General features: G+C 36.5%; 3 protein-coding genes across 3 annotated transcripts; 1 reads left to right on the top strand and 2 right to left on the bottom strand.

The window, feature by feature from the left end:
* Positions 1 to 12469: 12469 nt before the first annotated feature.
* Positions 12470 to 98277, top strand: LOC134660055 (protein Wnt-4-like). The gene is made up of 8 exons (XM_063515757.1): positions 12470 to 13121; positions 88164 to 88302; positions 90238 to 90358; positions 91561 to 91718; positions 96293 to 96400; positions 97073 to 97219; positions 97714 to 97841; positions 98045 to 98277. Exons 1-8 carry the CDS (start codon positions 13057 to 13059, stop codon positions 98244 to 98246), a joined length of 1068 nt encoding a protein of 355 aa, XP_063371827.1. The 5' UTR covers positions 12470 to 13056; the 3' UTR covers positions 98247 to 98277.
* A 7184-nt stretch (positions 98278 to 105461) lies between these two features.
* On the bottom strand, positions 105462 to 108870 carry LOC134659927 (chitin deacetylase 8-like). Its single transcript, XM_063515625.1, has 6 exons — positions 108693 to 108870; positions 107715 to 108027; positions 106958 to 107225; positions 106142 to 106328; positions 105788 to 105928; positions 105462 to 105580 (listed from the first exon to the last, which is right to left on the bottom strand). Exons 1-6 carry the CDS (start codon positions 108852 to 108854, stop codon positions 105506 to 105508), a joined length of 1146 nt encoding a protein of 381 aa, XP_063371695.1. The 5' UTR covers positions 108855 to 108870; the 3' UTR covers positions 105462 to 105505.
* A 1023-nt stretch (positions 108871 to 109893) lies between these two features.
* On the bottom strand, positions 109894 to 113527 carry LOC134659918 (chitin deacetylase 8-like). Its single transcript, XM_063515614.1, has 6 exons — positions 113351 to 113527; positions 112321 to 112633; positions 111722 to 111989; positions 111215 to 111401; positions 110672 to 110812; positions 109894 to 110007 (listed from the first exon to the last, which is right to left on the bottom strand). Exons 1-6 carry the CDS (start codon positions 113510 to 113512, stop codon positions 109933 to 109935), a joined length of 1146 nt encoding a protein of 381 aa, XP_063371684.1. The 5' UTR covers positions 113513 to 113527; the 3' UTR covers positions 109894 to 109932.
* Positions 113528 to 128396: the final 14869 nt, after the last annotated feature.

Raw genomic sequence — 128396 nt, 5'->3', positions numbered from 1 at the left:
ACACGACAGGCGTGGCGTTCAAAGGGTTAACAATTTTGCAAGTTGACATCTCAATATTTTTCAATATAATTGTAAGTGTACACTAAACTAGCTTATTGAAGTGTAAATACTTAGTTAAGCTATTTAATTACTGTGTGTTGTTGTTGTTATTGTTGTTTGGTAATACAAGGAGTGCATTTGAACGTTGATTTTATTATTGCTGTCCTCGCCCCTCCTGCAGTATAAGTCATCATATCCCTACTATGACAAATAAGACACGTTCAAAATAAACTGCATAATTTTTGTGATCGACACTCGGTGCTCAAGGGGTAAGGGCTGAGCGCGCAACATTACATTGATCCCGATATAATGTACATGCTAAATAATCATAGGTAAGTATTTAATTCTTTAAATAAAATACGAAATGTCGAAAATCAAGATTCACAACATTTTCTTCTACCTTCGCCGTTACCGTTGACATAACGTTACGCTACCAACCTGTTAATTTTGACCACTAAATTTTTATTTGGTTAATATTAAGTTATAGAAACCAAGACACGTGCTTTACCTAAGCCGGCTTTTGTCGGCACATAACTCCAACATCAACATCCATGTTTGTAGTACTTAAATGCAATGAACCTGCATTCAATGCCAAGGGAAACTAAACTTTAGTGCTTTCTTTTAAGGTCCTTAGGGATTTAGTTTGTGTATTTGTGACGCGGCGCTTTTACACCTTATCGCTTGACCAATATTTGCTCCTTGCTCGTAGGTATGTCACTATATCAATACGTATTTCATCCTAACTCCCGACTAGTTATTCTTCGATACAGAACTTTATTTCTAAATGTTGAAGGTAGCCTTTTGAAATTCAGCTTATTGGAGGGTAGTACATAAAGTAGTTGATAGGCGGACATGGACTGGCAGACAAATATATCGTATATGCATTATCGCTTTTTGTGATTTCTGTTGAATGGACAGGAAAGTGTATTGCTCAATTCCGAAGGGATAGATTAAATTATTAGAGGATTAGATACGAGTAGGTAATACCAGTTTACTTAGCCGTGACTTACTTCTTATTCCTGTTTGTAATCCGCGGGGGACTGATTCTATCAGTGCACTTTAAATATGCAAGTTATTAAAATGTTCTCACGTAACTATTAATTAATATAATTTTAAAACGTAACAAATATAAGAGCCTCGGTAGAGAGTACCATTTTGTACCATTTGGAGTTGAAACTCTAGGTCCATGGGGTCCCAGCGCGCATAAGTTGTTCGCAGAAATCGCGAAGCGTCTGGTTGACGTAACTGGTGACCGAAGAGCTGGCGGCTACCTCGCGATCAGCATTGCGATACAGCGAGGAAATGTCGCCAGCATCCTTGGTACAATGCCTCAAGGGCCTATTTTAGATTTAAGCTAGTTTTTAATTTCTTTTAGTAATACACTGTATATATCTTGTTTGTAAATAAAACATTTTTTCTATTAATATAACCGCTCTTCATATTTCGATCCGTTTTTAATAATCCTCGACACGAGCACCGTCTCTAGCTAGCGCGCGACGTGTACCTACTTTATCATCATCATCTTCCTCGCGTTGTCCCGGTATTTTACCACGGCTCATGGGAGCCTGGGGTCCGCTTGGCAACTAATCCCAGTAATTGGCGTGGGCACAAGTTTTTACGAAAGCGGCTGCCATCTGACCTTCCAACCCAGAGGGTAAACTAGGCCCGTATTGGGATTAGTCCGGTTTCCTCACGATGTTTTCCTTCACCGAAAAGCGACTGGTAAATATCAAATGATATTTCGTACATTAGTTCCGAAAAACTCATTGGTACGAGCCGGGATTCGAACCCGCGACCTCCGGATTGAAAGTCGCACGCTCTTACCGCTAGGCCACCAGAGCTTACCTACTTTATATTAGGTACTTATCAAAATATTTGTTAGTATCCATCCATTCGAAAATTAAACATTAACTAAGTAAATGACTTAGGGGCCATTCATTATCTTAATTATTTAAGAACAGTTGTTATCCGATGGCCATTAGATTATTTAATGCTCTTCCGAATAGTCTCAGAAACTTGTCCTTAAGGGAACTGAAAAGAAAACTCTCAATATGGTTGCTAGAGGAATGCTTCTACTCTGTTAACGAATTCCTGAAGAGAGATGAAATTGCTCGTAGCTATTAAGGACCTATGTTAAATGTTAATTAATGTATTGAATTATGGTTTTCTAAAGATAGTTTAGTTACTAGAATAAGTGTGAATATTTGCATGTCTCTACTGACAAAGCATGTGGAACTTAATACCTCTGTATACCTTTGTACTGACCGTGTTTTAAGCAAATAAATTTCTGATTTCTGATTTCTGATTAAGATAAATCTCATCTCAAAATCCTGTTAGAAACAGCGCTACCGGCGTACGATTCATAAAAATGAAAAGATAAATCTTGACAGCGCGATTTAGAATTTTTACCAACTGCAATTGCGCCATCTATCTGGAACTTAAATAAAAACTAATGGCGTTATTCATAAACGGCTGCTAATTTAATCAGTTGATGATCGTCGTTTGTCCCTATCCGTCGTTATGCCATTAGAGAGGGACAAACGACGAACATCAGCTGATTAATTAGCACACGTTTATGAATAACGCCGTAAGAGTATGAGTTGTCCATGTCACCGATGTGCCCTTATGTCTCAGTGCCATTAGTAAAATGTAAAATCTTGCCTTAATATAATTTAATTTCGCATGATCGAAAAAAAACCGACCAAGGTCGCGTCGAAATACGCACAACGGAGGGTTCCGCACATTTACACAAAACGGAAAAGCAAAACTACGTATCCTAATAGGTAATTCTTAATTCATGCATCAAAACGCCCTTATATGACGGTGAGGAGTTTTTCGGAAGATTATTAAAAACAAATTGTTAACTTAATGCTAATAAACAAATGATACCAAAATAATAAAAGATGAAAATAATGTATCCCACCAAAAACATTGTAATGTAAAATGTTGCGAAGACGAGACCTATTATGGCTCGCACTCGCTCGCACTGTCAAAAAGTTATCATCTCATGTAGAGCCAAGCTTCTAACTCTACACGCCCTAACTCTACAAGCCGTGATGTGTTGCCTCTCTGTCGCACTTGTAAATTCGTAGGTACGTAAGTGTGACATAGGCAACACGTCAAACGTGGTTCGCGGTAGGCCCTCTGACTACGAAAACTCTACACCCTAGTCAAAATATGTGGCATAGCCATTTCGCTAGCTTATACATTTTATCACATCCTTGTATCTAAAAATCATCACAGAGAGGCATCACACATACACAGACAGGTTAGACCAGACTCCCCTTGTTTAAACTCCCCGGCAATTCAGTACTAAGTTTATTTTCTTACCTCCATTACCCGTCGGGTATTTTCCTCTTTGTCTCACATGTTCGATACAATTAGCATGTACGCTCGGCGCCGCGGGGCCAGTCTAATTGGCCCTGTGTAAACCCGCCCTGCTATCGGGGTGCCGAGGGCGCTGCCGTGAGCTTGGCTGTATGGAGACGGGTTTTGCTTATTTTAACTTTACTCACGTATATTGTCTCTACGCGCGACATGTTTTGGAGAGCCCAGGTCTCTATTTTGTTAGCACTGAGACCGGTATGCATTGACAGTGGGTCGCATAAACCGCTGGATTTTACTTTGATTAGGTACCATTAAGGAAATTACCTATAGGCTCGTCGGTTTATTTTATGACGTTTTAAATCTTTATCGAATATTTAACTACTTAATTTACATGCTACGCGTGTCTGCCGACATGTGTACTTAACTTAGGTGTTGGAAATGGATTGTAGGTAATTGTAAGTTTGCTAGTCAATAACGCAAAAACGGCTAAATTTAAGTACCTATGTGAAATTTGGTGACTTAGTAATGGTTTATTTATAGTATTTATACTCTTAAACGACGACTCGTAGGTAGGGTAGGGATGTAATATTTTAAACAAATAGAGACCGGCACTGGCAGAATTAGTGTTATAATATAATGACATTATCAATACTGTTAGCCTAGGTAAGGTTAACAGTATTGACCGTATCACCTAACTTAAGCATTTCAAGATCTAAGGGCTAATCAAAATCTGCCGAAAATACCGATTTCAAGTGATAATTTACGCATAACCTAAATCTCTATAAAAGTAAATTTGCCCTCAATCACCAAAACAAAGCATTTCCTTCTACTAAATACAGGCTCTAACCATCATGAGAACGGCACACTTTTTTTCGCCGTTCTATTTATTTTGTGGAAACAATAATGGGCGGTCTCCATAGTTGGTTGGCGTGTACAAATCCGCCCAACTAGCGCGCTAATATTGACTTCTTATTACCGCGCGGCCGGCGCGCGCTAACCGCACAGATACCATGCTGTATCCGACCAAGAGGTAAGGATGCTGGACGGAATTTTATGGTAAATAGGAATGTAGTATAATATTTTTGCAGGTGTAAAAACCAAAATCGCAGAGCGGGCGGAGAGGGTTGTACCTCAGGCAGGCCAGAATGACACCTTAAAAATTTCGACACAACCTTTCACCGCAGCGCAGCGGGCATGCGAAATCGAAATTTAATGAATTGACTATTAAAAGTTAAAATTCCATTACTTTCCTACCTATCTCAAAATGATATAGTCATGTCAGCTGAAGGGATAAATCCCGATACATTTTTGATCTTCGTTTGGCGATATACGATGTTATCTTGGCTAGGGCCCCGGCTCTTCGGTCAGTAAGTAAAGCAGACAGCCCTCGATGAGAGATAGGTACCTACTCCGATAATTGTTTTTAACTTGTCTTCTTTCATATACTTCATTCAACAACCTACGTTGAGCCATGTCTGGCCTTTTAGACCAATAATGGTCAGAAATATGAAGACAGCAAAACGTTAGCTGCCATTTCCACACACTGTAAGTCCGGGTGGCCGGTATCGCTGCGCTTGGATAATATTGTGATTCCCGCGTCGCGTCCGCAGATAACAGGTAGGTAATGTCCGTCGCCATATTGTTGCAGGGAAGTTTTAGCTTGGCTTTACCTACAAATGGGACCAATTTTAATTCACCCTTTTTGGAATTAACATGCGCAGAGGATTCTGGGCTGGAAAGAGAAGTTTTATCGACTAAAAATCTTTTAATTTTAATTACGAACAAATGTATCCCTTAAGGATTTTCACAATGGCCGTGCGATGACTGCGATGTCTCGTCCAAATGTGTCACGCGGACTTGACTAATATACGGTTTACCTTGTAGACGATTTCACACGGCGTGGTTTCCTATACTTCCAATTAAAAACCTTTTTGCGGTAATTCGGTTCTACGAGCACACTCAACTGTGGATCAGTCTGATACTTAAATAAGTTTTGCTATCTATTTTAATAATTAAGTATGTACGTAGGTACGTACATACGTGGTACGTGGTACTACCTACCTCGAATTACCACATTATCAGCCATAACTAACATACGTAATTTCCCATCAGTAAAAAAATGCCCATAAACTACTTATATCGGAACAAGCGCGTACGGTTCGTCAAATAACCTGCATATCAAATTTGCAGCTATTGTATTGAGTCCTTTGTTTTAATAATGGCGCAACTGGATCCAAGATGGAGGCTAAACGTCACCGGTGCAACATGGCGGCTGTAACGGTTATTGTTCGAAGCGCGCGCGATGAAAGGTGAAATTTTGATTGACAATTTTAGAGTTAGCTCATTGGCATAGGTATTGGCAAGGCATATATTCATGCTAAATTCTGCCCGTGCGTTGCTAAAACTTCCGCAAAATTAATGAAATAGGCAGGGTCACTAGACCCGGGCGTTAGACCCGTCTATAAATGTCAGTTAATATGAGGGTCACTAGCGTCCGTCTAAGCTAACTTTGCACCGGCTTGAACCAAACAAAGCGAGGCAGTGTCATTATAAACGTCATGTCATCACCACACTTTGCCATTGAAAATGCCATGCAGACTTAGCTTAGTCCGACTCTACCGAGACTATTAGGCAAAACAAAAAAGGGGAGTAAAAGCATTTATCATTTAAATATATCACAAACTGTTTCTTACATTATTATTATTTTTGCCTACCTAGCTCGGACCTAAATCGCTATACCTAAACCGGATCCAGGGCTCCTATAGGATACAATCGAGAAGGCGCTAAAATGAGATGGGAGGAATTATGCTTGATTAGGTTAAGAAGTATGTGATTTATTTAAACAGATGTCAGAATCCACTTTAGAGACAACTCATAGATAACTCTCATTAAATAGTGATTAAGAAATTAAACACGGCTGGCGGAAACAGGTCCATTCGTTTTATACTTTTTAAACTGGTTGATCACAAACTCAGTGCGTCAGCACAGGCTGGTCTAACTAAAACAGCGCCCACCTAAACGCGGCGTTTAACAACCTACCTGGTCTATTTCTAGGGTAGGGGTGCTATCGTATCGATAAAAAGTATGCTGGTAGTAGTACTATAACGCATTTTCGTAAGTTTCTGTAAAAACCTCCTATACCTGTCTATGATTGAGTGTAACGCCTAAAAATGCTTTAAATCATAACAAATATTATCAGTTTACTTTACTTATCTATCTATGTTCTATGTGCATACGTGTTTTTTTGCCCTCCGCCTCGCCTAACTCTGTTAGAAGAGCTATAAGAGTTTATCGTTTATCATTCTGGATTTATCGGTTCATCTTTACCAGTGTCATCACCAACTTAATTTTCAATCACTTTACAAGTAACCTTTTGGATGGTTGGTTTTAATTTAAATATATAACATGAACATACAAAATATAGGCCACAAAAAATACAACGGGCCGTAATAATAATACAGTGCGCATACTTACCAATCTCAAAGGCCCTTAAAACAGTAGACAAGTCAACATGATGCCGAGTAAAGACAACAATGTTATAAACTTCTGTAAGTTTGTTTATCGATAACTTTTTCAAGCCCGTCCCTCACACTTTATTTATTGATCAAAATACTGGTTTGTATCAGCGCTCAATCATCGGAGTGTTTTCAAATCACTCGCCACCGGCGGCCAGACCATCCGTCTTTATAAAACCCAGTGTAAACTGACCGGAATATATTGTACGTTTTAACTGCATATTAATTTGTTTATGTGTGCCTATTAGCGCCGAAAATTTACAGCCGTAATAAAAAGATTCGCGGGATTTGGCTGTTTCGGAGGAATGCTGGAATGTTTTGAATGGGATCGAGCCGTTTCTGGGATTTCAGTGCACAGTACTGCAAGCAAAAAACGCACGAGTCATAGGGCCGACATACTATGAACACCTACCTGTCGACCTGAAAAAGGAGACTAATGAGGAAACGTTTAGACGCAGACTGAAGAGCCTTTTGTTGGAAAAGGAACTTTACTCCGTAAAAGAATATATACAAATAATTAAATAAATATTGAACATAATTAGTTATATATTAGTTAGTTGACACTGATGCGTACTATACAGTACTAGATATATTTAATAATTGTTATTATTATGTTATTTTTTTAGACTTAGTATTTATTTTAATAATTTTTATTGACATAAGTTTGTATGATTTGTACTTTCTAGTACTGAAATTGATTTAATTTTTCTATTGGCATTGTTTTATTTTTTAAATTTTTTACTATAGTGACATTTTGACGTTTTTAATTTAATTCTATTTGCTTTGTTTTGATTTGTATGTACTAATTTTATTTTACTTTATATGTTGATATTCAGTTCTATTCTTATTATTATTCTAAAAAAAAAACGATCATCATACGACAAGTAGTACAAGCTGAAATGAATGTATATTTTACCTGTATGAAAATTGTATATTGAGATAAATAAACTAAACTAAACTAAACTAAACATCACAGGTACTTACCTAGTGGCGGACACAGGATTTTGGTTTGGAAAGGGCTTGAACCCCAATGAGGGTGAGTTAAGGGACCCTAAAATTTTTCATGGAGGGACTCAGGTGCTTGGGCTTGACCCCCTCCTTATATCCGCTACTGGGGCATTCATGCCTTTTTAATGACAGCGTAGCATGGGATCATATCAAAACAGATTACAAGGTTACAGGCCTTAATAATACGGACCCCTGGTATATCATAAAGGGTGGTCAACACCAATTTTACATAGGTACCTAGAGATACAAGCACCCCTAAGCTAGGGTGTAGACTCACGCGGGCCTTATTCTTCACAATAATTGTATTGTATTTAAAACATGGGTTTATGCAATTTGGGTTTATTACGTGTAGTAAACAAAAATAACATAATACCTACATTTTATCCAACATGTGTATGAAGACTGACACGATCTTTAGGAGTAAACAAAGAAATAAAGATGGCGCTCTATGAATAAAATAAAAATAGCATAGATGGTATCGCCGGAACGGGCTGAGTACGGAATATGCCGAGTTATTATTCTCCTAATAACTGGATCGTATTAACTTCGTGCGTAGACCAAGGGAAGGGTAGAGTTGAAAAAAAAACAGGATAGGAGCTTTGTCTTAATTTTTTTTTGTATAGTTTGTATATGGCAAACCCATATGAATTCGGTGACATGACATTGCAATATTGTGGCGCTATCGAGTTAGGAAAAACGAAAACGATAATTTATCGAACTTAGGTTTATTTGAATCGTTTCAATTAATTTTTGCTAAATGTCTAACAATATACAAACATTAAAAACTTCTTCATCATTTCACTTGAATTGAACATATCATTGACGAAAATAATTTATTGGAAATATTATAAAGAAACGAAAGTAAGGCAATTATATATTTAATTATATATATAATAGTAGCGCAAATCTGCTTTACCACGCAGGTAACATTCATTGGAAATCCTGGGCTATAACCGCGAAAATGGAAGTTCACAAATTGCGGGCATCTTTCTCTGTCAATCTAATACGAGTATAATTGGAGTAAAAGAGAACGATCCCCGCAATTTATGAAATTCGGTTTTTGCGGTAGGCCCTCAGAGCGGTTATGATTACGACGAGTTCAGATTTTCTTCTGCCGCGTCTATACATTCTCAAACCTAACAAACTCTTTATGGCATTTATAGATTACTCATTTGTATCCGACATCGATGGGGACAATATCGTCGTTCTGTCCTCTCCATACGTTCAACTGTTGTTGCAAACTTGTATGCGATAAATTCACTTGCAATAACAGTGCCAATCGCGCTGAAGGGTTATCGTGGACTTCAATCAGGTAATAATGTTTCGAAAGATTTGGTATAGAACATTCTATAGATGCATGTATACATTATATACCTATATACACCTTTTTTAATTACCGTACATTTTACCAATATGAAAGGTATTTCAGTAAGTGCTTCAATACAATTTTTCAGCAAGTACCAAACAAAAGCGGAATCAGGTGACGCAAGTCCACAATCATCTAATGAAATAATGGTGCAAAACAATTTAAACGTAGTTTTCTTTAGATTGGAGATGATCGCGCCAATTGGCATTGGCACTATTCCGCTATTTGCCAGTCTGTTGAACTTTAAAATGCTCATAGATGTGGGTTCTGTTTAAAAAAGATATATTTGGTTTTCATTTTATTTTGTACGACCTTCGTCGTGAGCGCAAATCAGAAATAACGGCTCATGCTGATTGGTGTTGTCTAAAAGAAATAAAGGGATTCAGGGCTATAACCGCGAAAATCGAAGTTCGCAAATTGCGGGGATCTTTCTCTTTTACTCTAAAGAAAGCGTAATTAGAGAGACAGAGAGAGATGCCCGCAATATGCTAACTTCGATTTTCGCGGTAGCCCGACAGGAGTCGTCTCGTGCATTTCGTGCGCACTTATTGCGGGCTGATACGAGCACTGTAAGCGGGTACGGGCACAGAATAAATAATAGTACTAAATACAGAAGACTCACTCTCTAACAAAACGCGTCTGTTATGATCAGCACAGATATGGCCGCTAGGTGGCGACAGCGCCACGCGCGGCTTATGGCTTTCCCCAAAATTGGGGCCGAACGGATGTACTTTAGCTACCTGTAGCAAAGCGACGAAATCGCGGAGTGAGACACGCCTGGTACGGGCTGATAGCACGAAACAAGGTCAGTCAAGGTCGTAACATCAAAACGAGATGAAATTAATATCAATTAGTTTAAACAGAATCAGCCTCTTAATTAATTCGATACTTCTGACCTGGTTAATTTATTTGATTGTGGTCTCAAGTGAAAACTTTGTTGGTTGGTTAGAAATTGAACACATATTCCAATGGCTTGCTTGAGACGTCATCATCAGGTATTGTTAACACCTTAAAAATACTAAGAATTAATTTCTAAAGAAAAGAAAAGTACTACATATTGACTCTATTTTTAATACTGATTTAAATTTTAAACGCCTCATTGATTTTGGCGTCTATTGTTAATTTTCAGCAGCAAGCCTGTGCGTCGTGTCTATAAGATACGAGTAGGTAATTATGACATGGTGCTACTTATGTTGCTTTTTTTCTCTTTTAGTGATTGAGTAAATATTTTTTTACCTCAGCAGCTCGAACAAGGGTACTTTGCTACTTAAAAACAGTGAGCAAAATCGCATTTTGCTCACTGAGTGAGACAAAATGAGCAAAATGCGATTTTGCTCACTGTTTTTAAGTAGCAAAGTACCCTTGTTCGAGCTGCTGAGGTGAACATTTAATTGTTGGTATATCTTAAGAAAACATGAGTGAATAGAGGTAAGTGATGAAGAAGGAATACATTTTTCGGGTTCTCTAATATGTTCTCACTGCTGAGGTGAAAATTTTTGTGAACTACACGAGATCAAAGTTATTTACATCTCGTGCGCTTTTGAGTCCCGTGCAAGCGAAAGATTCTATACTAGATTCACGAGCTTAGCGAGCAAAATAAGCACTCGAAGAAATATCAAACTTTGATCTCTTGTTGTACAAATAACTATTGTTATCTGTCGTGATTATTTCATCTAATGGGTGTCATCAGAAGATCAGCGCTGGAAGCTTTCATCATGACCATTTCGGGTCATTTTCATCAAAAGTCCAAAAAAATCTGGCCCAGCGGCTTTTGAACCTTTTGTAAAAAAAAAATATAGCTTAATAAATACCTTCCACGAAAACTGTTTTGAACAAATGATCAGCTGACTCATTAATGAGTTTTTTCAAAAAAATATCTCTCTTTATTTGCAAATCCTGCGCCATTGAGGTATATACAAGAGACGACATCTCGAACAAAATGTTTCCGCACCTTAGAGAAGTGCATGCATGCATGCGAAGCCGAAAATTGTTAATAAAGACGCCACGAGTATTTTTTGACTCAGTTAAAGAACGTTGCATACAATACTTTTTCTACGACCAAACTAAATAATAGTAAATCAACAGTTATTCCATTGCTTACCAGTGAAATGTTATTCCATCCCTTTTATTATATTTTCTTGTGCTATTGTTGCAACTTTTTAACACGCACTAAGGCATTTTTTAATTTTTAATTTTTATTTAAATTTTCTGTACACGTGTGGCATCTCGTCAGTGGTCGGTGACATACTAAAAGCAAAGAAGTGCATGCACTTCTCTGAGGTGCAGAAACATTATGTTCGAGATGTCGTCTCTTGTATATACCTCAATGTCCTGCGCACAGGAAACCATCACATTCACCCCATCCTACACATTTGCAACAGTTGGTTTCAAACTTGCAAATAACTGCACTAAAACGGCACCTTTAAATTAGACGCCCGTTACCATTTCCTTATTACCGGCACTTAAAGTTCAATTTTAAAGGAATCTCGTTTTTTTCTCGAAGCTCGTCGGGGCGTTTGATCCGTTGCAATTACAGTTTTACTGCATCGTAAACACAGAACAAAATGGCGCAGGTATGCCCATTGTTGCCGCGGTTTCAAGCCCTTTGTTTTTTTTTTAATTTGTTTTTTTTTTTTTTACTTTATATAGTGATAGTGATAGACGTGGATTACCGGTTAGCTAACGTTTTTTTTAAACTTGGCTTTTATTATTATTATTTGGAACGAAAATAAATTTCTTGTGTAATTGCAATAGCAATTTTTTCTGCTATTTATTGCTAAGTATAGTAGTATTATTAGTATAAATATGTGAGCATTTAAAGAGGTATTTTAAGACTCAACCTGTATCTGAAGTATAGCTGGTCAACCAAATCTTGTCAGTAAAAAAAGGCGCGAAATTCAAATTTTCTATGGGACGATATCCCTTCGCGCCTACATTTTTCAAATTTGCCGCTTTTTTCTACTGTCAAGATCTGGTTGACCAAGTATAGGTATCAGTAGTTCAAGCTTCTGTACTTAATTCTACATTGTAGACTTATCTCAGCTATCATACTGAGTAGACTGAACATAAACATCATATTTACTGGCAATAAACTAAATCAACGTAACCACCAACGACCACATTTACGGCCATCCGTTCGATCAAGAAAGTCAATTCAGTAAACAAGCGCGTCATATATAAGCGCATTTACCTTACCAGACGCAAGCTCGCAAATCTTACAATTGATGAGTTCATAAATAAAATTTATTTTTTATCTCCTACCATTGTGTAGGAGGGAATATAAATAATTCCTTGACATTATAGTCGTGATTGCAACGACATTTCACGGTGGTTTGTCGTGGTAAGGGCTTGCAGCAATGCATTCGCCCTCCAATACGACCCTTCCCCTTACGCGAATCCTATGGAATACTTACGAGCGCTTGGAGCAAGCCAGTCTGGTTTTGTGTTCCCATGCGCGCGGATCGCGGGCGCGCACGTACTGGCCAACTATCCAAAATATTTCCGAATTCGAAATTTGAAAACCAAACGCTCATTGTATCTGTTTTATTTTCTAATCGCGGCTGTTTTCGAAGAAAGTTTACTTTTGTATTTTAAAGTGTTTTGAACTTTCAGAAAGTTTTTAAAAGTTTTCTTTTATTTTTTACAAGGATTGGAAATGTTTTAGTGATTACATTGTTATGTTATCGTTTTTGTGCTTTATGTTGTGTTGTTGCAGGTATGTTTTGAATTTTCGTTAGTGTTTTGTTCATTTGCGGTGATTTGTGAGTGTTTGACTGTTGAGGAGGATTGTAGTTTGTCACAATGGAGCTATTTTGGAAAGTGCTGAGCTTTCAACTATTATTAGCACAGGCTCAGGCGAACTGGTGGTAAGTAGCCTTAGACTAAAAAAGGTAAAAAACTCTTATTGCCGGTCTCTTGGCTGTAAACTGTATATATATATCGCTTTATTTTACTGCTTACCAGCTAAAGACGCTCACGATTTAAAATAAGTGTTTCCCTTTTTTTTATAAGAATGTAGATATTTTATTATTATTTGCGTATATGTGACAAATAAACTTAGTTTATAGTTATAGAAACGGATCTTATCTTACCCTACGCAAATGGAAAATCGAATGGCGGCAAAACATATCGATTGGACGGATGTATTATTAAACCGTGTAGTATTTATTGATTATGTAATATGACAACTTATATATTTTTTAATCGGGGAGCATTAATCACTGAAGATTGAGATCACTGCTGTCTTAAAAATTAATAAACGAATTGAATTAAGGTAAAATTAATTAGGAAATTATGAAAACCGGAAAAAATATGTTCTGTAGGTATAGTTTATTTGATTAAATTTCCAAACCTAATAAAGTAAGTGAAATAACACTAATTTTAATTAATTAAACTTAGCGCCACTTGCACCATCCCACTAACCCTGTGTTAACTGGTTAAACCTGGAGTTACCATGGTTACCAGTTGACACTGGGTTAACAGTTTAACGGGTAACGGGCAAAAATGGACACAACTCACAACATGGCAATTATACCTACATTAAAAGTAAAACTAAAGAGAAAAAAATATAAAAAATAAATAAAATCTATTACAACTGGGGTTTTTAGAGTCAGACCAAGCTAACGCTGAATTGCATTTGCAGTGACAAAGTGTGACAATGTCATCATTAATGTAATTTTTTTATAAAAATCATGATGATTATATACAGACAGGCTCTATTTGAAACCTTTGTACTTTTAGGTTGTGTTCGAGTGTTGTGTTGAAGCTTTGTTATAAGACATATAGATGTTTTTTTTTCTACGTATAGTCTAGAGACCGACAGACGGTTGTTACAGCACATGGACAAACAAATCACAGACTTTTCAATCTACCTAAATTGCGAAGTTTTCCCTGGAACCGGATACTTTCGGTCAGTTCTAAGTCTTCCGGCTATTTGTCACGAGGGATTACAGTGTTTCAATTAGGAAGGGTTACACATACATAGGAATGTTTTTTTAAATATATAAATATTTACTGAAAATGCTATACACACTTACTTTAAATTTGGTAAACTAACCTAGTTATTTTCAACATTTTTAATGGGTAACTCTACTTCCCGGCATTGTTCTCAAGTAAGGTATGTTGGGATAAGTGCGGATCTGGAATAAATACGAATATCAGTTATCTATAAAACTAAGCGTTCTTTTAATTTGAATGAGTCACCCAGTTCCAGTCCAAGTTCAAATTAGTTACATTAGTTAAATAAAATAAAATAAAATAAATTAGTTTAAACCCATTGTTTTACATTTTTAGGTTACCTTTTGATTAATCATGTATGAATACTGGTTTAAATGATTTATATTTAATGCTTAATAGGATGAAAAAAAGGCCTTAGGCCTGTCCTAGGTGCCTTTTCCTTAGCAGGTACCTACAGTAAGCAAAGCTATTGGCTAATATGGTAATCTGATAGTTTTTCTGACTGTACATGTGTGCAAAAGTAAGTTTTCTATCTGGCCTGCGCAGACCGCTGTTTAAACCAGATTATCTCTAAGGCTAAACCAATTTCGATGCAAATTCGAGATAGATCCGATTGGTACGGGTTTGGTTGGAATTTTGACGCCAACTGGCAGATAAATTAGGTTTAACCAACAAGTTATAAAATCAGAGCGCGTATTCAATAACTGAAAATATTATATATACCGATTTAATTTTGTCATAGGTCGCGCTCGCACTCTTGTGCGATTCTCTTATATTGTATACTTCAAATTAGTGTCATATTTTAAATTTCCAAATGCGGTTGCATCTGTTTAATTCTTAACGACCTACGCAATTTGAAGCAAAATCATAAGAAGAATAATTCAGTACCTGTATAATCAGGGATAGGGTAAAGGCACCAGTAGTCAGCCTTATAACGACTTTTTTAAGTTTGAACGTTCGGCATTTCTACAGGATTAGTCGGATAATTAAACAAATGACATGGTTAGATCAATTGTTTATCATAGTTTTAAAACAAAATATTTAATAAAATAACAATCCTCTTTATAATATCTCTAATTAAGTTTAAACAAAAAGTGGCACTTTTCTCCAGTAGTCAGCCTCCAAAATCCAGTACGCAGCCTCTGTGTACCCAGTACTCAGCCTATATAAACTATTTATAATAATTCGATCAAAATCACTAATATTTATTTTATATCAAAATCAAAGATGTTATAATATCTATATTTTATTTATAATTTTAGTTATTGTTATTGTAGTTAGTTGTAGTTTTCAATTTTAGTTTATTTTTTGCTTATATGTATTACTTACATGTTTATTTATTTAATAAAAAAAATCTTATAGGTACATACAATTCTTATGACACGAAATTTGTTGGCCATAGGTACTTAACTAACACAATTCTTTCAAACTAAGAGTCGCAATATTTATTTTCTAATAATTAATCCGTCAAAAATTAACTAGGTAAATCCTAATATATAATTATGTTCCTAGTAGGCATTCGGTAAAAAATAATTAAACGAGTCTATTCAGATCTAATTATCATTTTATCATTAATAAACAAAGTCATATTATACCGACCAGCAAAAAGCAAAATGATAGTTATGTATAGTTAACGTCAAAAATATGTTTATACTTTTGAACCTTATTTCAATGAGAGGTTTAAAAATGTGGACATATTTTTGACGGCGACGTACCAAGCAAGGTCAATGGCTGAGTACTGGATCAGCGAAACCCAGTGGTCAGCCGCATTAAAACGTTATTTCAAATGCGGCTGACTACTGGGTTTTACTTTAAATTGACTAGGGCATGCCTAAATAATTTGAAAATGTAAATTTAACGGTCCTAACGGTCGCATTGGCTCGAAAATAATAAAATAAACGAATAACCCAAAGGTCAGCCGTGGGGGGCTGGGCACTGGATTCTTTGGAAAAAAGTGTTATCCAGTGGCCAGCCCCCTTAATTTATAAGTGAAATATTGATATTTTCATTCACATATAATGCAATTTAATAGATAAACTAATAAATAAACCAATCATTAACAAAAACAATAACTTCTAACATTAAAACATAGTTTTTCTTGCCTGTTAAGAGAACACCACGTGCAGTAAAAAATATGGCGGACATGACACTATTGCACTCGTCGACTAACAGCACCTGTATGAACGAGTATATTTCTTCCCCCCGTTCCCTCACCGCACCTGTCGTACGACGTATTAACCAATAAGGAATCAAAGGTCCTATTTGAGTACTCGTGATTTGTTTAAACGAATATACCAGATATTTATGACCAATAAACGACTCAAAAGGCTTACTACTGGTACCTGGCTGGCCACTGGTGCTGTTACCCTATTCCCGGCGAACCACCTTAAAAGCAAAAATGGTTCACCAATAGTAAAAGGTGGTTCACCGGGAATGTCCCTGATTGAACCTTGCTCGGTAGCTGGCATCTTCTTTTTAACCGACTTCCAAATCTAAAAGGAGGAGGTTATCAATTCGGTTGTGTTTTTTTTGTTTTTTTTTTTTTTTATTTTTTTTTATGTTTGTTACTCCATATCTCCGTCATTACTGGACCGATTTTGAAAATAATTGTTTTGATTGTATGTATATGCATACAGATTGGTCCCGTTTTTGTCAAAACCCAGTTCTGATGATGGGATCTATGAGGAATCGAGGGAACTCCTCAAATCTTAAAGGCACACATATAGTGATTTTTGTATTTTTATCAACAAATCAAACATATACATTCAAAAAAGTGACATTTGATGAAGTGGAACTGCTGATGATGATCAGAACGGAACTCTTCAACGATGCATAGCACACGTCTGACGATTTGTCCTCTTCGTTATGTTTGTTAAGCAAGTTAAGTTTTTAAGCTACATTTTTGTCAAGCTCCAGTTCTGATGATGGGATCCACGAGGAATCGAGGGAACTCCTCCAATCTTAAAGGCATGCGTATAGAGATTTTTGTATTTTCATCAGAAAATCGAGCATTTTCATTAAAAACTGTCGCATTTGATGAAGTGGAACTGCTGATGATGATCATAACGGAACTCTTCAACAACGCATAGCTCGCATTTGGCGATTTGTCCTTTTCGTTATGTTTGTTAAGCAAGTTAGGTTTTAGGCACATTTATGTCAATCTCAAGTCCTGAACATGGTATCCATGAGGAATCGAGGGAGCTTCTCAAATCTTAAAGGCATCCGTATAGAATTTTATATATTTTCATCAGAAAATCAAGCATTTACATTAAAAACTGTGGCATTTGATGAAGTGGAACTGCTGATGATGATCAGAACAGAACTCCTCAACGACGCATAATACACGTTTTGTGATTTTCAATTTCGATTTTGACTTGGATTGGGCCCCGGACTCCGGACTCGGACCCGTACTCGGACTCGGACCCAGACCCGGACCTTGACCCGGAAAACCACTATGATACCTAAACTAAATCAACCACTATGATTACCATAAAATGTATACATATTACCAAATAAAGTATAAGCACCGTTAAGTGGGTTAGGCTAGTAGTTAGAGAAGTCGGTTTTTTTCTATTAAAGATTATTCTAAAGTAATAAGGCGCGTCCCATCTCTGAAAATAAGAATCTTAATTTCGATGATTACGGAATAAATTCAAAATATTGTCTGTTGCATATAGTTTCTATATATGTAGTTATGTACATCAATACATAGTAACAATGTGCCACCTCCCCTCCTCCTCACCTCTCCTCTAAATGTATACCGTGACCACTCTATTTTCTGTCGCACATAAGGATTGTACATTGTGCAATTCCACTTTTCATTGGAAACTCTAATAGATTATTAAAATTCGTTATTAATCTCTCGTTAGTCGTTAATCGTTATTAATTCAGAACAAATTTAATATTTATATCTAAAATTACAAATTAAAATTATAAATTAAAAAAAAAAGACAACGCTTCAAGTCGTTCCGGCGCAAAGGTGCCCATGATATTAATCGTTATTAATATCTAGGTAGTAGTATATTTTTACCCCAGAACTTACTTTAGTAATATAATAATAATACTATAAGGGGCCTCTACGTGTTGGATCTGTGTCCCCACGCAAGCCTATCAAAACACCGGGATTATAGGCCCGTGATATCCAAGGAGATACTATAATATATGTAGCTTAGACGCTTGTTAAGTTTTATACAGTTAGACAATCAATAAATTATTCTCGAAACTTTTTTTTTTAATTTCAGCGAGGTTTTTTGTCCATTGCGCTCTTAGCGGTCAGTACGCAGCCCGCGGGCAGTCAAACTTATTTATAACCCTTCTAGGCTGGGCTATGGGCACAAAATAACTTTTGCTTTGTTACCCGTTTAGTAAACATGAACGACATATGCTTAACTATAACACATTGAAAACTGACATTACATTGACATAACGTAGCTAAACCCCAAATATTGTAAAGAAGGTAGGTACCAAATAGGCAACCATACCCAAAGGAAAAATGTACCTACTTAATCTTACGCTGTTTAAAAATTCGAGCGTACCCTTTTTTACTTATTTTTTTTTAATTCCTAATTATAACTATGTACTTATAAGTCAGATGTTGTAGGTATACTGTTAAAATTACCGCCAAGAATTGTATAAAAGGTAAACCATAAAAGATACAAAGTCTGCGCCTGTTAGCACCAAAAAGGTCTATAGATAATTAGATAAACAAAAAGGATGCAACTTAAATTGCATTTCTACAAAAACAATACACAATGTGCAATAAAAAATGTTGCATAGTTCTCAAGCCGTGTACTTAGTACTTACGGCACTCCCACGCATCCGAAACCATATTGCAATTATCTCTACATTTTGTCCCTTCACCTTCTTCACAGTATAAACATTATGAACAGTATGGAAATGTTTTCGTTTTCGACGTGATGTTGGGCGTGAGATCTTAGGACCATAGTCTTACATACAGTTTTATTACTCGTACAAAATACAGTCTGTGCGGAAAGAGAAGAGTTGTGGAATTTATGGGGCCCAATACATTCCACGACTTTCAGAACAGACTCTACAAAGAATATTATATGTATAAACAAATAATATACCCACGTTTACCAATCACCAGTGCCAGAGAAAGTCCGTCTAAGGTAATTTTGCACCGACTTGAACGGAATCAATCGCGGGGTGTTATTATAAACGTCATATTTTCATAGAAATTTGACATTATGATTGTGTTGTATTTTTAAGGTAGGTAGATCGCAAGCTGTCGGTATTTTTTTTACTGCTCTTTAACGTATACTGTTTCGAAGTCGTTTACTGTTTTGATACTTCTTCGAATGATCAAGTAAGTATGGGATTTTATGCGACATTAGCTGCATACTTAATTGTACATCTCCTTTCTTGGCCGCATCATTAACTATTTAGAATTAATGCGAAATTGCCAACAGAAACTTTTCTTATTTTACATGTGTGAGATACTATGTGGTGATAAAAAATGTTTGTCATTTTTAACATAAGTAGGTAAAATATCCTGCGTTTATTAGTTTAGATATTAATATGATCAATATTACAAACATTTATTAATAACGTGAATTTAAGTAAACTAAATTCGGAATTCCAATAGGATTATCTAAGAAACTAACATTGATCTGATCTTTACACCTTCAAATTCATTTAATATCATATCAAATCCATGTACTAAATATAAATACAACGTAGGTTTGGTCCAAAATACACAAATAAGTAAATAGAATGATGAATGTTGGCTAGGTAAACCTGAGTCCGATTCTGATTTAATCATTTGTTACATTTTTGCTATTGTTTCGATAAGACCATGACGATAGCTAACGCTGATTAATGCATGGAGAATGCAACAAAAGTCGTATCATTGGTTACGATCGTCAAAGTCTTATCAAAACAAGATATACGCCGTAACAAACTGTTGAATTAGAATCGGTCCCCCTATCTTATAAATGTGGGGTACCTATTTATACAGAGTGTATTAGTTCTAGGAGTTCTGTTTTCAGTGGTTTCAGCTAATTGAATTCATTTATCAAGTGAGTGTCGGCAGGAACATTTATGACTAATGGCAGTTTAAAATGATTTTAGTATTGCTTAGATGTCCTACAGGATGCTTCCGACAGTGGGTTGATTTTAAAACACATATGTGGCTTAGATTACTTGAAATACCCAACCAGAGTATGTATCTACTTTCAAAAATCCTCCAATTAAAAACATCCATGTAGAAGAAGGTTGAAGAAGGCCTTCAACGATTTTTTTTACGTTTTAAATAATTATATAAAACACCTGTAAAAAGCGTTGTACCGTAAAACAAACCGCAACGCAAACGCATTCGGTGTGACACCAACCGGTTCTTAGCTCTCAACACAACCGCCTAATTCACAGAGGAAGTAATCACTCACTCGGATGCTAATTATGTTTAACACCTTTCATTGTCCGTGGCGAATAAATTAAACATCCAAATTGAATAGCCAGTAGATAACCATCGATAGAATTGGTCTTACTAAAGACAACTAAATAATAAGCACTGCTAATATATATAGCGGTTCCCTCTGAAATAAAGTCAAACCAAGTTAAGTCTCTGTACAGTACTTTTCAATGTCAAAGTATGGAAGTTTCACCATGAACTTATGACAAGACGGACTCTAAATAGTTTTTGTAGATGTCACTTTACGAGTATAAAGATAGCTACAATTACAAGACATTCTTTATTTCAAAATTAAACTATGTAATCGTTTTTGTGGAACTAGGTTAGGCAGTTTTTATTATCTAACCATCACTTAACTTATAATACGTTATCCACCGGTAAAATGTAATAATTCAAATTGAATTTAACTTTATTTTGATCTTAGTTTATAAGAACACAGGCTTTTCATTTCAATGGATTATAATTTCAAAATGTTTCGCTTTGTAATTTAGCTTTGATTTTTGGTAATGAGCGTTTATAAAGGGAGTAAGTACAGTTTTGTTTCGATGGTTTGATATCACGATCTGATAAAGTATCTACTTAATATTAATTAAATAAACTAATTTATTTACATTTCAGCTCTCTCCCTAACTCTTTTTCTATCTAATTTTGATCTTAAGCTTTTTTTCTATCAAATTTTGGTAAAACATAGGTATTTTTTTATTTTATTTTTATTTTATTTTAAGGTTCACCAACAGTTATTACATTGAGGCTTAAGTACATCAATACAAACTTAAATAACATGCTGAATGTATAACTAATTACTGGTAAACACCACATGCAAAAATTAAAAAAGCAAATTCAACAACAAAGCCACATTTGAACACCTTATTACTATAGAATAAGGAGCAAAGCGCAACCACGATGTAGACTGGTTAAGTAGGTATATAACTAAATATGGAATTAAAACTAAATATACTAACTACTAATGAATAAATTTCTAATTTTTGTCAGAGAGTCAAAGTGAACATCAAACCTGTTACTATATCTATTGAGTAAATTGCTCAAGCGTGGTACTGGGGAGTTTGACCCTAACACAGTTCGGCGCTGAGGGCGAGACATTGGTTTGATAGCAAAACGCGGTATTCTTCTAGGTACAGAGAAACGAAAGCTACTCAAGAGTTGTGGACAATCTATACTGTTTCTTATAAGCTTAGTGAGAAATTTTAAATCTAGTAAATCTCTACGGTTCTCAAGAGATAACATTTTAAAAAGTTTTAACCTATCCTTATAAGAGAAAGATCTTTTCGCAAGACCTACCGATCGAGCAAGGTGCCACATAAATCTTTTTTGCAATCTTTCAATCCGAAGACAATGAGTTGCATAATGTGGTCGCCAGACGATACTACCATACTCTAGGTGACTACATACTAGACTATAATAGAGAAGTTTTTTGGTTTGTATCCTACGAAATACCTTTCCATTTCTTATGACGAATCCTAACATACATGAAGCTTTTTTTACTATTGCATCGATGTGAGGAACGAATGTAAGTTTTGTATCAAAGATAATTCCTAGGTCACGTATGGTTTGCACTTTAGGAAGACATTCACCAGCGATATGATATGACGAAGAAACTATATTGATCTTACGAGTAAAACTAATAGAGGAGCATTTTTTGGCATTAAGAGACATACCATTTTCTGAACACCATTTACTAAGCCTTTCAATGTCATCCTGGAGAAGGGCGACATCGGAAGGACAAGTTACCACTCTAGCAAATTTGAGATCGTCTGCATACATGAACGGGATGGAGTGATGAAATTGGGCGGGCAAATCATTAATAAATATATTGAATAATATAGGACCAAGGTGGGAGCCTTGTGGAACACCTGAAGGGATATTATAAGTCTGAGAAGAGAAACCATTAATAACTACATAAAATGATCGATTATGGAGATATGACTCAATCCATTTTAGTAAAGGACCCGTGACGCCGTAGGAAGAAAGCTTCTGAATCAAGACCATATGAGAAACTCGGTCAAATGCCTTGCTAAAGTCGGTATAGATGACGTCGATCTGCTTATTAATATCAACAGCCTTAGTGACAAGCTCAGAGAAGGAGGCAAGATTGGTGAAAGTTGACCGCGCAGGGACAAAACCATGTTGGTGTTCAGTTATATACTGTTTGAAGTGACATTGAATAAAAGGACAGATAAGGGATTCGAAGATTTTGGCAAAAGTAGAAAGTATAGATATAGGTCTATAATTCTTTACTACACTAATATCCTCGGCCTTGTGTATTGGGATAACTTTAGCCCTTTTCCATATATCTGGAAAAATACCAGTTACAAGCGATTCACGATAAATAATATATAACGGATAAGATAATGTTTTTGAGCAATTAGATATAAAAAATGGGGGGATGCCGTCAGGGCCAGCCCCTTTAGCAGCATCAAGGTGTTTCAGTTTTTTATTGATCGAGTCAAGATTTAATGTTACGTTATTAAGACATTCAGATGATCTTATGACACCGGCCATATTAAAGTTATTGCTGTCATCCTCCCTGTAAACTGATGAAAAGTATTGAGCAAATAAATTACAAATCTCTGATCCTTCCGAGCTTACAGTAACCCCATCTGTCATCGAAGCAGGAAAGCTACTCACACCTCCTCGTTTTGCTTTTATGAAGGACCAGAAATATTTTGGATTATTATGTATATTATTCTCAACGTGAGAAATATAAGAATTATAGCAAGAGATTGCATAAGTGTCACATCTTTTTCTTAGTAACTTAAATTCAATTAGGTCTCGCGGATTATTAAATTTTTTGTAACGTTTTCTTGCTTTATTTTTTTCTTTTAATAGTTTTATAAGAGTACGATTAAACCAAATTGGATATGTATTCGAATGTTTTTTTTTAGAAAAAGGGACCAGTAACATAATTGCATCGTTAAGTACTTCATAGAACGTTGATACCATTTCATTAACATCGTCACATTGTCCAAATAATTCATCCCAGTTTTGACGATCTAAATATTTATTTATGCTGTCATAATCAGCTTTACGAAAGTTTGGAATCAAATGAAGGTTGTTGCTCTTTAAACTATTGGTCTCGATTAAGGGAATAGTGATAACAATGGGCGGATGATGAGAGCCTGGATTGGAAAGAATATCACAAGCATTGGAAACAGATGTAGATATAATATCTGTCAAAACCAGGTCGAGTGTTTTGCCGAAATTATTAAGAATGCCATTACTCTGAACAAGGTTATTTAGATTTGCAAAATCGATTAGCATCTCTTCTGTTAAGGACAAACTAACGTTAAGCGATTGCTGATTATTCGGTTGTGCCCAGTTTATGCGTCCTAGATTAAAGTCTCCTATAAGAATAGTCGAGCTATCAATTGACTCCATGACCTCATTACAGTTTGAGAGGAAATAGTCTAAGGTTGTTTTTACAACAGGTGGAGGTAAGTATACGGCACATAAGGCAATTTTAGTACTGGCACATGAGTTATGCATGGGGAGATCGAGAGTGACCCATAGATCTTCACAGTTTGTTTCCCAACTATACATTCTAACAGGCGCGAACCTTTTCAATATTGCTACAAGAACACCACCACCCTCCTTACAACTATGAAAGCCGGTTGACTCTCGATCCCTCCTGAATACAGTATAGCGGTCATCAAAAAGTTCATGTGACGAAACATTTTTGTTTAGCCAGGTTTCAGTCCAAACTATAACATCATAATTAGAACAACAGACATTGGTATAAATACTATGGGTTTTGGTCCTAAGACCACCTATGTTTTGATAATATATATTAATGTTCGAGAATTTTAAAATAGTTACAACAAATCAGCTTGCTAGGTATCTTAAACTATCTTATTTAAAGAGTCCATATCTCTAATCAGTATATATTCGGAAACGTCAGATTTTCTCACAAAGACGCGGCCTCCTCTCACCCAGACATGCTTATATCCCTTCTCCTTTGCTTTTATTCGAGTTGTCGCATGAAGTGCCTTGTTTGCGAGGCTCAAATGTTCCATAATGTATATCGGGGATTTCTCACCCACAAATCCCATGTGTGACGTGTTCAATTTTTCGGAAACAGGTTTAGATTTGTTGAAGTTAATCGCTGCAGCTAAGAATGAGTCTCGAAGTCTGGGTGTATTAAATTGCACAATAATGGATTTAGGTCGGTTATTGTTGTTATTTGACTTCATGACGCGCGTGCAGTGAGAGACGTCTACTTCTTTTACCTCGCTTTTTACAACCTTCCCTAAGTCCATAACAATTTTGATTAAATTTTCGTTACTTTTTTGGGGTACACACTGTATCTCGACGTTGCTGGCCCGACTCTGTTGTTCTAAGTAATTAAGACGGCCTGTCATATCTTGTAAGGTAGCTGACATTTTATTATTCTGGTCCTGCAGTTCCCTAATTCTTTTTTTATCTTCTTTGTTCTCTTTTTTTATATCCTCGTACTGAAGGTTCATAAAAGTTACAGAATCATTAATCCCCTTTATCTCATCTCGCATTGTTTTTAATTCTCTGTTTAAAATCGCCCCCATGCTCAACGTAAATTTTGCCATTAATATCTCAAATTGGTTCTCCATTACCTCCTCTACAATTGTACGTATGCCCTGTTCTGTAATCGGTGCCTCTGATACACCCGGTGGGGACTGTAATGCAGGTCTCTTTCCAGTGCGCACACAAGCGCTGGTGTTGAATCTTATCGGAGTTTGGTCGTCTTTTTTTACTTTAGACGTTGCTGCGCATATGGGGCATATCCAGTCAGTCAGTTCAGAAGACAAGTCAAGACCTAGGCATGTATAATGAAAGCCTTTCTTACACAGACCACATTGTACGAACTTTTCATTTGTGTCAGTCGATGGACAGCAGGCCCATTTCACAACTTGATTGGCCATAATTCAGTGTTAGTAGAATAGCGCGAAGAAAAAAGTTTTTTATTTTTATTTTCTTTAATATAAATCATGCACTGTAATAAATGCTCACGCACTGGAGAGCGCCAGTATCAGTCGATGTAGTTGCACGGTAATAAATGCTCCCAATACCGCACTCGACGCAACCTTCGCGGACGATAAGTCTTAACCGCCGTATATAGCGCGTACTTACGCGTTCAGGTCGAGACGGTCAAATTCTGATTATGTCGGGTAACTTACAAAATAATGTTCAATGGTTTGCAATAGATTCAAATGTAATTGCCTTGTAAATTATCACTAATTGTCTTAGATTTTAACACACAACTGTAATTTTATAATTTATCGTCCTATTTTGCACTAACACTGCTGTTGAACTTCACTTTAGATAGTTTTAAATCCATTTTTACTGCCGGAGCATTTGACAACAACTTGTTGCTTACGAGCGCACGGAGGTACATATAAAGTCTGTCTAAGCTAAAGTCTGTGCGGAAAGAGAAGAGTCGTAGAATGTATTGAATCCCATACATTTCACGACTATTCTCTTTCCGCACAGACTCTAACTTTGCACCGACTTAAACAGAAGGAAGTGAGAGAGTGTCATTATAATCGTCATACAGTAAAACCCGCTTTCGATTCTGAAGGGACCTAGCAAAAAAAACGTCTTAAACGGGAAATCGTATTAAACGTGAAATTTTTAAGTTAGTAACATTTAGATGGCGTATTAAGCGGGACGCGAGTCGTATTAACCGTGAAAAAATATATGAAAACAGACCTAAAGTTGCAGGGACCGGCGTAAAATGGCGTATTATGCGGGAAATCGTATTAAACGTGATCGTATTAAGCGGGTTCTACTGTATTTTCATAGAAATTTGATATTAATGAAGAAATTACCACATTTTGTCACTGCAAATGCCATGCAGAGTTAGCTTGGTCGGATAATAAGGTCTTAGAATTTAATTATTATTATAATACATAGGTGGGTAGGTATATTATGAATGTATGAAGTTAAGTTAGTTTACTTCGTATTTGGTATGTTAATCTAGAAACCTTCGCAAAGCCAACGGTGGAAAGCGAAACGGTCGCAGAAGCGTTTCATACAAATTTACAACCAATTTCATAAAGTGAATTCTGTAAGAGGTTGTTAGTTTGGGAGGTTACGAGACAGGCTATTGTCATTGTTCGCTTCAGTTCAGTTTACTTTCATGCTCAAATCTTACCGTCATGAGCAGTTTGAAATTGGATTTTGACCCTTTGAAAATAGAGCTCAGTGTTGCATATACAATTATAATATATATTATGAGGTTCAGAAACGACATCTTAGGTACAACTTTTGGTTCTGCTAGACTTTCTCCGAAGCTTTTTCGAAGTCCGAATGTAAAATTATGATATTGGAATTTAACGTCTTGTCCATCGGGGATCAACGTGTCAAGGCTGTAGGCGTGATGGTCACTTTTGTACCCTGACGACCGCAGACCGAATATTGTTTTAAATATCAGGGCGGTGTTTTGGCTATAGCCAAACAACAATAAAGTAAGATACTTGTTCAAAACTCATTATTAACCTCAACGAAAACTGCCTCACGCTAATTTAACACGCACTACATTCCGACATAAAGGCAAAATCTATAAATAGTAAACAGCCGTATATTACGTTCAAAGACAAATGTTCGCAGATGGCCATAACGCGCCATTGAGTCTAAACGGACCGTCGAGTTATCACTTTACTCAGAACTTGTATACTTACGCATTTTCCAAAGGAAAAATGCGGTAATTATATAAGAAACTCATAGGTGCTTACATCGTTTTAACTTTGGAATTATCGCTAGGTATCGCAAGTCTGTTATTCCCTTAGCAATTTAAGCATATCAGTGGCGGAGCACATAGCCCTCGATTCATATCGGTTTGTCTAACTTTCAGTTGAGTACTACATATTTCTACGGCTCGTAAAGAAGAGTCAAATTAGCTCCAGCCCTCTGACGAATATGTTGATGCACCACCACTGATATGTATCAGGTAGGTACCTACCTAACACTGATTTAAACTTTCACGATTTTCACACATTATTAAATTATACAACGGGACTTAATCGCGTATCTATGATACGCGATTAAGTCCCGTTGTATAATTTAATAAGGTACCTACCTAGTTTTCTAATTTTTTGTTTTTATTTATTCACACTTAATTGGTAATCTGATCATTAGAAATAAGGTATAATCGTCCTATATTTTAGAATTTAGTAATACCTAAGATCTTAGAATTTAGATTTCTCAGTAGCGGAGTTTCGCTGGCAGCAATGCTGTCATCTAGGCTAATCGGTGGTCTTCTGAGCATATTCCTAATAATGCAAATGACTGCGAATATCCAAGCCAAGCCAAGGGACGGGTATCGTAAACTACATTGCTTATTATCTCACGGGCTTGATAAGTATCTCTGCGGATAATTACAACATGAAATTTTACATGAACTTAACAACATCCAAGTAACATATATCTACGTCTGGTACTAGTTTTCGTTGCTAAAAATTGTTATACGGAAAAAATAAAGCAAATAGATTTTTTTGTATGTAAAACTTTTTTGTATGTTTTTGCCGGAGGAATTAAAAAATATATACATGATGTTTCCTGTAACAGGAGCAATAAATTTAACTGTAGGCTGTACTCCTCAAACTAACCAACATTTGTTCAGCAACTTTTGAAAATAACTCATGTTTTAATTTTTATTACACTTTAAAGTTTATTCTAAGACGCAATGTATTTATTGCAAATTTTGTTATGTGTAAAGCGTGACAAGCAACGTCAAACATATTGATGTCAGCGTACATTGAAGGCAATATTTATTTTGTATGAAAAAGAGGAAGTCTAAAGGATTCATAATTTTTAAAAGTTGCTGAACAAATGTTGGTCAGTTTGAGGAGTACAGCCTTTAGTTTAATTTGTTGCTCCTGTTACAGGAAGCACCCTGTATTGCGTAGGTACTGTGCACGTGCGTACTGCGATACTTATATCACAACGCTGCACGAGTGTTAAATGTTATACATATTATCGGTAGGTACCAATTATTCATGTCAAAAAAAAAACATTAATATCAATCGTGCTTTGTTTTCACTAAGCGAAAGACGACGAATAAAATAAACATTGCTACTGTATTTTTGACAAGTGACATAAAACATATCCATCTTAAAGCGGCGCCAATAGACCTATTGTGGAGTCTGGTCACAAAACTAAAAAGTCCCAACAGACTGACAAAGCGTTCATTTTAGTATTCGAGTGCTTGGCCAATGTTTGAGCCAACATCACCCCAAGTAAATAATGCATTCATACGATGTCAAGGGGGCTAAGTATTTACTACTTTACTAATGCTTTAGTAGTTCCGCAAGATTTAAGCATTATTGAGGTATACAGTGGTCCTTCTCGTTTCTTAAGTATGCGTGGCTAGCTTGAAAGAGACAGGTAATATTTGTAATACGTATTAAATAGCTTATCGGGTCAGTCTAGTTGAGACATCATTCATTTAGAGTCCACCCAAAAAGTTGTATTCTTAGCTTTGATAAAAAAACAAATATAATAATAAAAGTATTTTCATCGTGAGCCTTAGTTATTCTATAAGTATTATGCATTTCACTGAACAAGACAAACAAATTTGAAATTGTTGATAGCAGTTTATTTAACAGACGTTTAAATAATTTTACAGGAATTTAATTTAGTTAAACTATCGACTGTTTTGTTACGGGAGCCATCGGTAACTACTTCTACTATTCACTTTCCTTTACTTTTTGATCACATAATTGATGTATTGTTTACCAAGGCAAAATATGATTGTTTATTTATTACTTTGAGGAGAGTATTATGCAATGCACGTACTAAATTACTATGCTTAGAACAAAAAAATGCGATTAAAATATCCTGCCTGAAAAACCTTGTTTGTTTTTTTCCACTTAACAAATCTACAATATTGACTTCATCTGAAACCTTGAATTCAATCTATTATAGATCCAAGTGTTGTCTAAACTGTAACTCGGTTCGTCAGCGTCACTGCCCCACGCTATCACACGGCGCAGCGTAACATGCAAATGCCCCCCGGTCATGAAATATACGGCCAATAAATAAACACGCCGAAAGGGGTGAAATTAAATATTCATATGGGGTTAGTGATGGGCTGTCGATGTCGACAATCTAGATTCTAGAAACTTCCACATCACGATCATTATGATAATAAGGTCTGACTCTTCACATTCAGGTATTTACTTATATGGTGGGGAAACTTTGTAAAAAAAAATATCATATTCAGAAATTGTTTTTAATTTACATTATCGATGATATTTTAAATTGCACAAGCGGTTCTTGCTTAGTATAGGAAGTTCGGATGGTAATATTTTTACAATTATCAAAATTATAACATAATTCCTCAAAATTATATTGAATTATTTTGGATTTGATTTTTATTTTTTACCGTAGATTAACTAACTACCGTACTTGCTTTTCGTGATTCGCTTATGAAAAGTGCTTATTTCTATAAAATTACTAGTTTACTAAATAAAACAAAATGTAAACAAAGCTGTGTTTTTTATCGATCAAAGGTTATTTATAGAGTACCTATGGTGAAAGTATGATGTACGTTTCTCTTGTGTACTTTTTTCGTCCTAGTTTATTTCTTTCCCCAGAACTGTTTACGTTGGGATCGAAATCTCTCCCTATTGATAATCTACGTGAAAGATACTGAGCAGACTCTTTATTGACTTTCTAAATTTATACCGGTTTCGTAGGTTCAAAGTGTTCCTAGCCTCAATATCAGAAAAAAGTTTAATAAATCTAAGAAAGACCATTTGAAAATGCATACTTAATAATAAAATAGTAAATAATAAACTTTAAATGACGGTTTGAACTTTGCTGCATTCTCGAGTTGACATGTTAATCATAAATGTAATATTAATTGAATTGATTTAATTTAAAATAAAATTATATCATATTAATTAAGTACCTATACACCAACTATCGTACGTATGAGATCGGTATCTTAGCATTATTTCAAGTTATAAAACTTCAAAAGGATTTGTTCTGATTCAGCAAAAAATTGCAACAAGTAACCATCGACATCGATAAAAATGACTTTGCCCATCACTGTGACAGTCCAATATCGTAATAGGCAGGCTAAAGAGTGAGGCGACTTGTATAACATCACCAAATTAGCCAAACGATATGCAGTCGCCCTAGGCGGCAGGGCTGCCACAATGGACATTGTTATTTTAGTATTCTGCCACGTGACTGGGTAAACAAGATTAGAGTTGTGAACACGCTCATATTATTTTAATTAGGTTTGCGTAGAGTATACTTAGTTTAATATTATCTTAGCGAGGATAGCTAGATGGTAGGATAGCTTTGGCAATTAAAAACAATGTCCTACGTGGTGTACAATATGTATTATTGAATTTATGTGTAGATTAGACAAGGTTTGTTATTAACTAATATTGTAAAGTATTACAGGCATTTAAATTCAAATTACGCTTTCTGCCTAAATGATCAGAACAGATTGATTGTACCATGACACTGTCACAGATTTTATTTACGCAAGCATGCAAAATTTCAGCATAATTAGACTTTGGTAACTGAATAGAAGTAGACGAACGGCTAACAAATCATTTTTTTTACTTAACATTGCAAGGTAAAAAACTTGTAAAAAAGTCGACTGCCAACCCTGTTGTAAGCAAAATGTAAATGTTTTGTGACGCCTTTATAAATGATTTTATCCGCGTGTTTTGTGTGAAATATTGTGTTAGAAAATTGAATTGGACGCAATCTGTTCGAGAGCATGTGTCCTACGGTGCCTTGGTGCTACAAAAGCGTATGTGCCACTAGGGTTCTATGTAAATAGGATATTGTTTGAGTTTGTTTTGATGCGGCATTAGGGACGCTTCGGAGGGGTTTTAGAAAATTGACACGAGTTGTGTGAGAGTGGACGGGTTTTGAGTGCATGTCAGAATAATCTTGAAAAATATGTTTTATTAAGAGAAGTAATGTCTTAAATTTTATAGAGTACAACAATTTGAAACTAATGTACGCCATCCATTGTGAGAAAAATAATGAATAACTATTTCTCTAAGATCTAACAGTTTACACAGTGTTAAAGCAGCGAGACAGTCGGTTGGACAGACAGGAGGCCGTCTTATCGCTAAAAACATGTAGATGTGATGCAGTGGTGTGACGAATAGAACAAGTAAATAGGATATCAATACACAATCCTACTTTTAGCACTTATATATCGCAATAGCTAAATGATTTTCATCACAGAATAATTTTATAGGCATCATATTGTATTATAACTAACCCAGTAAGTAGCTAATAGCTTAAATGTAAAGTTCCAACAATAAACAATGAGGGAAGTAAACTCAGCAAAGTTTATGACTGAAGTAAATAATTTATATGTAAACCAGAAACTGCAAGAATAAATGAGAGTTTAAAGTGACGCAAACAAAGCCAATTTAGTTAAACATAACTGTTCTGTTAATACAGAAATCAGTGTTTTCCTGAACTTTGAAAAGTAAACCATTTCATTTGTTGAAAGGGGAAGTCGACAAGACGTTTGACTGAAAATATTAGCCAAAGAACTTTGAGTTTGTCTAGCTGTAGGTTTTGGGAGTTTATGTTGTAGTTATAAAGTTAATTGGGAGGTTAGGAGCGGAGCGAGATCTTTGATTACCTACAGAAATGTTGTACTTATACACAGTATGATGAATAACTTACCGTTCGTGTAAAGTTTTGTCCGGTTGGCATCAACTTTTGTGCTAAGCTATAAAAGATTTGGTTTCAGCCAATACAGGATGCAGTATCCTTAACATTCTGGAACAGAAAAGTAATTTTTTCTAGATATGGGTCCATCCATCGATAGGTGCCTAGTTATTTGATATGACACAAAAATTGGTTATATTTTTAGCTGCCGCTCTAAAATATGATAAACATGATCGCTATTGGGCCATGAAATTGTATGCGCTTTCGACCCCCACTGTTTTCACGCTTGCTTCTCTTTTACATAAATTTAAATGAAATACAATGTCGATTTTAGAAATAAATGGTTACGCTGTTTGAGCATGCAACCTAATTTAGGACAGAGTCCAGTGGGGTGGAATGCTTTTGGCTTTTAATCTAGTTGAAGGAAAAATCATAATACTACCTATATCCTATTTCCTTGTAAAACCAGATCGCATACTTCTAAACACTTTCCGACAAACGCTTGTCAGGAATAAAAATACAAGGAATCTGGTAGATTTCATTAGCTTACTTTTAAAAGGCCTTATATTTCCATTATATTGATTAGCGACGTTTTACTCAGCTCCTAAAGGGACCTACATTCTTTACGTTAAAAGACACTTATTTCCTTTTAAGTTTAGCAGGTCAATGTTCCCGGTTGGCAGTAGGTAGGTATGTGGGTCCGATGAGAGTCACAGTTTCCGAGAATGACGTGGGAATGGGAATTGTAGTGGTGTCTGATTGCTTCGCTGTTCCTCGTATGAGCATAGTCTTCTATAAAGCTCGTTTTTTTTAGCATTAGAAAGAACTCCACAGAAGCAAGCGTGCAGTTTTTATCAGGCTCTTTAATTGTTAATAATTATTGAATTATCTAATGTAGCATGGTCAATACATATAATTTACTTCAAATGATTACCGCTAAAAGTGCCGGATTTGGAACCACAAGCTTACTTCTGCGAAGTTCTTTCTAATGCTAAATAAAACGAACTTTTTATAATGACAAGATCATTAAGTAGGTTAAACTACTCAATGATTGGCCCTGTCTACAGATGTGCAAGTTGCGGAAAGTTTCCATAAAATTCTATAAATTCTCGGGAATTTCATGAAACTTTCACTAGGAAATATGGGAAATTTAAGTTTAAACTTGGAAAGTTTCAATTCTCATACAAAAATTTAAGAAATTTTCCGAATTTTTCCTACGTTAAATTTCCAAAACATTTCGCAATTTTGGAAAGTTTCCTTAGGCACTTCAGTAGGCCCCTGACATTCGCTCCTAGTTTTGTAGGAAAGCCATCACTGCAGTATTAAGATATATAAGCTTAAAAAGGTCAATTATTGGGCCTCATTTAGTACAGAATACTTATAAAAGTTCGGGCAATCAAGCGTCTTCTTTATTAGACAGACGTGAACGCATGTCCGGTATTGTACACTTTACACCGCTGGTATGTTACATACAGGCTCACCCTAATCAGTAGGTAGGTAAGTACGATTAGCAGCAGGTTAGGACTCAGATTATAGGGCAGATTATCATTTGGACAATGAGAAGAAATTTCGTGTTTCGTAATCTTCAACCTAACCTTCAAGAACATCCGACGTGAGGGTCCACTTGCATTTATCGCCAACGGCCCGGTAATGTTTAAGCAACATACTTCTCAATTGCAAATTGTGCTTCCAATGGCTATCGGAAACTCGTAAAAGCAACGGTTCGGAGGCGACCAAAACTAATTTTGGAGACGATTTGACTAAAACTTTATTGCAAAAGCCCACTTTGCTCTTAGTTACCTACATGAATGACAATGAATCAGTATTTTACTGCGACACAGTTTAATATAAGGTTTGAGTTTGTATTAAGAGACGAAATAAGAAATGCTTTAATAATAAGTCGTATGGGTAATATATTTCATTTCTGAAATATTAAATACCCCTCTATTTAGAAACCGCAAGTTTATAGGAGCCCTGTATACCTTCTAGTATAATTTCATGGCGCTTTTTAAATTAACCATGATGGTTTGCGGTTAGGAGTAACAACCCCATTTGTTGCGGTCAAACCGCAAAATATGTTTATTTATATTCTCAATAAGATGTTAAAATGATACTTACAAGAAATTAGTTTTACCTAAAATAAGAGCTCATCTTTAGCTTTAGCTAATTTAATTTTTGCTTTAGGTACATACATACTCATATTTGTTGTTTTAAATGACGATTCTACCATTCAAAGGTTGTTTGAAATATGTTTGTGATGTTTTAATAATATGTTTGAAATTACGACTATTATTATAATTATTAAAATGTTAATGTATAATATATGCTCATAAATGTAAAAATATGTAGGTACTGAACTTGTCTTGTGGACCATAGTTGGGTGGTAATGGCGACACTTGATTTTACTAGTATATTCGACAAGTCGGACTTCGAACTAAAACTAAATCGCATCTACCGAAGGCTACGTGAAACAAAACAATGTTTCACCTTAACCGCAAGGAGTGATTGGTTCTATAGGTAAAGGCCATATTAAACAATGAGACCACCGCTGAACTGGCTTCATTCCCTTTGCCTACGAGAACACGAGCGAACCAAAAAAGCAAGCGACTTAGAACCCTCATAATTACGCAAATGAGGAGCTTTTTGAGGATAATTGCTCATGGCGGAAACTGACGTTTGAGGGTTGTTTAGTCCTCAAAGTTAAGACACTCACTGACAAGCGATCTTTGAGATCAGCTTGACACAAGATCGTTGCGGGTCAACTACCCCTACCTACTACTTTTATAGAATTTGACTCAAAGGCCATTGATGAACTCGCCTTAGCCTTCGACTCAGTAAGTGGTCGGAAACACACTCAAACTGAGACGTATCGTGAGTGCGCGTGTAGATAGGGATGTAGCCGAGATGCGTGATCGCGACCCAACCGGCAACCGCAGTCATGATGCTCAGTAGAGCCACCATGTGTGCATTTCAAAACTCATCCAATAGTATACCTTGTACCCATACAATAAGACACATATTTAAATGAGTAATTAAATGCACATAGCACATGCTAAGCTCAGCATAGTGACGCCCGCCTTGGTGCAAAACCGCATGCTATTTTGTTAAACCAATAATTCTTAAAACTCTATTAAGACGATCTGATCAAATTTTAAGTAAATAACTTTAGACCTTATTGAAAGCATATACAAGGATTATTCCGTAAATATAACGGATATTAAAAATAAAATAAACTGACATTGAAAGTACTTTATCCAATGAGTAAAATTACATGAATAACTTTTGAACAAAACTAGAAATATCCAAAATATTAAGTTTAAACGGCCATACATTTAGTACGACATTTGTTAATGGTTAATTGTCTACCACTAGGGTTTGCAATCCGGATCCGGAATGTATGAAATTATCCGGATCTGGATCCGGATCCACGGATCTTCCCAGACATTTCGGATCCGTCGTGCAAACCCTATCTACCACATATTCTTTGTACTATACATACTGTTCTAAAACATATTCTTTTTGGAAAACAGCAGAAAATTGGGGGCAAAAATAATAGGATGTAAGAAGAGGTGAACAAAAATCGAATACCTTTAAACGAGCAATTCTTGCATATTTATTTATTTCTTTATTATGTTATATATTTCGGGGATCTCAGGAATGGCTCTAACGATTTCGATGAAATTTTGTATATGGGGGCGAAAAATCAATCTAGCTAGTTACATTTAACCGGCATAAATAATAGGAAACTTAATTTATTTGCCTAAGAAGAAAAGCAGGACCATGTTCTGGTTGTCAAAATAACATCACCCTTTCAACCGACCCGAACACTCGTGATATAATATATCATTACGAGGGATTAAGGATACAGCCCTTAATTCCACAGTTAGATTGCGCGCATATTTCACACGGTTGAAACTTTTGAAATTTAACAGTCTGCTGGACCAAAGATACATATTATATGTAACTCCGTATAAAATAAATATAGTCTAAGGAAAAATAAAAAAATATGCCTCGGAAAATCAAGAAAAAATTATGCACGAATAAATGTAGATGGCGTCACCGTTTGATATTTAACAATTTTAATACATAATATTATTAGTGAAAGAACATGGGTCAATCAAAGTCATATGGCGTTCTAAAATATATACGGATAAAAAAAACATTTATCCATACAAGGTAAGGTAAGGTAAGGTTTATGGTTAACTGGAAGAAATCCCTTAAAGGGATAAGTTCGCCTTTGTACTGCCTATCCTGTGCCATAAATTTGTGTTTTGTACAATAAAGAGTTTATACATACATGGACGATTGTATGCATCTATGGAAGTCTGCTTTTGAAAACTTTAAGTTTATTAGTTTCCTACTTTATGTTACTTCACTCACAAATATTAAAAATAAAACTGTAAGACAGGTGTGCAGAAACATCGCTAGAAAACGTTTGAAGTTATTGGGTACTTATATGAATTGCTTCGTATGCTTAAGATGAAACAGGAGCTAAGATTTTAATATTTTAGGTAAATATACCCGTCTCGCTAACGGAAGCGGCTCCTAAAAATAGGGCGATAAGGACAAGGCAAAAATGCTGCGTAAAAATCTCAAAAATCGAGGTTTCGTACTCGACTGTTTCCTCTTCCAAAACTTAACCAATCGTAACCAAATTTGGAAATCTAAATGATTATGAAATTATCTGTGTCGGACCGTTATGCTTTATTGGCTAATTGATATCAGTTTTGAATACCACGCTTCTCATTGCGGCGTAGTCAATTAGGTCATTTTGCCCATTTTTGAAGGGCTCTATTAACGCCTTAAAAAACAAAAATATCAAAAAAAAAGCGGCCAAGTGCGAGTCGGACTCGCCCATGAAGGGTTCCGTATTCAGGGGATTTATGACGTATTAAAAAAAAACTACTTACTAGATCTCGTTCAAACCAATTTTCGGTGGAAGTTTGCATGGTAATTTACATCATATATTTTTTTTAGTTTTATCATTCTATTATTTTACAAGTTACAGGGGGGGGGGGGGGGGACGACACATTTTACCACTTTGGAAGTGTCTCTCGCGCAAACTATTCAGTTTAGAAAAAAATGATATTAGAAACCTCAATATCATTTTTGAAGACCTATCCATAGATACCCCACACGTATGGGTTTGATGAAAAAAAAATTTTGAGTTTCAGTTCACAGTATGGGGAACCCCCAAAATTTATTGTTTTTTTTTCTATTTTTGTGTGAAAATCTTAATGCGGTTCACAGAATACATCTACTTACCAAGTTTCAACAGTATAGTTCTTATAGTTTCGGAAAAAAGAGGCTGTGACATACGGACGGACAGACAGACGGACAGACGGACGGACAGACAGACAGACAGACAGACAGCATGACGAATCTATAAGGGTTCCGTTTTTTGCCATTTGGCTACGGAACCCTAAAAACACAGATATTGACAATATTAATCTGTGTTGAAAAAATCATCGCTCTAGCTTCAAAAACCACGGAGGAAACAGTCGAGTACGTTTGTATGGAGAAATGACCACTCCTGTTGGCTCTTAATGTTGATGTATAAATAAATTAGCGGTTTGTGTGTCAAGACAGTACTAAAAGTCTACAATAACTTGCCTTTTAAAGGTTTAACTAGGTACTTATATAGTTACCTATATAGATGTACGTAAATAATATATTTAATTTAGTTATAACCGCAGAAACAATTACTTTATGGAAAAGATAAATACATGCCTAACTTTGTAGAGCCCACGGTTTACGAAGAACCTATACTCAAAAATTCTTTTTTCTCCTGTAACGAAAACGTGTAAAAGGGTAGACCACCTCTGACTCTGGTAGCCGTGTAATGTACGACCGTCATTAATTTTAAATAGTGTCAGTGGTTGTCAACAGTTTTGGGTTGATATCTTTTTTTATGTTCGGCAATAAGTTTAGAGGATGTATGTGTTTTGATTATAAATTTTGGAATTATATTAAAAATGAGAATTGGTTTCCATCGCCAGGTAGTTTAAAGTAGGTTGAGGGCCTTGTTGTAAGCAAATTGGCCTGTAATTGGTGATTGGCATCGTAATTGGCTTGTTGATTACGAGTCACGTCTATGATACAACATGGATTAAAAAATATTCATTGTAGGTGTACTATTTCACACAAATTATGATTTATTTTACAAATCCTAAACACATTAACGAAAACATTCACTATCAAAGATCCAAGCGCACATTAAGTGAGCCCATCAAGTTTTTGTATCGTTTTTCAAGCTACCAAAGAAGTTATTAAACTGATACGATCGGAGAACAATTTATTGTACACATCCTCTATTAAGAGGACCTCTTGTGAATTTTAATACTCAATTTAACTCCAATCGGAGGCTGCGGGTGGTGCAAGGAAGAAAACTATTGCGGAATCATAATTGTATTTAAAATTAGGCAGAATAGTTCAAAACCGGTTTGGAAATGTCGAAAATTTAAATCGATACGTAATCGGCTAGTGAGGTATTCATTAAATATAAGTAAATTGTTAGACATGTACTTTTGTACTTATCAATTAAACGATATGATTTATTTCAATGATAAATTTTGTATGTAAGTAATGAATTTCCTCTTTATTAAACGCATATCATACATTTTATAATACACCCGACGTGTATTTTATAATACACCTCACTTGCACCGCACACCGCACCTCAATTGCAACTTTCCCAGTAAACTCTATCATTAGGAGGCAAATTGAATGTTACCTTAATCGGTTAATCGAAAGACCACTCTAAGATTATGACTTATAGAAAAGGTTGTGCCCGTCTGGATTGCAGCTCTAATAAGATGTTAAATATTTTTGATTTTACGTCGCGGCGAGATTATGCGTAATTATGAAAACATTACAGGTTTTATGTGTGGTTATGAAAACGTTATGGCTGTGTGCGCGCGCACATTAAAATGAAGATGGACGGGGAGTCGGTGTTCTTCACATGATAGTGTTTTGTTTATGTTAAGGAATTTTAGAATTGCATTAAAATGAGCTGGTTACTACATTAAGTAAGAGATAATCGGTAACATTGAAATGCAATTAAGTACAAATTTTAATATTTAACAGATTTTTCTACATGATTCTTAGGACTTATTTATTTATTTATACCCTATTCTTAAGGGCCACTAGGGTCCTAAAGGAGGGTCTTATTCGATATTAAGTTCAGTCCAGTTAAATGATGTGCGAAAATCGTAAAAGCTTTAATCAAAATAGATAAAATGAAAGTTGTCGATGACCGCAGGAAAAAATAAAATAAATGAACTAACAAAAAGCATATTGACACACAAATATCCTTGTTTATAGTTTTATAGTGAAATAATGTAAATAAACCTGTCGGCACTCAGTGTGGTCTGGGCGTAATCGCGCAAGCTCGTCTCGCCTACTGGTCGACATTTGCTTCCAACTGTGCACCGTTATGACATAGCGGAGATTAATACAGTATGGCTGATACTGAATAGAAAGATTACGCAAGTGTGATAGAGAAGCATCAGTCAGATAACAAAATATCTATCTATCAGACCCCCAGCAAACTTCGCTTTAAGCGAATCGTTAATATAATTAAATAGATTTTTTACAATATTATAATATAAAATACCTTGGCAATACTACGCCATTTTCCTTGTCTTAACCTGTTATTTGAATGCGGCAATTTTAGCAGTTTATTTACGTTCTTAAATCTTGTAAAAAGTAATGCTAAGGAGGGGCGGGAAGTAGCTAATGAAAATTCATAGTAAAAAGTATGTAAATAAATATTTTGCATAATTTTCGTCACCTGTTGAGTAAATGATGACCCGACTATCAAGTTGCCCACTGTACGTGTCATCTCCTCTAGTGTAATGTTAAGCAAATATGTGCATTTAGCTGTAAGTGGTCTGTCGTTAAGAGCCGATACTCTTAAAACTTGAGCCTTATGTCTAACTGGTTATCGAGCGGTGTGCACACTGCTTATTCCTCTCAACCTCATTAATAAAGTCCTTTTATACACCACCATCGCAGTAAAATGTCTGTTTGTGTGTTATAGGACCGACCACACCAAATATTGCGTAAAAAACTTTTAAAACGCCCCGTTTACGCAACAAAATACATGTGGATATATTTATGATGATAAGTATATGTAGTTCTTGGAGGATATCAGAGATATCTTGTATATAATTAATGTCTTTAATGCCAATCGTCTCTAAAACCTAAGAAATTAACAAAGGTTGTAATTTATACGTATACCTTTACATGGCGCGATCGTGGGTGGGTTATATATTTCGTATTTTATATGACAGCTATAGATGTTAACAAGTTTAGGCATTGAACACGACAATTATTTACATTGACATTTTATGTAATGCCTTTTTTAGTCTTGACTTACTTTTTTGTTAAAAAGACGTATCTTCAATTTAACACCTGGGGCCCATTTCTCGAACGTTATTAGTCTAATATTATTAGTGACTTGCCATGGTAACCCATACGTTTTGACAGTTCGTGGACTGATAATATTAGTCTAATACCGTTCGAGAAATGGGCCCCTGTTCTCATAGAATATTATTATTAGAATATTATTTATATTTTGTAATTAGGAAGCATTACTAACTAAAGTGTCATTCTATGGAACTTGCTAACTATGCAAACAAACCGCCATATTGAAGTTGTCTCTGAATGATTAATTTACTAGTGAATTTTGTTTACATAGTTAGCAAGTTATATAGAATGACACTTTAGTCCATTTAAGCTTGCATTCAGACTTTAGTGCGCACTGCGCACGCGTCTCTATTGGTCGTATCGTACCTATACGTACGTGAAAAAGTCATCTAATTTCCATACACAAGTAGTTTCAATGCAAGATTTAGCCATTAAACTTTGACTCTAGTTTATACTGTGATGTGATAATCGCTAAGCTACCTATACCTACCAGTTAGGAGTGCCATATTTCAAGTTTAATCTTATAGTTTTAGGTTTAGCTATTATACAATAATATTTAATTTTCCCTGAAACTTTTAAAATTTTCGTAACATTGGTTTCTAAATATGTAACGTATATTATGTTAAAAATTGAAATTAGTTCCTATGTACAAAGTTATATTTTATTAAATAGCGCGCATAGCTCAGCCGCTGATTCAACAAGGGCTGTCTCGATTTAAGAAATAATACAATTTTAGGTTAACATAATTTGCCATATTTGTTTACCTTATTCGTAATTTCTATTGAACTTGACTAATTGTACTAGGTACCTAGTACGGTACGACGCCGGTAATGGCGTCTTCACTGCTTCGACCATTCTGAAAACACCAACCGTATAGGGATGCACTCGTGTAAGCTACATACAGGCCAGTTCTAACGAACACTGATATCAGAATAATATTTGAATCATGTTATTTAGTTATCGTGCGTTTCGCTCTTACTTGTCCATATTGGCGCGGGACAGACGCAGACGGGATAACTAAATAACATGATTCTAATATCATTCTTATATCAGTGTACGTTCGAATTTGCCCGATAATCGGTCGTTTCAAAGGTTTGTGTTGTATAGATGGCGCCAGCATAGGTTTTACCTGTCTTTAGTTTTGTTCTATAAGATTTGGCTTAAAGGCCAAAAAAGTCCAAAAATAACTAGAATTTGACACAATTCTAGGTATTGACAGGCTGGCGCCACCTGTAAAATATTCCAAATCAAACTGATTTTGAAGATCACGTAAGGTTGTAATTGTATTATAAGAAGAACACCAAAAGTGAAAAATGTGACAGGCAACCCTAGTTTTAAGAATAGTGCACGTCTGGTGTTATCGCGCCGCGACAGCCGCCAACATAGGCACTTAGCGCGAATGCCGATCCGTAGACATCAGTTGTTGAACGAGATTGTCGCCTGTTCGGAATAGAGCACATGGATGTATTTTATGATGCGTTAGCAGGGTCAGGTGGAAATGCAACTAGTAATTTTTAGGGTTCCGTACCTCAAAAGGAAAAAAAAACTTATAGGATCACTCGTGCGTCTGTGTGTCTGTCTGTCCGACCATCCCCTCCCCTTTATCTTCAAAACTACTGGGACTAAGATTTTGAAAAAAATACACAAATTTTGGTTATAAATACAACGGTGAAATTTTCATTGGAAACATGTAGGTATCTATGTTTACATATAATTTGACACATTCCCGGGAAAAGTAAAAAACCCATGCCCTCCATAGATTTCTATACGGTCGATAAAGATCGGTACAGTCAATATAATTATGGGTTAATCAACTTTTTCTTGTCACACGTTGCTTTAGTTACGGTCTCCTGAGTCACTCATGGGACATCTACTGAGCATGTTAGTAGAACATGGTACAGCAGTTCTTCTAACAATCTATGCTACTATTGTTTCTTCGCTGATGGGACAGAATAATAACAAGAAATAGTTGACTGACCCATATTTTTAGGGTTCCGTAGCCAAATGGCAAAAAACGGAACCCTTATAGATTCATCATGTCTGTCTGTCTGTCTGTCTGTCCGTCTGTCCGTCTGTCTGTCTGTCCATCGGTCCGTCCGTATGTCACAGCCACTTTTTTCCGAAACTACTTATAAGAACTATACTGTTGAAACTTGGTAAGTAGATGTATTCTGTGAACCGCATTAAGATTATCACACAAAAATAGAAAAAAAAATTTTTTTTGGGGGGTTCCCCATACTTAGAACTGAAACTCAAAAAATTTTTTTTCATCAAACCCACACGTGTGGGGTATCTATGGATAGGTCTTCAAAAATGATATTGAGGTTTCTAATATCATTTTTTTTCTTAACTGAATAGTTTGCGCGAGAGACACTTCCAAAGTGGTAAAATGTGTCCCCCCCCCCTGTGACTTCTAAAATAAGAGAATGATAAAACTAAAAAAATATATGATGTAAAAAACTACTTACTCGATCTTGTTCAAACCAATTTTCGGTGGAAGTTTGCATATTACCATGCAAACTTCCACCGAAAATTGGTTTGAACAAGATCGAGTAAGTAGTTTTTTTTTAATACGTCATAAATCCCCTAAATACGGAACCCTTCATGGGCGAGTCCGACTCGCACTTGGCCGCTTTTTAAATTACGAGTCAACCAATTTACATGACACTCCATATAAAATGAATTATTCATATTCTGTCATTAGGGTCCTTCATTCCACGCGATAGGTCCATCCAGTCTTATCCAGTGCTTAACTCATTTGGCAGATGTCGTTTATCGCCCAGATACTGAAAATAAATCAAAATATCGACTAAGCTCTTAGTAATTGAAATCTCTGAACAAAACGTTTCAATTTGAGCGCGATTAAAAGAGCAACGAGGCTAAGCCGCTAAGAGGTTTAATTATGGTCTAAATAACTCGCCACCAGCGGCCGGGTCCACACCGACCTCGCTGCTCGCGAAAATATTGCCGATTTACGCGGTTATACAGTGAAACTTGGATAATTGAAGTCTCAAGGCATCGGCAATGGTTTGTCAATTAACCAGGTTTTTCATTTTTAAACAGGTCGTGCCAATTAACGAGGTGCCAATTAATCGTTGTGTCAATTAAGAGAGGTTCTCATTAATAGAGGTTCCGTTCTGACAAATTTCTTTTATGGAGGTGTAAATAACCATTGAAACTACATAATACTGATGCGAACTCGCACATCGCTCTGGTGTATGAGCGTGACCGCGCTGCGCGGCATAAATGTGGCGATGTTCCGCTCGCACATCTGAGTAGGTATTACATACACTTCATTTACTAATAAAGAAAATGTTTTTCAGTGCTCTATGAAATTTGCCTTTAATAGTAGCGTTGAGATAAATAATCAATAGGTAACAGTAATTGTACATTAAAAAAAAATAGGTAACTGTTATTATGTTTTCGGACCAAAATAAATATTTTTTAGTAACATAACCTAACCGAAAGTAGCACAAATGAAGTTAGTGTAGCAGTAACTCGTAGCCGTATAAACACCTATAGATAGGTAACATATTTTTTACCTTTCATCTAGTGCGGTCGGTACAGACCCGGCAGTTTAATTTTAACTCGCCGCGATTAACAATGATCAGGCGGGTGTTTAATAATTAAGATCTATTGACAATAATGTTTCGTCCGTTTCGTAACCTTTTAGCACCTTTTAGTGAGGTTTTAGCTAGCTTTGTATAGTTATAGTATTGAAAATAAATTACTATCATATTTTATGTCTAATTTAATTTAAGGTCAATGAGTGGAAGATCGTCTTTAAAATGATACCATCTTCGAGGTAAGACAGTCTTTCGTCTTCTTTCGTCGCTTCTAAAAGGTACCGTTCGGATTCAGACTGCGCCGCATTACTGCCACAGTACGACATTACTACTGCCGATTGCATTAATGCAAGAAAGGAGTGTCATGACTGTATGTGTCTGTATCTTGATACTCTCGATTTAATAACTAACTAACTATTTATCTTATTTAGAGGTCGAAAACTAATTAAATATGTATAATATGGCATTTAAGATAATTGCTTAAGTTTAATTTGTTAAAGCTTGTGCAATTTAGGTTTCAATGAAACTATTCTAAGTGAAATAGCTCTTTAAGCAAAGAGCATATTTGTGATTCTGCATATTTAGCGTAGGTTTACATGAAATTAAGTTAATAGAAAATCAACATTAACGAGACCATATCGTGTAAACTTTTTTGTTTTTGACCTGAAGTTTTGAACACAATGTTCTCGGTAGTAGGTATAAGAATATTAATATAGCTAAAGGCTGAAGAATATTAACCATTTATTATACATATCTAAAATAAGGTTTTGGTGAGTTGGCGGATTAAATATATGTACCTACATTACATATATAGGGCAAATCTTGTAATTATAATCAATTCCAATAATGCCTAATTTCGAATTCTTAGCTTCATCAGAAGTGTAAAAAATAGCGTCACGTACCCGACAATTTTCTGGAATCCCCTCAATTTAGTTATTTACTTTAGTTCATTCGCTCGCTACTTAATATCGACAGCCAGTCACAACAAAGGCTAATTTTGGGCATGTAAGCCCTCGGCGTGTTGCCAAGATTAGAGGGACCTCATGTTTATAATGGAAAGTGAGCGAACCTCGGCAGGGCATTTTCGACATTGGAGGCGCATCTCGCATTCCGGCCGGGAGCGTCAGCAGGCGACGATCAAAGGGCTATGGAAATGGGTACAAAATGAAAGATTGAAAATCCTGCTAAAATCCAGATTTCACCAATTTCGGATAATTCGGATTGAAATATGTTGCTTAATGTGGAGTAAGTATCAGGTGGCAAATTCGCAAATTGCGGGGATTTTTCTCTTTTAATCTCATAAAGACGTAATTAGAGTGGCAGAGAAAAATCCTCGCAATTGATTCGATTTTCGCGGTTATAGCCCAGGGATAGGAAGACTTGGGGATGCTTGGCTATCAGTAAAACTTGGGACACTTACAATTCAGCTGGCAACCATTATCTGTAGAAGAAATTATTGCCGAAGTTGCCGCTACGCACGGAATCAAAATTCAAAATGTGGTAAGTAATGAATTTGGAGAATAGGTACCTATGATAGGTCCGAATTTACGAATCTGGGATATGCGGGATACGAGTATGAATGAGGACCTTGTAAGATGACCGATTTGGAAGGCGACGAAGAATGAGGATTTGGAAAAGAAAATTTGAAAAACATGGAACGCATTCCAGAAACATTATTTACCTGTATGGTTATGAAATTTACGATGGAAAAAGTTTTTTTAATTGGTTATTCTCACCTCACCCCAATCCCGCTGTGATGCAGTCGGTACAGTCAGCAGCAATAGTTGCTACGCGGGCGAGGTGTTCAAAATGATCTTGACGCAACTTTATTGTTAAGAGAATAAGAGCGCGTCAAGGTAATTTTAAACATCTCGGCCGCTTAGCAACTTCTGCTGCTGACCTTACATGCTTAAACACTCATTGTTGCCGCCCCCACTGGTGGTTTAATTAAAGAATTCAATTAACAAGTTATCCTTAACTGATCACTGACTAAAGGAGGTTTATTAATATTTAGATAATATAAATATTTCAATATTATTTTACAACTGATGAATATATTGTACATAGGTGCCTTCATGCCTTGTTATTAATTTGTTTTAATATAATATTTTACGAGCATAAATATGTAGGTAAGTACAGTCGGTGTCCTAAAGTAAGTAATCACTATGTATATGTATAAGTAAAGCTAGAATTGATAGGTGGGTATTTACAGGGTGGCCCAAATATGCGTCGACAAAGAATTTTTAAGAATGTTTTTCTTATAAAAAAAAACTACATAACCTGACTCTAGTCTCATGACATCAGTCTCAGTCCCGCGAAATTAAACCTGGTGACATCATTGTAAGTAAGTACTTAACTATCGACAATTTTATGCACTAAATGCATACTTTGTAGTTGTCATTATTTCATAAAACTTTAGATTTGTTTTCTAGAGGCACTTACGGTACTTAAGGTAGTTATTATTACCTGTTTTGAATTTATTATACATGAAGTAAGTCCTTTAAAATTTAGTTTGCTATTAAATAGCAAGCTATTTTCTTCTCATATTCGTAGGTACTTCCTACTTCTTAAATACCTACTGCATTATAATTACGATCTCAACAACATTTTAAGCCATGCCTTCCTCAATCTCAAACAAGCTTGAACCCTTGATAATCATCAACGGGCCAGGCCATAATTATAATAATAATACACATAATATGATTAAATACTTTACAAAGCCACGCCCACTGCGCGAGCGAGACGGGCTGTTCGCGAGCCGAGGTAAATGTAGGGTGAGATTTGAAGTTTTTGTTTTGCGTCCCTATTCTTACGGAGCATGAGAATACGTACTATTTAAGTATAATTAAAGAACGACAAAATTAAGCTAATAAAATTGTTACTGCTACATTGGAGCGCTTTTCGTTGTTTTAGTGAAATGTATTGAGTTTTACAAAGAAATATTAGTTATATAATATACTCGTATCTCATTTTATTTTACATTTACCTATCATTTGACATTTCGTTGCATTATACCTGTGGATCGGTATTTCAAATAGTTTGATCGCGTAGATATAGATACCATTTGATAGGCTGCGTAAATTGCCCAATAATATTTAGGCACCTATAGATAGAGTGACAAACTAAGTAATAGGCTTCATTCACTTTGGCAACAATGCACTCCTTTTTTGGGGCAGTCGTGTAAAAACACGGGCTTTCCTCGGGCGTATCATACACACAAAGTTGCCATGTCGTCGACTGGTTCGGTGCTTCTTGGGCTGGTCTACCTTGAGTGTCGCCGTGTCGTGTAATTTATGGGACCTCCTGTATAATGTTTAGTGTCGCCAAACCTCACCTACCTACTATGTCTGCATTGCTATGTCTGTGGTCTAAGTTATCTTAGCTGACTAATTTAGATTTAATTGACACTGGCGCAAAAATAATAAGGACAACCTAATCACTTGTAGGCGCAATCTAAATACGACTCTATTATCTATGATCTAGGTCTCCGATTAAAATTGTCCGAGTTATAAATTGAAGTGAACTGTACCTGCTTCCCGTCTATTCTTAGATAACACTAGGGCCGTTTCTCACGTCCCGGTGGTCGTTTAGATATAAGTCTCAGCTGATTTAGCCAGACCGTAGCTAGTGCACAAATGAGGTTAATCTTTCAATAATTTTATGGAGGCCATTTGGTTGTCACAGAGACCTTTAGAGACGTGCGATAGAAATGGATATGGATTCGCTTTTGTGTTGTTCAATAGGGTTAGGTACAAATGGTTTATGAGGAAAGTGGATGACCGGTTCTCCATACACTTGAACACTTGAACCCTAACACTTGAACGGCAAATTAAGCTTGCCTCAGCATAGTGATAGTCAATCGAGAGGACTACTACCTATATATTTTTTTAAGGTGTGCCGCTTCCCATAAAATATTCTATATGTGCGTACCTACAACAAAACGTGTAGATCCTAATAGGTTAAATACTTTATTTTACTCAGAGCTCAGAGTTGAAAGTATAATATATAGAATAGAATATAATGAATGATTATTTATTGTGACTCACATAATCGTACACGTATAAGAAGATAAAACAGAAAAAACAGGGTTTTCTAAAACTAAACAAGAGAATAACAGAATAGATAGTATGACAAAGGGGATTATCTCAGTCAGCACTGTGCTGTGTTGTGGTGCACTAAAATAACACCTACCCACTCAGTTGCTTTTGGATTTCAAAAATGTTAGCGTAAAGTGCTTCGCTATTTTAAGCCAATGTCCGCGCGATGCACTGTTTTATTGAAAAATTAATTACTTGGCGTCTAATGAACCATTTGCTATGATTTTTTTTACACAGAATAGTTAATAAAACAAGGAATCTGATTCCGTTGCTTAATGTATGGGTAATTAAAATAAAAATAATTATAAAAAACGCGTAAACTTGACACACTAAAAAAGTCGAAACCTTCAAGCAGAGATGTATTTTTAAAAAAATAACTAAAGCGATAACACCTATTTTTTAGTATCGTAAAAAAAGTAGATTAGTTCTTCTTTTATTTAGTACCAAATACCATATAAGTGTTTATTAAAAATCCTTAAATAAACATCATTTCATTTTATGACACGTCACGCAAGAAAGACGCAGGACGGATCGAAATGTTTCGTTGATTCATGATGTATTTTTGAATGGTTAAAGAGACTCAAGTACGTTATAGTTATATAGTTCTAATAAGAACAAGTAACTAATAATCTTTAATTAGAATAGTCAGAGTTTGCAATTATCGCTTTCATTACGATTTTACAAGTAAATAACAAGAAAGTATTACCGCAGTTTCGGGTTCTTTTGCCGATCAAAAACAACACAATATCACATTTTCACTATAAATTTTTCACATCATTAATCACAGAATGTTAGAACAAAACCACATTACACAAAAGAAAACTGCTAAATACGGAATTACACTAATTTAAACGTAAATAAACAAAGCCGGTATAAAAACACCCGCAACACGTGATCGGGCGCCGGTAGGACTGGCCGCCATGTTGAAAAAATGGCCGCCGCTGGTGACTAGGGTCGGGGCTAGGGCTTCCAAATACCGGACTTCTCACAATACCGGTATTAATACCGAAACTGTCTTCATCAATACCGGGATCCCGGGATCCCGGTATTGGATATGAATCGCTTAAAAATATATATTTTTATTAAAAAGGGGAATTAGAAAGGCTCACTGGAATACCAGATATGTCCTAAAAGCTATTACAACAATAAACAATCAATGCCGCCATCTGCAATAATTTTATTTCACACTCCAGGTTGGCAATAATTTGATCCAATTTGTTGACTTCACCTCACCAGTCACATTTGTAGTCCAACTTAACCAACCAGACAACATTTTTTCAAATTTCCGTCAAATTGGTTTGCCATTATTACAGTTATCCATGCTCTTTCGTTTTATTATTTGATAAAATTATAAGAACTAATGATGTTAATGTTAATGTCACTATCATCATATTCATCACTCACATAACTTCAGGATTCATCCACTACCAACCACCAAATATTTATCTGACGCATTAGGCAACGATCTTGTTTCAATAATAAAATGCGGGCTAGAGACCAGTTAGAGTTAGACCAAGTAAAGTCTGCAACGATTTTGATAGCATACGCAGTACGCAGTGCAAGTGTTATTTGTACGTCATAATTTCACAGAAGTTTGATGTTTAATATAACACTTGCACTGCGCGTGTTATCAAAATTGTTGCAGACTTTTCTTGGTCTAACTCTAGATGCGTCTGACGTTTAGTAAGCTTTTTGATACAGCCGAATATAATGGTTTTAAAAGGTTTAGGGTGGAATCACATCTGTCAGCATCGAGCCGCATTTTATATATGAGAAATCGCTCGTTAGTATGAAGATGCGTACGCATGCTTTCAGCTTTCCGATGCGTACGCATCTTCATACTAACGAGCGATTTCTCATATATAAAATGCGGCTCGATGCTGACAGATGTGATTTCACCCTTATACTGCGCATTTCCCTCATTTTTTAAAATACCGGGATCCCGGTATTGCCTTTAAAAATACCGGTATTGAAAAATGCGTTTAAAAAGACGGGATCCCGGGATCCCGAAATACCGGGATCCCGGTATTGGAAGCCCTAGTCGGGGCACACAGAGTGCGTTAGGCACAGGTAGGTCCAGCATTCGAAAAAGTATGCGGACATTATTTTCAGTTACCGTCATATCTTATCTACGTTATTTAAGGTACTTTTCCTTCATGTGACATAGTCTGGGGACATCCTGTATATGACCATGCACTAATAAAAGATATACCAATAACCATGTATAAATAATGTCAGGTTTCCCCAAAACACAATCTTCGTAGTTGAAACATTAGTAGGAACACATAACAAGAATGTACCAAACGGGCACGCAAAGCGTCTAGTGTGCCTCATGCCTTACGACGTCCGAGCGAGACGTTCGCTAAATTGCTTTTGGTAACTAGAGTTACCAGCCGCCCGGCACATACTTACAATTGTTTCTTTCGCTAATCCTGTATAACATATCACAGGTTTATATGATTTTATGATTATAAATGAAACTTAATATTTAGACTATTTAAATAACAATATTTTATTTGAAAAATATGACTTATTCTTCAAAATCTTATCTTATTTCAATCGCAAGTAACCGAAAAAAATCACCGTTTAACTACTTTGAAGTGAGATAGTAATTCATAATTCTACATTAGAACTGAAATATACATTCTATCTGTTAGTTAGATAAATACATAATCGTTTGATATACAATTTAGATAGTAAAAGAGTAATTAAAAATACTTACGGCATTTTTAAAACACCGACCACTTTTCCGCAACTTCACTTTCGCACAACTTTGAAACCGACAGCTGTTTAAAATATTTTTATTTTATCATGTTGGCTAATTTTTTTTTCTGTATTGCCATGTTATTTGTCTATGCTCGGAACATAGTTTAAACCGCTTCCAAGCCGCCACTCACAGATAAAAAATCAAAAATCGTACAATGGTCGTCTGGTAGCTCTGGCTACCAGAAGCAATTTGTAGGTGTTCAAAGTTGGTAGCTCTAGTTACCAGAAGCAACTGAGTGGTTATTAACTAAATAGGTACCTATCATTATTTACTCGTAAACATGGAAATATTTGTTTTTAAGATTATCACGAATGCAAAATCGTACTCTACTTCAACCGACATTGTTCGTGTTGTTTGCTACCTACTTGTATGAATGAAAGGTAATCCTGACAATGCACTTATAGAATTCGACAAATAATTTAAGCAAGCCCGTCTCTCTTCTTACTATACTTTCAAAATTAAGCCTTATTCCAACATAGTAGGGTTGCTAATGTTAGTTAACAAATTGATGCAATACGAGTTTTTGGAAGTGACTTGTCGGATTGCGTTATCCCTTTTATATAGAAAGCGCTTTTGCCAACAATTGCTAGCCGGTTTGTATTTTTTCATAGTTTTTCTATTGTTGAGTGGTATGAATGGCGAATTGGTAAAAATTAAGTGCAGTCAACCATGACTGCTGGCGGTAAGTCTTGAAGAAAGGGAATCTGAAATGCTTTTTACATTAGACCGCGCAGTTGCAACTTGCAACATAATAACCGTTACAGCACGACAAAGTAGGTAAGTATAAAGCTAGCCATACACACTAGGGGTATGCCTGTGCAGTTTTGCCAACTGCACAGGTAAAACGTAGCGTATGTGGGCTATGTAGCATTCGACTGTGCAGTTTTCTAACCAAGCTGTACCTGTGCTTTTGCACTGTACAGGTAAAACTGCGCAGGCGTGCCCTAGTGTGTATCGCCTGCTTTAGAAATAGTTGTTCTTTAACCCTTAATCAAATGGAACACTTTTTATGAGATTTTTGAAAACTAAGAATGGTTTTTAGGTAATTTGGATGCGTAGATTACGAAAAAATATATATAAACAGTTTTAGTGAGGGGAAAGGGGGGTTTTGCGGTGGGAAATAATTTCCCGTTTTCCGTTACGGAATAGCAAAATATTGAATGAAGTGGGAAATAGTTTCCCATTGTCCGATACGGTTACTAACTTTTTACTAGTTAGTAGCTCCCCCCGGCTTGGAATAATTTCCCACTTACTAAAACCTTAAAATCTTGGCTAAATCATATCGTTATCACAATTCTTTTCAAACAAAACACAGGGAAAATAAGTGTAGTTTATGATAGTATTCAGTGTGAATTTGAAAAATGGCAACACTTTTCTAATGGCCGCCATTTATGACCATACGTCAAAGTCAATGTCAGTTGTCGTGATTTTTTTTTTGCAATATCAACAGTTTTTTTAGTGTTTTGAGGTTAAGTGCGAAAAAAAATCTTGTAAGTGCATACTTACAAGTTTTTTTTTCGCACTTAACCTCAAAACACTAAAAAAACTGTTGATCTGTTGAAAAAAATCTTGTAAGTATGCACGTACAAGATTTTTTTTCGCACTTAACCTCAAAACACTAAAAAAACTGTTGATATTGCAAAAAAAAAATCACGACAACTGACATTGACTTTGACGTATGGTCATAAATGGCGGCCATTAGAAAAGTGTTGCCATTTTTCAAATTCAAAATAGTACTAAGATTTTAAATTTGTATGGTTGGTATCACTGAGTGCTGCCATTAAAAAGATAAAAAATATTTTGTAAATTAGAATGAAGTGGGAAATAATTTCCCGGTATTTGATTAAGGGTAATATAATGATAACATACCGCAAATTATCTCGTTCCAACAGCCAAACTTAAATTTCTTAATAAGTGTTTAACTGGCTTGTGCTGCTTAATACTATCTTAGAATCGATCGGCAAGCAGTTTCTTGTTTCTCAGATTTCTTCTTCGTACTATAATTATTCTCTAAGTAATAATAAAATACTTGAAAACAAAACAATTCATATTATACATAATTTCACTGTGTTTGTAAACATAAATGTTTACTCACACCCTATTTACATGATTGAAAATAATACTCAACATCTAAGGTGTTAAAATTTCTAAGTATTTCTTCAAAGGGACTTCTCACATACCTACTTGCCAATGACCCGAGTAACTTAGAGTAATTATTATCGCCATGCTACATCAAAGCAACAGACGGACAAACTGTTTCCTACCTTTAACGAGCTTCTGCTGAATCTGCTTTCAAAAGCATCTTATCACCGCGAGTCGCCATAAATAACATAAGCCTTTTTAAAATTTGCGTATGCGACGGACGTGCAATTCCGACTATTAATAGCGTAGCACACATAAACTGTGCGGTTGTGCATACGTATATATTTCGGTAAATATAATAACTACATATACAAGATATCTAAACATTTTTGCACATGGAGGAGATCTTCTCTTAAATCAGTTGGTTAAATAAAAAAATAAAACGTTTATTCAGAAATCTTGCTTACAACTAATTACATAAATTCTTCTGCCAAACCACAGAGTGGTTTGTTGGCAGACGAGGCTCCTTTGGCTCCTTTGTGTTGTCGTCACACATCGTCGTTCGATTCACTGTGTCAATGTATGGACACGGTGAATCGAACAGGATAAGGTATGTTGAAATAGATATTTTTTGAGGTTAGGAAATTACACAAGTCACTTCCCGCATTTTGATAATGATGACATAATGATATGATATAATGTAAGTAGGTACTACCTACATATTTATCCAAAATTAGCCGTATATTATAAACACCGTGTTAAGCATTCGTAACTTCGCTTAAAAGTTCATAAAGGTAAATATGCAACTCATGCAAGTATGTAAGTTAAAAATATATGAATTTCAGTAGCTGAGACTGGAATTTAAGACACTCTGTAAATGGTTTACTCTGAATCATTGTTTACTCATGCATCGGATGCGCTGTCTGTCGAGGTTGTCTGCAAAGTGACGTTAACTTACGACGCGACGGTGGCTATTTTTTTTATTGTAGGTAAATTATGAAATTAATTAATGTAACCAGTTGCGCTATAAAGTGTTTGGCCAATGTTTGTAAAAAAAGTAAATAAAACAGAGAATAATTGCCGAACATTTGATCGCGCTGATGCGCGTGGGCATGCAAATAGCTGTCAACGGCATAAGTACGCTGCGCCACGCGTGTTGGTGTATTTTTAATAATAGTTTTAGTTGGTACAAATATTTAAACCTTACGAGTACATATCACCGAAATAATAGTAGATTATAATGCCTTGATATTTAGATTTTGTCTGTTTGGTTTCATACCACTGAAATACTTCGGGTGCGTTTACTGTGTCCACTAGATAATAGCAAAACTAGCTTACAGCCGAAAATACTAATATATTATTCAAGTGTCAAAATAGTATTTTATGCAACCGTTGTTTAAGAGGGGTCAAAAAAGGCGAGTGGCGTGAGTAACAATTTGAGGCGAAGCCGAAAATTGTTAATAAAGACGCCACGAGTATTTTTTGACTCAGTTAAACAACGTTGCATACAATACTTTTTCTACGACCAAGCACTTACTTTGAAAAAAAAAATTATTAAAACAAATATTTTTCATTCAACAAAAATAATACTTTAAACAAGTGGAATCATATAGGACAGCTAAGATACGCGACCCGGCCACCGCGCCCCGCGCCCCACGGCCGGTTGGTCAGCGACACCTCCTTGTAACTCATGAGGCCCTGGTACTTGCTCTTAGTTAAATTACAATTTTGGAGTTTTTTTCTCGATTTTGGCCACAGTAGCCTATGGAGATTGGAGACTAACAAGCAACGCTAAGCGGTGTTCGTAGTCTATGGACATTGCTATATTACGGGTGTCACATGCGCGTTTCTGACTTCGGAAGCAATTTTATTGTTTCTACTAGTTAGTACTCATCTGTCAGAGATGACAATTAAACTTAGGTTAGCAACAATGTATTTCATACAATATTTTTTAAGTGGTGATTACACGAAGTATCGTAAAAGTCCAAAAAGATACTGCGTGTATGCACAAATACTTTTTTGGGGAATAGACTAAAGACTTGTCTTGACAACTATAACATAGGGGTTTAAAGGTGTGTGTACGACCATTTAAATGACAAATAAAAGTACGGGAGTAGAAAATAGTTATTTGTACAACAAGAGATCAAAGTTTGATATTTCTTCGAGTGCTTATTTTGAGTCCCGTGCAAGCGAAAGATTCTATAATAGATTCACGAGCGTAGCGAGTGAATCTAATTTAGAATCTTGAGCGTAGTAAGGGACTCAAAAGCGCACGAGATGTAAATAACTTTGATCTCGTGTAGTTCACAAAACTTTTCACCTCAGCAGTGAGAACATATTAGAGAACCCGAAAAATGTATTCCTTCTTCATCACTTACCTCTATTCACTCATGTTTTCTTAAGATATGCCAACAATTAAATTTTCACCTCAGCATCTCGAACAAGGGTACTTTGCTACTTAAAAACAGTGAGCAAAATCGAATTTTGCTCACTGAGTGAGCAAAATCGCATTTTGCTCATTTTGTCTCACTCAGTGAGCAAAATGCGATTTTGCTCACTGTTTTTAAGTAGCAAAGTACCCTTGTTCGAGCTGCTGAGGTGAAAAATATTTTATGGAATCGATTAATACCCTTAATTCTTGTAATGGATATGTCGCAGTACGATATATAAAGCCGTTATATAGTTATATCCCTAGGGATATAATTATATGTCGTAACATAGTTATACGAAAGCGATTCATTACTATCTTACTAGGAATATAACTACATATAATACGTCTTTAGTTTAGTGATATAATTATATTACTGGATTATGTTTAGTGAAATAATTGTAGGTAGGAGTGCGGTGGTGCGGCGGAGGTAGAGTTATATGCCTAGGGATATAGTTATATGCCGTATAGTACGTATTATAATCATATTCCTAGTAAGATAGTAATTGTAGGTAGGAGTGCGGCGGTGCGGCGGGGGTCTAAGTAGTTATATCTTATATTCCTAGTAAGATAGTAATATCTTACTAGGAATATAACAATGATACGTTTCTAGTTTAGTAATATAGTTATATTACTGGATTATGTTATTTACGAGTATATTCAGTATTATAATTGTAGCTGTGTAGTGCGGGGGTGCGGCGGAGTCGGCGGCGGGGGCTTCCCCACAACCAACAAACATGATTTTGTAATAAAAATAAAAACGAACATACTTACCTACTGTTTTCTTTGATTCCCTGGCAGATTTATAATCATTTAACCACATTAGTTTAGTCAAATACCGTATTATAATATGATTATAATACGAATTATACGTCATATAACTATATCCCTAGGGATATAACTATACCCCAGCCGCACCGCCGTACTCCTACCTACAATTATTTCACTAAACTTAATCTAGTAATATAACTATATCACTAAACTTAATCCAGTAGGTAATATAACTATATCACTAAACTAAAGACGTATTATAGTTATATTCCTAGTAAGATAGTAATGAATCACTTTCGTATAACTATGTTACGACATATAATTATATCTCTAGGGTTATAACTACATAACGGCTTTATCTATCGTACTGCGACAGATATAATTATGTCATCTATATTCTTGTTATTCTGAATTGAGAGCGAAGTTTGGATGAACAATGGAAAAATGCTATCAAATATCAAATTTGAAGTCTACTACGACATTAATTAGCTAACCGTACATGCAGATGTCGATAGTCCCGCGGCGCACGCGCCGATTCTTATTGCAATGCCGATCGTTTTTTATTTAGGGTTTTGTTTGTTTGTGTCCGTCAAAGTGGTGTCAAGATTGCCGGTTAGCTTGTCGAAAACGCATTAGGCAGTTTTGTTAGCTTTAGTTTAGAGTGAAAGGTCGGTGGTTTGTTTGCAGTTTGTTTGTTACAGTGCGTTGTAGGAACAGAAAAGGGTAAATCGAAAGCTCATTGAAGTTAGAAGTGAATACTGTAAAACGTAAAGCTCCTACTTTAGTCTTTAGAGAGAGGAGAGAATTCTTTTACTGTATTTTTTTTCCTTTTGTAGCGATTATTTCCGAAAACATAAAATGACCAAATAGCTAAGGAACTAATACAATTTGAAACGAAAATATTAATAGGTCCTATTGTATATACTAAACAATGTTATTAAATACATATACAAACACAAAAGCAGTAATCAAAAATGTTTCGTGATCATTAAATTTGCTCTTTTGGTTTCTCGTTCATTAGTTTAGAACTTCTTTAACAACAAACGTATGACTCCCCATACTTGTAGCAAGCTTGAAAGGGCCATATGGTTAATAATTAATACACATTCCAAAAAAGAAAGCGAAATTGATGAATGACGTCTACTTTAAAAGTAAAAGCCTCACTTAGGTACCAACATCTATTCCAGATCCTTATGATTTATTCCCACCTTTAAAATGACTCTTTTATCTGTTTACACATTAGCCGTCCGTATGACAAAGTACACAATAGTAAAGCAACCATAGTATGGTGAACTATGTCGCGGTTCAAATTGTATGTGAGTCGGGGTCTTTTTAAAACGGTAGTTTGTTAAAAACGTCTACACCTTTTACAAACACATCAAATTGTACTCGAAATGTTTGATGTTTACGACAAATGTTCGACAGACATTTCCGACATAAACATCCGTTTAAAAAACAACGTTAAACCGTGTTGCGTAAGGTTTATAATAAGTTTAAATGTCAAAGTTCGGACCAATATTGGAACTGAAGGTGACAAAACATAGGCCTGTCTTTGAGCACATTTTATCAACCTGTAATATATTACTCCTATCTTTGTCTAAGTCATTAATAGTGCTGATAACACTTTTTGTCCTTTATATTACAATTTTAAAATGGGTGTCACTGTTTTAAAAGTAGAGTTTAGTTAAATTGATACGTTCACGGCGTTTAGGGACAGTGAATGATAGCGGCTATGAAGTATGTACCACTGATACTAAAATGTTTTGTATTTTAAGGGTGTCTTGATATTTTATAAGTAATCTACATTTATATTTTACGAAGAATCTATAAATGCTGATCAGCGTATCTAAGCAGGCATCCTACACTCTGTAATTATTATTCATTCGAATTTCCTTCACACACCAACAATATTAGTCACGGAAATGCAACAGCCTGCCAGCAATCTAGCATCGTACATCGAACCTTACAAGTCCACTTGCCGTTCCCCTTATGTCTAAAGGGATAAGGGCTGGAATTGACAGTGAACAACTGAGGTGTTGTACAGTTGAACTAATAGATTTCTGTTGGAATGATTGCTCTCTGTTGATGACTTGGTGATTACAGGTTTTCTAATGAAGTACGAGTAAGGCTGGGGCCAAGTGAATTAGAAGAGATTTGAATAGTTTTATTAAAGGTGACCCGTTCTGTACTTATCAATCTCATATCATCGATGGTATTTAGTTTTCGAAATGTAGGTAAAATTAAAATAAAATCCTTAATACTTTAAAGTATTAAAGAAACAAAATACATACATTAACTTATCAACGTCCAGTGATAAGTAGGTGTAAGTACATCAAAATTAGGACGAGAGATACGCTTAGTTACTTATTTATTAACAAGGATGGATGCTTACCTTGTTAATTATTTAAAATATACCTATCCCATCAAAAACATTATATGTAAAAAGGTGCAAGTCTCGCAACGCTTCTACTACAAAAAAGTTTTAAGATGTAATGTGAAACCAAGTCGGTTATTTTAATCAGTACCAGGGGGTGTTACAATCGTATTAATAAGATATCTTTAATTTGTAATACGTATAATGACTTGGCCATCGCACGGCTGCATAATGACATAAGGATCATCGTCACAATTGAACATAACCCTAGCGCTAATTGCAGTTTGAGCATTACACATATTTACGAGTAGGTACGGTACGTAATGTGCGATTGCCAAGTCATTATATATGTATTACAAATTAAAGATATCTTATTGATACGGTTTTAACACCCCCTGGTACTGATTAAAATAACCGACTTGGTTTCACATTACATCTCAAAACTTTTTTGTAGTAGAAGCGTTGCGAGACTTGCACCTTTTTACATGTAATGTTTTTGATGGGATCTCATCTCTTTTTTTGTAGGCAGTCCTTCTTTTCTATGTATACACATATCATAACTAAACACATCTTCATTCATACTCACATCGTACATCGTAGTGTACCTTTACTTTACCTACTTTTGAGAATATATCGTAAGCATGTTAAGCCCTATATATTACTGAAAATTCAGGGTTCTAGCTTCAGCCAGCACAAAACGGCCTGAATCGCTTCGAGAAAAGGATGGTACGGCCGTGCCTCTTTGTTTTGTTCGACTTGGCGGGGGCACTGCCGTGCCTCCAGATATTTAAAAAAATGCATGACGGCTTGACATTTGTATGTGGAATGAAAAAAAGAAAAGAAGTTGTTCAATTTGAAGCCATTACCAAGTACCGAAGATTACGTAGAGCCCGCAAAATATTCCCATCAAAGTAGTCATACAGTCTTACAGAGTCCGTAACACATCATTTTACAAGAAAGAACGCTAGAGTTGGCTGCAGTTTTGTTAGGGCCATTCGGAACACATACTTATGGGAGAGGTAGCGGGCGGCTCGTGACGCCGCATATGTCAGACCGCGGCACAAGTTACAGGAGTTTCGTCACACACGAATTCGGAATAGTTGGTGTTGAGGATAACTCCGTCTCCGTATAACAAAGTACAACAAGTAAAGAGCTGTATGGTTGGCTGCCGTTTCATTAGTCAGAACGCATACTTATGGGTGAGCTAGCGGGCCGCTTTCATGCTGCATATGTCAGAGCAGTAGAGCACAGTCAAATTACAGGAGTCTTGTTTGGCTTTCATAAGTATTCGTAGGTGCGTGTTATCAAGGGCAAAATAACGGCAAGCGAACACTAAAGTGCGGGTTTAGAGGAGTATCTCTTTAAAAGAGTAAGCACGCGGCCATTGAATTTGAAACCACCATGTTTATTCTTGGTGCTACTTATAGCAAGGTTCCCTGTTGTTTCCTAGAAGATAGTTGCAGAAACTTGAAGATACTTACTGGTCAGACCAAATCCAGGAAATACTCTTAAAAACAAAAAACAGTTAGTAGGGATATTGTCCTACAAGCCTATGAGCTGACAGGTTACGAATTAGAGCATTGGGCTAAAGACGAAAATGGACAGGATATAGTTTTTGTGACTCGCTTTCCCTCTTAACACAGCCCTCATGGCTAGGGTGGCCCGTGAAATTGTGCATTACCATCATCGTCCTCCGACCTCAGTATTAAAGGGACTATGACCCTCGAGCCAGGTACGTCGGGCTAGTTTGATGGGCCATCTACACTGATATCATACGAAACTGTTATGATATTGATATGACGCCTGAATAGCTTATCATCGAAGTCCACGAAAATTAAACTCTAATGCAATGAGTTAAAGTTGAATTCGTAATTGAAAGATCTGAAGCTTTTGAATAGGTCTTGGTTCGTATTGTCATATTTGATGAAAGTAATTATTGTTGCCAACTGCTCAATAAAGGCTGGTAAGGGTTAAAGATTATTGTTAGCATCCTTGAATAGTATGTTTCGCTCTGTAATGGTGTAATAAGATATTTGATAGGGGTATTTAACCCTTTGTTATTCATGCCTCATCATCATCATCTTCCTTGTGTTGTCCCGGCATTTTTTGCCACGGCTCATGCGAGCCTGGGGTCCCCTTGGCAACTACTCCCAGGTATGGGCGTTGTTATTCATACCTATGAGTGATTTTTCTTTGACATCATAATAATGTCGCAAGATTAGAGATTACACGATATTTTTCATCGTCTCCGCCGATTCATCATTTGGCAGAGAAGACAAAAAAATATCTAAATATTATCCTGGCGATTGTGTTGAAATATGTAATGTGATTTTCGAAATTATGCTACATAACCGTTTTATCTGGTCTAAGGCAATTTAATTCGTCTTACACTAATACATTTTAATACCGATACTTCATCTAAAACAATGCGATTTAAATGTAGAATTCATAGCGGGAACTACCATAGACCGTTAACCAAAATAAACCTAAGCAAATTAACAATTCTATTAGCTTGTCCGGAATGACCGGGTATACATATAAAAAACAAATTTACTCATACATAATTATTTAAAATATTGCGTGAGGTGCGAATCCATTGTCCACTTTCAGTTTAAGTACTCATAATGTATGCAAATACTGGAAAATGGCGTCTTTACGTTTAATTTATGCATCGTGTCGGAGTAGAAATCATAATATGGCGGTTGTTTATGTTAGAAACTGTTTTGTGTCATCATTAAATGTATTGAATAGGTAGAGAAATGCTTGTGAGACCATAATCGAAACACAGGAATATAGTAGCGGACGGATGACAGTTCCCTCGATTCTTCATAGATTTCACTGTTTGGGGGCCGATTTTTGGATTTCGATGTCACTCGAAAATCGGTGGAACGCCGAAATGGTAATTTTTGAAATTCGAGCAATAGAAATTGGGAATCTAGTAGTATTGATCACTCGTTTTCAATTCTATTAGTAGAATTTACATGCCTAGTAGTGGAGATAGTACTGAACGAAATACACGAAATCGAGCGGTCGAATTTCAAAAATCGGTCCCCAGAACTGGAAAAATGGGACCAATATGTAAGTAGGTATAGGTATAATTTTTCAATCAAATAAATAATTTCCGAGCTCGGTTGTGGGAAATGACTGACCGAATTGAGAACATCCTCCTTTTGGAATTTTGAAGTTGGTTAAAAAGAAAGAAATGAAGAATCAAGTCGGTTTCTAAATCATGGTACTAGTCTAAAAAATCAAGTAGGATAAACAATACTAGAATGTAGGTAAATTTTTAAATATCGAGATAATAGCGGCAGATATTCCATGACTAATAAAACTAGGGTTAGCAGAACTGAACAGCAAGGGTTCAATTAGCCAAAGGTGAGGTGAGATCTTCGACGGATTACCCAAATACAGTACTAATGACTCCGCGGCGGGCAAATCTCTTGCAATAGGTAGGTACATAAATTGTTCCAGTGAATGCATTATATTTTATGTAGGTACTACCTAGTCTACCTACCTACCTAAAGGATAAAATTAAATGATAGGAATTAATGGGAATTTCAGAATATCTTTTAGTGCCTAGCAAGTTTATGCCGATTTTGTTTCATTACACATTAAATTTCGCAGCTGTCGATTGCCTCATAAATAAGGTACCGAGCAACTAACAATCTAAGTTCAAAGTACATCTACAGTTCGACCATAATGTGGAAGTGCCACCGTAAACTTAAAATGTTAATATGTATAATTGTATATTGCTGTTTATTGTATTGTAGCGCTGCCACGGCCACAGTTTGTGGCTGTAGACTTATCTGACGGATTCTACAATCATATCCATATACAGTATACACAAAGTACTTTTCACCTCAGCAGCTCGAACAAGGGTACTTTGATTCTTAAAAACAGTGAGCAAAATGCGATTTTGCTCACTGAGTGAGACAAAATGACATTCAACTGACCTTTATAGTCAAATGTCATTTCAACATGCGGGGTCTAATAAAAGTTCGAAATACTTGGGTTCTATTATCTCTGTCCCTTTCACACTGTCACAAAAAGAAACAGACAAAAAAAGTTAAAACGACATTCAACAGTATATTCACGGTTTATAATAGACCCCCGAAAAACTTCAGACCGCATCGTTCCAAAGTTCCAAACCACGTACGAGTATGAATTCTTAATAATTAATAAATAAAAATAAAGTTTAATATTTCATAAAAACTGATAAAATACTATATTTTAGGTATTTTATTGTACAATTAAAATAACGAACTCAAAAAATACACAGATCATCACGCAAAATTAATTATTTTACTTTTAAGAATTTCTACCATAGTTGACAAATAGTACGTATCCGCAATTCGGACCGTATCATACAAAGATTTTTTTTGTTGTCAAAGTTGGCGATTGAAGTGTCAGTTAATGTTTGTTATTTCTATATTATTTTACTGGAATTTATTATTACGTTTTGTTTTTGTGTTCCATTGCGGTAATTAAACTTAATTTTGTATATCTTAAGAAAACATGAGTGCAGGTATTAAGTGATGAAGAAGGATTACATTTTTCAAGTTGTCTAATAGGTATGTTCTCACTGCGCTGAGGTGAAAAATGTTGTGTACTACACGAGATCAAAGTTATTTACATCTCGTGCGCTTTTGAGTCCCTTACTACGCTCAAGATTCTATAAGATTATAGAATCTTTCGCTTGCACGGGACTCAAAATAAGCACTCGAAGAAATATCAAACTTTGATCACTTGTTGTACAAATAACTATTGTCTATGTGGACATAATTTTTATCTGTGTACATTCAGCATCACAAGTAGCGGATCAGACTACGCGCCTATGCTTAGTATGCCACATATATGATTACTAAAATCATAAACTTTCGTTTTGCCTTCACGTCAAAACAAAAAAAATGTCTTTCATAACAGTCTAGTCTAGAAATATCGTTTGGTATCATAAACACTATCTGGTGTCGAAATCGATCGCGATCGCAGATCGTATGCCCGGTAACGGGACTAGCCCATTGTCTCAGTGTATCACGGTGTGAGGTATTGTGACACATTTGCTAATAGGTACATAAATACCTTCTTTACTAACGTCCGTCTACTTGCGCACGTAAAGTGGAATGGTTTATCAATTTTAGGCCTATTTATATTCTTGTAGCTCACTTCTTTTCACTCACTTTTCTTGAACACCGCAACCGAAGAAAGAAAACATCTCGAAAAAATCAAAATAGGTAAACCCGGGCTGGGTTTACCCTTGTTTCTCTCCGGGGTTGAATTGATAATGCTTCCGTAACAAGAGTTTTTAAGACGATTCTTGCCATTAAAATAGTGTGTCCGGTCAGCTATAGGCTACTGGCGATGGCGGTGAGATTGGTAGTTACGTGTGTACCTATTACTCGCAGCCATAGGCACAACTAAAATCATGAAATGTTTCTTTAATGTACCTACATGTAGAGTAGAAAATATTATTATATGTATAAGTAGCTACCTATGGTATTAAGCCCACCGCGCTGATCAAATAAGTCAACAAATAAAACGTTTTATCCAATACAATAACCAGTAGCTTTTTCACGTAGGGGAGATAGGGGAGCATTGGGCAGTCGGGAGGTTCGGGCACCACCTTGTAAGTCGGGTCGTATGAAAGGTACTTAATTTTGTATACTGTGGTAGTTTAGCTTACTAACTGGCAACACCGCTCAGGCTAATGTCATCTGCCATTTTGATTAGTTGTCAGTGTCACATGGTGTCGACCGTTTCGTGCGTGCAAAAGTAAATATTTTGATGTGATTTCGAAGGAAATAACAACGTGATCTGCGTAAAGCCGTAAGTTTCTGTATTGTCATCTAGTTATGTGTTTACGAAAGCTAATATTAACGTATAAATTAAGGTAAAACATTAGACTACAAAAAACATATTTGAATTTATTTGTGAAATGAAGGGGTGGGGAGCATTGAGCACTAATTTTAAAGGGAGGTTTGGGCATGCCCAATGCTCCCGCCACTATTGTTTGTTTCGGCAATCGCTGTAAAAAGTAAGTTCTGTTAAAAGAAAATTATTTCGACGGGTTTAAATTGCGTGTAAATATTCAATTTGAATACTAAATACTTTTGATGTTTTATTATTGTTTGTGTTACTAATTATTATATTATTTTTTCTAGAAAAATGCCGTTTGAATTTAAAAAGAAAAATAAGCGACGCGAAATCCCTAAAGAAATAATATTACGTGCCATAGAAGAAATTACAAAGGGAGCAAAAATTAAAGCGACTGCAAATAAATACGACATACCTAGATCAAATCTCCAAAGATATTTAAAACAAGGCACTGTAAAAGATGTTTCTTCTAAATTCATATCTTGCCAAATATTCGCTGAAGATGAAGAAGCAAAACTGTCAGAGTACCTCATAACATCTTCTAAATTGAATTATGGACTTTCAAAAGTGCAAACGCGTCAGTTGGCTTATGACTATGCATGTGCAATAAATAAAAAAATACCAGAAAATTGGACTAAAAATAAAATAGCATCAAAAGATTGGATAAGAGGGTTTCTTAAACGACACCCACGGCTATCAGTACGGACACCGGAAGCTACCAGTCTCTCAAGAGCCACCAGCTTCAACAGAAAAAATGTTGGAGATTTCTTAGAAAATCTCAGATCCGTGTATGAGCGTTATCACTTTGGGCCAGAAGCTATTTACAATATAGACGAAACAGGACTATCCACTGTTCAGCGAACTCAAAAAGTTGTCGCTTCTAAAGGAACCAAACAAGTTGGACAAGCAACTTCTGCTGAAAGAGGGACGCTTGTCACGGTTTGCTGTGGAATAAATGCTATAGGAAACTCTATACCGCCCTTCTTCATATTTCCACGGGTGCACTTCAAACCATTTATGCTTCACGATGCTCCTATTGGATCAGATGGATCAGCACACACTTCAGGATGGATGACAGCAACAAACTTTTTAAAGTTTATGCACCATTTTGCAAAACACGCCAAGCCTACACCTACCTCGCCAGTTCTTCTGCTGCTGGATAATCACGAAAGCCATATTTCTGTGCCAGTTCTCGATTTCTGTAAAGAATCTGGTATAGTTTTACTAACATTTCCTCCACACTGCAGCCATAAGCTGCAACCCCTTGACTTGACTGTCTATGGGCCGTTGAAAAATTATTATAATACGGCTATAACAGACTGGTTGGTATGCAATCCAGGCAAAACGGTTTCAATTTATGAAATCCCCAAGCTCGCTGCTGTGGCTATTCCGCTTGCATTCAAGCCACAAAATATTCAAAAGGGATTCGAAAAACCTGGCATATGGCCTTTTAACTCCAACATTTTCACAGATGAAGATTTCCTTTGTTCTTCTGTCACTGATCGCTGTTTGACCGATACAGACAACGTTCCTGCAGAACAACCAACAGCAAACGAAGTCCCCGTAGACCAACCAACACCAAACCAAGTCCCCGCAGAACAACCAACAGCAAACCAAGGCCCCGCAGAGCAACCAACACCAAACCAAGACCCTGCAAAACAAACGACACCAGACAGAGTCCGCGCAGCACCTTTGATAAATCAAAATCAAGTGGATCTCACGAACGAAATGGCAGTTCCCGGGCCTTCACGATCTAAGACTCCGATTCAGAGCGTGACTAATGAAGCTATGGTAACTCCCGATTCCGTGAGACCATATCCGAAAGCTGGCCCCAGGAAACTGGTTGGCATGAAGAGAAAGACAGGAAAAACAAGAATATTAACAGACACGCCCGAGAAGAGATTAATAGAAATAGCAGAACAAGAACGACAAAAAAAGAACAAAGAAAAAGAAGACAAAAAAAATAAAAATACAGGGAAGAAAGCAATACCTAAACTTGATAAATCTTTAACATCGAAACAGAAGAAACAAAGGAAAATAAGCAGTGACGAGGAAATAGAAAATGAATGTTTGGAGGAAGAAAATTCGTTTGATGAAGATGATGTGGTTGTATTAGATAGAAATTTTAAGGTGAAAGATTATGTGCTAGTGAAATTTGACACTAAGAAAACTGTCTATCACTATGTTGGCCAAATTGAAGAAGTTCGTCACTCGATGGCAACTATTAAATTTATGCGTATGAGTAAGATACGTAATACATTTATGTATCCAGAGATTGAAGATATATCAAGTGTCCCAATGAAAGACATCAAAACCAAATTGCCAAACCCAAAGATATGGGTCAAGCGTGGCAGCTCTAAGTATACTTTTGATAAGCCCATCTGGGTTATACCGAATCTTAGATAAATTTTATTACTGAAGTAAGAATACTGAGTATTGAGTACTAAATCTTTAGTATTTTTTTGTTTTGAGTACTTATAGTTTAAAACAGTTGATTGTTTGTTGATTTTATTGCAAGTTTTTATGATTATATTATTTAATATTCAAGTAATTTACCATTAAGTGGCCTATTTAATACAGTGCCCAAACCTCCCATTGAGGTGTCCAAACCTCCCGACCATTGGGAGGTTTGGGCACTTTTGACAGTATTCAGAAAATCTCTTGCAATTTTGAGACTGATTATAATTGTATAAGTGTTCTTCGTTATAATTGAAGCCAAATATATGTGCTACTAATATAAGGAGTAAAGAGTTGATTTTGTTAAAAAATTGCATTTTTATTAAGGCTTAAGTAAAAAAGTGCCCAATGCTCCCCTATCTCCCCTACCTGCCATAATTCGAAACATTCCAAAGACCCGTCAAGTAAAGGAAATATTAAAAAGAATCCCGTTTTGATAAAGGCATGTGTCAATTGGTGCACATTACTGCACAAGCGTGCTAAGTGACCTTATGGTGGTCTCCATTCGCACCTCTTCTTTCGCTTTCTTGTAAGTTATTTGACCCTAAGAATGGGTCTACATTTGACGTTTATGGCTGTCATAAGTAGGGCTGAGTTTGTACAATCAATATGCTTTCTAGTCAGGTTTGATGTGAGCACGGTATTGAGAAGGTATTTTATGGCCGTATAGAGGAGAAATGCCAGTTTTATACAAGTCATATCAGTTTTATAAACGTCATATTATGAACTGGCAAGAATGGCTAAGAGCAGGAGAGAGATGGCAAAGGTGGTCGCCGACGTCCGTTAGGGCATGGCAAATAAAGAAGAAGATATTATGAACTGCAAAATCGAGGTTCAAATTCAAGTTTTTATTTTATTTATGTACGTAACACCATTTATTTTGATAAGTACAGCTAGCTTCTCCGCAAAGAAAAATATCGCGATGTGCGTAAATCTTTTAAAGAAATACTAAAGATTCAGTCCCCGAACTTAATTTTAATCCTTAGGTTTTTAAAGTAATTTTATTTCAAGCAAACTTTAAGAAGGTACTGTTCCAATTAAAAATACAATGATGAGATGAGTTTACTTGATTTTCCAGTTCCGCCGTATATTACCTGCTGAGGAGCACCACTGGGCATTAAGGCATTATGCTCTCACTTGACACAGTGGGCCGGACAAAAAACCCTTCATTGTGAAGCGAAATGCCGCCACGTCCCACAATCTTGATACTCGGAATCATATTCCAATTATTTTACTCCGTCAGTAAAATAGATGTGAGTACTTAATGTATTTTTACCGTGGAAATATATTAAGAATATGCATAACATTTTTATCCTACTTAGTGAGTAAGAAGATTAAAGTAAATTTCGCATTGTTGACAACTACAGGGCGTACATTTTTAGAATTTGAATGTCAAATTCTTCAATATACATTTACCTAAAAGTACGTAAACTCAAACTCGTATACTTACATCTAGAAAACTTTGCAAAATACTTAAGTACCTACTTAAGTTTCAATCAAACGCAAAAATTTGGTAAGTGAAGAGCTTAGTTACTTTTCGCATCATTGATTGGTAGTGTTTACCGACCGAATTTCAACTATCAAGTCCACAAAATCTCACCCCACTGGTCAACTTCTACCAATGATGTAGACAAAAAACTCGAACAAAACCCGCGGGTGCCGACAAAGTGAGGTATAACATAACTTTTAAGGGCAGCCATTGTTGCCGCTAGGTGGCGATTAGCAGTTAATAATGCGGTTTTGTCAAAGTAGTTTACATAACGACCTGGTAGTTTTTGTCCGAAAATTTGTGGGGTTAGATTCACGGGCTGGGAAATTTGAAATTGATTCGTTTCAAAGGCTGGAATAGGTGGTCGCTTTTTGTAGTTATAGATAAGAGATGTCTTACTGGAGGTACGATATTGCACGCTACATTACATTTATTACCGGGTCTTAGCAAGAAATTAGTGACAAGAGTGGCGTTTCATATTGTCATCATAACGTTATACTCATTTCGTCGTCAACGCGTCGCCGTCTTCGTAATCTAACCTAGTGTTACTAAAGCGAGCACGCGACAATGCGGCGTAATGCGATTATGGTTCATAACATTTTTATTGACATATGTAACGGACCTACTCTTTCATATTATCAGCTGTGCTGTATTTTGATATTAACCCCTCTCGCTGACGCGGTGGTGTATGTACTTACAATGCTTTACCATAACGGGACGGTTAGTGCCATTATTATGTTCATGTTTAGCCATACATAGAAGGAATTACAAAGTGTCTGCTGAAGATAATCAGTATAATGAGGCTAATTATGTATAAAAAGTCATCTGCGGCGTCCGTCCGTCTGTTACCTACTACTTACTGCACTGGTATTCAGATGCAGGATTGCACGTATAAAACAATGGCACTCGTTTTTGTCATTTTTATTTTTAAAGAGTTGATCGATATAGCCATCATTAATCGGTTAATATCTGACTACTTAAAAGTACTCTCTAATACACTATGTATGTTCCTACTCAATCTCCCCAACTGTAATAGTACAAAGCCAGGCGAGATATATGCAATCTTAACTAATAAATGTAATAATTCAGACAAGCTGAAGACGTCCACTGCTTTCTTCAGACTTATCCCGGTTTCAGCGCATTTACATGTTCCTACACTATGTAAGATGGATGAATATTTTTTATTAAGCAATGAAGTTATCATGACAGAGAATACTATTATGTACTACATATTAATAAGTATTTTGTAATTCCTATTCGTGACTAGCATCACGTCGGTCCCGGCGATAAATCGCGCCCCATTGCGAAGCTTGTTTGAAAACCTGGTGACGGAGATTACTTTACGGCATGTACGCTTGGCTTCTGATATATTGCCTGATGCTTATTGTGGTGAAAGAAGGGGAGTAAAGATCACATTTCAAAATATGTACTTTGATCACACTTCGATAGTTTGGTAGTTCGATGTTCTTTGATAGTAGTAGTATATTAGATCAATTAGAACTTTCAAGAATATTTATATAAATACAGTAGAACACGCTTAAGACGATTCTGAGGGGACCTAGCAAAAAGAGCGTCTTAAACGAGAAATCGTATTAAACGAGAACAAAAAAACTATAATAACGGTGATAATGAGCGAATGAAATCTAAGTGTAGGCAGGTATAAGTTCACACGCGGTTAAATAATCTACAAGCACTAACGATATTAGGCTCAAGTAGAAAGTCGTGGAGTAACTAATAACTGCCTGCAAATAAATCTGGGAGCGATAGCTTGCACTCCGTGGTCCATAACGGTCAAGCAGATGGCATCGCATTCTACGCCGATAAGGACCCGACAAAAGATATTAGACAAAACAAATAACCGTAGGTTATTAAACACATAAAAAATGTTGGCTAACGGCGTATTGCATAACAATACGACGGTTATGTCAAAAACACAAACGTGCAGATGGTGCATAACGGGGCGGATAAGTAATATATAATTTTAGATGGCGTATTAAACGGGACGCGAGTCGTATTAACCGTGAAAAAATGTATGAAAACAGGCCTAAAGTTGCAGGGCCCGGCGTAAAATGGCGTATTATGCGGGAAATCGTATTAAGCGGGTAAACGTGATCGTATTAAGCGGGTTTTACTGTATAATGCAAAGATTACCTACACATTACTACTGCTGGTTACAATTTTTGTTATTTAAAAGAATCACTTAAGTAATAACATTTAAAGCTAAAAATTTCTTTTTCCTCGAGCTTTATCCGCAAAGGTCCTGTGTCTACATCTAAAGCGCATCTATTCAAGAAACATTTTAACGTGTATTAGTTTACCCCCTGCACAATGCTGACCCTCAAATTAGTTATGAGTTATAACTATACATAATCGGAGGTCTCATTACACTAGCTTGCCTGCAGAGAAGCTGGTAGATGTCTTGTAAGTAACCGAGCAGATTGCATACAGTTCTCACGTTCGTGGAAGCTCGCCAGATACGGAGTTAAATAAACGCAAAGGTTACGCAAATTACTCCGATGCGCGTTAACTTGAAGCAAATTGATACCTTTGGCTAAGAGAGCTATTTATTTGCTGCATTTAGGGACAGGTTTTGTCCGAGCACGACTTCGAAATCCCTTGGTTGAAAAGTTCGTCTTTGTCAAATAAGGAGACTTAAAATATGTTAAAATTTAAAGTAGGAATGGTATTCGTATGTGTATTATGTATATGTGGAATGTTTTGTGAAAGTGTGCAAAAGTTTCATAATGTTTTTTATTGCCCTGGACCATAAGCAAGTTTTTTTGCTGAGTTTAATTAGCTATTTACCCAGGACATTAGGCTTAATAATTAATAGGCTTTTTCAGACTATGAAAATGAGGAGGCATGTAAACTATCACATGGCAAAGTCATCGCACAATAGCCCGATATTTACGGACCAAGTGCTGAACCTGGAAAGTTGGAAACTATAACCATAACCACGAGTGGGTATAGGCTTTTTCAATCATAGTATGTAAAACATAAAATTACAATTAATATTTTTCAACTTTAATTAGGCACTTTTACGTTGAAATCTCTTATCTCACCCCATATTAAATCCAGGTAATTAACCTTTAATTGACAAATTGTGCAAAAGGCAGACGTTAATTAGTGCATTTTTGGCATCAGCTAATTGGCTAAATCCGGTTTTGTCTTAATCGCATTTGAGCGCCCCGGTTCCAATACATTTTGATTTATTTGAGAGTTTTGCAACATACTCGTAGCTTTAACATTTAGTGAAAATATCAAGTGCAAAAGAGCTGGCTTTCCAAATAAATAATTACCTCATTATATAAGTGTTGACTGATTTAAAATATGTTATTTTGATTTGTTAGCTGTACGTCCAATACGCAGTTCGTCCAAATGATATTTCAATTCGCATTTCGTCCAACACGTATTTGGTCTAACATGCATTTCGTCCAACAGCATTTCGTCCAGCGCGTATTACGTCAACACGTATTTCGTCCAATAGCAAGTCGTCCAACATGGATTTAGTCCAACACACGTTTTGTCCAGTAGGCATTCCGTCCAACTCGTACCTATATGTCTTGTCAAGAAAAATATAATTATGCGTCTCTCATTACTGCAGCCACGGGTGATTTATGAAAATTCGAACCGTTTGTCTGAGTTACGTAAGCCTTTGTACGACACACTTGGCTCCTATTTCACCACGGTGACAGGTGCGACAATTGTAAAACATAACTGTTGCTGACGTCACAGGCATCCATGGGCTACGGTTACCGCTTACCATCGGGCGGGCCGAATTCCTGTTTGCCACCATCATTGTATTATATTCTTTTAAATTTTGTGACAATTGTCAGAAACTTCGCAACTTTTTCTTCTTCTTCGGTTAGATGTGAACACAAGAAGCTCACTTTTTTTACATTATAGCAAAGCCCGTGGGTTTATGCATATTGCATATGACTCGCACATCCCTAACAACTCGTTAACGGCTCCGACCGTGGGTCCCACTAGCAGCATATCATCGGCGTACCTGATATTATTGACCATTTTCTCATTTCCCATATCCTCTTAAATAGACGAATCACGAAATGGACGATCTCCGTAATGATGAATCGCGAAATGGACGAAATGCTGAGTGACAAATCGCGAAATGGACGAACTGCGTATTGACGAATCACGAAATTGACGCATCACTTATGGACGAACTGCGTAGTAGACGAATGGACGAAATGCGATTTGGACGAACTGCGTATTGGACGTACAGCTAACAAATCAGCCCTTGAGGCATTGTACGTTATTTAAATTTAATAATAAATTTCATCATAATATTTCGAATTATCCATCAGATCAGACAAATCTTTTAACAAAGGTTTACATTACCATTGCCTATCTATTACGAATACTATATTCTGACTAAAAGTATAGAATTTTAAAAGTGAAAACTATGTAAGTAAGTAAATAAAGTGCTCAAGAAGAAAAACATGAAACAAAAAAAATTAGGTAGAGCATAATTTTTGTACTGTCAATGCGTTCACGATTATGTTTAATTTTTCGCCGTAGGTATTACAGAGAATTAGTAAGGTCGAAAAGTGTGAAATATATGTATATTCGACGTCGACTGTACACAAAATTAAACACAACAGCGAAGCGAAGACACGAACTTTTATTTAGATCGTTTAAGTATAATGCACTTTCTATTGTTGCTGTTTATACAAGACAAATTACTCGTAATGTTATAGTTATGGAATCACCTCCTTGTCTTTCCTAGTGGCATTTTATTCATAGGCCGGGAGGTAGAAAGGGGGTTTTTGGTATGCCGTTTTTCATAGTATGAAGTGTGTGTATACTAACTTATATGTTTAATATGAAGCGATAAATGCAGTGTTTACACCTCACATATCGCAATCAATAAGCCAGTTAACCCGCCGTCGTCGACTTAACCCGAGACGTAAGCATGAACCTCACCGGCGACTATGGCATAATGTAATGATATACCTCTGTTAATATGCGTGTAGTGCTGCGTTCACACTGCTGACGCTACCATCCGAGTGTGCTTGGGCCCGATTCGAATTTTGAAATAGACATCTGTTAGATATCTTCTAGACATCGCCAAGATACGATAACGATATGTTTAAGATCTAACCTGTCAAATTTGACATTTGCGCGATTCTGGAGATACTCTTGAACGATTTCCACAAGATATGACTTAGCGATCCAATTCACATCTAATAGATATCTAACTCTGTCTAACGTAAAAGTGACATTGGTTGCCCGAATTGCGCTGCAAAAGAGAACTAGTTGAAATCTAAACTATAACGTATCTAGAATGGATCTAGTACGTGTCGTCACTTGTGAATATCTTGAAGTTCGAATACGGCAGTTTGTGTGTTCGTGAAACTACACAAAGTTTGTTTGAGGACCAAAATCTCCTGGAGGTTAGTATTTTCTTTGGTCAAAGGCTGGTTGAGAATAGCGGGCGAGGCTGGTTGTTGTTTATAATATCCTTGAGAGAAGCTTTTGTCCAGCAGTCCGCTGGTGATAAGTTGTTATAGTTATGGAATCACCTCCTTGTCTTTCCTAGTTGCATTTTATTCATAGGCCGGGAGGTAGAAAGGGGGTTTTTTGTATGCCGTTTTTCATAGTACGAAGTGTGTGTATACTAACTTATATATTTAATATGAAACGATAAATGCAGTGTTTACACCTCACACATCGCAATCAATAAGCCAGTTAAACGGCCGTCGTCAACTTAAACCGAGGCGTAAGCATAAGTCTCACCGGCGACTATCGCATAATGTAATGATATACCTCTGTTAATATGCGTGTAGTGCTGCGCTCACACTGCTGATGCTACCATCCGAGTGTGTTTGTGTGTTCGTGAAACTACACAAAGTTTGTTCGTGGAATAAAATCTCCTGGAGGTTAGTATTTTCTTTGGTCAAAGGCTGGTCGAGAGGGCAGCGGGTTAGGCTGGTTGTTATGGGTTTTAGATGTTAATTAAAACCATCACTTAAATGAAACACATATGCATTCATTATTTAAGTTTTATAAAGTACAAACAATACAGCCATGATCTAGCTGGAATCATAGAGAGAGAGAGTTGTCTCGTGTTGCCACAGATACCTTGTGAGAAGCCTTGTCCTAGAGAAGCTTTTGTCCAGCAGTCCGCTGGTGCTATCGGGTGATAAGTTGATGATAATCATATAATAATACCCACAGATAATGCGCCAATCTACATAGTTATAAGTAAATAATGTTACATACCTACCTATACCTACATTCACGCCTTAACCACATTCTTAAATTTTGAAGTCATCTCTCATCACTAAACCTCCGGTTATTTTCTTCTAAATGTTATATATTGTATCCATGTTCTTTAAGCTGCCCCTTGCTTGACTTAAAATGACGTAGCTCTATCTTAACGCTTTCATTTTCACCAGGTGCCATGGAGAGTCGCCCTAGCCCCGCCGAAAAGCACTAAATCACTTTAGTGGCAACACTAAACCTGTAATTTTGCCGTCCTGCTCACTCTCAAATTGATATTTATGACGGGACGTCCGCGAAAATTACAAGTTTCTTTTGCTCTACCAATAAATTCATTGTTCAAGTAGGTAGAGTTCCGTCGATGCGTGTAACAAAACTTGCTAGTAGGGAAATTAATAACTACAGGTTAGTCATAGCCATATACTTAAAGGATAACTCACGCTAGACCGGGCCGGGCCGGAGCTCCCGTCGCTTCGTTTTCTATGGAAAGCATCACGTGATCACCGCCTCGGCCCGGGCACGGCCCGCTCTAGCGTGAGTCATCCTTAATTTATTTAACACTACTTCATTTCGTGTTTTAACACATGCATTCCTTGTATGGTACTTTATAAATCGCTTTAAAAAAAGAAACGATCCACAAATGCTAGTCCATTAAAATTAAAACGCAGATATATTCGGTAATTATAATTATTATTATTATGCCCTTTAATTACGTTGATGTTTGATTGGTTTAACATCTTGGTATTCAATGTACAACAATATCCAATAAATTAAATTGGTTTATTAAAATCATCAGACCTTTAAAACACCGGTTGAACGGTACTTAAACAAACAAAAACTCACACAAAAGGTAGCCAGAACTTCTCGTCTGTCAAAAATATGATGGATCGCTCTATACGTATCGGATTTCATAATTTGTTTAGCATCCATTCAACTCGGTTTGATTGTATGCTCGATTAAATAGTTTGTTTTTTATTACTTTACTTTTTATTGGCTTAAACGTTTTCAGTTACGTCATACCTCGACAGTGTATTTGAGATTTGGTTAACTTGAAATATATATTTTTTTAAGTTTTTTTTTGTTTATTTGTAGGTAATGGCTTAGTGAGCTATTGATGGAATTTAAAATGTCGGAATACTGACGCATCACAATATTCATGTATCATATATATCTTAGGCGACATAAGTGACCTTAAAAATAAGATAATTGTCCTTGTCACTTATAAAAATTTGTTTTCATGAATTATGAAACGTGGTCGCAAGGCGGACGTTTTCGTATGGTCGCTGCAGCTTCACTCGGAATCAGTGAGCTCAATTTGTTTAGGTGGAGTTCTTCTATTCTACGATTAACCTTAGTTAAAATACCTAAGTTACTAAGTGGACATTAAATCCTGTATCCTTAATCGTACAAAGACTTAAAAGCAAAATAATTTGCTCGGGATATTCCAGAAATCAAAAGAAGCTTACGTCTACTCTATCTTATACTGAAGACAAAGCTTCAACTATGTATATAATGACGTTACAGGATGCCATCGATAACGCAATAAAAACTAACTCTTTAATAAGTAGCTATTACTTTTATGGGGGCCTTAAAACGAGCCCGCTTTAATTTGGTTGTAAAACTTGGTAAAACACGTAATGCTGGCTGTCGAATGTAGCATTAAAATTACAATTCGCCTACGCAATTTGCAATGAAGCCATTGGACATTCCTTTACCATTTTAGCTTAATCTTAGGCTGGTCTCAGCTTAGTAGTAGTAATAAGTAATGTTTACAATACATTGTTTCCACATTAGGTACTTATTTATTTTATTTATTTATTATTATTACATACATGGAAAACCAACAGCTATAAACATGTCTAAGACCACCAAAACAAACAGCGACGGTGAGACAAATGTATGACAGATAGTTTATTTTCCAAGAAGCCGCGAAAATGTATGAGTTTGAGGATTGTATAAAAATGTGAGACCGATGAAATTAATAAATTAAGTGAATCAGTAGAGGTTAGAGAAATTAACAATGAAATACCTACACTGCAATGAAGGATTAATTTTAGATTATAAAGACTGATACTAACAAAAGCAATCCAAAAAAAATCGCCTTAGCCTGTACGATTTTTAAGCGGTTACTTCAAAAGTGGTTTACTTGCCTTCAATTTAGCCTATGAATACTATTTTTATTTATAATATTCGTCATTGTATAAATATTATGTTAATTCTAATCCGACTGTATTCGAGCTGGCTTAAAACTCTTTTACTTAGTTACGAACGTACGTTTAAAATATTTAAAAATTCGATCAATCAAGAATTGTAAGTAGTCAGGAGGTCTGCCTATTTACAATAACATGGCGGTTACACAAATGTCAGGCGCTACAATAGGGCGACATGGAGACGTACAGTCGGCGACAGAATCGTTGTGTCCAAGGGTTTAGATTAGATTTCAGTGATCTGATAGACGTTAGAACTTCTTAGCCAACTATTTATACCTAAGAGCTTTGATAACTTGTCCTTCAGTGTATCATGTATAGGTAAGTTTAATAAGCCAGATTATTAAATAATTCCATTAGGTATCTAATACTTTATGTGATCCAGATACTATCAATAAGAAATACATTACTTTTAAGTAATTAAATTACTATTGACAGAGGAGGGATTGAAATTAAATTAAATACTTAATATGGAATAACGGAACGAAAGTATGACAATTTATTATTGCTAGTAATCTAGTCCGCATTTTAGTGCATTTTTTTAAAATTATAATAGGTATGATAATTAATACATACTTATTTTTATTAAATATAACTCACATAAATCCGTAGCCACTTGAGAGCGGGACCATCCACAATTGTCATCAATCTCCCCACGTCATTAGATGGTATTTGGTTTTTTACACTAATATTTGGGCCCGTTGAAAGGCAGGTGGCCCGTGGGATTCAAATGATGGGCCTTTGGTTCCACGTTGGGCATTAGAGTCTGATTTGGTCTGATACAAGTTGACACGACTTAGGTATACCATCTGGAAACTCGATTACTATGATTGCTATCTGGACAATGTGGGACACAAATAATTACATTTTCTTGTGTGCCTTTGAATTTATGGGTGATTCTAACATTTCTAACAATAGGTATCATAAATGCCCGAAGTACAGTCAGCATCAAAAGGAGCGAATCAGATACACGTCAAAAGTATAACATTATATCTACCATCTTGTCATACCTTATGGGAAATGGTCGAAGAGATAGTTTAGGGCCAGTAATGGCTAACAATTTAGGTATGTTGTTAGACATGGCATTTGGGACCGCAAAACTGAGGGCCTACTGCGAACCACGTTCGACGTGTTGCCTCCCTGTCGCACTTGTAAATTCGTACGTAAGTGTGACAGGGAGGCAACACGTCGAACGTGGTTCGCGGTAGGCCCTCTGCCGAGAGACAGCGGCGCAGGCCAACTACTTCAGCGTTATGACTTTATCAACATGACTCCCGCTCCCGCCTCGTTGCGAATAGGTACTGCATATTGCATCCTATGTACGTATTGTACATGATACACGAGTGGAGTATCAAACCTTACGTACTTACGTATAAAGGAGCTCAATTTTTTACACGGGGACTTAGGTAGTCATAAAATGCGTCTTACACTATCAGAGGGCGTCACTTTCCAATTTATTTTTTCCCCACACGGTGCACGGTGCAGTAAAGTTGAAATCGTAAAGTTACGATGTCTGCCCCCGGCCCTTACCACGGGTTTCAAGGGCCTGTTATTGCCGATAAAAAATATACTGTTGCACCCGGTTTATAAATGAAATTAACTTTTCCTTCGTTTTTGAGTTAGATGTCGCGAATTTGCTAATAAAGATCTCTTTCATTTAAAATTTAAGAGATTATACGCGCGTATACAGGGTGCTTCCTGTAACAGGAGCAATAAATTAAACTGTAGGCTGTACTCCTCAAACTGACCAACATTTGTTCAGCAACTTTTGAAAATAACTCATGTTTTGATTTTTATTACACCTTAAAGTTTATTCTAAGACGCAATGTATTGCAAATTTTGTTATGTTTAAAGCGTGACAAGCAGGCCTCGGAGTTTTTTTAGCACGGTAAGACTAAGGAGAGCTATGGAGTCTTTGTTAACATTAAAATTAAATTCATACTCATACTCATCCTCATTAATTAAGTTCGTCCGAATCGTTTTATAAATACTTAGACTACTTATATGTAATGAATTCTGTTTACATATATTTAATTAAAAGTTATATTATAAAAAAGTAATAATATGTATATGTGTATGTTAATATTATTATATTACCCATATTGCAGTGTCATCGCTACAATATTTTATTTAAGTACTTAACGTACCTACATACTATAATTACTGTTAAGATAAGGATATTGGTGTCTTGAAAATGATGCCCATGAATGCGACTTACGACGTTTATACTGCCCATTATGTGTGAACGAACTGTTTTGTAGACGTAAGGAAGAGTAACGCATAACTATTCTAAAATATTGTAGCTCTATATCAACCTTAATGAATAATAAACAGTTTTAATATCTATGGAATATCGTTTTAATATGTCGAATACGTATTACCAATGTTTATAATCATAGGTTGCATGTCTTAAGTACTTTTTTAAGTGATAGGCCACTTATGATTAAACCTCTTTACCTAAATATGTGTATGAGTAAATCAGATGTCACATTATGTCATGAATATATAGTTACGTATTTCGTTATTGTGATGATCGCTGATATTTATTAGGTCTAGAGCTGTACATAATTTACTTGTACTTAATTAATGAGGATGAGTATGAGTATGAACTTAATTTTAATGTTAACAAAGACTCCATAGCTCTCCTTAGTCTTACCGTGCTAAAAAAACTCCGAGGCCTGGTGACAAGCAACGTCAAACACACGGATGTCAGCGTACATTGAAGGCAATATTTATTTTATATGAAAAAGAGGAAGCCTAAAAGATTCATAATTTTTAAAAGTTGCTGAACAAATGTTGGTCAGTTTGAGGAGTACAGCCTTTAGTTTAATTTATTGCTCCTGTTACAGGAAGCACCCTGTATAATACATTGGTTTATGATGACGGCTGTCCAGTACTTGTGTTTAATTTACTGTCTCGTTATATGTTTCATGTGTTTGTATACTGTGTATTTTGCAATGTTTTGATTTCTCGGTGTATTGGCTTGTCTGTAATGCCGTGTAAATATGTATATTGTTAAATAAATAAATAAATGTCGGTTATTTAACTATTTTTGAATTAGTTAATGTAATTGTAGATAGAGGCTTTGCTTCACGTTTTTGGGACATCATATAATTACTATCTAATTACTGAAAATTATAAATATTCTACGTTAATTAATTTAGTAGACAACTGTACTTACTATTCGAGAAACTCACTTATGTTTCCATTCGAGAAATTTAATTCACTTGAATCGTAATTGAATATGAAACAATTTCACTTTCTAGAACACCTATGCGTTGACCATAGTAGGGGTGGTCCTATAATAATTTAGTAAGGATAATAAAGGTCCATTTTTCACTAGCTCAAATTGGACACGCCGGTAGATGTGGGTTTTTTGCTGCATTTCTGCCGTTCAATGAGGGGCCACAAATTACACCTTCGTCTGGTAGGTTACACGAAATATTGGTCTGAGAGATGAAAGTTTTATGTACCTAATAGCTTTACTTTGGTTTACGATATTGCTGTTGCGTGAAAATTTCTTTTTGTTAAATCTATTACATTGTCACCGAAAATTATCAAAAATAACCGTACCTACTACAAATTGAGTACTAGTGAATATTTAATGATAAACAGTAAAATTCGAAATTTGTTCTATGAAACCAACCGCTAATTAGCTAGTCATCGAGGAACAACTTTCTGTCTATAATGGTTCTAAAAATAAGGATAAGATATTTTGAGTTAATCATATTTTCGAATAAAATCACATATTTGATACTAGTTCATCTCAAGTTTACGATAGTTTAAACAAGTTTTAGCTATACCTCAGCGTAAAATTCGATTAAGTTCTAGCTAATTATAAAAATAGGCACAAAATCTGTCTGAAAAAGAAATCTAAAGCTCGGACATATTAAGTCCTCCGGGTAAAGTTACGGCTGGGGTTGTTTTACGATCCATTTCATTTTACAATCCGCGCGATATGATGCGAGGGGTGAGCGAATTATAGCCACCGACCTGAGAGTCGCGTAAAGGGCCCTCTACTCAAAACAAGTCTTCCGTATGTCTCTTTCCTTAGTCAAATATGTTTATTTACTCGTATAACATTCTTACAACAGATTGTATAAAGCATGTGGCCTGTAACACGGGCTAATAATTAAAACGTAGATTCTACTCCTCAAACAATAAAACTTTTGTCCAACAACTTTTTGAAATTATGTAGTCTTAAGATTGTCCCTTTTTCAAACAAACTAAATAATATTTTCAATGTACTTTAAATTCCGTCTAATTGACATTGCCTGTCAGTCTTGTCACCGTACAGGCATAATCAATTTCTTGATACATTGCGTGTTCGAATAAATTTTAAAGTATTATTAAATTGTACAACGGGACTTAATCGCGTATCTAAGTTTTAAAGATTTACCTCTGACGTTTCGAGGACGGCGTTGTCGCCGTGGTCTCGGAGAAGACACGGGATTTAAGTGTTTTAAAATCTAAACCACAAGTTATTTTTAAAAGTCGTTGAACAAACATTGTCTAGGTTGAGGAGTAGAATCTACGTTTTAATTTTTCCCCGTGTTACAGGCCACATGCTGTATAAGTACAATGCAATAAATGTATACCTGTCGTAATGAACTTCCGTGATTAACGCATAGAGCGTTATGTGGCTTTATTATACAAGTTGGTTGGCCAGTACAAAACGAGTATAACGAGTGTCTTTACCACGTTGAAAGCTTATGAAAACTTATTGACTTTATCTTTAAGTGACCTATAACTAAACATTAAGAAATCTTAAAGCTATTTAATAGGTATTCAAATGGAAGGTATTTAGTGTCACTTCAACATAATGCGCTTTGCTATGTGATTGTGTAAACGTATAAAATTAAGCTATGAAACTAGAAATTCGAGCAAAAATGGGCTGGTAACTAGGGTAAATATTGAACTATATGCGTATATTTCATGAAAGTAAAGTAAGTATAAGTACTTAATATTAGCTTTGACTGTGGTATAACTAATTATTCTTTACAGTACCTATATAATGGAGTTATTTTTTCGAAGAGTCGCTAAAACAAAAAGGACCGAGCTATTAAAATAGAAATACATATCAAAGCGCAAACAAAGAGCAAGTTAATCCCCAAGATGCAGATGGTCGGAACAAAATTGGACGGACGAGTCCATTAGTAGTCGCTTTAATACCTAAATCCTATGAGAGAAATGTCTTGTAAGGAAAATGAGGGTTTTGAGGTTGCCGTTTTATTTTAGTGGTTAATTTTCCTACTAAAAGTATTGTCTTTGTGGCTATTTAGTACTCTTGTGCTTATTTATCTATTAGAGACATGTTTGACGTTTGCTTGCATTGGAAGCATAAATGTATAAATTTAAGTGTTAGGTAAAATCAGCTGAACTAAAATTAGTGTCTGTATAAAAGAGACAACACGCGTAACTTAGAAATGTTTCAAATTCACAGTGTGACAAAATACCAGCAAAATCTTAGTTAATCATTTCGAAGATAAGTTGTCTAGAAAATTGACGTTTCCGTATGAAAACTGGTTATTTTGGTTATTGATCATAGTTTTATATCATTAATAATAATCACGGGTTGTTGAATGCATTCACAGTTCATTTCCGTAATGGCAACGGGATAATTACCTTGTATCTATACAGGGTGTTTCCTGTAACAGGAGCAATAAATTAAACTGTAGGCTGTACTCCTCAAACTGACCAACATTTGTTCAGCAACTTTTGAAAATAACTCATGATTTGATTTTTATTACACTTTAAAGTTTATTCTAAGACGCAATGTATTGCAAATTTTGTTATGTTTAAAGCGTGACAAGCAACGTCAAATAAACTGATGTCAGCGTACATTGAAGGCAATATTTATTTTGTATGAAAAAGAGGAAGTCTAAAGGATTCATAATTTTTAAAAGTTTCTGAAAAAATGTTGATCAGTTTGAGGTGTACAGCCTTTAGATTAATTTATTGCTCCTGTTACAGGAAGCACCCTGTATAATCCAACATGTATTGTAAAGTATGCATCAACTACAGCAAATAAAATGCACTGAAATGAAGAAAATGAATCACAATAAAAAAAAACAAAGATAAAAAAAGGGTTTAGTGACAATACTGGCGTAGTAAAGTTTGACATACTACCTACCTGATGTACTTACATACTAAATTAAGCTAGTGTGAATTATTTGCCTTAAAAATATAACAAATTATTAAATATATCATTAATTATTTATTGGAATTTCAGAGTTCTTACATTTTAAGCTCTTAATTGCCGACCCTGCTATTATTACAAAGGTATATAATATTTTTTTAATTAACAGTCTTAACATTATAGTCACGAGTCGACAACGATGGCAGTTAACCTCATAAGTGAGGCCGCAAGCTCAAAACTAGCTGTTTACTGTGGTGCGATAAATAAAGCAACACATGCAGTGAAACTGGGAATTCTGCGTGCGATAAATATGCGCTAATGTTATTACATTTATATACGTTAAATTAGGATTATTAGTTTGAATTATGAGAATGATAGCGAAATACCAAGTCAACAGTAGGCTTCTGTTGACAGAAGGTTTTCTATTTAAATATATTAAAACGGGTCACTGACGTATTTTAAGTCGAAAATTGCTAATACCCATATTTAATATGTCTGTGTCTCGCGGAAGTTTTGTTACTATGAAGTGTTGTTCTAGTTTTTATCACATACGCACAAATTTCCCGTGCTCTAATTTCTTAAAAATTGTTTTTTAATTGAATATTATGTGTTTGAGTTATTTAATTAAAGTTGGATTATTCGCCTGACTGTTCTCGCAAATAATATGTGCTGCTTGTCAACCTATTACCTATACTTGGTAATCTTGGTATTTTTATTGATGATTTTATTCCTTAGGTAGTGAAGATTGGAAAACACGATGAGTTTACAATCATGCTGTATTTTATTTAATGTCTTGATATGATATAGATAGGTAGGTATAGTATAGATAACTCAAAACGACGATTTTACTGTGTCATTATAGTGAGCGACCAGTTAAGCTGTCAATAAAGATTTGCGTCAATAAACAGTTTATTGAAGAATAAAATGGCGAGTGAAATGTTCGCCGAACTTTATTGTTTCATAAAAGACAATATCGAACGGCTAATAAAGATTTACTACGTAACGACAGTTTTCACTTTCACGTTTAATAGCGTCGACGGGTAGTAAAATTTTCTCGCAAAATTGTAATCAGACGATAGCTTTTATTACAACATTTTTCAGCGACAATATAAATACCAATAAGTATGAAAGAATATGACACTCAGTCACAAATTCGTTACCTACAAGTGTAGGCGCTCCTAAACACCATATATGTACCTATTATCACTGCTTCCTTGAGATAACTTTGATTATTGATTAATCTTAATTTTTTTTAGATTTGAAAGTTATAAAAGATTTATTTCACTTTAAGAATGTTAAATTTACGTACATATTCCGGCCATAATATATGTTTAATTTATGTTTTTGTAACGTTATAAATTCGTATAAATTAGAACTAGAAAATGTATATTGCAATTTAATGTAATGAAATAAATAAATCTAAATCTATGGTCAAGGTCGCTAAGGCTAAATAAATCAACTTGCATAATTAATTATAGTTGCACTTGGCTCTATCTGTCGAAAAGTTCTCATTACATATCTTTACTTAATATCGCAAATGAAAGTGTGTCGTGTTTGCAAAAATTCGGGCATCCGACGTTACCTAGCTACTCTTCAATCCAGTCCGTAAATAATGCAAGTTTCATTTGCTATAAACTGCCTCGAGGGGCATCTGTGACCTGTGACTCACATGATGACGTCATACCTACTTGGAGCTAATATTTGACGGTGTTTCGAAAGCAATTATAGGTCTGACTACGCTGACTTGACTAAACGGTGCATCGGTCTAAAAACGTAGCTGTCATTTATGTCGTTTAGGGGTTGAAAGTGGTCGTTGTGGGTTTGAAAATGGGTCTGGGAAAGTTTTGGTGTTCGTGAGTCATATTTTAAAACACTTTCTTAAGGATGACTCACGCTAGACCGGGCCGGGGCGGGGCCGGAGCTTTCGGCGCTTAGTTTTCTATGGAAAGCACCACATGATCACCGATCAGCCATCAAAGATCATAGAAAATTACATGTCGGATGCCTCGGCCTGGGCATGGCCCGGTCTAGCGTAAGACATCCTTTAGACTAGTTTAGACTGATTATATGCTTGAAGAGGTAAAAAATAGGTGAATTTGAGTGCAATAAACACAAAACTCTGGTATGGCTAAAAAAAAATATGTAATTTTCAGTTGAGTTACGAAATTTCCATACGTTTTCGTAACTACGTGAAATTGCGCTTATATTTTCCAGAGTAAGGAACGCTATCTATTCGGCAACTTTATCGAAAAATGACGAAAATAAAAAACGGCATCAAAATAAAAATCGGCCCAAATAATTGACTGACTTTAGAATTAAACTTAATGCTTGGTGGGTAGCTTGGACAATCCGATGCGTTTCGTTTTCCACGGATTCTACGGAGATCGCAGAGGTGCGCGGACCGCGGCAGAGGGCCTACCGCGAACCACGTTCGACGTGTTACCTCGGATGTCACACTTACGTACGAATTTACAAGTGCGACAGAGAGGCAACACGTCGAACGTGGTTCGCGGTAGGCGCTCAGTTTCGACACCGGACGCCAATGTCAACAGTTTGCATTCCTGTTGACACTCTCATGATAACAGTATTTAGGCTAATTACCCAAAACTGTAACATCTTGTTTGTATCCACTGACAATATTATAACACGTCATTAAGACGTAAGAAATACTAATGATTATATTGATTATGTGGGTGACGGTTTTTACTGTTTTTAGTAATTAAACAGACAGTGTGTATTTGGTTAAAGAAAATTCGAACTAAAAAATTGATTGCTTATCTGCTGCTTAATAGATATCTGCCCAGTGCCTTAAGTTACACAGTAGTTATTTATACAAAACAATTTAGGCGCACTTCATCGTAGAAAACTGCGCTTCATAGAAAAAACACAACATTTAAGTTTACATTGTATTTGCCTTCTATTTCTGTGAACGTTCTAAGAAACTCTAAGATCTCAAAGCCATTTGTTCTACCGCTAAAGAGCTTTTCCGCGAAGTTCAAAGCTCAAAGCCGAGTCGATTACGAACCAAGACAGTTAAGTAATCAATTCTACACCTACAACTTCACATAAATTGAATATACAGTTTTTAGTTTACGTTAGATGTAATTGGCACATGTTATATAGGTTATATGTGGGCATTTAATTGATGTACGCACTTATATTTACCGATGCTGCTATATAGCTGTCATTGTAGGTAGCTATTTGTTTTAAATAGCAAAGGTTTTAATTGGTCATAAAAAAACCTGCATTTTTGTTGACGATGCTACGTATATCATGTGGGTATCCTAAAATCAAACTTACCATCGTTGTTATAAAGAACAATTTTGCTTAAAAACTGAGCATATCCAGCTTTTAAACAAACCCTTCACTCAATTCCTAGTGAGACTTTGCAATGCAAGGGTAGGATGATTGCTACAGCGAAGTAAACAACGCTAATCTGCCCTGTATTTTCCTCTCAAAAACAAGGGAACGAGTAATAAATAACAACGTTAAACATAACAGAAAAGCAGGCTTAACCTGAGAGCGCTCAAAACAATGAATCTACTAAGGAGTAAGGTTATTAGCGAGTCGTCCGCGCGGCCTGAGAGCTGCCACTCAAATAGCACTCGAAGGAAACAAAACTCGCTATTACCTACCCCCTTTTGTTCCATTTTTGAAAAAATGTTCTCTATTCAAACCGGCCAATGCGAAGCGGGCTCGGCTGAGACCGTTGATTGGCCGACGACCTCCGAGTGGAAATAAAAAGTGCTTGGGTAAATGAGACGTGTCGTCCCGCTCGCGCTTGTGGTTGTTTTATATTGTGTTTCTGCTCTGTTTTTCGTTTTAATTGCAAGCATGAGAGGATGTGGGGTAGGACCTTGAGTGTTGCACGTGCAGCAAGCGCATTCAACTTGTTTGAATGGGGAAGGGAATCCTGCTTATGTCATCCATGTTGTGATGGGGTGGAGGCTGGAGTGGCTTGATGACGTATGATGATTTATTGAGAATAAATAGGCTAGGGGCCATTGCCTGACAATTAATTAGTCTCTAAAAATGTAATTAAAAAGTTATTTTTGTTTAGGGTCGCAATTATCCTTGTCGTTTTAATGACAATTGATATTGATATTGGACTATTAAGAAAGGTGACTGAAAAATCTTAATATTCTTCTAGTTTTTAAATTCAACATTTTATTATTTTAATGATTCTAGTGTAAAATTGCAAAAATTAAATTCTCTGGTCACATTATACCATTAAGACCCTTGCGTGTTTCGCCTCCATTCAGTTGGCAACACTGACTAATAGTGTTGGCTACATCAATCCATTTCCTTTTGCCGCCGTTTCTTAACTTCCGCCCGATTTTAATATGGGTCATTACTTAACACTCAACACTTTGTTTAGAAAAAGGAGGCTTAATTATTGGTTTTATGATTAGAAATGTATCCATCTATTTATACCTAATATTTGCATATTTGACGAGAGTTTTTGGTTAACTGTTTTCATTCAAAAAAGGTCGTAGCTAATACATAATTTTCATATAGGTACATACCTAATTATTGCATAGGTCCGCTCCGATTCTTTCAAGTGGCGATTGCGGGAAGAATAATAGCAACAACTAGGTAAAATAATATTTTTCTCTACGAAATGTGTAGGTACTGGTATTCAAATATGTAGGTACATCCAGTACGTGCTAGATGTGCAGCAATAAATACTAGAAATGTTTTTATTTTATTTTATTTTTATTTATGGGTACCTACACTTTTCCAATAGTTTGGAATAGTGTCCAGAGCTGAGATATAACGTGCGTTCGAGATTGAAAAGTTCAACGTGATGTCACCTGATTCCTTAACAGCCGAATATATTTCTTTCATTATCCCTATTTAAGTATACGGATCCAGTCTTGTTTACTTCAGCAATGAGCAGAGTCATGTAAAATAGTTCCTACAAAATTAAAACATTCGTTTTGTTGTTACAGGAATTTAGCTGCACCCAGTCCCGTCCAAGGAAACACGTCTCTGGATACGTTCACGTTGCACAAAGAGAACTGTCAGAGGCTAGACTACTTAGGCGAGCGGCAGAAACAACTCTGCTTACTGTCCGATAAGATGGTCCAGGTAAGACACATAACAACACAAGATTTGTTTAACTATGTATCATGCTCGCATACATATCTGAGTTTTCACATACCTGCATTTTATACAAAAAATCAATGAGAATGTGGAATCGTCTGCAATGATCTTTGTATTGTGCTGAAATTTGTATTTTGTTGAATTTTTTCTACTAATTGTGTAATTACCTAATCTATTTACTTGCCTAATATAATTTTCAGTTCTATTAGTTACGCTGAACCCAGTAGTGAGAATAGTTATTTGTACAACAAGAGATCAAAGTTTGATATTTCTTAGAGTGCTTATTTTGAGTCCCGTGCAAGCGAAAGATTCTATACTAATTTAGAATCTTGAGCGTAGTAAGGGACTCAAAAGCTCACGAGATGTAAATAACTTTGATCTCGTGTAGTTCACAAAACTTTTCACCTCAGCAGTGAGAACATATTAGAGAACCCGAAAAATGTATTCCTTCTTCATCACTTACCTCTATTCACTCATGTTTTCTTAAGATATACCAACAATTAAATTTTCACCTAAGCAGCTCGAACAAGGGTACTTTGCTACTTAAAAACAGTGAGCAAAATCGCATTTTGCTCATTTTGTCGCACTCAGTGAGCAAAATGCGATTTTGCTCACTGTTTTTAAGTAGCAAAGTACCCTTGTTCGAGCTGCTGAGGTGAAAATGTCTTTTTACTGCACACATATTTAATAGATGAATCAATGAATCATCCAGCAGGCGCATTCAGTTATCGTTATTAACAGTTGCCAGACAAATTCACTTTAATAGGTAGCTGGTATTAAGCCAATTGATAAAAACAAACCACACTTCATAGCACTTTCAAATTTGACTTACTCTTATCTGTGAGTGTGTGTAAAATTATATCGAGAATGAGCGAGCCATATGTGCCAGTACATAATATAAATAAGGAATCATAGTTGATGACATTGCCATTTATAACAAAATTAGGCAACTATAAAATATACTCATCATGCAGGGAGCTGATTTATAAATTCCGAATACGATCTCTTAAAATTAAGTCTTTTATGAAACATGTACATACATAAGTACACATAATATAATGTCTCGTGTCGATCGTGAACTTCTTCGATTACTCCATAAACCGGAGAATCGTGAAGCGTATTCCACTCCACAATATTATGGAGGCAATTAACGTTAATGATACGATAATTCCGTTTATATCGTATTAACGTTATAGGATGCTCACGGCCATAAAATACATAACATCTTTATTGAACAGGCAAAGCTCGTTTCTAGAATTTCTCGGTGGAATTGTTTTATTGAGCATAAAATAACGTGGAAAAATAATTTGGTTTTATTATAATATCTTGTTCGGTTAAAATACCATTGGAGTGTACCTATTTATTTTAGAGAATTTTGGGCCCTAGCCTAACTTGGCAGTGAGGAATCAGTGCCGTTCATTAGGTACTGCTACGTGATTACCATATTATTATTACATCTTCTAGTATTTAAAGCTAGTTAAATCCTGCCATAAAGGTTGACAGACACCACATTCACCAATCCGAGCAAGTAAAGGTTACATTCGGTCTGTGACCACCGTTACTGTGCAGTTATGAGAAGGGTGATGTCACAGTCAATCCCTTGATAAATTGAATTGCTGTTGTTGCTGAGTTACCGTCGCGATTAGAACTTTCAATTTGTCACGTACATGCATTGTTTTCCAAAATAACACTCGTCATCATCAAAATAGCTGCAGAGTTTTCTTAATTTTTTTTTATTTTATTTTTTATATAATTTTTTTTAACAAGCAGAAACGTTGATCGTTGGATCAATTCTATTCTTAGAATAAATTTAAAAGTGGAAAAATTACTGTCTTGGGTGAGACTTGAACTCACGGCCTCTGGACTTTTCTTGGTCTAACTCTAGTACCTAATGTAAACATGAGAACTGTCGTGTTCCAGGTGCTGCAAACGGGCGCTCTGCAGGCCGTCGAGGAGTGCCAGCACCAGTTCCGACACAGCCGGTGGAACTGCAGCACTGTGCAGAACTCCACCGACATCTTTGGAGGCGTGCTCAAGTACAGTAAGTATTACACGTATCCGCCTAACAGCCGTTTTCGAACTTTAAGATACGTCAAAATATAAGATATTGAAACGATATAGATATAAGATATGAAAAGTGACGTTTCTTCAAACAAATACCTACGTCACTTTTGACTTCACTGACATATCCGATCCATATATTTTCAATATCTTATATTTGACGTATCTTAAAGTTCGAATATGGCTGTAAGTCTGTTTAAGAGATACGTTAGGCCTTGACTCATTTCTACCATTCTCAGATTTGTCTACATTCGTTCAGGCTTCTTTTCACCACTAGATATTATAAATGTCATAAATGACATAAGTAACATTTTATACCGAGAAAAAGAACAAGTTTTGTTTAACGAATAAATATCCTTGTTCTGTGAACTATTACTTAAAAAAAAACTTCAAGGTATCACACGTCAAGACCTGCCGTTTATTTTCACCTGTCGATCGCATCACGCCGATTTTAAAAGACATGTGTTTATATTACTGGGTCAGTTTACTCTGGCTAGTTATTTAAGAGGGCGTTTACATTACAGATCAGATGTTTTATACAAAACGCAAAATCGTTGTTTTCAAATTATTTGTATAGTCGTTGTTTTAAAAATATCACACTAATATGGAAGAGTGATAGAGAGACACGAAGCGATTCGATAGCGAAGCGCAAGCGATCGTCACCTTGGCTAGGCCACCAGCTCACCAAAAAGAATAGTAGTAATATGTAAAAATCGCGTAAAAAAATGTTTGTAGTGTTTCCAAAATTCGCAAATAATATTTTTAATCGAACAATATCTTATTTTATAACCGTCACCGTCATCTACTTAATAATAATGTTCCCGATCTGCCTTGTCACGATTTTCTTGATTTATCTACATAGGTCTACAGGATATCGGGTTCAGTACGGATCAAAAGAAAGCCCATGATAGAGGACCTTCATAGCTGCCCATGTGATTACCTTTTTAGGGGCCCGTAATTAAAACATGTAAATTCGTTTGAGATTGAGTTTTATTTTTCAATGACAATTCTCTAATTACACGTCGCGTAGACTTTTTCTTTACCGCGCAAACAATCTTGCGCGGAGATGTGCGCAGCAGCTACACCTTCTATGTTTAGCAAAAATCAATGGTTTCGTAGAAATAGGTTTTTGTTCTCCATGAACCGTGCTAATTAACTTAATAATTCGTAACTTGATTCCAGAATCGCGTGAAGCGGCGTTCGTGCACGCGTTGTCTTCAGCGGCGCTCGCGCACGCCGTGGCGCGCGCTTGCTCGCGAGGCGAGCTCAACGAGTGCTCTTGCGACTCGAGGGTGCGGAAGCGTACACCAAGGCACTGGCAGTGGGGAGGATGCTCTGAGGTAGGCTTTGAGTACTCATGCTGACTTAATAAGTCTTGTGAAGCATTGTTTGCGCACACGCTGTCTTCAGCGGCGCTAGCGCACGCCGTGGCGCGCGCTTTCTCGTGAGGCGAGCTCAACGAGTGCTCTTGCGACTCGAGGGTGCGAAAACGTACACCAAGGCACTGGCAGTGGGGAGGATGCTCTGAGGTAGGCCTTGAGTACTGTTGCTGACTTACAAAGCCTTGTCAAGCAGCAGTAGGTACTCGCGCATGCCACGCCATGAGCTAATTGGTGCAAACGAGCCAGGATTGGAATCAACAATGTTTATTATTCGATTAGAAACCACCACATCTATGATACTACCCCTCTCGATGCGCCGCTGTACTTAGATGGGATCTCTGGAAAATTACGTAGGTAGCCAAATTTACCGGATGTTAATACATACACTAGTTTAAGGATGTGTTTGATGTTTTTCCTTTTTAACCGACTTTTAAAGAGAGGAGGAGGTTCTCATTTCATCGGAATCTTTTTTTTTAATTTTATTTAAGTACGTTTACCGATTGCTCGGATACTACCTACCTACTTACTAAACGACTACTTGTTAATCTCTCGTATAAATAAAATCAAAAGCTATTCTCGGCTATATTCTTTTTTAGGGTTCCGTACCTCAAAAGGAAAAAACGGAACCCTTATAGGATCACTCGTGCGTCTGTCTGTCTGTCCGTCCGTCCGTCTGTCACAGCCTATTTCCTCCGAAACTACTGGACCAATTAAGTTGAAATTTGGCACACATATGTAAGTTTGTGACCCAAAGATGGACATGTAACGTAAACAAATGAATTTTAAATATGGAGGCCACTTTTGGGGGGTAAAAGAACAAATTAAAAAATAAAGTTTTTCAAACTATATCGTGTTACATATCAAATGAAAGAGCTCATTTTGAGAATCACAAATATATTATATTTATAATTTTAAGATAAATAGTTTAGCAGTTATTCCAGAAAATAGGCAAAAAATGACCATTCCCCCCCCCCTTTATCTCTGAAACTACTGGGTCTAAAATTTTGAAAAAAATACACTAAATAGTTCTTTACCTATGACAGGAAAACCTATTAAAAATGTGCAGTCAAGCGTGAATCGGACTTAAGTACTTAGTTTTTGATCCGACTCCTATGGGTTTTTTAAAGACATTTTACACACTTTTCATAAAAAAAAACATATTGTTAAAAATACATGTAACGTAAAAAAAATAATTTTAAATATCGAGGCCACTTTTGGGGGGTAAAAGAGCAAATTAACATTAGCATTTCAAACTATATCGTGTTACATATCAAATGAAAGAGCTCATTTTGAGAATCTCAAATATATTTTTTTTATAATTTTAAGATAAATAGTTTAGCAGTTATTCAAGAAAATAAGCAAAAAATGACCATCCCCCCTCCCTTTTATCTCTGAAACTGCCGAGTCTAAAATTTTGAAAAAAATACACTAAATAGTTCTTTATCTAAAGATGACAGGAAAACCTATTAGAAATGTGCAGTTTTTGATGGGTTTTTTAAAGACATTTTACTCACTTTTCATTAAGTGAAACATATTGTTAAAATAAATTAATTAAAAATTAAAAACACGACTGCAGTTTAAGAGCGAACTGAAAAGCTAGAAATAATTTTTAGTTATGTTAGGTACTCAACATAATGAATGTAAAATAGAATATAAGTGTTCAGTCAGGGTCATAAACAGCAATCGGAAAAGTTTAGGCTCATTTAGGATCGTGACTGTACTTGCATATTTTATTTCGATTGCAGTCGGGGACCTGTGAATGGGAAAATTTCAATATATCAAGGTCCCCGACTGCAATCGAAATAAAATATGCAGGTACAGTCACGATCCTAAATGAGCCTAAACTTTTCCGATTGCTGTTTATGACCCTGACTGAACACTTATATTCTATTTTACATTCATTATGTTGAGTACCTAACATAACTAAAAATTATTTCTAGCTTTTCAGTTCGCTTTTAAACTGCAGTCGTGTTTTTAATTTTTAATTAATTTATTTTATTTTATACATTTTAGTGACCATACAAACCAACCACATTTTTTATGATTTAAGATAATTTAGTTGCTTCAAGGAGATTTCATCACGTTGATCTTTGATATGTTAGCATAAAACATGCTTAACAACCTAACTAGGTCTGACCCAAAAACCAGACGTATTGAAAAGTGCTATATGGCTTAATATCTCTGCAACTACATAATTATTTCCTATTAGTTGGCTTTCGGCCTTCGCAATTAAGATACTTGGGGAAGCTGCAGAAAGCGTGCATCTTTCTTACGCTCCGGGCCTTCGGCCCTACGCGAAGCTCGGCCTTCGGCCTTCGCAATTAGGATGTTTGGGGAAGCTGCAGAAAGCGTGCACCTTTCTGCGCAAAGTTCGGCCTTCGGCCTTCGCAATTAAGATACTTGGGGAAGCTGCAGAAAGCGTGCATCTTTCTTACGCTCCAGGCCTTCGGCCCTACGCGAAGCTCGGCTTTGGGCCTTGGCAATTAAGATACTTGGGGAAGCTGCAGAAAGCGTGCAGCTTTCTTACGCTCCGGGCCTTCGGCCCTACGCGAAGCTCGGCCTTCGGCCTTCGCAATTAAGATATTTGGGGAACCTGCAGAAAGCGTGCACCTTTCTTACGCCCCGGGCCTTCGGCCCTACGCGAAGCTCGGCCTTCGGCTTTCGTAATTAAGAAACTTGAGGAAGCTGCAGAGAGCGTGCACCTTTCTTACGGTCCGGGCCTTCGGCCCTACGCGAAGCTCGGCCTTCGGCCTTCGCAATTAAGATACTTGGGGAACCTGCAGAAAGTGTGCACCTTTCTTACGCTCCGGGCCTTCGGCCCTACGCGAAGCTCGGCCTTCGACCTTCGCAAATAAAAAACTAGGGGAAGCTGCAGAATGCGTGCACCTTTCTTACGCTTCGGGCCTTCCGCCCTACGCGAAGCTCGGCCTTCGGACTTCGCAATTAAGATACTTGGGGAAACCTAAAGAAAGCATGCACTTTTCTTACGCTCCAGGCCTTCGGCCCTACGCAAAGCTCGGCCTTCGGCCTTCGCAATTAAGATACTTGGGGAAGCTGCAGAAAGCATGCACCTTTCTTACGCTCCGGGCCTTCGGCCCTACGCGAAGCTCGGCCTTCTGGTTTCGTAATTAAGAAACTTGAGGAAGCTTCAGAGAGCGTGCACCTTTCTTACGGTCCGGGCCTCCGGCCCTACGCGAAGCTCGGCCTTCGGCCTTCGCAATTAAGATACTTGGGAAAGCTGCAGAAAGCGTGCACCTTTCTTACGCTCCGGGCCTTCGGCCCTACGCGAAGCTCGGCCTTCGGCCTTCGCAATTAGGATACTTGGGGAAGTTACAGGAAGCATGCACCTGCCTTACGCTTCGGACCGTCGGCCCTAAGCGGAGTTCGGCCTTCGGCCTTCGTAATTAAAATACTCGGGGAAGTTGCAGGAAGAGCCCATCTGTCGTAAGTTTTACTTACGTACGTACTCGTACTACGTACGGACACAGCTATACTACAGAATGAGAGATGAATATCATTATCTCATTCTAACAAATGGCTTTGTCCCTACATACGTAAGTAAAACTTAGAAGTGTATCTCGAGCTTTATATAAAAAATACGTATAAAAATATACGGTTATAATGACACTTTCACACTTTGTTCCGTCAAAGTCGGTGCAGAGTTGTATCTGAAGACGGACTCTACAATCTCAGACTCTCTACAAAGAACTTATTTACACTTTTCTATTCCCTTAGCGCAATTTAGAACATATTGGCTTGGTTTCAAAACAAGTAAAATATGATTAATATAATACCTATGTATAATTTTTTTTTATGATCAGCGGTCAAACCCAACAATAATATCCCAACAATAGGATAATATTTGGTTTTATGAGATTAGCTTTTCTTAATATATTTTGTAAATTCTTACTTTCTTAAAATTGAACTTAAACCCTCATATTGTATATATAATATTGATCGTCTTTCAAAGCGCTTCATTTTGATGCCCTACTCGATGGGTTTGCAAGAATTTTTTTTCTTAAGGTTGCGTAATATGGCGTATTAAGTCCGCCATATTGATTTTGTAATGACGTCACATAGCCTATGTCACCCGGGATGACGTAAGGATTCTAATGATGTATCATACATCTAAATCGGTTAAGGAATTCTGAAGTTATCGTGGAATAAAGAAACTCACATACATATATACATACAAACATGAACGCTGAAAACAATACACTCTTTTTTTTGGGCAGTCGTGTAAAAATTGTGTAATGTACGGAACCCTTGGAACGCGAGTCCGACTCGCACTTGGCCGGTTTTTTTATCTTATCCACGTCCGAATTGCATTTATTCATGGAAATAATCAATTAAATGTTATCAGATTACTATCCAACTAAATCTAATACGCGTGTTGATTTCATTGATTATTATATAATTGCTTTTATGTAAATTTTGGCCGATGTAGCATATTTCGCGATATACCTTATATTCCGTGTTATTTTGCAAAAGATTTGTATTCACCATTAATTTTTGTCCGTTCTCATTTTCAGGACATAAGGTATGGCGAGATTTACAGCCGGGACTTCGTGGACTCCAAAGAAGACAAGAACACTGATGAGGGGCTGATGAACCTGCATAATAATGAAGCAGGAAGACGGGTACTTAATCATTTAAATATCATGAACTAAAGAACTTTATAGCAGATGATAAAGAATCAGTAGTTCGTCTCTTTTGATCTAGAACGCATGATGCTACCACGTCGAGTCACAAACATTCAGAAGATATCATGTTACCGTAAAAAAGCGTTTGCGAAAACTAGTTTTGACAATAAAAACACAGTCAAACATTTTTTTATAGGTAGGTAATACCGGAAACTGACTATTCAAAGCAAAAATGCCGTGAGGGCGATTCGAACTTTATAATCTTGTTGTTGTGATACGGTTATTGATAATAATGATCTCTCAGATATAAACTTCGAATCGCCTTCCGTGATAATAGTGAAATCAAGAAAATTACTGAATGTATTTAGGCTTGACACAAGAGGTGACAATCTATGTCCAACGACAGCTGCACTACTGTTCATTTTACTATGGAAAATGACAGTAACAGCGACGCGTTGAGTACCAGTAGTTCAGCTGCGGTCAGAAATGGAATGTTACCCTTGTTAGTGGCAGTTGCACCATCCGCACTTGACAGACTGATCAACGTCACCCGGCGCGCCGCGGCGGTTTACTATGAAACTTTCCATACAATAAAATTTAGTGAACTCCGTAACGATGACAAACAAAACAACAACATGGTGCAACCGACCCTTAATGTACTGTTTCCAGGCGGTCCGCGGGCGCATGCAGCGCGTGTGCAAATGCCACGGCATGTCCGGGTCGTGCTCGGTGCGTGTTTGCTGGCGCCGGCTGCCGCAGCTCCGCGCCGTCGGCGACGCGCTCACCACTCGATACGAAGGGGCGTCACATGTTAAGGTACTGCATTTGTTTATTGATGTGGTTTCACTTTAAAGGATGACAAACGTTAGGACGGCCCGCGTCTGGGCTAAAGCATCCGACACTTCGTTTTCTGTAGATACTTAGCATCCCGTGATCATCGGTCACCTGTCATAGAAAACGAAGTGTCGGTTGCCTCGGCCCGGGTCCGGGCTCTAGCGTGAGTCATCCTTTAAGCTCTTTTTGTAAAATATTTACCTTTGAGATTTGACTTTTGAAATTAAACAATTTTAATGACTCGCAACACACCATCTTATTTGTTTTTAGTTCCTTCTCATCTTCTGTATCACATACCTTTTTCTAATAAGTCAGCCAAGTTACTTTTATCAACTTTTGTCTTTTAAATATTAGACCTTGCTGCCTTGGTTTTCACACGGTAGGTATGCTTGTTATCTTTCCTTTTCCTTTCTCTGGGGTATTCATAAAATGGAAAGGTCTAACGGTAAATAAATAATGGATTTAACGAATTCCAGGTGGTTGAAAGAAAAAGAGGAAAGAACATAAGGAAATTGCGACCCCTTCACGCTGACATGAAGAAACCTAACAAAACAGACCTGGTTTACTTAGAAGAATCTCCTGACTACTGCGAACCTAATGATGAGTGAGTTTTGTTCAACAACTTAATTTCAAGTATTTCTTGTTGGTACAGTAGTTAATCGATACTCTTCTTCAGAGCTATCCTTCTTTTGCGGTCTGAGCTATTCTTCTCTTTCCAATATTATTGCGGTGCTATGCGAAGCAAGCGCCAGCCGCCATAAGGTACCTTTTTCCGTGGAACGTCACATTTGTTTTTTTTTATTTCAGGCTCGGCATCCTCGGCACGCGCGGGCGCTCGTGCAACCGCACGTCGGCCGGGCTGGACGGTTGCCGCCTGCTGTGCTGCGGGCGCGGCTACCAGACGCGCGTCCGCGACCACGAGGAGAAGTGCCGCTGCCGCTTCGTCTGGTGCTGCCGAGTGCACTGCGAGCTCTGCCGCTACAAGCGGGATCATCATGTCTGCAATTAACTGAGGTGGTTTTCGCTTTTGTTTACAAATACAGTCCTACAAGAATGTAGAAAATTGAGCCACTAGGTTTCAATAGGCAACATGTGATGCAAACATTACATCTATCTCATTCTGTCGCAGTGCGTTTGTTTGCTTTGTTTGCTGATAGTTTGCTGTTAAACATTTGACGTTTGACGCATTGGCAAAAAAATCGTTGTTACAGGACAACTGTGTTACCAAGGTGGTTCGCTTAGTTAGTTATTTTTAGGGTTCCGTTCCCAAAGGGTAAAAACGGGACACTATACTAAGACTCCTCTGTCCATCTGTCTGTCTGTCCGTCTGTCTGTCTGTCACCAGGCTGTATCTCATGAACCGTGATAGCTATAGACAGGTGAAATTTTCACAGATGATGTATTTCTGGTGCCGCTATAGCAACAAATACTGAAAAGTACGGAACCCTCGGTGGGCGAGTCTGACTCCCACTTGTCCGTTTTTTAAATTTCTATGTTTCTTGTAGGGCTGCAGGTGATACAACGATATCCAGTGTGTTTTTGTTGGAACTCTGACTTCATTGGGCGAAAATGTTGCATTTGATTTCAATGTAATTTTTGAAAAGTTGCAATTGAAGAAGTATTGCAGGAAAATATACTCAGAATGCTCTATTATTCGACCAGGTTATTGAGGCTTTCAATTGCACGGTCACAAACTTACATACATAGGTTCTCGTGATATGAAGTGTTTACACATGGTGGTTCAAGAAAGTAATGAAAGCTGACTTTGGTTTCAATGTAAGTAGGTATTTTATTTATTACATTTATAAAAAAGCATATACCAGTCAATATCTCTGACAAGTTGATAAACTGAGAGTCTAAAATATATTAGGGTATTAAATCCTTAACTTTTTTTATAAACAAATGTTGAAAATTGATAACGGTATCATAGTAAATGAAAGAGTTTTACAGGAAAACAGTGAACTGAAATTTTCAATTTAATTGTCTGATCCAAATCCAAATAGCTGTATGACTGATTATTTTATCTTCCGCCTTTTGCAATTTATGAGTATCGTACAATCAATAATATACAGCCATAAAATATGATAACTGGTGAATGTTTCATTGTTTGTATAGGTACTTAAATAAAATTTGATTCTCTATATATACCTATTGTGAATGGACTGATTTATTTTAAGCGAATAAAGTTTGTTTATTTTTTAACTTAAGCTTTAAAATTATTTACAGTATTACTTTTAATTTATTTTACTTTAGAGTTATTGGTGTACAAAGTTGTAAATAATGTTTTGTTATAAAATTTAGTAGTAAATTAGGACCAGCCAGTAGTACTTCAATAATATTGATAACCATTTTAATTTTATCAAATTGTAAATAATATGTTTAAGTGTCATCGTAATTTTAGGAAAATGTAATGATTAATTTTATTTTCTACCTCAAATGATCGAAATATTTTTTCGAGCCACCGAATCCTATTCTAGTAGCGTTACTTTGTTTCGCTTTCTAGGGAATTCGTAACTATTGTGTACATATAACGTAATCGAGTGTAAGTTAGTGGTAATAATTTATTACATCTTTATTAAGCTTTATCGTACCAGTCTTTACAGTAAATATAAGCGATAAATTATCATGTTTCTCTTCAAATTCATTTTAATATCCATTGATGTTGTCCACTTCATAATGTGTAAATAGGTACTTTGTAGTCTTAAGTATGTTCGTCTCTCATACTATATATATGATACGTGATATAATATTACTAGTAACTCCGACCTGAAAGATTTAATTTAGATTTGGACTAAGGCATATTTTCAAATTTATATAAAAAACTAGGCTTCGTTTCACATTACTGACTTCATAAGTAGCAAACTTATGCTAAACAATATACAGGCTAATGTCATGAATTTGTTTGCAGTTGAGCCTGAAAAAATAAAAGTTAATTAATTTAAAATGAGGAAAATATTTAGCAGTTATATGCCTGATTCATATATATGGAAATTAAAAGGCGATTATCTGTCGTTAGCAGTAAGTTTGTAATGAAGAGGCATAGATGTGTAATTTTACTTTAATGTTTAGAGGTAAAGAACAATGAATGCAAAGACTCGATGTAACCATTTGTATACATTATACCCACAATTGGTAGGCGAATAGTTACTATTTGATGTAAATGGCGTACAATAAATGTATTAGAAAAGTTTTCTGATGTCTTATTTTAAATACGAGTATTCCAATAGTTCTTTACTCATTTAAGGAAAACTTAATTCTCACAGTATGTATTATTAATGCAATGACACTGGATTCAAGTTTGAGCATCAATCAACAATATCTTTTTGTCATAAATAGGAATCACTTATTTTTGGAATAAGATAAGATTGTAAGTCCCAAGGACAAAGTCATGGCCGTTATGTTACCTATCTAACAAAATAATCATTATGATATTATATAATATGAATTACTAGATATAAAATTGTTTTTTCCTATTCCCGTTTCGTGGCACCTTATTTTATCTATGTTTTTACAAGCCTTTACTTAACTTGCCCTGTTAGTATGTATTTTGGTTTGTAAGTGTGGGTCAAATCTTGGAAGCTAAATTTCCAAATGAGCTGAAAATTTGTGTACATATGTAAGTCGAGTGACAATGCAATATTCTGAAATATCATTGCAGATAAACTGTTCATTCGTCCCGGATTTTGTCTCTCGTGAAACTTGAAATCGGTAACTATGATAGTAATAGGTACAAGAAAATGTATCTATAAGAAAGTACTGAGTTTTAAAACGTTCTCTTTTTATTTAGTTTTCTCATATTCGAACGGAAAATGGAGCGTTTAATTATTATGTAGCAGTAGGCATTAATGCCAGATAAAGTAAAACACAGGTTTCTTCCGTTGCCAGCCACTTCATGTTAAGTAAGGTATCTAGTATTAATTGGTCGCAACACGTGTGCCCGGATTCGCCATCAAATCTCTTCCGGTAAATTCGATAAACTGATTATTTATTAATTGTCGACGATAACTACGGGTGGGCCGGCGATAACACAAAGCATACCACTTCACAAATACTTATTTTCAAGTAAATTGCTCTTTTTTTTCAAGTCGGTTGTTAATATGCTTATGTAATAATTTAGAACGGGAACACCTAAAAACTACACGATGGTGCTTTGAATTACGTCATCCTTGAGATTGTTCCCAATTTTTACCACGGCTTGCTTGCTGGAATGCTGACGTAAAAAATGTCAACTATCGACGTTAGAATCCATAAATAAATATTATAGTTACTTTTTTTGCATCTCAATTGCGATCATGACATTTTGCATCTCACTTTAACAAAAATAACATAGAATAGTAAATCTTGTTTTTCTTTAACTCTTTTGATAACTTATTAGGAAAGTGATTTAGATTGTTATCTTTAGTCGTTATCAAATCATACGACGTACACCTAAATTATGTTTACTGCACAGAAATCACGGTTTTTATCGGGCCTTGGGTTTTGCTTCTACTTATCGATAATATATTGGAACTTCTTTAAAATATGTAAGTTACGGGTAATGTTAGAAGGTTAATTAAACTCAAGTTTACCCTGCTATACCTAACTAGAATAGAATTATCCGAGCCTTTAGGGTAAAGTCCGAAAATTTAAACAACATTAACCTGTATTCGGCTTTCACCCAACACCCAAGCTAATCAATCTAATCTAGGTCTACCCAACACTGGCTGGGAAATGTTAGGTTAATGCAACCATCATCACTTCTGACATTACCCTTCCCAGTGATGGGTAGAGCAAGATGTATGACGGGTAAACGCCGAATACCTACAAATTACTTGATTTGATTTTCGGGCTTTACCCAAAAGTCTACGTATACCCAGGTATACTTAAGTGTACAGCCACACGCTAAGGCCGAGTACCTGGATTACTAAATGGACTGAATCGTTATGGAATCAAATGGTACTCAGGCGTTGCATGTGCCTGCACAGACTGCATAAAATAAGGTGGGAGGCGATAGCAAGGGATCCTATTGGCCTAAGTCCCTACTTCCCTAGCCCTAACTTATTCTATGACAAGGATGTCTGTACCGGGAGACCTATCGGTAACAGACGGATTCCCTACGGGGGGGGGGATCAAGGTGGTTTGGATGGATACTTGCTGCCGATCGCCCAGGCTCAAGCGACCGATTAAGGCTGAAGGAGTCTTATGCCACAGCAAGGGTTCCTGTAAAAAGGTGGTGGATGGGAGCCTCTACTCTCAGAGTGTCGCCCTGAGCACGCAGAGGTTTTTGGGTATAGAGGTAGTGAAACACCAACGGACAATTGGTATCTGATTTATTTACAATTTGCATTTCTTTATATACACAACTTTACCTGTGCCTATAGCACACATATGTAAATCTTATTTGTATTACATCCGTGTAAAGTGCAACTAAGACAATATGTTTCTGCTGTGTCAATCTGTTGCTTAAACATCCTGGCGACTCCCGAAGGCTGTATCGGACGTAACTCTATTTCTTCGAACTGGCTGCTGTTGACCGTTGGGTTTGTTCTGTGGCGCTTGGGTTTCGGTGGAGCCGACCTGGCGGGGGCGGCGGACAGCGAAGCAGACCGCTGGCTGGTTACGCAGGAACGAATGTGTAACAGGACTTTGTATCTGTTTCCAAATTGTATTGTCTAATTGCTTTTGGAGTAAATTCTCGTTGCTAGTGAGATGTTTAAATATGTCTCTGGAGCTGTCAAGAACTTCCTCATCTCTGGTTATATCTTCTATTTGATTGGTTGTTTCGTTTGTATTTAATGAAAAGTTGGCTTGTCTTCAGAACGTTGCTAACACCGATATTGTGTTAGCTCTTCTTGCTGCTAGAATGTTTCTTCTTGTTTTGATAATACAGTTTTCTGCAATGTGGATGACAGCTGTATTCTGGATCATAATTTTTTTCCCTTTCTCCATCGCAAATTATGTTGTGATATACTTCTAAACTGTATACTTTTCCTTTTTTATTTTGCTTTGGTACTGGTGTCACGTGAATCAAAGTGTATATATCTTGTAATGCGAAATAACCATATCCTTTTATGTATGTTGAGTTTTCTGTGACCTTCGTATCTATTAGTTGATTTTGCACTATTCTTAGCTTCGTTGGTTGGTTGGTTGGTTGCTTGGTTGGTTGGTTGGTTACTTGGTTGGTTGGTGGTGGTTGGGTTGGTTGGTAGGTTTGTTGGTTGGTTGGTAGGTAGGTTGGTTGGTTGTTTGGTTGGTTGGTGGTGGTTGGGTTGGTTGGTTGATTGGTTGGTGGATTGATTGGTTGGTTGGTTGGTTGTTGGATTGGTTGGTCGGTTGGTGGATTGGTTGGTTGGTGGATTGGTTGGTTGGTGGATTGGTTGGTTGGTGGATTGGTTGGTTGGTGGATTGGTTGGTTGGTGGATTGGTTGGTTGGTGGATTGGTTGGTTGGTGGGTTGGTTGGTAGCTTAGCTTGGTTGGGAGGTTGGGTTGGTTGGTTGGTTGAGATGAATCATTGGGTGATGGGGTGTGTTGCAAAAATGACACAACACTGTACTGTTACATTTCTCTGCCGAGTCATGACTTATGCAATTGTAACATTTTTTCCGGTCTCGAACCACCTTAAGGCGCTCGGGAATACTTAGCAATTTAAACTTTGCGCAAGAATAAGTTGTTGAGTTTAACAGCGTCCATGTTGTAAGTTTGTCAGTCAAACCCTACCAAATTTTTTTATACCTAACCGTGGGAGGACAATGTTAACAAGGTCGCGGTGTATAACGTACCTAGTGGTGGAGGGTGAATTTAATAGTCGATACTACTGACTGGTTGGTTGTCAATATCACCGACTCAACAGATACCCCTTAAGTTACCATGTACTCATAGCAATGTTATCCTTAAGGGATATCCGGCTCGAAGGACCATATGTATAGCCACACGCTAAGGCCGAGTACCTGGATTACTAAATGGACTGAATCGTTATGGAATCAAATGGTACTCAGGCGTTGCATGTGCCTGCACAGACTGCATAAAATAAGGTGGGAGGCGATAGCAAGGGATCCTATTGGCCTAAGTCCCTACTTCCCTAGCCCTAACTTATTCTATGACAAGGATGTCTGTACCGGGAGACCTATCGGTAACAGACGGATTCCCTACGGGGGGGGGATCAAGGTGGTTTGGATGGATACTTGCTGCCGATCGCCCAGGTTCAAGCGACCGATTAAGGCTGAAGGAGTCTTATGCCACAGCAAGGGTTCCTGTAAAAAGGTGGTGGATGGGAGCCTCTACTCTCAGAGTGTCGCCCTGAGCACGCAGAGGTTTTTGGGTATAGAGGTAGTGAAACACCAACGGACAATTGGTATCTGATTTATTTACAATTTGCATTTCTTTATATACACAACTTTACCTATAGCACACATATGTAAATCTTATTTGTATTACATCCGTGTAAAGTGCAACTAAGACAATATGTTTCTGCTGGTTTATGCCCTAGATTGATCTGCGTGGATCAGCGCGATGCGCTGACGCAATCTGTTGCTTAAACATCAAGTTTACTTTAAAATAAACTATTATACTTTACCAACAGGGTTCAATCAGCAGCATTGCTTATTTATTTACATACTTTTATAATCTTTTTCTACTCCCGTACTTTTATTTGTCATTTAAAGAGTCGTGCACACACCTTTAAAACCCTACCTTACAGTTGTCAAGACAAGTCTTTAGTCTATTCCCCAAAACAGAATTTGTGCATATGTACGCAGTATCTTTTTGGCGATTTTACGATACTTCGTGTAATGACCACTTAAAAAATATAGAATGAAATACAGTGTTGCCAGCCTTATTCTAAACGTCATCTCTGACAAATAAGTGAACCATAGACATGTTTTTTTTATTCCATTCATTCATTCATTCTTTTCCCGCCCGTACCCTCCATTTTTGCTACTTCTTGAATTAAAAATATTTGTTAAAAATTTACAATTTTATTTCAAAGTGCTTGGTCGTAGAAAAAGTATTGTATGCAACGTTGTTCAACTGAGTCAAAAAATACTCGTGGCGTCTTTATTAACAATTTTCGGCTTCGCCTCAAATTGTTACTCACGCTACTCGCCTTTTTTGACCTCTCTTAAACAACGGTTGCATAAAATACTATAAAAAAAATCTTGATAACTTTGATACGCTTGATCATAAGTTTTACTTGTACAGGTGGTTTCTTAAACTTTTTATTTTTTATTTAACACTGTTGCTCTTCTTGCTCTTTTGCTCATCTTCTTGTTCCGAGAGAACTTCCAAGTTCTCTATTCACCGAGAGGGTTTCCCAACCATGGGTATGTGTTTGGACACGCGCTACAGACCTGCATCCAGTATGCACCCTGAAAACAAGAAAACAATTTATAACAAATTATATTATAATTATAACATTTATATTTAAGAACATTTATAATCAAAGACAATTTATAATCAATAATCAAAGACAAAATTTATAAAATTAGGTATTAATATCTCAAAAAATGTGCTCGGTATTATCCCAAATGGGGCTCCAACATGGTGCAAATTTACATGGAAAGCAAGCTACTCACCCATTCGTTGTGGTCTGAGGTGAGCGGGCCACAGCTCTGATGCGGGCACTCGGTGGACTGCCAGGTCCTGCACGGCCGGCTCCTGTATTCATTAACTGGTACAGGATCCTTCACCCAGTCGATCACTTCAGCCGAGTTCACCTAGAATTACCGGGAAGATATAATAGTTGTATCTAAATCTAAACAAATTTATGAGTAAATAGGTTCCAATACAATCGGAATAGTTAAGGTGATATGAATCAAGTTAGCTAATAAATGGAATTTGATTTATTAATAGTTACGTCATAAATCCATATAAATCTGAACAAGTAGTTCAAGTGCATAATGTTATAATGAGATCATGACAATCTTTACCATAAAAACATCATGTAGGTTGTTGATCATGTCTAAGAATCTTGCCAAAGCCCTGTAGACAGCGGGGTTGCTTGCGATGTACCACTCGTGGACGTAGAAGCCAAAAGGCGAGCGGTTGCCCATGTAGTGCCTCTCGAAGTTGTCTACTATGAACTTGAACCAGGCTTCTTCGTCAGTCAGGGTAGGCCTGTCAGAGAAAAATGTTAAATCACAATAATTTCCAAGTTTTTTTACCGAATAGCAATTTGCTATAAAGATTCACTCATCGGAAACCCATTACTACTTATTAGGATGTGGTACAATTTAATGTTTTTTTGACCTTAATATTTTCAGTATCTCAAAATACCATTATAATATCAGGTACCTAGTAGATTTATGAATATCCTTGATAAAAAGCTTTACTTATAGTTATTGGCGCAAATCAACAAGGAAGCGCTGGTGGCCTAGCGGTAAGAGCGTGCGACTTGCAATCCGCAGGTCGCGGGTTCGAACCCCGGCTCGTACCAATGAGTTTTTCGGAACTTATGTACGAAATATCATTTGATATATTTACCAGTCGCTTTTCGGTGAAGGAAAACATCGTGATAAAACCGGACTAATCCCAATACGGCCTAGTTTACCCTCTGGGTTGGAAGGTCAGATGGCAGTCGTTTTCGTAAAAACTAGTGCCCACGCCAATTACTGGGATTAGTTGCCAAGCGGACTCCAGGCTCCTATGAGCCGTAGCAAAAATGCCGGGACAACGCGAGGAAGATGATGATTGGCGCAAATCAACAATATGCAATAAATAGTCAAAGATCACCAAATAATACTTACACACTGAAGCAAGAATCAACCATCGAGCAAGTGAACCCGCCTAAATCGACCCAACTGACCATAGGTAGAACCCACACCCCAGGAATAGATGCAGTGGGGCATTCGGGAATAACGCAATCCTGGGTAGAGGCGTAGTCGAGGGTGTACGGCCAGAGGCCAGGGTTTATCTGGTTGATGGTAGGCATAGAGCAGTCGTACTCGAGTCCGTAGTCGGCCATGACTTGGAAGGAAGCATTGCCAGTCATTTGCAGGAATGGGATTCGGAGACCTGGAAATGGACAAGAAGTGTCAATCATAATGTCAAGTTTCCGTATAAGAATTAGTCGATAAAGCTTCCATTTACTTTTACGAGTATCAAAGAGTGTTAATTGAGTGCCTGTCCGCTTTTCTAAGATCAACTACGCCATGCCATAGTAATACTATGGCGAACTTGATATTAGAAATCGGACAGGCTATACAACGTAGTAAGTATAAGGTATAGGTATGATATGATATGACCTACATAAATTATACGACATCTGCAGTAGAAAAGAATGTTATTGCAAGAACGAAGACGAGTATGTACAATGAAAAGAAACTAAAAAAGTAAATTATGAATTGGAAATGGTTATTTACAAAACATAAAGAGAAAGGTTGTGCTCGAGGCTGCATTGATAACTGAATTGTTAATAGTCTTATCACTACTTTAAGATAACCAAAATTTAAATATCTTTTTTTTTATTTAAAAATATTTATTAATTAAAATTAAGCTGCTTACCTTTAAGCGTCTCAATCGGAATATTAGCGAAATGAGACATTTGAACTTTCTGGTCTGCAAATTCCATCTTCATGTCATCGTAGGTAGCTTCCTTCCAATAGGTGTCAGGAGTTTGGTGGCTTACGGAGTGGAGTGCAATCTCAAGACCATGGTTATACAGCTCGTTCACGATGGTGTAGTCGGTATATTCATGGTTGATGTAGTAGGTAGTGCCGACGGGACAGCCATTGCTGTTGAGACGGCCGTAAACGAGGGCGCGATAGGTGTTGATGTTGACGACGTTCACGCCGTCATCAAAGGTTAACGTGAAAAACTAAAAGATGAATTTGTTAAAGCGGCTATGTAAAAAAAATGTCAATGTTGATAATGGTATCCAAGTACAGAGATACCTGGTACCTAAATTCTCGGTTTTGTTGAAAATCAGGATTGAGTACCGAATCAATTGTATTTTTTACATTAGTTGTTTTTTAAACGTTGAGCTATATTTATAATGAGGCTTCTAGAATATACACTGTATAATATTTTTTACTGATTCTTATAACTTCGACAACTGATTGGACAGGTGAATGGTCAAAATGAATGGAGGAGGACCATTGCAGATTTATAGATCTGAGAGAAATGTGATTGAGCATAACGCACATTTAGCCCAAAAATATCCTATCCCAACTATCTATTTGTTAGCTAATGGAATGTAAATCAATTAGGAGGCGATGTAGTGGAGCAATTAATAAATTTTGACTGTAACTATGTACTTACCGAGCTGCCAAGAGGGCGTACCTGGGAAGACCGACTGGTGGCCGCCCGGTAGGTCGGCCCAGATACCGCTGGGGAGACAGTGTGGAGGCGGATCTGCGTCAGCTTCAAGCCGATAATTGGCAGGAAATGGCGCAGGATCGGGCAAAATGGTGTGCTCTCGTTTCGGAGGCCAAGATCCTCTTTGGGTCGCTGAACCGTAATAGTTAGTAATTATGTACTCACTTGTGGCGTATCCCGCGCGTGTAGTCCGCCGGGAATATCAGTGCCTGAACACCTGCAGGCGGGCAACTGGCAAGCCTCGGGGTCACAAGACTCGGCCAGAGGCAGCACGTCCTCTTCAGCCCACGCAGCCGCCAACAACGCTAGAAAGAGCAACCGCTTCATTTTGCCTGACTAACTATATGACCTAGTGTTCAAACTTATATAATGCGGCTAAATTATCAGCGGGTGCACCTTATGAGAGTACGTTTATCAAAATTAAGATATGAAAAGCGATTAATTCTGTGATTTCGCACGATTGTGCTGATAGTTCACTACAATTTAGTCATATTGTTTAGTGTGGTAGCTGTTTCAGCGGTAATGACGAGGCTTGTAAAAAAGAAACTGGCTTTGTGTCAGTCGGACTAGTACGACTTTACTAGACGACTTTACAGCCAACCATATTTTTTTTTTTTCATAAAATGTGAGGAATCGAATGGTATCCTTACTTACTTCGTTTTTGGAAGTAAAAAAAAAATCTTATATTTTGATAGTTTCAGGTGCTGTATTTTTGTAATATTTATTTCCTTATTTTTTTAAAATATCGTCGGGATGTAGTATTAATTCAATATACGCGATATAATCCGTTTTAATAGTTTTTTTTCACGAGTAACTATCGCGGTAACCGAAGACAATATTAAATTGTATTAATTAATCTTAAATTACATCTATACACAATTTATTTATTTGGACCGGACTCATGAGTTAAGGGGCCTTCTTAAATCTTCGATCATCTTAAATATAGTACTTAATATTTACTACCAGTTTCACTAATATTATGTTATAGTGATATATTAGATTAGTGACCGGTCTGTACGATTTACGATTAAATTAATAGATCTAAATGGACTTTTATCTTCATGTTTTTCTGAAGTAGGTACGCGATTACAAACATGTGCTTCTCCTTCATCTAGATAAAAATAATGTACACAAGTAGCAAATTATTATCTTTAACAGATCTACATATTTTATAAACCAAATACTGTAGCTACCCTTTGTCATTGCTAGCTCTCTAGCTTGCTAGGTCTTACTCTAGGTACATATTTGATATTATAGGAAAAAGTAAAAAAAAAAATTGTTGATTTATTTTTAAATTGTTTATTTATTTAAAATAATTTTGCTGATTACTTTAATAAGCTTAAAGTTCGACTTTTAGGTCTCTTGCTTCTTATTTGGAGATATCTTCCAGGTCCATAAAGCAGGTTTATTGACCGAGAGGGTTTCCCAACCATGGGTATGTGTTTGGACACGCGTTACAGATCTGCATCCAGTATGCACCCTGAAAGCAAGAAAAAATATTTATGAATAAACAAACACCGCCATATTCTAAGTTTTTAAAGTATGTCTTTTGGTAATTAATATTCGGCAATTCGGTCGTCTCCATGATGGTGCATTCACATGCTAAACAAGCCATGACAAACCTTTAGTAATGGATAGCCGAGGCTTGGCGGGTGTGTAAGTGTGGCTTCAGCATTATCGAAGTCTTGCAACGGTCTACCAAGATCAGCAGTAATGCCTCTTTGACATTGTGAAAACCACTAACGCCGCTATACTTTAGTCTTATGGCCTGCTTGCAAAAGAAAATTCTTCCCCACATTATCGTGTCCCTTTACAGGTAGCTATTTTTCACAGTACATTCACTTTCACATGAATCTTGGCCATCTTGGGAAGAGGTAAGACTTAAGAGTAAGAGGCGTGAATCTCTGTTAAGCTCGTGCATGGCACTGAAGTTTTGATCAATTTTTAACAAGATACTTTTATAATGTTTTTTGATTCAATTATTCATTATCATTTATATTATTCACTTATTCATTGGGAGAGCCACAGTTTCAACCATCAACCACTTCGAATCCGGTTAATTTGGTTCTTTGCCTCTCTATCGCTCGAATTTGTTCCCGGTAGGCCCTCAGTTTTAAATGTGGTTGTGATGTTGTCCTACTCACCCATATGTTGTGGTATGAGGAGAGAGGGCCACAGCTCTGTCGCTGGCAAGTGGTAGTTTGCCAGGTCCTGCAGGGCCGGCTCCTGTATTCATTAACTGGTACGGGATCCTTCACCCAGTCGATCACTTCAGCCGAGTTTACCTAGAATTATCCGGAAAATAACGTTGTCGTTGTCTAAATATAAACTAATAAAATATGGGGTAGATACGATTATAACAATCCATGGTTTACTTACATGGTTTAAGCCATGAGCTTACATGGCTGAGATACTAAATAGCAGATTTAATTATTAAAAGTATATGGGTTAATACGATCAGAATTGTTAGTTGGGTACGAGTATTAATCAATAAAGTCTAAGCTAGCTTACAAATAAAACTAAACGTGCTAAGTACCTAGATTAAGTTACCCAGAGCATAGGGTGATCAAAAGTACAAGGAAGCACTTCTAAAAAAGGTAGGTAGCTAGTGGCTTCCAGATGAAATTAAACAGTGAGAAATTGAAGTAGGTAAGTATAATGAAAGCATAACTAATAATAATCTTTACCACAAAAGCATCTTGTAGATTGTTGACCATGTCTAAGAATCTTGCCAAAGCCCTGTAGATGGCGGGATAACTTGAGATGTACCACTCGTGGACGTAGAAGCCAAAAGGCGAGCGGTTGCCCGAGTAGTGCCTCTCGAAATTGGTTACTATGAACTCGAACCAGGCGTCTTCATCAGTCAGGGGAGGCCTGTTAGAGATAATTGTTAAATGACTACAATATCCAACTTTTTTCCTAAATAACAGTTTGCTATAAAGATTCAGTTATCAGCAACTAATTATCACGTGGTACAACAATTTAAGGTGACCTAAGACAATACCATGAAATAAGCTTTATAGTTATTAGCTTATAACAAAAATATGCAATAAATATATTTAATGACAGTAACCGCGATCACTTACCAGACCCGCAATGAGCCGTTAATGTCATTAAATATGTATGTGAACAAAACGCGAGAGTTTAAAGTGTTACATGTAATTAATAGTGAAGGCGCAGCAAATAATACATACACACTGAAGCAAGAGTCCACCATCGAGCAAGTGAACCCGCCCAAATCGATCCAACTGACCATAGGCAGAACCCACACCCCAGGAATAGATGCAGTGGGGCATTCGGGAATAACGCAATCCTGGGTAGATGCGTAGTCGAGGGTGTACGGCCAGAGGCCAGGGTTTATCTGGTTGACGGTAGGCATAGAGCAGTCGTACACGAGTCCGTAGTCGGCCATGACTTGGAAGGAAGCATTGCCAGTCACCTGCAGGAATGGGATTCGAAGACCTGGAAAAGCAGAAGAAATATTTGTATCATCTTGTTCACATGTACATGTATGTAAGAATTACAATAAGCTCGCTTTGCTTCGCTTTTTCGCTTTATTGATGACGCTTCAATTGACTGCTATGAAAGGGTGATGATTGAGTTCCAAAAGAATCAGATTTAGAATAAATGAATGTGTAAGACTGGTGCACGTAAGGGTATATAAGTAAGTAAGTAGCCTATGGGCATATCTCATACGACGTGTGACGTAGAATTAATGATGTTATTGCAAAATTGTTATTTACCAATTTGTTTCGTCTATAATTAAGAAAATGATTCAAATTCCACTTCTTACCTTTAATTGCATCAATCGGAATATTAGCGAAGTGAGACATTTGGTGTCTCTGTTCTCCAAATTCCATCTTCATGTCATCGTAGGTAGCTTCCTTCCAATACGTGTCAGGGGTTTGATGGCTTATGGAGTGGAGTGCAATCTCAAGTCCATTGTTGTACAGCTCGTTCACGATGGTGTAGTCGGTATATTCGTGGTTGATGTAGAAGGTAGTGCCGGCGGGACAGCCATTGCTGTTGAGACGGCCGAAAAGGAGGTCGCGATAGGTGTTGATGTTGATGACATTCACGCCGTCATCAAAGGTTAACAGGACAAACTAAAAAAATTACATGATGAAATTGCTTATACCTTATATTATTTAATTTCAATATTGAAAAATATATCCACGCACAAAGATTTACATCAGGATTTAGTATCGAATCATACTGGTTATCTACTTAATTGTTACTATAATTTGTTCGCAACCACAGACCACCTCCACTAGACGGCGAATGAGACAATCGACATCACCAGTGTCAGTCGGACTGCACTAACAAGGAATATCTTTTAGGATCTTAGGAGGATCTTAATTGTTTATAAATTAGCTGTCACTAGTTGAAGTTAAAAACGTTTTGCGACTTTTAGTCCATACTAGGCGCATGCCTTCTAGAATATCAATTTTATGATATTTTACTGATTCTGATAACTTCGACAGCTAAATAGCTAAACTGAATGGAGGAGGAACATTGTAGTTTGTTAGATCTAAGAAGTGGTTCAGGATGACGCATATGTAGACCAAAAATATCGCAACTATCTATTTATCAGCAAGGAATTTAAATTTTGGAGGCGAAATGAAATGAAAATTTTATTGATAACAATTGTTACATGTGTTTTCTTTTGCTATTTGTGCACAATCCAAGTTGCATAAGTATATATGAAATTAATTATTAAAATTATCAATACGTATTAAATTAAATTATCTATAATATATACATCAAATTATTAACAACAATTGCGATTTAGTCTAGCAATTAGTTACTTGGACTGTACTCACTTGTGGCGTATCCCGAGCGTTAAGTCCACCGGGAATATCAGTGCCAGAACACCTGCAGGAGGGCAGCTGGCAAGCCTCGCGGTCACAAGACTCGGCCAGAGGCAGCACATCCTCTTGAGCCCACGCAGCGGCCAACAACACTAGAACCAGCAAACACTTCATTCTGCTTGACTAACTCAATACTCTAATGGTCAAACTTATATACATATAGCGGCTAAATTATCAGCGATTGTACCTACGGTATATACTTACACATTTTTATCAAACATGTCTATTATATTAAGATATGACTAGTGATTAAAGCTGAGATTTCGCTATTTAGATTGTGCTGATACCCTGTCAATATTGTTTAGTGTAATGGTTGGTGTAGCGGAAATGACGCGGGTTTTGTTATAGTTTGGGAATTCTACCTTACCTTACTTAGAAGAAAAGGAAAAGAATGTGCCTGTTGGTTAGGAGGGTACAATAATTTTAATTACATGATTACAGACTAAGTAACTATAAGTATCTGCATACATACCTAAACACTCGAAAGACATTAGGTACCTCCTTCGGGAGTTTGGTAAAAAATATAAAGAAATTATTAATAAATGCGAATAAATTCGTTTTAATTTTTTATGCAATATTTAGTAAGTTGGCGCTTTTTAAGCATGAGATTTATTAATTTAAGTTGCATTGGGATATCTTCGAGAGCTAAAAAAAAATTTTTTGAAAAATTTAAATATTTCCTACATTAGAACACTTTTTATTGTAGCAGCAATAAACACGATGACATATTTAATAAGCGTTATACCTAGACGTTTTAGTAGCGTAAATGTTGCGTTGTGGTTTACTGGATACCTACTAGCCATTTTCAAAATAATCCCGTTTTCGAATTAACCGTTATGCACCTTACAGTAAAATAATGTTTATGGGCGAAAAAAATAATAATTACATGCTTAAGAACTGTATTTCAAATGTGTACCTACTTGAAATCTAAACTCAACTAATGCCTTAACTTAAGTACCTATGTCTGTATTTTTTTTACAACTCAATTTTATTTATGAATATAGGAAAAAAAACTTATTACCATTCTTTTGTTGTTGAAATGAAAATAGCATTTATACGAGTATATAGATTGTTAGTTAACAATCTGTGTTTGATAATATATAATACTAACTCGTAAAATCAATTTCAAAGATAAAAATCTTTATAATGATTATCTAGTTCATATCATTCTACTACAATACTTTTATCTCTACAGCTTGGAATTTGATGATAAACACATAAAAAACAATTATTCATGTTTATTAATAAATTCATTTAGGTTTTAGCACTGCCATCTATCAAATAACCAATGAACTAATAGCGTTTGCTGGCTGGATAAGGGTTTATGGCGTCTTCCTCCAGGAACTCCAGACTCCGGGATACAGTTATATTAGTACCTGCAAGTATGGAATAGATGGCGTTAAATACACTTTTTAATTAGTATAGTATTAGCTACTTACATCGTTTTGACCAGTATCTAGTATAAGACGCCCATCATGCGTCGAGTCTTTAGAATATAATAATTAATATCCCACCAAAAACATTTTCATGTAAAATGTTGCCAAGACGAAACCATAAGGCTCGCACTGACAAAAAGTTATCACATCTCTTGTAGAGCCAAGCTTCTAACTCTACAAGCCCTAACTTCACAAACTCTACACCTTAGTCAAAATATGTGGCTTGACCGTTTCGCTACTGTCACATGGATGTAAGGTGAAAAATGTATTCACTATTCATTATTTTTTATAATACAATAGTTCTTGGAGTGCGAGCCTTATGGTTTCGTCTTGGCAACATTTTACATGAAAATGTTTTTGGTGGGATTTCACTTCTTTTTGTAAGTTGCTTTCATCCCCTAATTTAAAGCGTTGCGCGTGTGATTTAAGGTACTATTAAAAATCCTGAAATACGTACCTCGGGGCATCTTTTATACAATCTGCTTTTTACTGATTCCCCATACAAACTTCAACCCACCTTTTCCCCTAACGCCCTTTTCCACCCCCTTTTCACCCTTACGGGGTGATTTTGGGGTTGAAAATTATTCAATGCCATTCCCCATTACAAAAACTATCTACATACCAAATTTCAACTAAATCGGTTCAGCGGTTATTGATTTCCCATACAAAATTCCACCCCCCTTTTCCCCCCCTTAGGGGCAAAAAATTTCATGTTTTTGAATTATTTTGTTGTTTGTGTACTAATACCTATCTTACATACCAAATTTCAGCTTCCTAGGACTTCAGGAAGTACCCTAGAGGTTTTGATGATCAACAGTGAGTGAGTCAGTGACGAAATTGGGGTTTTTTAGATATGAATAAAATCTTAAGTATAAGAGCTATGCAAATGATTTTTTTTATGTTTAATAAGTCCACTATTGACATCATATCCCGAGAATTTTGTTTATCTGGTATAATCCAAACCCAAGTTATGACGGTTCAAAAAAACGACGAAGCGCTTCGAGAAAAGGTAGGTAGTGCCCTTGCGCTTCGTTTTGCTCGTCTTGGCGTGGGCACTACCGTGCCCCCAGATCTGGGTGACCGAGCTTCGCTCGGAAAACATATAAAAACTCGAAAATGCGCATTTTCCCAGAGATAAGACCTAGCTAGATCGATTTTTCGCCCCCGAAAACCCCCATATAGCAAATTTCATCAAAATCGTTAGAGCCGTTTCCGAGATCCCCGAAATATATATATATATATATAAATAAATAAATAAATACATAAATAAACAAGAATTGCTCGTTTAAAGGTATTAGATTTATTGTAAACTTTGGTTAATTATCTATATTAAACCGCCGCCAAAGCTTCTAATTATAATCTTAACTTGTTTCCTACATTCTTTGAAAATTATGGAAACCTCATATCATATCTTCTGATATTTTGGAATTAGGCAGCAGAACAGCTTGGGATTTCAAGAAGATAAGATAAGATTATTGCCTGTCTCTACTTTATTTTGCTTAGTTCCATTTTGGGCGTAACACTGGGGATAGTCACCAGGACTCAGAAAGTGCGGACCTAATAATTTCTACATTTTGTTCGCACCGCAATGTCCTACATATTAGATTACTGCCATCTACACCTTAGTTTATTGGCGAACCGGCCTAAATCTAACTCTGATATGGGTTTTCTCCGGGGTGTCGAGGAAAATAGTCCGTATTGCAAAAAAAAACAACGGGTTGCACTCCGGGAGTGCCGACAGAAGTGAAAACTCAATGACTAGTCCAAAATGTCTGCAGCACTATGTATAATTGACCCATCCTCCTTTCTATTGAAAAACTTTAGTTCCGAAATTGCTGGTCAGTGAGCTTGTGTAAAATTCGAAATTCAAATTTGTAGCGTTAATTGTTTAAAATTCGAATAGAAATTGTAAAGTTACCTTGCAGACCTCGCATCTAAATATAGGTCATGATATTTTGAGTTTTATTCACCAGTACTAGAGTTCACTTTTATTAGCGATTTCATCAAGATGTAGCTTTATTTAATTATATTTGAGTGATATAAAGTTAGAATGTAACTGTGAGATCCTCGTATTTCAGCCCGTACAAGATTAGAACCATTTTCATGTAATGTCATTGAGTTTTTCTTTATTGATTTAAATGCCATCTAAATGAGTGGCCATCTAAATCTTACGGTCACGTGATCGCCTTAGGCTGTCTCGAGTTTATCATTTTTTTCCCCACCTCAAAAAGTGCCCAGCGCCGCTAAAGAGGTTTTCACTTCAAAAAATCACAAGTAACGTTCGTAGCCGCTTTACTGTCGCGATTTTAATGTTCAATCTGTCACATATTTTATGAAGGAAATGGCGCAACAGTAATGCAGTTGCCGAATGTCACCTTTATAAATACACTCATGTCGTGCGCTCATTACATTAACCTCTAGTTGCCTAGAGTCCTATAAAAAGTTCCGTCGTTGCATTCTAATTTGAATCTTTATTTTGACAAATCAAAATAGGCTACATGACTAATTTTCATTTATGGTATCAATCGATCGGGTTTGTTTTTAGGATCAAATGTGTATATGGGACCCATTGCATTAAAGTAACACAAAAGTCAGAAATTGTAGTCAAAGGCCGACAATCGCACTTCACTCGCGAAACGCCCTAAACAAAACGATAAGGGAACGTGACGTCAAGGTCTCTGGGAGCCCATCTTGTAGTATGGACAAAACAAGAAAATGCGTTTTTGTCGGTGAAATATTGCGTTTATGTATATAGTTGCTATACAATATTTTTTTGGATGAAATTTAAGGAATAGAATGGTACCCTTACTTTTATCGTTTTTGGAAGTTAAAAAAAAACTTAAATTTTGAAACTTTCAGCTCCTGTATTTTTGTAATTTTTCAATATTTTATTTTAATATCCACATTATTGTGATAAATTGCTCGTTTGCTATCTATTTTAATAGATTTTGTTATAAAATTCAACATGTGTCATCATCCCTATTGCAATTGTCTTGGCAAGTTTTGAAGAGGATGACATTGGATGAAAAAAATATGTGAAGTAGTGTCCGTTAGGACACTGATTTAGAAACCGTGATGGAAGTGATGGTTACTGGGTTAACGATTTAACCGGTTAACCCCGGATTTGTGGGATCGTGCAAGTGGCACTTAATAAGTCCGGACGCATTACTATAAAGCCAATAACGGAGCCAAATGTTTCAAGTAAGCACTCGTAAGCTGCGAAACAAGCATATGAGAGTATAAATCTGAAACAACGAAACAATTTTGAAACAAAGCGTTAAAAGTAAGTAAAAAAAGGCGTGTACTAAATAGCGAACAACGAAAATGCTTGACCGAACAAACGGGATCTACAAAGGCAGGGTGGGTTACTACTGTAGGCGAGTATGCTCTGTCCGATGATAAAATATGGGCGTCACAACAAAGAACCGATTCACAGCTCGAGTGTTTAATCTCCAAAATTGAGCCTATCAAAGTAATTGCTCGGTTTTATTAGTCTGACATGCTTCATATCTTTTGTGCTCCCTACGGAAATGATCTAAATATTTAGTCAAGTAAAAAATATCACGTTACAAGTTGAAAGGTATCCTCAGCTGGACATAGGGCTAAAAACAACAAGGGTGCAGAAATTATAACTATTCTAAGTTACAGAATTTGCGCTTATACTCAGTGCCCATACACAGGCGAAGGGTGGGCATACAAAAAGGCCGAGTACACACGAGCACTGTTTTTGTCTCGGCCGTCAGCCGCGTGACAAGGGTAGGATAAGCTGTGTGCGCACGCCTTAAATTATTCCTTGTTTTTGTGAAGCGTGCAATTTCAAACGTGAATGAAGATTGTTGGGGTACTTTGAGTTTAGGGCTATGCTCTTTAGATATATTTGAATTTTTGTCACAAGCATTAAGATTCGTAATAAAAATATTGCAATACATATGTTTATTTTTTAATAATTCATTCTTTGTGAGAGCGGTGATGATGGTTTCATTTAAAAGCTACTACAGATTTGTTAAATCGCAAAAATTTGATAGCACACGCAGTGCAAGTGTTACATATATGTAAGAATAAGAATAAGAATTCGTTTATTCATGCCAAACTAAACCACATTTAATACAAACGTATTACAAAAAAGTATATTTTAAACAGAAATTACTTATAGTTTACCACGAAATGGTCCCGCCTCAGCATAATGCTAACCCGAAAGTCAGCGCTGGTTTTCCGGCGAGACCATTGTATTCTGTGTTTGGGGGCCATATGTCATAATTTTACAATCGTTGCAGACTTATTCTGGTTGAACTCTAATTAAAAACATTGGATTCTGGTATTTTGACTGTTCTCCTATCCTATACACTAACAGGCAACGCAACATATTTAGGCAATTTTATTGTGTACCTACTGTGTAGCCTACGGGATGTATTTAAGGTTTTACGAATATCAATGATAACATAGTACGAGTATGTTACGGTTTGACGGCTCTCGGTACGGCTTAACAAACGAACGTTCTTTCTTGTGCTTATAATATAACATTGATATAATATAATTAAGTAGGTATGTACCTAATATTTAAATTATCTTTCTTGATTTTTCTGATCACATCGTGAAACCCGGACTGTAGGTAGGTATGCCTAAGGAGCGGCCCTTGCTAGAATCTCACGGTCAATCTCGGTGTGGCCGGTCTCTCCGACGTGCCGCATTTACTGCTGGAGAATCGCTGGGACGCCAATTATGTGAAGTACGAGGGGTATTCAAAATATTCTCGGTATGAGAATGAAAACAAACAAGTACGAAAAGTTTGATATTTTTATTTTTCAATATACTCCCCCCCTATGTTCATACACTTAAAAGATCGATCAATTATTTTTTTTAATCCCTCGTAAAAATATTTTTTATCTTTCGTGTAAAAATGCTCCTCCACTGCCGCCTTCAATGCTTCATCGTCTGAAAATTTATTTCCACGCAGATCCTTTTTAAGATTGGGGAGCAAAAAGAAGTCGCTGGGGGCTAAGTCCGGACTATACGGTGGGTGCGTAACAGTTTTAAACCCACGTTCAACAATAGCTGCCTTGGCAATATGAGCAGTATGGACGGGGGCGTTGTCATGCAGAAGCAGAATACCTTTGGTTAACTTTCCTCGCCTCTTTTCTTTAATTACATCCTTTAATTGACGTAGAATGTTAGCGTAGTACTGTCCTGTGATATTTACACCTTTTTCTTTATAATCGATTAGTAATACTCCTTTTCAATCCCAAAATATCGTGGCCATGACCTTGCCAGCTGAAGGGATGACCTTCAACTTCTTGGGATGAGCTGAACCCTTAATGTGCCACTGCATGGACTCTTGTTTACTCTCTGGGTCATAATGATGAACCCAGGTTTCATCTCCAGTAACTATTCTTTGCAGCACCTCATCAGGATTTTCACCGCACAGGTCAATAAAATCGGAACAACAAGCTACACGCATGTCTTTTTGAAGCCGAGTCAGCATTCGCGGAACCCATCTTGCACTTACTTTTGACATATTAAGATGGTCATGTATAATATCATGTACGGTACCAATAGAGAGATTGGTTACTTGTGCTATAGATTTTACCTTCACTCGACCATCTTCCAATATAAGTTTTTCCACTTTATCAATATTTTCTTGTGAAGTAGCTACTACAGGCCGGCCAGGTCTAGGGTCATCTTCAATACTCTCCCTTCCGCGTTTAAACTCGCTTGACCACTTTTGAATGGTAGATAAAGAAGGAGCAGACTCACGGTAAACACAATCCATTTCCTCTTTTATGGTTTTTTGATTTTTACCCTGTTTTGTCAAGAATTTTATCACGCATCGATGTTCTAATTTAGTTAACATTGTCAATTCGCACAGGATGTTCATGTTTGTTCAGCAATTGCAGAAAAACAAAAGACTATCTCGGTTCGAATTATACTTTTTTTTAATGTCAATGAATAAACCTTAGCGGCCAGTAACGAAAGAAATTTTAGAAGAGGTCGTAAGATATCAATACCGAGAATATTTTGAACGCCCCTCGTATTTAATTACCTTCGCGCCAAGTGGCAAACGTTGTTACAGCAGGTGAGGCTTAGCTAGATAGTAAGTCGCGAAATGTAATGGTAAGCAACTAAACCACCCTATGTCTATGGAGAATGATACGGAGCCCAAGGAGCGGCCCTTGCTACAATCTCACGGTCAATCTCGGCATCACCGGTCTCCCACGTGCCGCATTTACTACTGGAGAATCGCTGGGGACGACAATTATCTGAAGTATTTAATTACCTACGCGCTGAGTGGCAAACGTTGTTACAGCAGGTGAGGCGTAGCTAAATGGGAAGTCGCGAAATGTAATGGTAAACAACTAAACCACCCTGTATGTCTCTGGAGAATGATACGGAGCCCAAGGAGCGGCCCTTGCTACAATCTCACGGTCAATCTCGGCGTCGCCGGTCTCCCACGTGCCGCATTTACTACTGGAGAATCGCTGGGGACGACAATTATCTGAAGTATTTAATTACCTACGCGCTGAGTGGCAAACGTTGTTACAGCAGGTGAGGTGTAGCTAGATGGGAAGTTGCGAAATGTAATGGTAAGCAACTAAACCACCCTGTATGTCTCTGGAGAACGATACGGAGCCCAAGGAGCGGCCCTTGCTACAATCTCACAGTCAATCTCGATCTCTCCCACGTGCCGCATTTATTTTGCAATTGCTGGGGACGCCAATTATGTGAAGTATTTAATTAGACCTACCTACACTCTGCGTGAGGAACGTTTTTAGGGTTCCGTACCCAAAGGGTAAGAACGGGACCCTATTACTAAGACTCCGCTGTCCGTCCGTCCGTCCGTCCGTCGGTCATCAGGCTGTATCTCGCGAACCGTGATAGCTAGACAGTTGAAATTTTCACAGATGATGTATTTCTGTTGCCGCTATAACAACAAATACTAAAAACAGAATGAGATAAAGATTTAAGTGGGGCTCCCATACAACAAACGTGATTTTTGACCGAAGTTAAGCAACGTCGGGCGGGGTCAGTACTTGGATGGGTGACCGTTTTTTTGCTTGCTTTTTTTGCTTGTTTTGCTCTATTTTTTGTTGATGGTGCGGAACCCTCCGTGCGCGAGTCCGACTCGCACTTGGCCGGTTTTTTTTACAGCAAGTAAGGCGTAGTTGGTAATCCAATGTGCTTTACGTCTCACTCTCTCACTGCAAATACACATTGGATAAATAAATTGTACCGAGCCCGTACCATGAGTCACTGACACTGTCAAAACTGACATATACGTTATCGAGAACGTAATTTACTTTCTATACATCTCGTTCGCACTAATATGCGAGTACGAGCGAGATGTATAGAAAGTAAATTACGTTCTCGATGGCGTTTATGTCAGTGCCCAACTGATGGTAGCCGTACAGGTGGAATACCATCTTAAGGCGCGTTCCCGACTTGACAGCAAAGGTGACATTTGGATGATGACTGCTGCAACGTTGACGTGGGTGATGTCACTATCTTTTTGATAAAATGACAACAGGAACGCAATTCACTTATCAAGGAAATTGACATTGAAATCTCCTTTATCAGCTTCGAATGTAATATTTGAATATGACTGACGTTTATTAATAATGACATTAATATGTACATAATAGTAAAAACTTTTTGATGTGCTACAGACCTCTCTAAACACTTTTTAGGGTTCCGTACCCAAAGGGTAAAAACGGGACCCTATTACTAAGACTCCGCTGTCCGTCCGTCCGTCCGTCCGTCGGTCACCAGGCTGTATCTCACGAACCGTGATAGCTAGACAGTTGAAATTTGTTGCCGCTATAATAACAAATACTAAAAACAATAAGATAAAGATTTAAGTGGGGCTCCCATACAACAAACGTGATTTTTGACCGAAGTTAAGCAACGTCGCTCGGGCGGGGTCAGTACTTGGATGGGTGACCGTTTTTTTGCTTGTTTTGCTCTATTTTTTGTTGATGGTGCGGAACCCTCCATGCGCGAGTCCGACTCGCACTTGGCCGGTTTTTTTGCAAGCTTTTGTCAAAAATGAGACTTTTTTAACTAACCGATAACCGATCATGTCTCTAATCTATTATAATCAATTTGCAGGTTTTTTTTTAGTTTTTTATAATTAACTTTTCCCCTTTAATATCTCGTGAAATATTGATTCTAGCGAAAAAGTATGAATAATATTTTTTGTAGAGAATTTTATCAGGATTATTTAAATATAACGTTTTTTTTGCAATGGGCAACCGTTTACGAGTTATTTATGAAAAACCAAAAAAAAGGGATCTGAGAAGTGATTGTAATTAATATTCCCCCTTTAATATCTCTTTAAATATTAATCCCCAAGAAAAATATTCTATGTGTTTTTTATAGAAAATTTTATGTAGATTATTTATGTTTTAGAATATTTTTTGATATGAGCTACAGTTTAAGAGTTAATTATAAAAAACAAAAAAGAGACTTTAAAATTGATTATAATTAACTTTATCGCTTTAGTATCTTTTTTAATATTGAGCCTAGTGAAAAGTATTCAGTATATTTTTTGTAGAAAATTGTATGTAGATTAATTATGTTGTGGAACATTTTCTGCTATGAGCTACCGTTTACGAGTTATTTACGAAAAACTAAAAATAAATGAACCTTACAATTGATTATAAATAACATTCTTTCTTTAATAACTTTTTAAATATTGATCCTTGCAAAAAGTGTACTATATCTTTTTTGTAGGAAATTTTATGTAGATTATTTCCGTTTCAGAACATTTTATGCTATTGGCCACTCTTTACGAGTTATATACGAATATATATGAAAACAGATCACTGAATTGATTTTAACTAACGTTCGCGTGTTGATATCTTTTTGAATATTGACCTTAGCAAAAAAGTGTACGGAATCTTTCTTGTAGGCAATTTTATGTAGATTACTTATGTATAAGAACATTTTTTTCTATGAGCCACCGTTTACGAGTTATTTACGAAAAACTAAAAAAAGGGACCTTTAAACCCCCCCCCACCCGTTAGCACAACCCCCATCCACCAGTACTTTCAGTATGTTATGTGCCAAAATTCGCTTATACACCTATTATTTCCCCTGATTTTCCTTCGTTTGGTGGGCTATAAAGGCACAGATAAATATTTTGTATGGAAGGATTGAAAGGTATTGTAAAACTCATTATTAATAAGTTTTACGCTCGCTTATTTTTTAAAGCTTAAATAAGTTTTCATAAAGCTTGCTTAAAACTTATTGTAAATGGGTTTTATCTGTGTATAGAGTTAGCACTTTACGTTGATTTATTTCTCTACTTGCTCTACTAGTTAAATAGCACCATTCTGCCCGCGACTCTGTTTGCGTGGAATGACGATGATGATATTGATGATTGATTAAAGCTGTCGTTCTCCGAGTTTCTAACTATCTCCATACCAAATTATATCTAAATAGTTTCAGCCGTTTAAGCGTGAAGCGGTAACAGACATATAGAATTACTTTTCATAATATAGTAGGGATGCTGATGTTAGCAAATACGTTAACAAACGAACAATGACAGCAGGTTACCAAAATGTAGTGTAGACAACTTTTACACTCATAACTTTAAAACTAACACGGGATTTAATCGCGTAAAACTTACGTTTATGTATGGCCTGTACGGCTACCATCAGTTTGGCACTGACATAAACGCCATCGAGAACGTAATTTACTTTCTATACATCTCGCTCGTACTCGCATATAAGTGCAAACGAGATGTATAGAAAGTAAATTATGTTCTCGATAGCGTATATGTCAGTTTTGATCGACACTATCAGTGACTCATGGTACGGGCTCTGACGTTTAGAATGTGACGTTACGTTCGTGTCTGCCTGTGACTATGACCACCTGCCTGTGTGCAACTTTTACGCGATTAAATCCCGTGTTAGTTTAATTAAAGCTTTTCAGTAGCAAAACTCCATCGTGGCCCTGAAAATACCTACTTACATAGTACTTACACGTGCAACAAATATGTTACAAACAGGAAAAAAAACAGTTTTTTGTCTCCTGAAAAGTAGCTTAAAAATATATGGCGATTTTTTTATTCGCACCGACGAATATACGCAAAGGGATTTCAAATTGTCGGTAGAGAAGCGCAGAAAATATTCCAGGAAACAGGTTGTTGTCCATGGCTACACGCTCGGCTCGTGCAAACTTTCGTACATAGGTACGTGCAAAATTTGAGGGCCCGATTCGGATTTTGAAATAGACATCTGTTAGATATCTTTTAGACATCACCAAGATACGATAATGATATGTTTAAGATCTAATCTAACCTGTCAAATTTGACATTTGCGCGATTCTGGAGATAGTCTTGAACGATTTCCACAAGATATGGCTTAGAGATCCAATTCATATCTAATAGATATCTAACTCTATCTAACGTAAAAGTGACATTTGTTGCCCGAATTGTGCTGCAAAAGAGAACTGGTTGAAATCTAAACTATAACGTGTCTAGAATGGATCTAGTACGTGTCGTCTCTTGTGAATATCTTGAAGTTCGAATACGGCAGTAAGTAGGCGTAATAATTATTTTACTCTTTGAAGGCCGCAAAAATACACGCTCAGTATGTGACAGACTGACAGTGCGATCTTATGCATGGCTCTACAAATTAGATCGTGTCAGATATTTTTGCGGCCTTCGCTGTGTAACATAAAATTGCAGGTGACTGTACACAATCACAAATTACACATGTAGTTATAAATCTTTGGTTTGAATTATTTTACCGTATTTATGCATGTGTTTTTTGCCGACATAAGCCAAAATCAGAAATTAAGCTCACTCATGATTAATTTTCTCGAACAGAAATAAAAAAAAGGTAATTCGGCGTCTCTCATTTTTGCGACGTTTAGCTCGAACTTCGCTTTCAGTTTATCACGCTCTTTTCACAAAGCCAATAAGTGTGATCTACGATTTCACAGAGTTGTTATGAATCTAGAGATCAGTTATTTTGGTTTGTAAGCAGAACGCTAGGCTCGGTTCGCTCGCTTCTGTTGGCATTGGCAAGAAAATATCGGAACTGGGAACTGGGCAAAGGCCATCAGCTATCATAGATAGCAGAGATATTTCTTAGAAATGCGGCTTCGGGGACTAGATCTCGCTTGATTTATATTGGGCCTAGTGTGTCCGTTGGAAAAAGCTATACTATGTAACAAGTAAAAAAATACTTTCAACAAAGTTCTACAGGAGGTATGAATAAAAATATTGATAAGTAAGTAGATGTTTTTGGTATCGTTTTGTCACTTTGTATGATGGTAACGTAGTAGAATATAAGAAAAATACATGGAAATAGTAAGAGTATTTCTCCTAATCAAATAAAAAAAAACAACGGGTTGCACTCCGGGAGTGTTGACAAAAGTGAAAACTCAATGACTAGTCCAAAATGTCTGCAGCACTATGTATAATTGACCCATCCTTCTTTCTAATGAAAAACTTATTAATTTAAAACTCAAAATATCATGACTAAATATATTTAGATGCGAGGTCTGCAAGGTAACTTTACAATTTCTATTCGAATTTTAAATAAGTAACGCTACAAATTTAAGCTCACTGGCCAGCAATTTCGGAACTAATTTTGAGTTTTATTCACCAGTACTAGAGTTCACTTTTATTAGCGATTTCATCAAGATGTAGCTTTATTGAATTATATTTCAGTGATATAAAGTTAGAATGTAACTGTGTGATCCTCGTATTTCAGCCCGTACAAGATTAGAACCTTTTTCATTCATGTAATGTCATTGAGTTTTTCTTTATCGATTTAAATGCCATTTAAATGGGTGACCATCTAAACCTTACGGTCACGTGATCGCCTTACGCTGTCTCGAGTTTATCATTTTTTCCCCACCTCAAAAAGTGCCCAGCGCCGCTAAAGAAGTTTTCACTTCTCAAAAATAATTGATTGAGAGCTCTTGATTTTAGTAAAAATAACATACTCGTAAATATAGTGTGTCAAAGGTCTGTTTGATTTCAAATATAGACAGAGAGAATCATACTATCTTTGTCTAACACTAGTATTAGCACCCAAAAGAAAAGGATGAGTATAGTTTTTTTTGTTCCTATTTACTGACAAGATTTGGTTAACCCAGTATACTGTTGAAAATGTTTATTTGTTTAGGTGAATTCGCGATATTTCGAGGTTGAATTACTGCGAGTTTAATTGTGGGCTACCCACGCGCCGCGATCTACCTACTCTTTTTGTGAAGGTGGCACGTGCAACTGTGCCGAAATGTCGGGAACTCGCCAAAACAAACATACAAAAATTAGAAAAAAATACAAATAAACAAAACGTGGCGCGTACATTTCATAACAAGGCGTATTTAACCTGAACGCTCACTTAAAGATCTTACGGTTACATTAAAAAGTAATATAAAACATAATTTGCGAAAATATTTCATGTATTTACGTCGTCGGAATCACAGTAAATTACGAAATAGGAGGATTTCCGTGAACTACGGACGGATTACAGACAACCAGTCTAAATAGACGACGCATGTTCCGTCATTTGTACTGACGTTAATTATAAGTTAATAAACTAAGTATAATACTTATGTAATAATGAACAAGAAAAACTTAATATAAAATAATGCTATTGAATACTTAAATATGTTCCATACTACGTACCTAATACTTACATAATATATAGGTACATATAATACACCAACGCTCAACAACAGACAACGCTCGTTTAAACCGTTGAAGGTAGGATCTTGAAACACAAACACATTCTTTAAATGTTGTACAAGCTCCAGTAAGACACGATCATATGGATCTTTTGAATATGACGTATTATCGACTCTACGAGACTATTAATTATACATCCGTGGTACAGATGCATGTGAAGTGGTTAAGCTGACGTAGCAATGTATGAAGCAATTTCCTAGGGGAACACAGATTCACTTGTTTCACGAATTGGCTTACCGTATGGACTGTATTGTACCTACACCGTATGTATTGTGTGGCATAAGTACCGGGTTTAACGCAAGGTAAGAATTATTTAAAAAAAAAACAACGGGTTGCACTTCGGGAGTGCCGACAGAAGTGAAAACTCAATGACTAGTCCAAAATGTCTGCAGCACTATGTATAATTGACCGATCCTCCTTTCTATTGAAAAACTTTAGTTCCGAAATTGCTGGTCAGTGAGCTTGTTTAAAATTCGAAATTCAAATTTGTAGCGTTAATTGCATGGACCTATAATATTACGGACGGACTGTCACCTAAGACAAACTGTGACACTGCAATGGCGGACGGTTTGAATGTGTGCGTGTAGATGAGTGTTACCATGTAACACAAATTCTCCCCTAATGGTGAAACAATTATTTTTAATATCGTCCTTGTTTTCAAATAAAAAAATTAGGATGGTTTTACGTTAGACAATAAAAAAGGTGTGTACGTATCTGATTTTATAGGTCTTGAAAATGCGCAATATTGCACAATTACTTTGTGCAAACATTATTTTCAATTTCGATTTTTAATTTTTAATTTCGATACCTAGCATCGTAATGAAATCAGTTCGTCATGTTTTTTTAATTTATACATTTAACT

The sequence above is a fragment of the Cydia amplana genome, chromosome 2 (genome assembly GCF_948474715.1).
Source record: "Cydia amplana chromosome 2, ilCydAmpl1.1, whole genome shotgun sequence".
NCBI lineage: Eukaryota > Metazoa > Arthropoda > Insecta > Lepidoptera > Tortricidae > Cydia > Cydia amplana.
The sequence above is the reverse complement of the archived record's forward strand: the minus strand, read 5'-3'. Positions and strand labels throughout refer to the sequence as shown.

Bases quoted from the DNA above. Each gene is read 5' to 3' on its own strand.
- LOC134659927 (XM_063515625.1), bottom strand. From the start codon at position 108,854: ATGAAGCGGTTGCTCTTTCTAGCGTTGTTGGCGGCTGCGTGGGCTGAA. The intron at 108,028-108,692 runs GTGAGTACATAA...TTCATCTTTTAG, and splicing joins ACGCGCGGGATACGCCACAA to TTTTTCACGTTAACCTTTGA. The intron at 105,581-105,787 runs GTGAGTAGCTTG...TCTTGTTTTCAG, and splicing joins CCTCAGACCACAACGAATGG to GGTGCATACTGGATGCAGGT.
- LOC134660055 (XM_063515757.1), top strand. From the start codon at position 13,057: ATGGAGCTATTTTGGAAAGTGCTGAGCTTTCAACTATTATTAGCACAG. The intron at 90,359-91,560 runs GTAAGTATTACA...ACTTGATTCCAG, and splicing joins TGGAGGCGTGCTCAAGTACA to AATCGCGTGAAGCGGCGTTC. The intron at 97,842-98,044 runs GTGAGTTTTGTT...TTTTTATTTCAG, and splicing joins TACTGCGAACCTAATGATGA to GCTCGGCATCCTCGGCACGC.
- LOC134659918 (XM_063515614.1), bottom strand. From the start codon at position 113,512: ATGAAGTGTTTGCTGGTTCTAGTGTTGTTGGCCGCTGCGTGGGCTCAA. The intron at 112,634-113,350 runs GTGAGTACAGTC...TAATTTTTTTAG, and splicing joins ACGCTCGGGATACGCCACAA to TTTGTCCTGTTAACCTTTGA. The intron at 111,990-112,320 runs GTAAGAAGTGGA...CTGCTTTTCCAG, and splicing joins TCCGATTGATGCAATTAAAG to GTCTTCGAATCCCATTCCTG.